The 107,481-nt window shown below is 41.1% G+C and overlaps 2 protein-coding genes across 3 annotated transcripts; one reads left to right on the forward strand and one right to left on the reverse strand.

The window, feature by feature from the left end:
* The first annotated feature begins 12,977 nt into the window (after positions 1-12,977).
* LOC123841468 (methyl-CpG-binding domain protein 3-like 2B) lies at positions 12,978-15,411 on the forward strand. The gene is made up of 2 exons (XM_064593510.1): positions 12,978-13,002; positions 13,335-15,411. The coding sequence occupies exons 1-2, from the start codon at positions 12,978-12,980 to the stop codon at positions 13,988-13,990; spliced, it is 681 nt and encodes a 226-aa protein (XP_064449580.1). The 3' UTR covers positions 13,991-15,411.
* A 27,136-nt stretch (positions 15,412-42,547) lies between these two features.
* Positions 42,548-97,210, reverse strand: LOC123863083 (adhesion G protein-coupled receptor E4-like). Of its 2 annotated transcripts, XM_064572250.1 has the most exons (17): positions 97,040-97,210; positions 91,105-91,198; positions 87,393-87,443; positions 85,546-85,665; positions 80,440-80,589; positions 78,093-78,133; positions 77,296-77,431; positions 76,657-76,764; positions 70,718-70,902; positions 69,948-70,115; positions 68,219-68,413; positions 59,476-59,708; positions 57,478-57,544; positions 56,800-56,891; positions 55,445-55,625; positions 46,444-46,539; positions 42,548-44,328 (listed from the first exon to the last, which is right to left on the reverse strand). In XM_064572250.1, exons 2-17 carry the CDS (start codon positions 91,133-91,135, stop codon positions 44,227-44,229), a joined length of 1,956 nt encoding a protein of 651 aa, XP_064428320.1. In that variant the 5' UTR covers positions 91,136-91,198; positions 97,040-97,210; the 3' UTR covers positions 42,548-44,226. The 2 variants fall into 2 exon arrangements, with proteins under 2 accessions (XP_064428320.1, XP_064428324.1); XM_064572254.1 differs by lacking the exon at positions 76,657-76,764.
* Positions 97,211-107,481: the final 10,271 nt, after the last annotated feature.

Raw genomic sequence — 107,481 nt, forward strand, 5'->3', positions numbered from 1 at the left:
TTACCATAAACTTGGAATCAAATTAAAAAATCCCATCCTCTTTAATGCTGAGTAGCATCCCCTGTGAGGAATGGGTCATCATTTGGATATCCATTGAATTTGAAGGACACTGGAGTCACATTCAGCTTTTGGCCATTGTGAATACAGCTGCTGTAACCCTTGGCATTCAGTGCTTTTATGAACATATCTTTTCATTTCTCTCAAGTAAATAGCTCAGAGTGTGAAAGCTGGGGCGAAGGTAAGCATATGATTAATGCAGAAGTAATTACACATCATTTTCCCCGAGTGGTTGTCCCATATTGCATTCCCACAAGGAATGGGCCAGATTTCCATGTGCTTTATCTTCCCCAGTCCACTTTAGGGTCCCAGTGTTCATTGCAGCCACCCTAAGAGCTGGATTCTGGTATCTCACAGTGGATTTCATTTGCATTGCCCTCAGGTGGGATGTTGGACAGCTTTCGACTGCTTTTCTTTGTGTAATGTCTATTGAAGTCTTTCCCCTATTTTCCCTCTGGGTCTCCCTCCCCCCCCCCCAACCAAGGGCTATTAGATTTTCTCTATTTTGTGTATTAGTCCTTTGTGATAAATGAGATTTGCAATATTTTCTCTCCAAACTCTAGGTTGTCTCTCATCTCTCATCAGCATCCATTGCAGAGCAAAGGTTTGGGTGAGAGCCCCCGACATCTCCATTTGTGGTGTTCTTAAGTGCAGGTGACATGGGTTCATGCAGACCACCTTAGAAGAAGCAGGTGTCCACCATTCCTGAATGGCGTGTGCCAATTTTTGACAGAGGGGTGGGCGCTTGGGGACAATCCCCTTAGAAGAGTCACCTCCAGGCCTGGGAGGGTGGTCTGCAATAGGCCACAAGGCAGGTTCTGGGCTCTGGACTCGGAGAGGGAGGCAGAGGTCTGAGTGCAGAGCTGGGCCAGGACCCCAGACCCCCGGGGGGGTGCATCCTCTGACTGGGCATGGGAAGCTGATGGCAGCTGGAGAGAGGCTTGAGGACCAATGTAATGAGGCAAGAGGGGCCAACCCGCGGGATAGGTTGGCTGAGGGTGCTGACGGGGGTTGGGGCTGGTGGCCCCGGGGAGCCTCGCCCTCCTCACCTGCAAGGGGGACGCACATGTGCTCTGCTCTCTGGGCTGAGACGGATCCTTCTCCAATATTGATTCCCCACGTGCATTGGCCTGGAGGGATGGAGCCACCAGGGCTGGGCAGAGAACTGGTGACACTCTGTGAGCTCAGGATGGGTGCAGGGACAAGCACCAGGACCCAGTTGCTGAGCGTGAGCTGCGCTGGGACTGCGGTGGTGCCAGGACCGGGACCTCACCTCCCAGGGCAGTTGGAGGTGATCACGTGCATGCTGGGACCCTGCAGCCTCCGGGGGGAGAAAAGCTGAGTCCTCGGCCTCTAGGGGAGGCTCAAAGGGGAGTCGGGGACGTGGGGGAGCTGCCGGTCAAGTTACCCTCCCCAACCAACGTTGGGAGCGACCACCAGCGTGCTGCAGTTACTCTGACAACCACCTGGAACGACAGCTCCTGGAAGTCCCTGGGGTCTGGATGTTGGGCTCCAGTGTCCCACCCATCACTCTGTAAGAACCCAGGGGCTTTCCTGTGTAGTCCTGGAGCGGCTGTCAATCACCACGGGCAGCTAGCTGTCCTGGGGCTGTCCCCATGGGTGTGTGGCTCCACATCACATTTGTGAGATCCATTCTTACTCTTCTCTGTAGTTATTTGTGAATTCTTATCGCGGGGTTGAGTTCCACTGGGTGCAGACGCCACAGTGTATATCCATCCATTCCCTGAGGATGCACATTTGATTCGTTTCTAGCAAGGAGCTGTTTAGACTCCAGTCCTTGAGACCAGACTAAAACTTGTCAGTTGTGCACCTAGGTTTACAGTTCTGGGGATGTTTTCCTATAGTTCTACCAGATGCTGGTTCTACCAATTTAGATTCTCACTGGCCATGCAGAAATGATCTGGCTGCTCCATAGCTTGGGCAGCGATTGGGACTCCTGCTTTCCTTTCATTTCAGCTACTGTCTCTTTTATAGTATCTCATTGTGACTTTTACTAGCATTTCCCGGAAACAAAAGAGGTTAAACATTTTTTTAAAACATGTTAACTGAGTATTTGTTTATCCTTTTTTATGGTGTGCCTATTTTAGAATTTTGAGTCACTTTTCTAGTGGGTTTTCAGTTTTATTTTTTATTTGACAGAATTCTTTACATAATTTGGCTTGGTGTACTTTACTAGATGTGTGTGATGTCAGTTTCTTCTCTCACCCAGGTTGTCCAGCCCCTCTGTCTTACTGGTGAATTTTATTTTATTTAAAGATTTTATTTATTTATTTGGGAGAGAGAGAGCACAAGCAGAGGGGAGGGGCAGAGGCAGAGGAAGAAGCAGGCTCCCCACTGAGCAGGGAGCCCACTGTGGGGCTCAATTCCAGGACCCCGAGATCATGACCTGAGTCCAAGGCAGACACTTAACACTTAAGACACTTAACCGACTGAGCCACTCGGGCGCCCCTTACTGGTGAATTTTAAGGAACAATGGCTTCTCATGAGCTTATTATGATCCAAGTTATAATTTTTTCCTATCAATTTGAGTTTTCTTGTATCAAAAGGAAAACACTTCTCCTCATTGTGAAACTCCTCTGCTATCTTTTAATTTTATTTTTTTGGTCTTTTTTTAAAAAATTTTATTATGTTATGTTAGTCACCATACAATACATCATTATGTAGTAGTGATCAGATGTAGTGATCCACGATCCATTGTTTTCATATAACACCCAGTGCTCCATGCAGTACGTGCCCTTTTGATGTAGTGATCCACGATCCATTGTTTTCATATAACACCCAGTGCTCCATGCAGTACGTGGATGTAGTGATCCATGATCATTTTTGCTTTTGTTTCACTAGCTTTTGGAGATGTATCTTGAAAGAAGTTGCTGTGGCCAATGTCAAAGAGGTTACTGCCTATGTTCTCAAACTCAACACCCAAAAAACAAATAATCAAGTCAAAAGTGGGCAGAAGATATGAAAAGACACTTCTCTGAAGAAGACATACAAATGGCTAACAGACACATGAAAAAATGGTCATCATCATTAGCCATCAGGGAAATCCAAATCAAAACCACACTGAGATACCCCCTTACACCAGTTAGAATGGCAAAAATGGACATACAAATGGCTAACAGACACATGAAAAAATGGTCATCATCATTAGCCATCAGGGAAATCCAAATCAAAACCACACTGTGGTTTGGCTATCTTTTAATTTTATTTTTTTGGTCTTTTTAAAAAAATTTTTATTATGTTATGTTAGTCACCATACAATACATCATTATGTAGTAGTGATCAGATGTAGTGATCCACGATCCATTGTTTTCATATAACACCCAGTGCTCCATGCAGTACGTGCCCTTTTTGATGTAGTGATCCACGATCCATTGTTTTCATATAACACCCAGTGCTCCATGCAGTACGTGCCCTCCTTAATACCCATCACCGGGCTAACCGATCCCCCCTCCCCCCTCCCCTCTAAAACCCTGTTTGTTTCTCAGGTCCATAGTCTCTCATGGTTCATCTCTCCCTCCAATTCCCCCCTCCATTTTTCCCTTCCTTCTCCTAATGTCCTCCATGTTATTCCTTATGTTCCACAAATAAGTGAAACCATATGACAATTGACTTTCTCTGCTTGACTTATTTCACTTAGCATAATCTCCTCCAGTCCTATCCACGTTGATGTAGAAGTTGGGTATTCATCCTTTCTGATGGCTGAGTAATATTCCATTGTATATATGGACCACATCTTCTTTATCCATTCATCTGTTGAAGGGCATCTCGGCTCTTTCCACAGTTTGGCTATTGTGGATATTGCTGCTATGAACACTGGGGTGCATATGGCCCTTCTTTTCACTACATCTGTGTCTTTGGGGTAAATACCCAGGAGTGCAATTGCTGGGTCATAGGGTAGCTCTATTTTTAAATTTTTGAGGAGCCTCCACACTGTTTTCCAAAGTGGCTGTACCAACTTGCATTCCCATCAACAGTGTAAGAGGGTTCCCCTTTCTCCACAACCTCCCCAACATTTGTTGTTTCTTTCCCTGTCCATTTTTGCCATTCTAACTGGTGTAAGGGGGTATCTCAGTGTGGTTTTGATTTGGATTTCCCTGATGGCTAATGATGATGACCATTTTGTCATGTGTCTGTTAGCCATTTGTATGTCTTCTTCAGAGAAGTGTCTTTCATATCTTCTGCCCACTTTTGACTTGATTATTTGTTTTTTGGGTGTTGAGTTTGAGAACATAGGCAGTAACCTCTTTGACATTGGCCACAGCAACTTCTTTCAAGATACATCTCCAAAAGCTAGTGAAACAAAAGCAAAAATGAACTTTTGGGACTTCATCAAGATAAAAAGCTTCTGCACAGCAAAGGAAACAGTCAACAAAACAAAGAGCCAACCCATGGAATGGGAGAAGATATTTGCAAATGACACTACAGATAAAGGGCTGGTATCCAAGATCTATAAAGAACTTCTCAAACTCAACATCCAAAAAACAAAGAATCAAGTCAAAAAATGGGCAGAAGATATGAAAAGACACTTCTCTGAAGAAGACATACAAATGGCTAACAGACACATGAAAAAATGGTCATCATCATTAGCCATCAGGGAAATCCAAATCAAAACCACACTGAGATACCCCCTTACACCAGTTAGAATGGCAAAAATGGACAGGGAAAGAAACAACAAATGTTGGAGAGGTTGTGGAGAAAGGGGAACCCTCTTACACTGTTGGTGGGAATGCAAGTTGGTACAGCCACTTTGGAAAACAGTGTGGAGGCTCCTCAAAAATTTAAAAATAGGGCTACCCTATGACCCAGCAATTGCACTCCTGGGTATTTACCCCAAAGACACAGATGTAGTGAAAAGAAGGGCCATATGCACCCCAGTGTTCCTAGCAGCAATGTCCGCAATAGCCAAACTGTGGAAAGAGCCAAGATGCCCTTCAACAGATGAATGGATAAAGAAGATGTGGTCCATATATACAATGGAATATTACTCAGCCATCAGAAAGGGTGAATACCCAACTTCTACATCAACGTGGATGGAACTGGAGGAGATTATGCTAAGTGAAATAAGCCAAGCAGAGAAAGTCAATTGTCATATGGTTTCACTTATTTGTGGAACAGAAGGAATAGCATGGAGGACATTAGGAGAAGGAAGGGAAAAATGGAGGGGGGAATTGGAGGGAGTGATGAACTATGACAGAATATGGACTCTGAAGGACAAACAGGGTTTTAGAGGGGAGGAGGGAGGGGGGATTGGTTAGCCCGGTGATGGGTATTAAGGAGGGCATGTACTGCATGGAGCACTGGGTGTTATATGAAAACAATGGATCGTGGATCACCACATCAAAAACGAATGATGTATTGTATGGTGACTAACATAACATAATAACATTTAAAAAATTTAAAAAACCAAACCATCTGTTAATACCGAAAAAAAAAATGCTAGTAGAAATGTCATATCAAAACCAGAATTCTTTACCCAGCAGCGCTACTGCCCACAATAAAGATATCTTAAGAACAACTTAAAATGAAACATTTCATTGTTAGCAGACTTGATCTAGAAAGCAAATACTAGAGTGATTTCTTCAATCCAAAGGAATAGACTCCCAGATTGAAAATCAAGAATGCAGGAAGGAATGAAGAGAAGGAAAGGAAAATTTACAATTACAAATAAATTTTGTTTTATGAGGCAATTCTAGAAATCTCTCTTGGAGATTAAAATACATGTAGAATTGAAATGCATGAGGACAGCAAAGCAGAGTGAGAAAGGTTAAAAATGTAGTTGGAAGTGTTTGAAGGTATTAGCATTTGGGGAAGGTGGAAAAAGTAGTTGTATTAGACTACATTATGTAAAGGACTCATTAAGTAGGCCCCACAACAAGTGTGGAGTGCAAGGCAGGGCTTGAACTACCCACCCTGAGATCAAGACTGAGCTGAAATTAAGAGTCAGACCCTTCACAACTGAGCCACCCAGGTGTCCCTCATTAACTACATGAAGATTTGTATATGATTGTAACTGATAAGTCTATTGAGGGAACAATAGAATAATAAAAGAGTTAGGGGTGCCTGGGTGGCTCAGTTGTTAAGCATCTTCAGCTCAGGTCATAGTCCCAGGGGTCCCCCATCAGGCTCCCTGCTCAAAGGGGAGCCTGCTTCTCCCTCTGCCCCTTGCCCCTCCCCCCTTCTTGTGTGCTCACACACACTCTCTCTGTTTAAAAAAAAAAAAGTCCAAAATAAAAGAGTTAAATCAAAGTCAGTAAAATGAAGAGAGTAAAGGAACATTAACTATTTAGGTCAACTGGTAGAGAAAGCATAAGATGGCTGAAGTACTCTCAGATTTACTGGCAATTAAATGAAATATAAATGCACAAAATATCAATTTACTTTTAATGTTTTTGTGATACATTCCATAGAATTGTTAATAAATATTTTGGACATTCCATTAGTAAGAAGCAGTTAGTTTCTAATTTTTTCCTAATAAAACATAAAATGTATGAAAATTTTTATACATAGAAACTTCCACTTCTATTTTTATGAAATGTATCCATAGTGGGAGAAACAGGAAACATTAAAATGTGGATAGAAACTGCAGATAGAAATGTACCTCACAGGGCACCTGGGTGGCTCAGTGGGTTAAGCGTCTGCCTTCGGCTCAGGTCATGATCCCAGGGTCCTGGGATAGAGCCCCGCATCGGGCTCCCCGCTCAGCAGAGCCTGCTTCTCCCTCTCCCTCTGCTTGCCAACCCCCCTGCTCTCTCTCTCTGCCAAATAAATAATAAATAAAATCTTTAAAAAAAACCCAATGTATCTTACATACAAATGTATTCAACGATTTCATCTACAACAATATCTGACCATGTCAAAAGCCCCACATTTTTGTGTGTGTGTTTTTTAAAGTTTATTTATTTAAGTAATCTCTACACCCAATGTAGGGTTCAAATTCACAACCTCAAGATGGAGTCACAGGCTCCTCTGACTGAGCCAGCCAGGTGCCCCAATTTTTGTGTCTTTGTATAAAGATTTAGGAATTGCTCAAATCCCATTGATATAAAGACAGGATCTTCTGGATTATCGGCTGATTGGGTTATCCACTCCCTTCCTCCATAAAAGGGGAATCAGAAGCAGAAGTCTCACATTTTCTAGCAAGCCACGGGCTCTCACATCAGGACTAGGGGAAGCACAACTTTGCAGCCATGGAAGGACCTGCATCCAGCTGTTCTCCAAACCAGCCTACTCTGGTGAGTGTGGAACGCATAATGATGGCACCAATGCCCATTAATATACTTACCCTTCTGTGAAGCTTCTTCTAAATGAGCAGACAGGAGCTTTAAAAATGAGGAGATATCTTACTAAAAGCTGTTTCTTAGGTGTTAATGTTTTTTAAGTAATGTTCAAGGTGTTGTACTATTTTACATATGGAAATTTTCTTGGGCTAATAGGCTAGATGTTTTTGTTTTGTTGTTTTGTTTCAACCAACAATATCACTAGGAAGTGGATGTAGCCTTTGGTCCTGCACTGTTTAAATCCTTCCCCTCTCTGGAAAATTCTTTACCCACAATGTGCTTGGTCTTTTTTTTTTTTTAATTCAATTCTTTGCTCAAATATGTCCTCAGTTAGTCCTTCCCTAATCTCATCATCAATAATTGTAGTTAATTTCTTTGTCCTGTTATCCCTCCTTACTATCTTCCTCCATCCCTCCCTCTTTCTCTCTGTATCAACCTTACTATTTATCACAGCTGTTAATTATACCTGACATGATATTAGACATTCGTTACTCTTTGTATTAACTCTTTCCTCTCACCAAGATTAAAATAAATAGGGGCAGTGACTTTGTTAAGTTAAATTCTGGATCATGGGTTTTAGTGCACAACTTGGCATAAAATAGGTGCTCTATAAATGGGAAGATCAAATAATTTTCCCTCCACACTGGGACCTCTTGAGTATTGAAAGTGTTGGTATTAATAATTATGGCAGGAGGGGTGCCTGGGTGGCTCAGTTGGTGTCTGCCTTTGACTCAGGTCATGATCCCAGGGTCCTGGGATCAAGCCCCGTGTCGGGCTCCCTGCGTGTTCAGCAGGGAGTCTGCCTCTCTCTGCCCCCCCCCTAAAATAAATGAATAAAGCTTTAAAAGATAATTATGGCAGGACAACAGGAATGATATGAGGTTTACGGCTTCCCTTTAAAAAAAGATAGAAATGATTGGAGGGAGAGATGAACCATGAGAGACTATGGACTCTGAGAAACAAACTGAGGGTTCTAGAGGGGAGGGGGGTGGGGGATGGGTTAGCCCGGTGATGGGTATTAAGGAGGGAACGTTCTGCATGGAGCACTGGGTGTTATACAAAAACAATGAATCATGGATCACTACATCAAAAACTAATGATGTATTGTATGGTGACTAACAACGTAATAAAATAAAATTAAAAAAAGAGAAATGATTGGTTTAAAAAGAAAGGCACATTGATTAGGTTTTTCATTTTAGACAGCTTATTGTGATTAGAGTCTTCTGTAGTACTCCTCCCATATCCCCGAGGAACATGTTCCAAGACCCTCAGTGGATACCTGAAACCATGGATAGTATTGAACCCTATATATATCCTATATATTTTTTTCCTATACATACATACTTATGATACAGTTTATCAATTGGGTACAGCAAGAAATAAACAACAATAATAAGTAGAATAATTTTAACAATATAATAAGGTTATGTAAATGTAGTCTCTCTCAAAATATCCTACTGTACTGTACTCCCCCTTCTTGTGATGATGTAAGATGACAAAATGCCTGCATGACGAGGTGGAGTGAAGTGAATGACAGAAGCACTGTGATGTAGGGTTAGGCTACATCTCTAACCATTCCATCTGGACCTCAGACCACAGTTGACCTTGGTTGACTGAAACTGAATAAAGGGAATGCTATAATGAATTCCAGGGAGAAAGGATAAGAAAAAAAAAAAAAACTCAGGCAGTGATAATTTAGTGCAGTCTGCCACCGTAGAGATTATGTCATTGTATAATTGTGGTTGAGTGAATTTATTTGAAAAATCTAGAAAGTATTTTTTTGAGTTTGAATAATTTCTTTCAATAAATATAACTGAGCACCTTTTAAGGCAAAACAAGTGGATACTGGGTGTAAAACATTAAAGTTCACATTAGTCATCTTTCACTGAATATCCAATTTATAGAAAAACAATATGAGAGGCACCTGGGTGGCTTGGTTGTGTGTCTGCCTTCTGCTCAGGTCATGATCTCAGGGTCCTGGGATCGAGCCCTGCATCGGGCTCCCTGCTCAGCAGGGAGCCTGCTTCTCCCTCCCCCTTCCCCTGCTCCTTCTCTCTCTCTCAAATAAATGAATAAAATCTTAAAAAAAGAGAAACAATATGAAAGAAATACATGTAGTAGTGAACATTGAAAAAATCAAAATTACAGAAAATGTAATTCTGATGGCTGGATCAGGAAAGGTCACTGGAGAAATGGTATTTTGTAGGGAAACTGAAAGGTGCTTAACAATTATTCAGAAGTTGAGAGTCTTATTTATTTGATTTTAAAAATTTTTATTTAAATTCAATTTAGTTAATATGTAGTATATTATTAGTTTCAGGGGTAGAATTCAGTGATTCATCAGTTGCATATAACACCCAGTGCTCATTACATCAAGTGCCCTCCTTAATGCCCATCGTGCAATTACCCCATCTCCCACCCATCTCCCACCCACCATCCCTCCAGCAACCCTGTTTGTTTCCTAGAGTTAAGAGTCTCTTATGGTTTGCCTCCCTCTCTGTTTTTATCTTATTTTATTTTTCCTTCCTTTCCCCCATGTTCATCTGTTTTGTTTCTTATATTCCACATATGAGTGAAATCATGTTATTTGTCTTTCTCTGGCTGACTTATTTTGCTTAGAATAATGCCCTCTAGTTCTATCCACATTGTTGCAAATGACAAGATTTCATTCTTTTTGATGGCTGAGTAATATTCCATTATATCATCTTTATCCATTCATCTGTTGATGGACATCTGGGCTCTTTCCATATTTTGGCTATTGTGGACATTGCTGCTATAAACATTGGGGTGCATGTGCCCCTTCGAATCACTATGTTTATATCTTTTGGATAAATACCTAGTAGTGCAATTGCTGGGTCATAGGGTAGTTCTATTTTTAACTTTTTGAGGAACCTCCATACTGTTTTCCAGAGTGGCTGCACCAGTTTGCATTCCCACCAACAGTGTAAGAGGGTTCCCCTTTCTCTGAATCCTCACCAACATCTGTTTCCTGATTTGTTAATTTTAGCCATTCTGACTAGTGTGAGGTGGTATCTCATTGTGGTTTTGATTTATATTTCCCTGATGCCGAATGATGTTGAGTATTTTTCCATGTATCACTTGACCATTTGTATGTCTTCTTTGGAGAAATGTCTGTTTATGTCTTCTGTCCATTTCTTGACTGGATTTTTTTGTTTTTTGGTGTTGAGTTTATTAGATGGATTCAGGATTCATTGTTATAAGAGTGTGAAGTGGTAGGGTGGCCAGAATGCCACTCAGGTTTATTTTATTTTTTAAAAAATTTTATTTTATTTTATTATGTTATGTTAGTCACCATACAGTACATCATTAGTTTTTGATGTAGTGTTCCATGATTCATTGTTTGCATATAACACCCAGTGCTCCATGCAATATGTGCCCTCCTTAATACCCATCACCAGGTTAAACCATCACTCCAGCCCCCTCCCCTCTAAAACCCTGTTTGTTTCTTGGAGTCCATAGTCTCTCATGGTTCATCTCCTCCTCCAATTTCCCCCTTCATTTTTTCCTTCTTTCTCCTAATGTCCTCCATGCTATTCCTTATGTTCCCCCAAATAAGGGAAACCATATGATAATTGACTTTCTCTGCTTGACTTATTTCACTTAGCATAATCTCCTCCAGTTTAATCCACACTGATGCAAAAGTTGGGGTCCTGGGATCGAGCCCCACGATCCTTATGTCCTTTCTGATGGCTGAGTATTATTCCATTGTATACATGGACCACATCTTTATCCATTGGTCTGTTGAAGGGCATCTTGGCTCCAGTAGCCAAACTGTGGACATTGCTGCTATAAACATTGGGGTGCATGTGTCCCTTCTTTTCACTACATCTGTGTCTTTGGGGTAAATACCCAGGAGTGCAATTGCTGGGTCATAGGGTAGCTCTATTTTTAATTTTCTGAGGAATTTCCACACTGTTTTCCAAAGTGGCTGTACCAACTTGCATTCACACCAGCAGTGTAAGAGGGTTCCCCTTTCTCCACAACCTCTCCAACATTTGTTGTTTCTTGCCTTGTCAATTTTTGCCATTCTAACTGGTGTAGGGTGGTATCTCAATTGCCACTCAGGTTTAAACAAGATATTAGTACTAGCAAGTGGGTTTGGGGACACTTTGATAGCAGTGAATTATTTGGGGAATTGGTTGGTTCAACTTGAGATCTGGTCACTGTGATTGGAGTCATCAATATTATCACTGAAGAGGTGAGTGGGAGGATGGCATTGGGTATCAGGATTGGAGTCAGATCTGTGCTGATTCTATGGGCATGTCTAGCTCTATGGGCTAATGGTATTTGAAGTCCAGGAAATGGATGGATGGCCTAGACAGGGGTGTGGATGAACAAATGTGAGAGCAGGATTGATTTTTTTTTTTAAGATTTTTATTTATTTATTTGACAGAGAGATAGAGAGAGAGCACAAGTAGGCAGAGTGGCAGGCAGAGGGAGAGGGAGAAGCAGGCTCTCCGCTGAGCAGGGAGCCGGACATGGGGCTCGATCCCAGGACCCCAGGATCATGACCTGAGCCGAAGGCAGCCGCTTAACCGACTGAGCCACCCAGGCGCCCCGTAGGATTGATTTCTAAGAAGCATCTATTTGTTGTGCTAAGTCAGAAAGAGGAGCTGACATTAACAAGGAGAAGAGAATGAAGAGTATCAGGGAGAATGTTCTGTACCAGAACCTTGGATAATGGTTTACAAAGGAGGTCTTTGTGGAAAAAAAAAAAAAAAAGGGATCTGTGTTATGGGAATATTTGCATATAAATATATTGCAAATAAATATCTGAGTTATTATTTTTTAAAAATTTTATTATGTTATGTTAGTCACCATACAATACATCATTCGTTTTTGATGTGGTGATCCACGATCCATTGTTTTCGTATAACACCCAGTGCTCCATGCAGTACGTGCCCTCCTTAATACCCATCACTGGGCTAACCAATCCCCCCTCCTCCCTCCCCTCTAAAACCCTGTTTGTTTCTCAGGTCCATAGTCTGTCATGGTTCATCTCTCCCTCCAATTCCCCCCCCACACACATTTTTCCCTTCCTTCTCCTAATGTCCTCCATGCTATTCCTTATGTTTCACAAATAAGTGAAACCATATGATAATTGACTTTCTCTGCTTGACTTATTTCACTTAGCATAGTCTCCTCCAGTCCCATCCATGTTGATGTAAAAGTTGGGTATTCATCTTTTCTGATGGCTGAGTAATATTCCATTGTATATATGGACCACATCTTCTTTATCCATTCATCTGTTGAAGGTCATCTCGGCTCTTTCCACAGTTTGGCTATTGCGGACATTGCTGCTAGGAACATTGGGGTGCATATGGCCCTTCTTTTCACTACATCTGTGTCTTTGGGGCAAATTATTTATGAACAGGAGGATAGCTGAGTGAAGATGGGATTTGGGTGTGCAAGTGAAAGCTAGTAAGTATCTCAGGGTTGGGAGGGATATGATCTCACTGAAGATGAGGCATGAAAGCTAGGAAAACCAGGAGGTAGTGTGTCCTAAAGCATAGTAAGGAGATACTGAACACCTGAAGTCTTGGGATACGAAGAGACCTATGATCCTTGTGTCTAAATGATGGTGGGTCAGGGGGTACCAGCATGTGTGTGGTTGACATTGACAAGGGTGGGAGGAGGGAAACATCCTCCAGGGAAGATGGTGGAGGGGAAAGGGTCTGGAGTTGGCACTGGGTAATGACCTCAAGCTTTCTGTCCTTGACTTATATCTGCTTGACGGTGTTCCAGAACTGGTTCTCAGTGTGTGGTGTCTGCACGAGCAGCATCAGCATCACCTGAGAACCCTTAGAAAGGCAGATTCTTGGCCCCAGCCCAGACCTACTTGGCTTGAGGCCCAGAAGTCTGAGTTTTAACAACCCTCTGGATGATTGTGATGCACCGTGCGATTCAAGACACATTTCTCCATGGAGAGAGGAGGGTGGAATATTCATATGAGCTGAGAACATTCTTTGTGGCTGGTGGTCCTCATCCCCCATTTTATTCAAATATCACATTTCATTTTGTTTTCAAAGGGCAAGCTCAAAAGAAACATGATGTCCCAGACCATAGAGAAGAAAAGACAAGTCCATTTAGCCAAGGCCAAGAAAAGATATCATGAAAGAGCTGCACCTCCTATAAGGCTGACCAGTTGCATTTTTAAGAGGCCAGTCACGAGCATAACTTCCCATTCTGGCAACGAGGTCAGGTACAGTCAACGGGACAGGGCCTTGGAGAAGCCCCAGCAAATCTCTGTGTACAGGAGACTGCAGGGACTCCAGGCCTGCAGCAGTGAAGGAGAAATTTTAAGTACTTTGGACTTCATAAATACCTCACAAGTGATTGTACCAGGCAGTGCAGGTGCAGGGTCTCTACCTAGTGGCCCTGGGCCCAGCACGGTACCATCTTCAGTTTGGGCAGGGATGTTCCCAGGAGTGGGTCTCTATCTCCCACCACCCATCTGCATACAGCCAGTAACACCTGGAGATATCCGGAGACAGACTCGGAAAGTGAAAAAAGCAAGAGAGAGACTGGCTGAGGCCTTGAGGGCAGACAGGCTTGCCAGGGAGGTGGAGAGAGCCAGAAGCCAAGAGGGACATTCTGAACATTCTGACAACTAGAGGAAAAGTAGGAAAAGGTTGTGTGGAAGGATCCAGTGGGGTGCTTCACTGTGAGACAGCCCCCAGTTTCATTTCCTGTCGAGATGTCAATCGTTTCTTGCTCTGTGCCTTGTTATATCAAAATTGTACTTCATTAAACTCTTTTGAGAGACAAAGGTGTGAAAGAGTATAGAGTGGTGGTTTTGTGGGTAAGAGATTGGATTTCATTTGAAATAAGTCAATCAGAGAAACAATTATCATATGGTTTCACTCATATGTGAAACATAAGGGATAATGCAGAGGACAATAGGGGTGGGGGGAAAACTGAATGGGAAGAAATCAGAGAGGGAGATAAACCATATGAGACTCTTGACTCCGGGAAACAAACTGAGGGTTGTGGAAAGGGAGGGGGGTGGGGGGATAGGGTAACAAGGTGATGGGTATTAAGGAGGCCACTTGATGTGATGAGCACTGGGTGTTATACTGAACTGATGAATCACTGAACATTATATCAAAAACCAATGATGTACTTACTATACCTTGGCTAATTGAATTTAAAGAAAAAAGAAAAAAAAGAAAGAATCCTTGCCAGCAAGCTCACTGCCTTCGCCCTGAATGAAACTAGTCCACCTCACAGCATAGGACACATTGGAATTATTCAATAAACAATTCATTTTGCTTATAAACAATTTATTCAGTAAACATTGTAATCATTTATGGTGAACAAATAATTGATGGAATAAAGGTGTCACTTCTGTAGAAGTCAGAGGGGGAGACTGTCTCACTAGGTTCAGGAAGGAAAAGAAGTGATGTGGTTCTGGAAGGACCTGGTATTTTCTGGACTTCTTAAACTTTTGGTAGAGTAGTTTTAGCAGAGCTGGGGAAGGAAGCCTGATTTCAGAGGGTCAAAGACTGAAAAACAAAGAGTGAGTGGAGGTGGACAGCTATGCCTCAGACAGCTGTACCTCATGCCTCTTACAACAGGCTCTGGATTTAACTTAGTGAAAGCTCTCTCCCAGAGCCAGCAGCTTTGGTGGAGGCTGATTCCACCCCAGAACGGAGGCAGGCCTGACTCTTCAGTGTGAGCTAGTCTGCATATTCCAAACTCTCAGTGTCCTGGGGTAGGACATCCCATGGCCCTCTCTGGTCCAGTCGATCCAGGCACAGAGCACTTTATGGAACACAAGGTGGAGCCCAGTACACAGGGCTCTTACCTGCCAGACCTGGCATTCTGGAAGGTGGAGTTGAGTGAGGTCACAGTGTAAGAGCGGTTGCCTGGGTTTGAGGCCATCTGGGAGGACAGCATAATAGGGGTGGGTGTGCTGGTGGACAGGACAAGACCTGTCCTCCTCATTTGTATTCTGCAAGTATCTATGTCTGGACCTAATCTACTCAAGTTCCATTAACATAGCTGATTTCTACCCTCATTGAATCTTTCCTATTTTTATTTTCTGTTAAATTGTTTTATCTTTTTTTTTAAATTTTATTATGTTATGTTAGTTACCATACAATACATCCTTAGTTTTTGATGTGGTGATCCACTATCCATTGTTTTCGTATAACACCCAGTGCTCCATACAGTACGTGCCCTCCTTAATACCCATCACTGGGCTAACCAATCCCCCCTCACCCCTCTAAAACCCTCTAAAACCCTGTTTGTTTCTCAGAGTCCATAGTCTCTCATGGTTCATCTCTCCCTCCAATTCTACCCCCCCCATTTTTCCCTTCCTTCTCCTAATGTCCTCCATGCTATTCCTTATGTTCCCCCAAATAAGTGAAACCATATGATAATTGACTTTCTCTGCTTGACTTATTTCACTTAGCATAATCTCCTCCAGTCCCATCCATGTTGATGTAAAAGTTTGGTATTCATCCTTTCTGATGGCTGAGTAATATTCCATTGTATATATGGACCACATCTTCTTTATCCATTCATCTGTTGAAGGACATCTCGGCTCTTTCCACAGTTTGGCTATTGCGGACATTGCTGCTAGGAACATTGGGGTGCATATGGCCCTTCTTTTCACTACATCTGGGTCTTTGGGGTAAATACCCAGGAGTGCAATTGCTGGGTCATAGGGTAGCTCTATTTTTAATTTTTTGAGGCACCTCCACACTTTTCCAAAGTGGCTGTACCAACTTGCATTCCCACCAACAGTGTAAGTGGGTTCCCCATTCTCCACAACCTCTCCAACATTTGTTGTTTCTTTCCCTGTCCATTTTTGCCATTCTAACTGGTGTAAGGGGGTATCTCAATGTGGTTTTGATTTGAATTTCCCTGATGGCTAATGATGATGAACATTTTTTCATGTGTCTGTTAGCCATTTGTATGTCTTCTTCAGAGAAGTGTCTTTTCATATCTTCTGCCCATTTTTTGACTTGATTCTTTGTTTTTTGGATGTTGAGTTTGAGAAGTTCTTTATAGATCTTGGATACCAGCCCTTTATCTGTAGTGTCATTTGCAAATATCTTCTCCCATTCCATGGGTTGCCTCTTTGTTTTGTTGACTGTGTTTCCTTTGTTGTGCAGAAGCTTTTTATCTTGATGAAGTCCCAAAAGTTCATTTTTGCTTTTGTTTCACTAGCCTTTGGAGATGTATCTTGAAAGAAGTTGCTGTGGGCGATGTCAGAGAGGTTACTGCCTATGTTCTCCTCTAGGATTTTGATGGATTCCTGTCGTACATTGTCATATGTCAATTGATTATTGACAATATGACATATTGTCATATGTCAATTACATAAGACAATGTAATTGTCTTAACTGCGGTCTTTCATCCATTTTGAGTTTATTTTTGTGTATGGTGTTAGAGAATGGTCGAGTTTCATTCTTCTGCATGTGGCTGTCCAATTTTCCCAGCACCATTTATTGAAGAGACTTTTTTCCATTGCATGTTTTTTCCTGCTTTGTCGAAGATTATTTGACCATAGAGTTGAGGGTCCATATCTGGGTTCTCTATTCTTTCCATTGGTCTATATGTCTGTTTTTGTGCCAGTACCATGCTGTCTTGGTGATCACTGCTTTGTAATACAGCTTGAAATCAGGCAACGTGATACCCCCCATTTTGTTTTTCTTTTTCAACATTTCCTTGGCGATTCAGGGTCTTTTCTGATTCCATACACATTTTAGGATTGTTTGTTCCAGCACTTTGAAAAATGTCATTGGAATTTTGATCAGGATGGCATTGAAGGTATAGATTGCTCTGGGTACCATAGACATTTTCACAATGTTTATTCTTCCGATCCATGAGCATGGAATATTTTTCCATCTTTTTGTGTCTTCTTCAATTTCTTTCATGAGTGTTCTGTAGTTCCTAGAGTATAGATCCTTTACCTCTTTGGTTAGGTTTATTCCGAGGTATCTTATGGTTTTTGGTGCTATTGTAAATGGAATCGTTTCTCTAATTTCTCTTTCTACAGTTGCGTTGTTAGTGTATAAGAAAGCAACTGATTTCTGTGCATTGATTTTGTATCCTGCCACATTACTGAATTGCTGTATGAGTTGTAGTAATTTGGGGGTGGAGTCTTTTGGGTTTTCCACATAAAGTATCATGTCATCTGCGAAAAGAGAGAGTTTGACTTCTTCTTTGCCAATTTGAATACATTTCATTTCTTTTTGTTGTCTGATTGCTGTTGCTAGGACTTCTAATACTATGTTGAACAATAGTGGCGAGAGTGGGCATGCTTGACGTGTTCCTGATTTTTAAAAAAATTATTATTATGTTAATCACCATACATTATATCATTAGTTTTTGATGTAGTGTTCCATGATTCGTTGTTTGTGTGTAACACCCAGTGTTCCACGTAGAACATGCCCTCTTTAATACCCATCACCAGGCTAACCCATCCCCCCACCCTCCTCCCCTCTAGAACCCTCAGTTTGTTTTTCAGAGTCCATCATCTCTCATGGTTCATCTCACACCAGTCAGAATGGCTAAAATTAACAAGTCAGAAACAACAAATGTTGGTGAGGATGTGGAGAAAGGGGAACACCCTTACACTGTTGGTGGACATGCAAGCTGGTACAGCCATCCTGGAGAACAGTATGGAGGTTCCTCAAAAAGTTAAAAATAGAGCTACCCTACAATCCAGGAATTGCACTACTGGGTTTTTTACCCCAATGATATAAATGTAGTGATCCAAAGGGGCACTTATACCTCAATGTTAGTAGCAATAACGTCCACAATAAGCCAACTATGGAAAGAGCCAAGATGACCATCAACAGATGAATAAATAAAGAAGAGAAGGTATATATACCCAATGGAATACTACTAAGCCATAAAAATGAAATATTACCATTTACATCGACATGGATGGAATTGGAAGATATTGTGCTGAGCAAAATAAGTCAATCAGAGAAAGACAATTATATGGTTTCACTCATATGTGGAATGTAAGAATCAGTGTGGAGGATCATAGGGGAAGGGAGGGAAAACTGAATGGGAAGTCATCAGAGAGGGAGAAAATCCATGAAAGACTTCTAACTATAGGAAACTAACTGAGGGTTGCTGGAGGGGAGGTGGGTGGAGGGATGGGGTAACTGGGTGATGGCCATTAAGGCGGGCACGTGATGTGGTGAGCACTAGGTGTTATATGCAACTGATGAATTGTTGAACTAACTGTACATCTGAAAGTAGTGATGTACTACATGTTGGCTTATTGAATTCAAATTAATAAAATAAAATAAAATATAGGTTTCATTGTATCAATGATAATTTCTGTTTTACAAATGGTGTTGTGGGTATGCATGTGTTAGTATTAAGAGACTGTAGGCATGGTCATCCACATGAGAATCCCACAAAGACATCCATGTGCCATTACCAAGGTTGCAACAGCCCCTGAACATGCCTCACTCGAGAATGAGATCATAAACCCAGACCATGGAAAGTTTAAAAGCTATCTGGAATTTTCCCCTGAGAATGCTTGAGAAGCTATTAACTCATAACAAAACATTGGGTGGTTTTGAGTCCCTGCTCATGGTAATGTATGATTCTAGTGTAATTTTCTGCACATTGGCACTGATTCTTTGATGTGGGGGTGGGGGAAGGCCACCCTATGCACTGTAGGAGGTTAAGCAGTAGCACTAGCTTCTACCAGTAGATCCCAGTTGTGACCATCAAAACTGTCTCCAGACACAGCCATGTGTCCCTTAAGAGACAGAACCACCCCGAGGGTAAAACCCACTGGTGTAATGTAAAAGCAGGGCCCAGCCTTTGCCTTGCAGAGAACTGGGTTTGTGTTTTGATTCTGCTGTGTACTCTCTGAGTGACTTTGAGCAAATTTCTTAACCCCTTTGAGCCTTGGTTTCCTCACCAGTAAAATGAGAATCATGATAATCATGTCTATTTCATGGCTGGTATGAGCATTGGATGAATTAATGCATACAAAGTTTTTTTTTAAATTTTATTTTATTATGTTATGTTAGTCACCATACATCATTAGTTTTTGATGTAGTGAATACATTTCTGGACACATAGTAATAAACAGTCAGTAAATGGTAGCTATTTTTGACTACAGTGGACTCATACTCTGGACTGGTTTGGCGTAAGTGATAAGCAGTGACAGAGCAAGAAATGAGTGTGAATAGTGTGGGTGAATCCAGCCCACTGAAGAGATGGCCCCAGGGTGAGCCAGGATGGGAGGCTAGCCACAGGTGGGAGGTCAGCCCTCCTGGGTTGTCTTGCCTTGCACTGTGTGATTGTCAAACCAGGGTTCTCAGCCTCATTGAGAATAGGATTTTTCATTCAAAAGAGCTAGCTAAGAATGCACATTTACCTCCCCTTTCTTCACTTAACCCCTGTGGGCAAAAAAACCCAAATAAGAATTGTTAAAGACAAATGCAGATAGTCCCCCAAATTCTGAAGAGTGCCATCAACAGACCAGAAAGTTCTAAGGAATTTCTGTAAGATACAGTGCAAATGAGCCTGAGTGCTGAGAGAAACCAGAATGGGAGAACTCTGAAAACCACAGGCACTAGACTTCTCCTACTAACCTAAACAGGAAGCTTCTCAATGGAGAACTGCACTGGGATCCACACTCCGAGTTAGTAGTTAGAGTAGGAGTGGCCAGCTGGGGACACCAGTTCCAACTTGACCATTCATATCACCAAACTGTACCACCTGCCATGTAGACAAAGCAGATAAATTTAGCTGTTTAAATAAAGCAGAGGGTTCGTTTCAGGGATGCTGATGCGAGAAGGTGCTGATGCACACAGCCTGGTGAAACTGATTCTCACCCAGGATGTCTCTAATTCCAGAGCCAGAGGGGACTATGTTCTGCTTACCTGTTCCTTGTGTCCACAACCTAAAGGAAACCTACCTGCCTGGTATTCTGTTCCTATCTGGTACTTGTACATGGATCAGTGGTCATCATTTTCTATCACTGCAAGTCCACAATCCTAAGAACACCTGCATCAGGCATCTGTATTAAGTGGCTTTAATAACTATGGAGATACAGCCATGGACCCCATGGCATTGAAGAAATGTTTTAAGACAGCTGAAGGAAAAGCAAGACAGGAAGCAATGACAGCAAATTGTTCTGGACCCAGTTTATGGCCAGCAGCATTTCTGCCCACTCACAGGTCCCAAGGTCCCCTGAGACACCTCAGGTGCCTTGTCTCCTAATAGCACAGACTGACTTGACCTCCCCCAGCTGAGGGTCCACTGGCGTGGTGGGCATCATAGCAGCTCCAGCATCCAGATCTGACCTCATCATACACATGGAGACTCTAGGATCTCCTCCCTGGACTCAGATGAACTGCTGTGCTGTGGATGTAGGATCTGCCTTCCCCAGATAGGCAAATCAACCTAGAAGTCAGGAAAAGTCCAATGAGGCAAAGTTTGACCAAGGGGAGAAACAAGATGAGAAGGAGCTGGCCTCTCTCTTTTTCTCCTTCTCTCCTCCTGCCAAGGGACTGTCCCAACACAGTTATAAGTGGCCTTTCTGGAAAGTCTTGCATGACCACACCACCACCCACATTGTCTTACATGGCAGTGCCCAGCACAGGGATGCATCATCTTGAATTTGCTCTCCCTCCTTCCCTGCTTCACATCCCCTTCTTCCCACACTCTTGCTGCCCAGGATTTCACACACAACCCCTTAAAGCCTGAATACATGTTGTGCCTTGGGTTCTGTTTTCTAGCAAAATCTGGGCTAAGGTACACAGTTAATACAGGAAAGAGGGGAGAACTTAAAATCCTCAGAAATGATCTCCAGAAAGATTCAAGAACTCATTTGTTTCATATTATAAGAACAGGCTTTCTTCAAGCCATTCTTCACCTTAAACTTACACAGAACTATATGTCAATTATATCTCCATATGACTGGGGGCAAATTTTTTTTAAAAGATTTTATTTATTTGAGAGAGAGAGAGAGTGAGAGAGAGAGAGCAAGAGGGGGTAGGGTTAGAGGGAGAAGCAGACTCCCCGCCTAGCAGGGAGCCCGATGTGGGACTCGATCCCGGGACTCCGGGATCATGACCTGAGCCGAAGGCAGTCACTTAACCAACTGAGCCACCCAGGCACCCGACTGGGGGCAAATTTTTAACAACAAAAAATAAAGCAGCCTTTCTCTCCCTGGTATTTTAGGGAATATTTTAATTAAGGCAAGATATTTTGTTTTTTAATTATTATCAAACATTTCAGATTTTAATATTATAACTATATTATTATATTATCTATAATATATATTAGAATATATTATTACTCTATTATATTATTATGTACATTACATATATTATATTATTCATTGTTATTAGAATTCATGTCGTGGGGAGCAATATATTATAGGAACAGTCTGTTAGCATGCCAATAAATATTTTAATCTTTTGTCTGAGACACAGAAAGAGTTATAACAGTGAATTTGATTAATATTTATATAAGTCATGTAGGCCTTTATATGTTGATTTGAAAAGATGAGTAGGACTCATACCAAAGAAATACTATTGTGCAGTTACAGAGAGGTTTGATCTTAGATATTTTCATACTTTCCTTTCTTCTTTTTTTTAAATTTCGCTTATGTATATAGTATGTTGATTACATGTGCTATATCTAACCACTGTTTTTGCCTTTGACAAAGCTCTTCATCTCAATAAGTATAACAAGTAAAAGAAGAAGCTGCTATGGAAATGGCACAATAAAAGAAAAATAACCAAAAAAGTTTCTGAGAAATTAAAGCTGAGTTTTCTGGAATTTTAATGACAATGCTCGGTAACAGAATGGACATGCAAAAGGCCAAATTATTAGTCAGGAAAAGTCAGTTGAGGAACTCTTCTAGGATTTAGAGGGAAAGATAAAGAGTTAGGAGATATCCAGGATGGTCAGTACCCATCCGAAAGGAATTTCATCAGGATGACCAGGAATAATGAAATCCAATCAACTACTTCTCTGCAGTGAAAAGGAACAATTTTTAGATCAACAGAAGCTAGAACATGCCAAGCAACAACCCTGAATATAGATACCCCCAAGCAGAGATTTTGTAAGGGAGAAGAGAATAAAATCTCTCTCTATATATTAGATATGTGTATACATATCTATATAAGAAAAAATATACAAAAATGTTAAAAATATAATGAGATATCCTAGCTCCAAGGAAAAAGAGGAAATCCTACAAACTACCAGAAAGGGCAGGGGGGGAGGGGGACCAGTTATTATTTAAAAAAAAAGAAACTGAGAATGCTATATATTAAAAATAAGGAAGAGATATCTATGAAATATCTATGAATTTCTTTTTTTACTATAAGAACATTTTATTTTTATTTTTTAATTTTATTTATTTTTACTATGTTCAGTTAGCCACTGTATAGTACATAATTAGTTTTTGATGTAGTGTTCAGTGATTCATTAGTTAAGTATAACATCCAGTGCTCATCACAACACATGCCCTCCCCAATATCCATTACCCTGTTACCCGCTCCCCCCATCCTCTTCCCCTCTGAAACCCTCAGATTGTTTCTCGGGGTCCATAGTCTCCCATGGTTCATCTCTCTCTCTGATTTCTCCCCCTTTGGATTTCCCTCCCTTCCTCTATGGTCCTCCATGCTATTGCTTATGTTCCACATATGAGTGAAACCATATGACAATTGTTTTTCTCTGCTTGACTTATTTCACTTAGCATAATCCCCTCCAGTTCCATACATGTCAATGCAAATGGTGGGTATTCATCATTTCTGAAGGCTGAATAATATTCCATTGTGTATATGTACCATATCTTCTTTATCCATTCGTCTGTTGAAGGGCATCTCGGCTCCTTCCTCGGTTTGGCTATTGTGGACATTGCTGCTATGAACATAGGGATGCACGTGCCCCTTCACTACATCTGTATCTTTGGGGTAAATACCTAGTAGTGCAATTGCTGGGTCATAGGGTAGCTCTATTCTTAACATCTTGAGGAACCTCCACACTGTTTTCCAAAGTGGCTGTAACAGCTTGCATTCCCACCAACAGTGTAAGAGGGGGTCCTCTTTCTCCACATCTTCACAACATTTGTTGTTTCCTGTTTTGTTAATTTTTGCCATTCTAACTGGTGTAAGGTGGTATCTCATTGTAGTTTTGATTTGTATTTCCCTGATGGCTAGTGATGTTGAGCATTTTTCATGTGTTTGTTAGCCATTTGTATGTCCTTTTGGAGAAGTGTCTGTTCATGTCTTCTGTCTATCTTTTGACTGGGTTATTAATTTTTTGAGTGTTGAGTTTGAGAAGTTCTTTAAAGATCTTGGATATCAGCCCTTTAACTGTAATGTCATTTGTAAATATCTTCTCCCATTCAGAATATCTATGAATTTCTGGGAGAAAATTATTGTAAATCAAGAGTTATCCTTCCATCTCATTCTGGATCACCAAATGGAAAGAGCTGGACTTTTTAAAAATGTCACAAAACTGAGAGTCAGGTCCAAGAAATCCATTTTCCAAAACAGGAACAACCAGTCACCTGAGGCTATGGCTAGTCTGAACTAAAATGTACTGTAAGCATAAAATGCATTCTGGAAATCAAAGACAATATGAAAAAGAGCATATAAATGGTCTCATTAATGCTTTTTATATTGATTACAGCTTGAAATGATTAATACTTCACATATGTTGTTAAAGTATATTATTAAAATTAATTTCCTGTTTTTATTTTTTTAAATGTAGCTACTAGAATTTGAAATTACTTGTGTGGCTCACATAAGTAGCTTCTCTCAGATTTACATTAGAAAATATGTTGAGATATACTTGAACGCAAATCCAGCAAAATATTTTCCTTTTCAAATAAATATGACTATTTCCTACTGTAAGTATTAGGGAATTTGGGGGGATAGCAAGTATTCTCATTACTTAGGCCAAGGTTGCAAACTGTGGCCCTGGGCTGGCCCACTGCCTGTTTTTGTAAAGTTTTATTGGTACACAGCCACATCTATTCATTTATGTCTATGGCTGCAGTCACATGATAAAGACAGGGTTAAATAGTTGCAACAGAGACCATATGGCCTGCAAAGTCTGAAATATTTACTGGATAGTCCTCTGCAGAAAAAGTTTGCTAACTTCCAACTTAAAAGAGACATCCATGTCATGGGTAGTTGGTGTTTTGTTTTGTTTTGTTTTTGTTTGTTTGTTTGTTTACATGCACTCCTATGTTCACTGCAGCATTATTTATAATAACTAAGATATGGAAGCAAACTGAGCGTCCATTGATAGATAAATGGATAAACAAGATTTATCTATCTATCATCTATCTATCTATAAATATAGATATAAAATTCAGATGTGAAATATTACTCAGCCATAAAAAAGAATGAAATCCCACCATTTGTGACAAGGTGGGTGGACCTAAAGAGTTTTTTTTTTTTTTTTGGTTTAAATAAATAAAGTGCCCAGCATGACACTAGATGCATAGGAGGACTTATTTTTTTTTTTTAAACTGGGCATTTCATTAATTTTGGGATTGACTCCTTTTTTTTTTGTAGTAGAATTTTTAAAAAATTTTATTATGTTATGTTAGTCACCATACAATACATCATTAGTTTTTGATGTGGTGATCCACGATCCATTGTTTTCGTATAACACCCAGTACTCCCTGCAGTACATGCCCTCCTTAATACCCATCACCAGGCTAACCAATCCCTCCTCCCCCCTCCCCTCCCCCCTCCCCTCTAAAACCCTATTTGTTTCTCAGAGTCCATAGTCTCTCATGGTTCATCTCTCCCTCCGATTTCTCTCCCTTCATTTTTCCCTTCCTTCTCCTAATGTCCTCCATGCTATTCCTTATGTTCCACAAATAAGTGAAACCATATGATAATTGACTTTCTCTGCTTGACTTATTTCACTTAGATTGACTCCTTTAAACAAACACATATTCCTCTGACCTGAATTCCCTGATCTGCAGAAGATATGATGATTACTCCTGTTTTACAGGTTATACACCTGAGACTGAGGATTAAAGCAAAAACGGCTTTAATCTGCACAGATTACTTACAGTTGCACACTTAGAGTTGAGATGGAACACAAGTCAATTTCTCCTGGACCTCAAATTCTTACCCATCTCTCACATGAATGATGCTACAGAGAAAAGAGACATGATCTTCAGGCAGGACACTGAAGTTCTTCCCCTCTGAGAAGCCTATGGCCAGCTTCTCTTCCAAGATATGCATACTCTTGCAGTAATGCCACTCTTTCTACAAGCCCAGAATCACCTGTGCATTTGATGTTCCAGTCTGTGAAAGTTTTTTTCTCTTGTGGTTGAGACATACCCTTCTATGCAATAACAGTAGTATTTTTGTTTCTCGAAGACACGGGAAGCAGAAGCATGATAGGGATGGGCTGCACATGGATCTGTAGAGAGAAAGAGAAGAAGAAGGCAGCTCTGTGGGTTCTGTTTTTTATTCAAAATTTAATCAATCTAATCCCACTTGAAAATCCTGTCTCTTAAAATGTCAACAAATGACTTTACTCACTTAATAGTGAGTTAAAAAAACTTCTTTCTTCTAGGACTTTTCTTAGATGCACTTTAAAAGTTTCTTGGAGTTAGTAAATAAGCTGGTTAAATCATATCTTTACTGTTATTGATATATTAGACAAACCACTTACCATCTCTGCCATCTGCTACCTCCAAGTTCATGCACAAAGAAAGATAGAATACCATATGCGACCTTTCCCTGCCCCACATGCATAACCAGACCTAATAATGGGGAATTCTCAGATAAACTCAATTGAGGCACATGCTCTAATCTAACTGCCTCACCTCAACAAAAATGTCAATGTCATGAAAGAAAAAGAAAGGCTGAAAGTAACTGTTCTAGACTAAAGGACATTAAAGAAACATAATAATTAAATATAATGCCTACGTGATTGAAGAATAAATCCTAAATTTGAAAAAAATGCATTACTGGAACAATTGAAAATTTTTTGACAATGGGCTTAAATTAAATAATAGAATTGTATCAATGACAAATCTCCTAAATTGACCTTGTCTTATGTAAGAGCATCTCCATGTTCTTAGTAGATAAATGCTAAGGGATTTAGGGGCATGATATACACAATTTATTTTTCAATGAATTAGTGAAAAATAAATACATATAGATATGTATACGAATATTTATAACCATTATATAATCTCAATGTGACAATTAACTAAGTTGAAGATATATCTATATTGTATATAGATATGTTAACTTTAAAAGTAAAAGTGCCAGTTATTTTCCTGGCAAAAATGGGTTTATTTGGAACGGAAGAGAATTGCAACCTGGGACACACAAGGCAAGTCCTCTGCCCACTGAAGAAGGGAGAAGACTGCTGTTTTCGAGAGGAAAGAGGAAAGAGGTGGGGCTATTCTACACAAAAAGTCCATTGGAGTAAACTGGGAGTTTGAAGTATAGTGGCTTCTCATTGCCTGAGCTGTGACTGTCTCCCATTGGCTGAGCTGTGACTGTCTCTCATTGGCTGAGCTGTGACCATCTCTCATTGTTTAGTCTGTTGGGGGTGTGAGGGAGGGAAGCAGGGCAGAGGAGACTTTCTTCCTCCTGATGGCTGAGGCAAGTAGTGTTGGCTTGCAAGGTCCATCTCTTCCTGTTGGGTTTGTAATTGACCACAAGTGCTAGGGCAGGAGAGCTCCCTTTGCTGAACCTCGAGACCCTATGTTAGTGAGGTTTCCTTTTATCAATTTTCACTGATAGCTGCATATAATTATTTTTGCTAATATATATTTGTGTGTTTAGATAGGTAGCTAGGAAACCAGAAGGAAATCTAGCAGTATCTTAGCAGTTGATGAATCCAGGTGAAGAGTATAGGGCGATCATTTTTACTATTGTTACAATATTTCTATAGATTTAAATGTCCAAAATAAAAAGTCGACTGACAAAAACCTTCATGCCATGTTTTATTAGGAGACATTATCCTGTCTGAATTCCACATTCTTCCTGTTTTGGCCCCTACCAATAAGTGTTTGCAGCTCAAACTAAAGTGATGACATTGCAGTCTTATTTATTTATTTTTGGAAAGAGAGAGACACAGCGAGAAAGGGAACACAAGCAGGGGGAGTGGGAGAGGGAGAAGCAGGCTTCCCGCCCAGCAGGGAGCCCGATGCGGGGCTCGATCCCAGGACCCTGAGATCATGACCTGAGCCGAAGGCAGACGCTTAACGACTGAGTCACCCAGGCGCCCCTAAAATATTTTTTTTTATTTGACAGAGACACAGCGAGAGAGGGAACACAAGCAGGGGGAGTGGGAGAGGGAGAAGCAGGCTCCCCGCAGAGCAGGGAGCCCGATGTGGGGCTCGATGCCAGGACCCTGGGATCATGACCTGAGCCGAAGGCAGGCGCTTCAGGACTGAGCCACCCAGGCGCCCCGACATTGCAGTCTTAATACACTGTAATTAGTTGTCCCTTCCCACCAACCTTTGAACTGTGGGGGAATAAAATACCTTTACTGTTGTACCTCTTACTTACCTGGGACTTCAGTTGATTTCTGAAAAGTCTCCAAGCCTCCTTGTCCTCATCTTTAAAATGACGATGGAACCTGCCCCATAACTGATGGGTCAGTTGCATTGATTTTCTTAATTAGTCTGTGATTATTTGAGAGCATGTCCTTGTTCTTAGAAAATGCATACTGAAGTATTAAGGAGTGCAGGAATATGATGTCTTCAGCTTCTTCTCAAGTAGTTTAGAAAAAAATATGTGTTTGTGTTATATACATATATACACATATACACAATGCATGTATGAAATTATTGTACTATGTATCATACATGCAATATGTAAATGTATGTATGTCCTATGTATATGTATTATATACACAAATGGATGAATGTTTCTATGTGTTTATATGTAATATATAATGTTTATTATATATACACAAATGGATGACTGTGTTTATATATAATATATAATGTTTATTGTATATAATATATATTATAATACTTATATGATAAAGCAAACTGTTAACAATTGGTGAAGCGGGCGAGGGAGGGAAGATCTGAAAGTAATCTTCCAATTTTTCTGTAAGTTTGAAATTATATAAAATGAAAAGTTACCAAGAAAGAAGGAAGGAGGGTAGGGAGGGAGAGAAGGAGGGAAGAAATGGGCCAACATAAGGTTTTTTTAGTGTTCGTCTGGACCAAGAGAAGTAAGACCCCATTTGGGTAGTTGAGTGTGGTTCACCTACAAAGGATGGGAGAAATCTTCTCAAACCCTTATATGGCACTTGCTGTGTGCCAGGACTGTTTCTGCCCTTTCCGGATCATAATACCAACTGAGCAACTCCATGAGATGGGTACTATGATCTATAGTAAAATCTCCATTTTATAGATTAGGAAATGAGGCACAGAGAGATTAACTTGCCTAAGGTCACATAGCTAGTAAGTTATCAAGCCAGGATTCACACCCAGACAGTCTGGCTCCAGAAACTATGATCTGAAGGGATGATCATTTCTACCTTCAGGCACCCTGAGAAGCAACTGATTTTGTCACAAGAAATAAGGCGTGCTTTGGGACTGTCACTTTTCATCCTAGAATGAGAGAAAAGGTTCTGGAGATGGAGGCAAGCTTGGCTGCCAAGGAGTAGCATCTGGGACACTCTGCTTTTGCGGATGGCAGCAGCAGATGAAGGGGTGATAATTTTCAATCCCTCCAGCCTGGAAAAAGTATGCCCAGCCCAACTAGTGAGTGGTAAGACCTTTTTAATTGTGGCTACTATAAAATAGTAAGGTATATGGATTTGATTTGCATTCTGTTTCTATTGGACAGCACTGGTCCAGTTGAAAAGCATGGGGACTCTGCCTAAATGATAGGGTAAGGGGGAAGACAACTGGACTTGGGGGATTGTGGCAAAGAGAGAAAGAGAACAAGGATGCTTCTGGGAGTCTGATGGAAGCAATGGAATGATACCAGAAAAAAGCAGGTTTGTATCAGAGAGGTATGGTGGACTTTTGAAAGTGTCAGGCAAAATGGAAAACTGCCTTCTCATTCCACCTTCATATGAATCTGGGCATAGTCTTCCATATGAACACAGTACAAAAGTTGTAGTATAACAGTGAATAGAACCACACAAAATTGACAGTATTTGGCCACTCTGGACCTACAAAAATGGTAATCAGTGTAGCTCATCTGAATTAATCAAAAGTTGCAGAGCTCGGGGCACCTGGGTGGCTCAGTCGTTAAGCATCTGCCTTCGGCTCAGGTCATGATCCCAGGGTTCTGGGATTGAGCCCCGCATCGGGCTCCCTGCTCGGTGGGAAGCCTGCTTCTCCCTCTCCCACTCCCCCTGCTTGTGGTCCCTCTCTTGCTTTTCCTCTCTCTGTCAAATAAATAAAATTCTTAAAAAAAAAAAAAGTTGCAGAGCTCTTAGAAATGATGCCAGACTGGGGGCACCTGGGTGGCTCAGTCAGTTAAGCATCTGCCTTCGGATCGGGTCATGATCTCAGGATCTTGGGATCAAGCCCTGCCATTGGGCTCCCTGCTCAGCAGGGAGTCTGCTTGTCCCTCTCCTTTTGTCCCTCCCCCTGTTGATGCTCTCTCTCTCTCTCTCAAAAAAAAAAAAAATGATGCCAGACTTTAGAGTTGTCTGTTGAGGCCACGGGAGAAAGACCACATCCTGATGGACTGTGCCCTGTTGCGCTGGGTATTCCCATCCAGATACACTGGGCAGTGATTTTATTAAAAAGAGCTTGCTTTTGGGGGTGCCTGGGTGGCTCAGTTGGTTAAGGAACTGCCTTCAGCTCAGGTCATGATCCTGGAGTCCTGGCATCGAGTCCCACATTGGGCTCCCAGCTCAGTGGGGAGCCTGCTTCTCCCTCTGACCCTCTCCCTTCTCATGCTGTTTCTCTCCCACTCTCAAATAAATAAATAAATAAATAAACTCTTTAAAAAAAAAAAAGAACTTGCTTTTGGTTTCAAGTGCCAACATACCATAGCCTGATGTCTTGTGTCCTCACGACAAAGACCAAGCAAGAAAGCCCTGAGAAAAATAAAAGGAAGGAATTAACATTTCAGGAATCTTCCTTAAATCCTTCAGTGGGCTTCTGAATATCCCTAGCAACCTGCTTGTTTCTCCCAGGGACAGTACTTGATTTACAACATAGAACATACTGTCTTGATTACAAAGAAGGGCAGCGTGTTAAACATAAGTAAATTTATCATTTCCATAGATACCACTCCTACCAGCAGAATAGTTTATTCACTTAAATAGATTAAGTTCCCTTTCTCCTTACAACATGTGGATACATTTCATTAAGGTTTTAATCAATTTTATAAAACTGATAAATGCTAGCAAACTTAATAAAATGGTCTCTTCTTTGGAAGCTGCTAAACACTTACATCAGGTTTAAGCTGGTGTGGCAGGAGGCTGATTTGAAAAGACCAACACAAAATAAATGTTTATTACTCATACATACTGGAAGGAAAAAGTGTGGAGAGACATAGACCAGGATGTGAAGAGTGGTCATTTCCAGGTAGTTTTCAGTTTTGCTCATCTGTATTTTCTGTTTTCCTAGAACAAAGATGGGTTACTTATATAGTGACTTAAGAAGTACTACTGTGTCTTTTCAGAGAATGTAAAATGATACTGGAGAATAGAAGCTGTGAGAGTATTCAGCCTTTGAGAAAAGTATCATACGCCTCACCACCACCACCACCAGCCCCATCAATACAGAAATCCTACCTTTTTGGTGACACTCATGAGTTTTAATCAGGGTGACCACCTGATTATTTTGAAGACAAAGTTCTGCTCCTTTAGCAAAGAGCTTGATTGCCCTAGCAGTGAAAACCCCACCTTATCTTTTTTGTATGAGTCATTCTGGTTGTTCTGATGAAACCGTTGGAACCCAGATGGTTCTATTTCCCAAGTCTGCCAACCCAACTGCTGAGGGAGGTCATCGAAAAGACATAACCACCAATTGACCTATGAGCAGGACTCAGACACTCAGAGGCTCCTCACCCCCTCACCCCCTCACCTGTCCTTGCAAAGCAGGTTCTCCTTACCTTTCCTGCTCCCAGAGGCTTCTCCAAGGACATCACCTTGAGATAGTGATGTGGTGCATACGTGACTAAACCCAGTCAAGCCCCTCCTCTCTATATGCAGACTTACAAGATTTGGTGGATGGGTGTGGGGATCCATTTGTCTTGCTGTTGCCCAAGACAAACCCTATATGTAAGTTCCCTTTCCTTATTAAACCTGCCACCTCCCAACCTGGAGTGGCCTGCCTCCTTCTTCAGTCTCTCCCTGCCCTGGAGCAATGGGGCCAATTTCAGATCACAGCCAGGATCTTCCCAAGAGGGCGAGTTGTGAACCAATATCAACTCCACAGTCAGTATAAGGGGAATAGCCTCCTCCCCTACAGCCCAGCAGGTAGGGGCCAGCTCAATGTTCCTGAGAGGTAGGTGGACCCAAGTGGTCAGTGATGGGTGTGGTTCCTGCAGATCTAGAGTGCCTTCCCCCAATAGAACTGGAACAGATTGACCACTCCCTAACACTTTCCTCCCAGCTCACCTTGCCCTGTAACTCTGGCTTAGATTTTACCAGGGGGAAGAGGAAAGAGGAGAAGAAAAAATAGAGCAGAGGGGAAGGTGGAACATGTGGACCCATCAGCAAGGGTGAGGCTCCATGGAGGTTGAAGAAGCAAGTGTCCCCTCCTTTTTTTTTTTAAAATTCCCAATTTTCTTTCAAGCAGCTCATACATAACTTCTTTTTTTGTTATGTTATATTAGTCACCATACAGCACTTCATTAGTTTTTGTTTATTTTTTTAATTTAATTTTATTATGTTATGTTAATCACCATACATTACATCATCAGTTTTTGATGTAGTGTTCCATGATTCATTGTTTGCGGATAACACCCAGTGTTCCTTGCAACATGTGCCCTTCTCAATACCCATCACCGGGCTAACCCATCCTCCACCCCTCCCCTCTGAAACCCTCAGTTTGTTTCCCAGAGTCCATAGTCTCTCATGGTTTGTCTCCCCCTCTGATTTCCCCCTCTTCAGTTTTCCCTTCCTTCTCCTAATGTCCTCCATGCTATTCCTTATGTTCCACATATGAGTGAAACATATGATAATTTTTTTCTCTGCTTAACTTATTTCACTTAGCATAATCCCCTCCAGTCCCATCCATGTCGATGCAAATGGTGGGTATTCATCCTTTCTAATGGTTGAGTAATATTCCATTGTATATATTTACCACATCTTCTTTATCCATTTGTCTGTTGAAGGGCATCTTGCCTCCTTCCATAGTTTGGCTATTGAGGACATTGCTGCTATGAACACTGGAGTGCATGTGCCCCTTCTTTTCACTACATTTGTGTCTTTGGGGTAAATACCCAGGAGTGCAATTGCTGTGTCATAGGGTAGCTCTATTTTTAACTTCTTGAGGAACCTCCACACTGTTTTCCAAAGTGGCTGTACCAACTTGCATTCCCACCAACAGTCTAAGAGGGTTCCCCTTAGAGTGTCCTCTCCTGAATCTGAGACTATGTAATCCTGAATTCAACCTCTCTGTTGAAGCCTGTTTCATACCCATCCAATTCAATCATGGTTCTGAAGCTGACCTCATAAAAACAGACAGTAGAATGGTGGTTATCAGAGGCTGGGTGGATGGGGGCAGACCTGGGGAGATGTTGTTTAAGGAAACTAACTTGGAACTAGTAGGTAAGTCCTGGAGATCAAATGCACAGCATAGTGATGATAGACAACAGAACCATAGTATAAACCTTAAGACTGCTGACAGGCTATTTTTAATATTACTCATCCATCAGAAAGGATGAATACCCAACTTTTACATCAACATGGATGGGACTGGAGGAGATTATGCTAAGTGAAATAAGTCAAGCAGAGAAAGTCAATTATCATATGGTTTCACTTATTTGTGGAACATAAGGAATAGCATGGAGGACATTAAGAGAAGGAAGGGAAAAATGAAGGGGGGATGAACCATGAGTAGGGTGGACTCTGAAAAACAATGGACTCTGAAAAACAAACTGAGGGTTTTAGAGGGGAAGGGGTGGAGGTATGGGTTAGCCTGATGATGGGTATTAAGGAGGGCATATATTGCATGGAGCACTGGGTGTTATAAGCAAACAATGAATCATGGGACACTACATCAAAAACTAATGATGTACTGTATGGTGACTAACAGAACATAATAAAATAAAATAAAATAAAAAGACTGCTGACTAGATCTCATTGGTTCCTCTGACAAACAAGAAATGGTGCTTATGAGATGCCACAAGATGTTAGCTAAAGCTAAGGTGGTCATCATACTGCCATATATAAATGTACCAAATCAACATGGGGTACACCTCAACCTTACACAATGTTATGTGCCAATTATATCCCAATAAAGTTTTTAAAAATTAAATTTAAAAATAGTATAGTGGTATTTATGCTGAAAGCTACAGCAGAGCAGGTGCACAGGGAAACAGTATCACCAAGAGTGATACCTAGTGTTGAGTAAGCATTAACCCCTGATAACCACCTTCCAGATACAGCCATCTCATGGATTCCCCCTGACATTCTCAAGAAGCAGAGTCTCTTCTCAGCCCCATTTTACAGCACAGGAATCTGAGGGTCATAGTAGTTCCGGAACTTGCCCAAGATAACACAATGGGGAAGCAACAAAGCTCAACCTCTGACTAGGCTACACTGCCACTCACTGTTTTCGTTAAGCACTCCTTCACAACCTTGGTTTGTGAGATCTCACCCCTTTAATTAATACTATATTCACTACACCAACAGTCCCGGGGACCAGAAAGTGTCCTGTTTTGTGCCAGAGAGAGAGGAGAGAATGTGCATTGGTAAGATTCCCTCACTGTCCATTTGGGATAGATTCTTTCGACAGGACAGAGAAATCAATTCTCTTTAGACTCTATTTACGTGACTCAGGACTCCCTGAAGAGCCTCATGGACTGGCCCTAAACTTTCCCCAAATTCCAAATCCTCTGTCAGCTTCAGATGTTCATATGTACATGCTGACAAGTCCAGAGAAAGGAGATACTCCATACTGGAACTTAAGAAAAAAATCAACTACACCAATGGTCAAAAATTTCATGAAGGTTTTGAGTTTGCTGCCAATGAATCTCCCCATGAGTTTGTTTGTTTGTTTGTTTGTTTTACCAATTTGGTGCATTTTTGTTGTTGTTTTTGTTTTAGCTCATGCCATTAAAATTAAAAAAAAAAAAACTTATACCTTCCTTGCTCAGTCTCGGCAGTATTGACATTTTAGCTTGGATAATTCCTCATCGCAAGGGCTGGCCCCTGCACTGGAGGGTGTGGGGGTGGCACCCCTGGCCTCCACCCACTAAATTCCAGGAACACCCTCACTTAAGTCACAACCACCAAAATTGTCTGCAAACAATACTAAGTGTCCCCTGTGGGGACACCAAATGGCCCCCAGTTGAGAACCACTGCTTTCTTTCTTCTTTTTTAAAGTCAGAAAACCAACCACTACTTTCAATGTTGTTTTTACTTCCAAAGACATTAGACATGGTATCTGAAAGCAAATAAAAACCATTGAAATATTGGCTCTATCTAAGTTAACACACACTTTGAAATCCAGACATGCCCCTCTCAAGAGATGCCCCTCAGGCCAGCCCTCCACCAGCTCAACTGAATACTATAGGTGTTCTAGAACCAGGAAATAAGATGTTGAACACTCAACACACAGAAGAAAGTTTGTCCTCTTGGCCACAGCTCCCCCAGCTTCTAACTGATAACTGATAACAGGGAGGGAATTGTAGAGTCTTATTTCCTATTTCTCAAGGAGTCTTGGCAGTTTCAAGAGGACCACAATCTGTTGGTGTAATTTCCATGGGTCAAGTCAAAGTCTAATTAAAGGCAACATCATGAATACAAACCTCTATAGGCCATGGATATCCACATCATGCTTACCATAGAATTCTCAGATCACTTAGTAACTCATTGGACACAGAAATAAGGATCGAGGAAGAAAGACACCGCTGAATTTGGGGCACTAATCAGCCAAGCCATCAACCACCCTGCCAATGCTGCATGCTTGACAACATTTTAAAAGGTATCTGTTTGGTTAGGTTTATTCCAAGGTATCTTATGGTTTTTGGTGCTAGTGTAAATAGAATCAGTTCTCTAATTTCTCTTTCTACAGTTACATTTTTATGTATAGGAAAGCAACTGATTTCTGTGCATTGATTTTGTATCCTGCCACATTACTGAATTGCTGTATGAGTTCTAGTAATTTGGGGGTGGAATCTTTTGGATTTTCCACATAAAGTATCATGTCATCTGTGAAAAGAGAGAGTTTGACTTCTTCTTTGCCAATTTGAATACATTTTATTTCTTTTTGTTGTCTAAATTGCTGTTGCTAGGACTTCTAATATTATGTTGAACAATAGTGGCGAGAGTGGGCATCCTTGTCACGTTCCTGATCTTAAAGGAAGCTTTTCCCCATTGAGGATGATAGTCGCTGTGGGTTTTTCATAGATGGATTTTATGAACTTGAGGAATGTTCCTTCTATCCCTATACTCTGAAGAGTTTAAATCAGGAAAGGATGCTGTATTTTGTCAAATGCTTTTTCTGCATCAATTGAGAGGATGATATGGTTCTTCTCTCTCTTATTAATGTGTTCTATCACATTGATTGATTTTTGAATGTTGAACCACCCTTGCATCCCAGGGATAAATCCCACTTGGTCGTGGTGGATGATCCTTTTTATGTACTGTTGGATCCTATTAGCTAGGATTTTGTTGAGGATTTTGGAATCCATATTCATCAGGGATATCAGTCTGAAATTCTCCTTTTTGATGGGGTCTTTGCCTGGTTTGGGGATCAAGGTAATACTGGCCTCATAGAATGAGTCTGGAAGCTTTCTTTCTGTTTCTATTTTTTTGAAACAGCTTCAGAAGAATAGGTATTATTTCCTCTTTGAATGTTTGGTGGAATTCCCCAGGGAATCCACCAGGCCCTGGACTCTTGCTTTTTGGGAGGTTTTTGACCACTGCTTCAATCACATTACGGGTTATTGGCCTATTCAGGTTGCCAATTTATTTCCTGTTTCAATCTTGCTAATTTATAGGTTTCCAGGAAGGCATCCATTTCTTCCAGGTTGCTTAATTTATTGGCATATAGTTGTTGATAATAATTTCTAATAATTGTTTCTATTTCCATGGTGTTAGTCGTGATCTCTCCCCTTTCATTCATAATTTTATTAATTTGGGTCCTTTCTCTTTTCTTTTGGATAAGTCTGGCCAATGGTTTATCGATCTTATTAATTCTTTCCATAAGATACCTTGGAGTAAACCTAACTAAAGAGGTAAAGGATCTATACTCTAGGAACTACAGAACACTCATGAAAGAAATTGAAGAAGACACAGAAAGATGGAAAAACATTCCATGCTCATGGATCAGAATAAACATTGTTAAAATGTCTGTGCCACAAAGAGCAACCTATACCTTCAACACCATCCTGATCAAAATTCCAATGCCATTTTTCAAAGTGCTGGAACAAACAATCCTAAAATTTATATGGAATCAGAACTTCTCAAACTCAACACCCAAAAAAACAAATAATCAAGTCAAAAAATGGGCAGAAGACATGAACAGACACTTCTCCAAAGAAGACATACAAATGGCTAACAGACACATGAAAAAATGTTCATCATCATTAGCCATCAGGGAAATTCAAGTCAAAACCACACTGAGATACCACCTTACACCAGTTAGAATGGCAAAAATTGACAAGGCAAGAAACAACAAATGTTGGAGAGGTTGTGGAGAAAGGGAAACCCTTTTACACTGTTGGTGGGAATGCAAGCTGGTACAGCCACTTTGGGAAACAGTGCAGAGGTGCCTCAAAAAATTAAAAATAGAGCCACCCTATGACCCAGCAATTGCATTCCTGGGTATTTACCCCAAAGACACAGATGTAGTGAAAAGAAGGGCCATATGCACCCCAGTGTTCATAGCAGCAATATCCGCAATAGCCAAACTGTGGAAAGAGCCGAGATGACCTTCAACAGATGAATGGATAAAGAAGATGTGGTCCATATATACAATGGAATATTACTCAGCCCTCAGAAAAGATAAATACCCAACTTTTACATCAACATGGATGGAACAGGAGATTATGTTAAGTGAAATAAGTCAAGCAGAGAAAGTCAATTATCATATGGTTTCACTTATTTGTGGAACATAAGGAATAGCATGGAGGACATTAGGAGAAGGAAGGGAAAAATGAAGGGGGGGAAATCGGAGGGGGAGATGAGCCATGAGAGACTATGGACTCTGAGAAACTGAGGGTTTTAGAGGGGTGGGGGGTAAGAGAAATGGGTTAGCCCGGCAATGGGTATTAAGGAGGGCATGTATTGCATAGAACACTGGGTGTTACACAAAAACAATGAATCATGGAACACTACATCAAAAACTAATGGTGTACTGTATGGTGACTAACATAATAAAATAAAATTTAATTTTATTAACTTAAAAAAAATAAAGCATATCTGCATTCCCTTGTGCACTGCAGCATTCCTTACAATAGCCAAGATATGGAAACATTCTAAGTGTCTATCAGAGCATGAATGGATAAACAAGATATGCCAGAAATATATAGATACATATATTATTCAGCTTGAAAGAAGAAAGACATGTTGACATTTGCAACAACATGGATCAATCTGGAGGATGTGATACTAAGTGAAATAAGCCAGGCACAGAAGGACACATATGGCATGATCTCACTTACATGTGGAATCTAAGAAAGCTGGGTATATAGCAGCAGTGGGTAGAATGGTGATTGCCAGGAGCTGGGGGCAGGGAGGAATGGGGAGATACTGGTCAAAGGATGTGAACTTTCAGTTGTATAAGATGAATGAATTCGGGGGATCTGGTGTACAGCATGGGGACTAGAGCTAACAATACACGTTTGTAATCCTGAAATATGCTGACAGTGCATCTTCAGTGTTCTCATCAAAAATAAAAATGGTAACTATGAGAGGGGATGGGTGTGTTAATCAGCTTAACTGTGATTATTTCACAGTGTCTGCATCTATCAAAACATCACATTGTACACCTTCAATACATACAAATTTGTCAGTCATACTCTGTTGATCACTAAAACTTGTTGTGGGGGGAGAAAAGAAATAGAATCAAAACCACAGAACTAGGGGCGCCTGAGTGGCTCAGTCGTTTAAGCGGCTGCCTTCAGCTCAGGTCATGATCCCAGGGTCCTGGGATCGAGCCCTGCATCAGGCTCCCTGCTCGGCGGAGAGTCTGCTTCTCCCTCTCCCTCTGTCTGCCGCTCTGTCTACTTGTGCTCTCTCTCTCTGTTAAATAAATAAATAAAAATCTTAAAAAAAAAACCCCACAGAACTAGATATTAAATATTAACGTGTGCAACTTAGTGTAAGTAAATGAAGGAATGAGTTAACATATAATAGTAAAATAGAAACATTTCAGTTCCACACTTCAGACTTTTAGGATTTGATCTGTGAGATAGAGAAGTGCCTTTCTTCCCATTTTTTATGGTATTTCTGCCATGCAGTAATTACTTTGAAGTGGATTTTCTTAGCCTCTCCCTTACCCTGACCCTAATCCTGCTTGTTGCAAGCAGACATAGAAATATCAGCTGTCCTATTTCTCATTCCTTAGCCTCTAAGGGCTCACTTCTTAGAATTGCCCCGTCTGACCTCACCTGTTCCCCAGCCCAGATCCCCATTAGAGACACCATGCTGCCAGCCTCCACTTCTGGCTGGAGAATGGATGATTCTCCCAATGAGCTAAAGAAAGTCAATGTCGGGGCGCCTGGGTGGCTCAGTTGTTAAGCGTCTGTCTTCGGCTCAGGTCATGATCCCAGGGTCCTGGGATCAAGCCCCGCATCGGGCTCCCTGCTCAGCTGGAAGCCTGCTTCTCCCTCTCCCACTCCCCCTGCTTGTGTTCCCTCTCTCGCTGTGTCTCTCTCTGTCAAATAAATAAATAAATAAAATCTTAAAAAAAAAGAAAAGAAAAGAAAAGAAAGTCAATGTCATATTTGGGGTAGAGATTAAATTTCTTGTCTATTTCCTAGATAGTAAATTTAGAGTTCACAGCAATATTGAGGAAACTCTGTGCTATTCCAAGAGGAGCAGCAAGAACCTAGATATCTCACACATTGTGGCAGGACGGTGGGGGTTGGGAAGGTTGAGCCATGTGCCCAAGCCCCACTTGGGTCCCTTTGACCCTCAGCTCTTGCCATTAACCTCTGTGCTATAGAATCACATAATTATTGCTCCTTCTTCCTACAACTTGGTTCAGTCTGTCCTCTTCACTCTGCAGACTGACTTTCTCTAGCTGGTGAACAGGGTCCTTTATGGCCATCCCAGTGGGACCTCTGACAAAGACTCTCTCCTTGGATTCTGCTGGACTAGGTCCAACCTTGGACTTTCCTCTCTATCCTTGTAGAATCCAGTTTGAGTAAGAATCCTGCTAAATCAGTTTAGCAAAAATCCCCCACCCTTGGTATCTGATCACCCTCCATATCTTACCACACTGGCTTGCCTTCAGTAAGAATTCCCCTGGTTCTGATGTTTCCTCTTGGTGATTTTATATCCCTGACTCCTACCCTGCTCCTTGGATATAAATCTCCAGTTGTCACTGTTGGAATCAGAACTGAGTCCAATCTCCTCCCTTACTACAAGACGCACTGGTCCCTATACCCATCATGATGCTCCCCCTCTTGGATAAAGCCGGCCTTACTGTTCTCTAACAAGTGTCCTTAAATGACTTTTTCTCTAGCAGTTCGAATAATATGTTTTCTTGAACAGCTGCCAGGTCCATTCCGGTCTCTTAGTTCAAATGCTTAAGAGAGAAAATCTGATGGGTTATAGGACAAGTGAATGAATTGACCCCTCCTGGGTGACCACACTGTTGCAATCAGTGATGGCCAGTAGGGACAAAGTTATGTGGCAAGTGAGGTGCACCTTCTACTCCAAAGGCAAAGGTATCATGGAAGAAAGCTGACACACTAGTTGTAGAGATTAATGCTGTCTTCTCATTGTAGACATAGGCGAGCTTATATATACATATCTGAGTGTATATCTGTGTGTATGCATAAATATAGCATAAATATAAAGAGGTGTGGGGATGAGAAACAATGATCAAGACAGACAGTAGCAGAGAGTGTAAGAACCAAACCAGGAACAGGAAGGACTAATCAGCAAGTTCATCATAAAACAAGAATATTTATCGAGCACTTACTATGTGCTGGATGTTATTCTAAACACCAAGATTACAGTGTGAATAAAACAGACAAAAACCCCTGCCCATGTGGTATAGACACTCCAGTGACAATACAAGAAATAATCCAAATAATAAGTAAACATCTGTGCAATAATGCTGAGTACATCGAGGATGATAAAGCAGGGAAAAGGTGATGGGGATAGCTTCATTGTCAAGGTGGTGTGAGAAAAGAGACTTGCAGTGTATGCAAGTCATCCAGATATTAGGGGTAAAGAGCACTCTGAGTGGGAACAGCAAACTCCCTGCCACTTCTGAGGCAGGAGTGGGCCTGTTCTGGTTGAGGAGGACCAGGAGAGCTGTTCAACTGGAGAGAGAAGTAGAAGGAAGCTAGAAGGAAAATAGCAGGAGGTGGAACCCCAGAAGTAAGGGTGGGGAAGTGCCTGATTTGTGGATACACTCCAAGAGGACTCTGGATTGTGATTATAGGAACTAAGATTCTGAATAGTGGAGGAACCTGATCTGACTTCATAATCAAGTAAGTTAAGGTGATCCACAATCCCAGTTTGCCTGGGGTTGTCCCGGTTTTAGCACCAACGTTCCCACACCTGGGAAAACTCTTTAGTCCTGGGCAAATCAGGATGGCAGTTCCCATTGGCTGGATGCCACGCTGATGACAGACATCAGAGCAGATGTGGAGGGACCAGTAAAGCAGCTACTGCATTAGCTTTGTCTTCACTCCTTGAATATCGAAAAGACGCCAGAAGATTCTCCAGCTGTCTGTAAGGAACAGTATCATTTTTGATGAGACGGAAAGGGGTGGAGATTGGGTCTTTGATGACCTCATCAAGCTGCTTCACCAGACTTCAACTGTTCTCACTCAGACTCCTTGTCATGTGAGTTCCTGAAATGTCTTTATTGCTCGAAGCAGTGCTTCCCAAGTGCAAATGAACATCCACATCTACTGAGAGTCTTGTTACAATGCCGGTTTGCTTCAGTAGGTCTAGAGTGAAGGCTGCAATGCTAAATCTCTAATAAGTAGTCAGTGTTTTGCTGCTGGTTTGAGGACCTCGCTTTGAGCAGGACAGTGTTTCTCAACCTCCTGTAGAGTTTGCTAAGCCATGGATTCCTGGGCCCCCAACTGCAGGGATTTTGAGTCTGGTGATGATTCCCAGGTGACATCTGAGGTTTGCATTTTAAACAAGTCCCAGGCAATGCTGATGATGCAGATCCACAGACCCCAGGTTTCTCAAACTTTAACTTGCATAAACTCTCCTGGAGATCTTGTTATAATGAAGAGCCCAATTCACTGGATGTGGGACTGAGCCTAAGATTCTGCATTTGTACCAGATTTCCACATGATTCAGATGCCACTATGCTACTGATTATCAGGCCACAGTTGGAACAGCAAAGCAGGTCAGTTAGGTTTCTATTACTTGCAAATAAAAGCATCTCTGATTGATTGCTGCCTATATGTGTTTTTGCAGGGAGAGGAGTCACTTTTTCAAAATCAGGCTCTCAAAGTATTCTCTGATGCAATAAAAGAAAATCTTAAGAGATCCCATCTTGGAGTCCCTTAGTTTTATTTTCTCTCCTCTGGGGCACTAACCCAAGCATGGGCCCTCTAAGCAAAAGTGCATGTTGCATAGAAGCAGAAGTGGATTTTGCTTCTACCTCAGTGGGGTGGGCAGTTCCCAGAAAAGAAGAACTGGGCAGACAACACAAGAGGCGTTCCCCACACATACTACCACCTCTAAGTATAGAGTAGGCACCTAGCAACCACATTCTGGCTTCTGTTTGATTATTCATTTCCTGGAACAAGCTGGTTGACCACAAAGGACTTCTTCAGCAGTTGCCTGTTCACTATGAACTAATGCTTAGACCAGTAAATTCTCAACAGGATCATTTCTATCCCCAGGTGACAATGTCTGGAGACATTTTTGATTGTTGCAATGGGTGTGTGGGGTGGGGTGGTTACTGGCATCTAACTGGTAGAGGCCAGGGATGCTGCTCAACATCCGGCAATGCAAAGGATAGCCGCCCACAACCAAGAATTATAAAACCCAAAATGTCAATAGTGCAGACCTTGAGAAGTAATGCTCTAAGTGGAGGCAAGGAACATTTCACTTACCACCTTTTTAATTTATCATTAAGACATTTATCATTCTGACCTTCCAGAAGTTTATGATCCAAGCAGGCATGATTTACAAGCACACACATCATGTGCAATAGCACACAAAATACAGGGTAAGTCAAGTCATACGGATGATAATAGAGTGAGTAAAGGAGATGGATTTCTGAGAGCTAGAAGAAGAAAAGTTTCTTGAAGGATGAAGAAGCTACTTCTTAAAGAAAGCAAAGGAGTGAGAGAGGCAGAAAAGAGAAAGAAAGCAGACTTCATGTTGGGAGGGGAGGAAAAATATTGAATAGAGAGGTCCAAGTGCACAGCACCTAGAACATTTGGCTGGTTTATCCTCTTCTTGCAACTGCCTTGAACACAAAAACAGCAGCAGCACTTGTGGGACTTAAGTGCAAGGATTTGTCAACTGCCCAGGAAGGTTGCATTTCCTGCAAGTTTTATTTGTGCAAATTTGAAATTGCAGATATAAAAATTAACACGGCAGGCATACCTTTTGAAAGCATGTGAATCTCCCAAAATTTTTACTGTTCAAAAGGAATAACAATATTTTAAGGCTAGCAGATGGAGTGAATCATATACTCTTGTTGCATTGCTGCCATGTGGAAGAGACACTTGAGCTGATTAAGCAGAAAAGGGACACAGTCTTTGGTCCACCACCTAAAAACTGCACATGAAATCTCTTCAAATGAATCTGGCAACTCTTTGCTCCTATTTTTACCTTTCCTGCTGTTATCATGTAAAATTGGTTTTAAAATACCTTCTGGTAACAAAGTTAGCCATGCATTTATTAATTCCAGTGCTGAAAAACATTCCTAGAATCCAATTACTTTGAAAAAGAAATTAGAAATATTAAAAGAAAACAAATAAGGCCAAACAACTGCTGTGACCTTCATGCTGTTGGTTTGGGAGCATTTCCAGATGACACTAAGAAAACAAAATTAACCCAATAAATGAGTAAGTTTGAAAGTCATCAAACAAAGGAGTTGGTGCTGGTCTCCTGGCCACAAGACCCTTCCTGTTGACAACGTGCTCCTAAGATGGATGGTGGTGGAATTTTGCATTGCAAGAATGCAACCCCCCTTTTTAAATACTTATTCATATGGGAATTACTGAATTCTGAAAGTGTCGAGTTTGCAAAATCTTCAGGAGCATAAAATGCAACACCAAATGCCCAGAGAGAGAAACCTGCCAGGTGAATCTAGATGTTGGCCAATAAATCCTGGGCAAGGTAGCAATAGCTGGAAGAAGAAAATCCCCTTATTTCCTTCATTATTAAAAATTATTCCCTGAACATTTAATGGCATGTGATAAACAATACTGGGTATGGGTCTCAGAGGTCTCCCCATGACCCCTTCTTTCTAAGGACCTAGAAGCCAATAGAGTAAGGCCTCAGAACTGCTTTCAGGAGGAAGATACAGATGGTGGCATTTGTCCAATCCACGTGTGACCACAGGGGGGCGCTGTCCAGAAGCAGCTCAGTTTTATGTTCTTAGCCAAAAAGCAGAGATAGGAGTCTGATGCTGAGGTTGCACAGAAGGAGCATCTCTTCTGGGAAAGACTTCTGATGACGTCCCTGGTTCCTCCTATTTGGAGAGATAATATGTAGAACAAGCTGAAAAGAAATTAACACCTCAGGAAATGACAAGCCAGAATTTCTCTAAGATCCAAAGTTCATTAAGATCTGACTAATATCTTAATACCTGACTTTACAGTCTTTCCTCCCCCAAACACCATCTATGATGGTCTTTTTATTTATCTGATCTTTTCACAAACATTTTCAGGGTGTTTGTTCGCTGTGTGCCAAGCAGCATTCTAAGCTCTTAACACATATAACCTTGCTTTCTTCTCATGATGAGATAGATCCTATCACCATCCTCATCATACAGCTGAAGTCCTGAGGCTTAGAGACAGTAAATGGCTAGCACAGGCTCATGCAGCCTGGAAGTGGTGGAGTTGGGACTCGAACTCAGGCACGTTGGCTCCATTCAAACAATGAAGGATCACTAAATGCTACAGAGGATCAATGAAGCCTGTAAGGTTGAATATCCACTTTTTGTTTTTTATTTTTACATATTTAATTTTTTAGAGAGAGTGTGAGAACGAGTTGGGGGAGGGGCAGAGAGAGGGAGGGAGGAGAGAATCTCAAGCAAACTCCACGCTTAGCTCGGAGCCCGAGGTGGGGCTGGATCTCACAACCCTGAGATCATGACCTGAGCTGAAATCAAGATTGGGATGCTGAGCCCTGAATATGTGCATTTTAGAATGTAAAATGTTGTCCAAAGATAAGAGGATAGGATCACTGTTTGGGGCCTTCTATATAGTTGACTCTTGATAATGTGGTGTTCATACAAGTAGTGTTGACATTGTTCAGAATAGAGCAAAGTGCTTTCATGTACATTGTTTTGTTACTCAGTCAACCAGACATTTCAATGATGAATGAATTGAGGCTCAGGGAGGTTAAGCTCCTTGCCCAGCATCTACCAGCTGGAACCTGAAAGAATCAAGATTCAAACTCAAATCTGGTGAGCCCCAGAATCCATGCAATGGGTTCCACTATGCAACATGCTTTTGGAGACCACATGTGTTGGGACAGTTCCTTTACACAGTTCAGGTTGGCATAACCTTTGACTGCTGGTGATTTCAGCCAAGGGGTGAATCAGTGGCATATACTGTTAGGACACAGTCAGCAGCCAGTAAACAGAATTGTCCTCGGTCTGAAAGTGCATGTCCCAGGAAGCTGGTCCCAAAAGTTGTTGACGATCTGCAGTGACAAACAACTCTGGTGACAACCAAGGAATGTTGTCAACTTTCAGAGGAAAACAGACCTGAGTCTGAACCCCTGTACCCAGCTGAGTAGCTTCAGGCCAATTATGTGGACTTTCCCAGTCTGAGTTCTCATCTATAAACAAGGACCTTAGACACTCAACAAGTTAAGTGAGCATCTTTTGTGGGCCAGGCATTGCTCTAGGTAGAAGGAAAATCATAGTAACCACAGCACTGAAACTTCAGGAGGTAGAGATTGACCAAACGTAAACACTTTCATATTTTTCAGAATAAAACAAGTGTCATACAGAGAGGCACATCATGCAGAGAATTAAAATAGAAGGTGGTGATAGACAGTGAAAGATTGTCAGTGGCCACCGTACTGGAAACCAAACTCCCCCCACCTCATGAGTCCTGATTTCTCTTCACTGCTCTGTATTTTTCCATAGCCCACATCACTTTGTGAAATACTGTATAATCCATGTTTGGGGGTTTATTCTCAGCCTCCCCCAACCAGAATATTAGTTCTGTGAGGGCAAGGATTTTTGTCAGTGTATCTTCTGCTGTTTCCCCAGCACCTAAAACAGCATCTGGCATGTACTGGCTACTCAGTAAATATTTGTTAAATGAACATTGTTAAATAAATTTAAGTTTCTTGATAAATATCATTTGGATGTTTATGGAAAGACTGGAGAGAGAGAGGGAGAGAAAGGAAGGAAGGGAGGAAGGAAGGAAGAAGGAAGGGAGGAAGAAAGGAAGAAGGAAGGGAAGGGAAGTGTTCCACTGATTTTGGCCTCAAAAACCAGAAAGCACCAGCATAATGGAGGAAGTAATGTAATTTCTCTTTTCCTTCAGATCAAGAGACCAGGAAACTCCTGGCAGTACAAGATGTTGGGTTCAGCCAGTACACAGCATTGTAGAGAAGTTGGTCTTACCGTTTTGGTTTGGGTCGTAGAATGTGTTACCTCAATACTTTCAGTTTCAAACCCTTTCCAGATCCCACTAAACCACTTCTTGTATTCCATTCGCACCTGAGGAGTATAGAGGTTTGTGTCACATCAGGAGCTTGCTTAGGGAGAAAGGATACTGAATAGGAGGTTAAAGATATACATGCCAAGCCCCATGACTACCCTCTCATTGGTTTCCTGTATAGTCTTGGACATCCTCTTCTAGGTTCATTCTAAAATTCAACTTTTGCTGAATGTATTTACTAAATGTATTTACTAAATGTCAGGCATCACAAAGTCTCTTTAGAGTCTATAGAGTGGTGGTGGTGATGATGATTCTGACAATGAAGAGGAGGAAGGAGAAGGTGATGTTTATCATGGAAGTGATGATGGTCATAATGATGACAGTGCAGATGATGGTGGTGGTGGTGGTGATTATAACAATGAAAGTCGACATTTATTGAACACTCGCAATCTCCAGTACACTTTATTTTACCCAATATATAATTTCATCCTACATAAACCAAGTGAGGAAGGTTCTTCTGTTACCCCCAATTAAAGATAAAGAAGCTGAAGCTGTTGGAAGTAAATGGACTTATTCAAGGTCATACAGCCAGCATTCAGCACCTCATCATTCTCACACCAGAGCCCCGACACTAACTGCTATGCTGAACCACTCCCTGTGATTGCATGGATTCCTTCCTGAAACCTGCTTAACATGTTATAAAAAGATATTTAAATATTTAATATTCAACATTATTTCACAAAGACACTTAAGTTGTACTGTACTTCTGGGTGTGAGGATACCAACAATTAAGAAGGCACTAGGAGATGAAAGAGAAATAAATGAAGTGTTATGCAGCTGTCTTTGTCTCCAGCATCTTAATGGTTGGTAGTCCTGCCCAATAGCAAAGCGAGAAAAGCCAGGAAAACTGTTTCCAATCATCTAAAAGGAGTAAAAATACAAGAAGATGACCCTTACAAGAACTTAATGTATGCCAAGGACTGCACTAGGAGATTCATATTGCATTATCTCTTTTTTTTCTTTTTTAACTTTCTTTCTTTCTTAATTTTTTTATTATTATGTTCAATTAGCCAGCATATAGTACATAATTAGTTTTTGATGTAGTGTACAATGATTCATTAGTTGTATATAACACCCAGTGCTCATCCCAACACATGCCCTCCTAATACCCATCACCTGGTCACCCCATTCTCCCACACTGTCCCTTCTGTAACCCTCAGTTTGTTTCTCGGAGTCCAGAGTCTCTCATGGTTTGTCTCCCTCTCTGATTTCTTTCCATTCAGTTTCCCCTCCCTTCCCCTGTGGTCCTCCATGATATTCCTTATGTTCCACATATGAGTGAAAACATACGATAATTCTCTTTCTCTGCTTGACTTATTTCACTTAACATAATCCCCTCCAGTTCCATCCATCTCAAAGTGAATGGTGGGTATTCAACCTTTAGGATGGCTGAGTAATATTCTTTGTATATATGAACCACATCTTTATCCATTCATCTGTTGAAGGACATCTCCCCTCCTTCCACAGTTTGGCTATTGTGGACATTGCTACTATGAATATTGGGGTGCATGTGCCCTTCTTTTCACTACATCCTGTATCTTTGCGGTAAACACCTAGTAGTGCAATCGCTGAGTCATAGGGTAGCTCTATTTTTAACTTTTTGAAAAACCTCCATGCTGTTTTCCAGAGTGGCTCACCAGCTTGCATTCCCACCAACAGTGTAAGAGAGTTCCCCTTTCTCCACATCCTCGCCAACATTTATTGTTTCCTGTCTTGTTAATTTTAGCCATTCTAACTGGTGTAAGGTGGTATCTCATTGTGCTTTTGATTTGTATTTCCCTGATAGCTAGTGACGTTGAGCATTTTTTCATGTGTTTGTTGACAATTTATATTTCTTCTTTGGAGAAGTGTCTGTTCATGTCTTCTGCCCATTTCTTGACTGGATTCTTTGTTTTTTAGGAGTTGAATTTGAGAAGATCTTTAAAGATCTTGGATACCAGACCTTTATCTGTAATGACATTTGCAGATATCTTCTCCCATTCTGTGGGTTGCCTCTTAGTTTTGTTGACTGTTTCCTTTGCTGTGCAGAAGCTTTTTATCTTGATGAAGTCCCCAAAGGTCATTTTTGCTTTTGTTTCCCTTGCCTTTGGAGACGTGTTTTGAAAGAAGTCACTGTGTCCAATGTCAAAGAGGTTACTTCCTCTGTTCTCCTCTAGAATTTTGATGGATTCCTGTCTCACATTGAGGTCTTTCATTTATTCTGAGTTTATCTTTGGGTATGGTGTAAGAAAATGATCTAGTTTCATGCTTCTGCATGTGGCTGTCCAATTTTCCCAGCACCATTTATTGAGGAGACTGTCTTTTTTCCACTGGATGTTCTTTCCTGCTTTGTTGAAGATTAGTTGACCATAGAGTTGAGGGTCCATTTCTGGGATCTCTATTCTGTTCCATTAATCTATGTGTCTGTTTTTGTGCCAATACTATGCTGTCTTATGATCACAACTTTGTAATATAGCTTGAAGTCAGGCATTGTGATGCCCCCAGCTTTGTTTTTATTTTTCAACATTTTCTTGGGGTGATTCAGGGTCTTTTCTGGTTCCATACAAATTTTAGGATTGTTTGTTCCAGCTCTGTGAAAAATGTTGATGGTATTTTGATAAGGATTGCATTGAAAGTGTGGTTGCTCTGGGCAGCAAGACATTTTAACTATATTTGTTCTTCCAATCCCAGAGCATGGAATGTTTTTCCATCTCTTTGTGTCTTCCTCAATTTCTTTCATAAGTGTTCTGTAGTTTCTAGAGTATAGCTCCTTTACCTCTTTAGTTAGATTTATTCCTTGGTATCTTATGGTTTTTGGTGCTATTATAAATGGAATCAATTCCTTAATTTCTTTCTTCAGTTACATTGTTAGTCTATAAAAATGCCACTGATTTCTGTGCATTGATTTTGTATCCTGTCACATTGCTGAATTGCTATATGAGTTCTAGTAATTTAGGGGTGGAGTCTTTTGGGTTTTCCACATAAAGTATCATATCATCTGTGAAGAGTGAGAGTTTGACTTCTTCTTTGCCAATTTGGGTGCCTTTTATTTCTTTTTGTTGTCTGATTGCTGATGCTAGGGCTTCTAGTACTATGTTAAACAACAATGGCATGACCACACAGAAAGACAAACTCAAAATGGATGAAAGACCTCAATGTGAGACAGGAATCCATCAAAATCCTAGAGGAGAACATAGGTAGTTACCTTTTCAACGTTGGCCACAGCAACTTCTTTCAAAACATGCCTCCAAAGGCAAGGGAAACAAAAGCAAAAATGAACTTTTGGGACTTCATCAAGATAAAAAGCATCTGCACAGCAAAGGAAACAATCAACAAAACAAAGAGACAAACTCCCACAGAATGGGAGAAGATATTTGCAAATGACACTACAGATAAAGGGTTGGTATCCATGATTTCTTCTTTAAATGTTTGGCAGAATTCCCCTGGGAAGCCATCTGGCCCTGGACTCTTGTGTTTTGGGAGGTTTTTGATTACTGTTTCAATTTCCTTGCTGGTTATGGGTCTGTTCAGATTGTCTATTTCTTCCTGTTTCAGTTTGGTAGTTTATAAGTTTCTAGGAATGCATCCATTTCTTCCAGATTGCCTAGTTTGTTGGCATATAGCTGCTGTTAATAAGTTCTAATAATTGTCTCTATTTCCTTGGTATTTGTCATGATTTCTCCCCTTTCATTCATGATTTTATTAATTTGGGTCCTTTCTCTTTTCTTTTGGATAAGTCTGGCCAGAGGTTTATCGATCTTATTAATTCTTTCAAAGAACCAGTTTCTAGTTTCATTGATTTGTTCTACTGTTCTAGTTTCTATTTCATTGATTTCTGCTCTAATCTTTATTATTTCTCTTCTCCTCCTTGGTTTAGGCTTTATTTGCTGTTCTTTCTCCTGGTCCTTTAGGTGTAAGGTTAGCTTGTGCATTTGGGATTTTCCTAATTTTTTGAGAGAGGCTTGGATGGCTATGTATTTCCCCCTTCGGACCACCTTTGCAGTATCCCATAGGTTTTGGACCGATGTGTTTTCATTCTCATTGGTTTCCATGAATTGTTTATGTTCTTCTTTAATTTCCTGGTTGGCCCATTCATTCTTTAGTAGGATGCTTTTTAACCTCCAACAGTTCGAGTTCCTTCCAAATTTTTTTCTGGTGGTTGAATTCCAGTTTCAAAGCATTGTGTTCTGAAAATATGCAGGGAATAATCTCAATCTTTTGGTATTGGTTGAGACTTGATTTGTGACCCAGTATGTGGTCTATTCTGGAGAATGTTCAATGTGCACTTGAGAAGAATGAGTATTCTGTTGTTTTGGGATGGAATGTTCTGTATATATCTATGAAGTCCATCTGGTCCAATGTGTCATTCAAAGCTCTTGTTTTTTTTGTTGATCTTCAGCTTAGATTATCTGTCCATTGCTGTGAATCGAGTGTTGAAGTCTCCTACTATTAATGTATTATTTTCAATATGTTTCTTTTTTTGGTTATTAGTTGTTTTATATAATTGGCTGCTCCCATGTTGGGGGCATAGATATTTACAATTGCTAGATCTTGTTGGATAGACCCTTTAAGTATGATATAGTGTCCCTCTACATCTCTTACTACAGTCTTTGGTTTAAAATCTAATTTGAAGCACTGGGTGTTATAGGAAAACAATGAATCATGGATCACCACATCAAAAACTAATGATGTATTATATGGTGACTAACATAACATAATAATAATAAAAAAAAATCTAATTTGTCTGTTATGACGATTGTTACCCCAGCTTTCTTTTGAGGTCCGTTGGCATGGTAAATGGTTCTCCGTCCCCTCACTTTCAGTCTGGATGTTTCTTTAGGTTCAAAACGAGTCTCTTGTAGACAGAATATGGATGGGTCCTGCTTTTTTATCCAATCTGAAATCCTGTGTCTTTTTATGGGAGCATTCAGCCTATTTACATTGAGAGTAACTATTGAAAGATATGAATTTAATGCTATTGTATTGCCTGTAAAGTCCTTGTTTCTGTAGATTGTCTTGTTAATTTCTGGTCTATATTACACTTGGGGTCTCTCTTTGCTTACCAAATCCCCCTTAATATTTCTTGCAGGGCTGGCTTGGTGGTCACATATTCTTTCATTTTCTGCCTGTCCTGGAAGTTCTTTATCTCTCCATCCATTCTTTTTAAAAATATTTTATTTATTTATTTGACAGAGAGAAAGATAGTGAGAGCAGGAACACAAGCAGGGGGAGTGGGAGAGGGAGAGGGAGAAGCAGGCTTCCTGCGGAGCAGGGAGCCTGATGCAGGGCTTGATCCCAGGACCCTGGGATCATGATCCAAGCCGAAGGCAGGCACTTAATGACTGAGCCACCCAGGTGCCCCTCTCCATCCATTCTGAATGACAGCCTTGTTGGATGAAATATTGTTGGCTGCATATTCTTCTCATTTGGTAACCTGAATATGTCTTGCCAGCCCTTTCTGGCTTGCCAGGTCTCTGCTGATAGGTCTGATGTTATTCTGATGTTCTGTTCATATGTAAGGAACCTCCTTCCCCTTAACTGTTCTCAGGATAGTTTCTTTAGCTGTAAGATTTGCAAGCTTCACTATTATATGTCAGGGTGTTGATCTATTTTTATTGATTTTGGTAGGGGTCCTCTCTGCCTCTTGGACTTGAATGGTTGTTTCCTTCCCCAGATTAGGGATGTTCTCAGGTATGATTTGTTCAAATATACCTTCTAGCCCTCTCTCTCTCCACCCTCTCAGGGATCCCAATAATTCTGACATTGGAACATTTCATGGTATCATTAATCTCTCTATTTTCATAGGCTGCTAGCTGCCTATCTCTGTCTTCCTCGACTTCCTTTCTTTCCATCAGCTTATCTTCTAGATCACTATTCTCTATTCTGCCTCATTTACTCTGGCTGTTAGACTATCCAGTTTAGACTGCATCTCAGTCATAGCATTTTTAAGTTTGGCCTAATTACATCTCATTTCTTCCCTTAGAGATTCTATATTGTCACTAATGCTTTTTTTCAAGCCTAGCTATTGACTTCATTATTGCTATCCTGAATTCTATCTCTGACATCTTGCTTATTTCCATATCCATTAGTTCTGTGGCAGAGGACATTGTCTCAGGTTTTTTTCTTTGTTGAGAGTTCCTCCTCCTAGTCATTCTGTAGAGGGATGGTTGAGTGAATGAACAGAGTCCAAAATATCAACCACCACCCAAGCGAAATGCACCCTAAAAAAAATCCAAAGTGGTCGGAAGCTACCACAGATATGCAAACAAAGCCAAGATGATCCAAAACAATAAAAAAAGGTGGGGGAGAGCTTATAATCTCTCAGGGTGGACAAAGCAGGGTTATCTGCCTGTTCCTGATTGATTTTTGGTCTGTGTGTTTGAAGATACTATATCCCAAAATTGCAAAGAAATCAGAACTTATATATTTATCAAGATAAAATTGAATAGAGTGAAAAATGGACTAGTATGGGGAATAGTCTATAAAACGTAGAAGTGAACAAATAAAAGTTAAAAAGCAGCCTAAAACATAACTTGGGAAATAAGAATCTATTTGAAACATGAACAGGGTAAAACAAAAAAAGAAAGAAAAAGAAAAGAAACAAAAAAGAAACGTAAAATTTTAGCCTGAAGTATAAATGCTTCATGAGAGAATCTGGAGCTTCCTATATTATTTTCCTCCTGGCACTGGAGTTTTACAGTCCTTTGGGAAATAAGCTTATCATTCACCTGTTCTTCCAGTCTATCTTCTGGGGGAGGGGCCTGCTGCTTGGCTTCTCAGGTGTCTTTGCCTGGGTGGAATGCCCCACCCCTTGTCAGGGGGATGGGCTTAATGTGAGCTGGTCATTTGTGTGGCTTTTGTTCCCTGGTGGGTTTCGGCTTCTCTTTAGAGGGTCAGAGCAAATATGGCCATTCAGGAATCTCTGGCCCAGAGCCACAAGTTCGCTGTCCCCTTTCTTCAATAAACCTGCCAGGTCAAACCATCTCCACTTCTGTGTGTACCAAACTCCACAGACTCGTGCTATTCCCACCCTCCGCAACTCTCCCAGGGGAGTTCTGGGGACCTGAGAGCATCTGTGCGCTTTGTGACTTAGCAATTGCTAGTGGCTGTGGGCTTGTGCATGCACCCTCTTCCGTGGCTCCCAGTTCATGGCTGGGTGCCTCCCCAGTATTCTTTCATGGGCCACACTACCCTGAGAGCTGTTGTCCAGTCATGGGCACAAGCCGTTTTATATCTCACCTGAGATGTTAAATAGCCTGCACCTTCTAGTCCTTTTCAGGGTGGTCAGGAAGAGAGTGGTCTCGCTACAAGCCAGCTGGCAGTTTATGGTGACTGGATCTGAGAGTCCCTCTGGGCTCATTGACCATAACCACTCTCCTCGCTCCACTGCTTGGGCACTCTACTGGTCAGACTCCCCCATACTTTCTGAGTCTCCTGGAATTCTGAGACACAATGATCCACCTAGAATTCTGCCCTATTCATCCCCTGTGCCCTTTTCAGAAAGGGATGTCTCTCACTGGAGCAGATTTCTAAGGGTCCTCATTTTTTGCTCCAGTGTTATATCACTTTCCAGGGGTTAGCTTATGGAGGGTCCATTCCCCCTCTGTTTATCTTCTGATATTTCCCCCAAAGCTTCAAGGTTCTGCACCTCCTACTTTGCAAAAAGTAGTCCTTTTTCTGCTTGTAGAGATCCAGATAAATCTTCTTACATCTCAGGTTGAATTCATGTGTGTTCAGAATGGTTTGATAAATATCCATCTAACTTTGAGAGACCAGATGGAACAAGGTCCCCTACTCTGTTGCCATCTTGCCCCCCCCCCCCCGCAATATCTCTTTTAATTCTTAATCCTGTGAGGCAGGTATTGCCACGAACACAGGTGAGAAGATTGAGGCTCAGAGAGGGTAAGATGGCTGGCTAAGGTCACACAGCAACCTACTCAGTGGAAAACCTACATTAGAGCTGAAGTCACTCTGTTTTTGGCATAGTAAGTCAAATATTCCAGTGTCCCTCCATAAAGTGCACCTCACTATAAGAGGCTTCTGTATCCTCTTTCTGGTGAACTCAGGTATGGCCAAGGAACTTGCTCCACCCAATGAAAGAGAGCTAATTAAGCTCACTTTGCCAGGATCTCCCTTCCCTTGGCCATAAGAATACCAGTGTTCTAAATAAGGGCTGACCTTATTCAACCTATATCCCAGAGTGAAGACAATGTAGATCAAGCCATGGCTATGTAGCATGAGCAAGAAATAAACCTTTATTGTTATAAACCACTGAAATTAGAGGGTGGTGGCTATAAGTTACTGAATCATAATCTCCCTTATGCTGACTGATACATGTTCTGCTATGGACTGAACTATGTATCCTCAAACTTCACATGTTAAAGCCCTAACTTCCCAGTATGACTGTATTTGAAGACATGATGGCCTTTATAGAAGCAGTTAAGATTAAATGAGGCCACAAGGGTGGAGCCCTGATCCAATAGGATTAGTGTCCTGATAAGAAGAGGCATAAAAGCTCTCTCCTTCTCTTTCCCATGTAAGGGTAGAGCAAGAAGGTGGCCATCTGCAAAAAAGAACAGAGATCTCACAAGAACCCAACTGCACAGGAACTCTGAACTCAGATTTCCAGCCTCTAGAATTATACGAGAAATTTCTGTTGCCCAAGCCACACAGTCTATGGTATTTTGATGTGTCATCCCCAGGTGACAAAGGCATACTCTTAAGAGATAGGTTGGAATGTGAAGGTTAGTCAGATGCTAGTGAAACCCAGAGCACACAGCATATCAAATCATCACCTAAACCCTCCTTTCAGAATAAGGAAACCCCAAATACAAATATGAAATGTCAGAGAAAGGTGAGAATGGGAACAACCATTCAATAAGACTTTGAGAGTTGGCTGTTGAGAAACAAAATAATTAGCCTTACCTGGCGATTAAGGAGACAGTGTACCACAAAGAGCAAAACACCCTGAAGGACATTGATGACGGTGAATGTGTATGCAATGACTGATCCGATCACTTTCCCGACCTCTTCAACCATAAAAAGGCCAAGGCCCCAAGAACAGCCCAGGATAAATAGCTGAGCAATGGCTTTAAATGTCATGACTCTGAAAAGGAACGGGAACAATAATAAGTATCATTCATCACTATGTGTTAGGTGCTGTGCTAAATGCTTTGCACATATTACCTGATTTAAACTTCACATCAACCCCATGTGCTTAAGTGATCTATGCAAAGAAATACAACTCGAAGATGAGGCAGAACCCATGTTTGCCATGGCTGCTTCTGAGAATAATGCTTTCTCCTATTCTTGGAAGTGATTTATCTGCAAGTCTTTTACCTGGATCTATTGGAAGATGTGTGGAAGTGCCTTCTAGAAATTTGTATTGAAAATGTGTTGATGATGATATCATGACTTCAGAATAGAACGTGCTGTTGTGTTTCTTCAAAGGAAAATTGTGTTTTATAAAACAGAATGGGATTCTTGGTGGCAACTGTCTAGGAGAGATCACACGTGTGAGTGTGTGTGTGTGCATGCACACAGGGGAGTGAGCCTGCACTCATCCAACACGTGTAGAGAGATGAAGAAACGCCAAGAAGGGTGAAGCTGTGACCCTCCAAGACTAAAAATACTAAGGCAAAGAGATGTTAGCTTGGTCTGATAAGTAGATGAGATCAAAGCCAGGGTCTGAAATTGGAAAGATATTCCTTTAAGTTTTGTCCACATGACTCACCAATGCAAATTTTTGCCCATGCTTGGGTAAAATAAGCACTTGCTCCTCTTATCAATGGGGGGATGGTAGTTGTGCCCACCACATAGATTGAAGTTATGAGCATTCAGTAAAAGAATATTGGTAAACTCCAAACATCTACTAAGTTCCTAGTTAATGTTAGTTGTTCTTATCGTTATTTTTAATAATTTAGATCAGCATAGTAAGAACTGAGTCTCTACAACCAAGGATAATGGAGTCCAGAAGTGGGTGGACTAGCGGGGTGGGGGAGGGAGGATAATGTTGATACTCTTGGCATGAATTTCAGATGAAGAGTTTGCTACACAAAGGAGGAACCCAATGAATATTTTTGAATAAAGAGATCAAGGAGTACATTAAGCTACCTGAAAATTATAGTTTTTACTTCTAGAAGTTGTACTGCACATACCCTTTATCCAGTACCATGAAATTTTATATCAGATTTTTGTATAGGTTTTTCTTTCCCAGGTATAAAGAAAAGTAGCCTTGTAGGAAAAATCTGTGGATACCACTGATTCTGGGACCTTCTTACCTGGTGTCCTGAATGGTAGAAACTTCTTTATTGAGGGAGGAAAGTTTGCTTCTCAAAATCCACAGAATTTGGAAGTACAACACCAAGTTTATCTGTGGACACAGAATGAAATATTGACTTGGAATTTTATTTTGAGACCATGTCATGAAACCCAATTTGAGGTGGACCTAAGTATCTTTTTCCAAAAGATACTGGCTTCATAGGATGTTATGCTCTGGTATTTTATACAGCACATTGTGTGTATATGGACCTGGGGCACTTGGTGCTTGATTAGGGTGATTATATAATGTATCATTCAAACCAAGATACCTTGAAAGTGAAAGATTACTATTAATGTCTATACCAGGACAATGGATGTGATCAGAAAGTTGTTGGCAAACAGGAGAACATGTCACTCTGTGCAGAGTAGATACTTGCTAAATGTTTGTTGAATGAACAAACATAGGTTTTTACAAGAATCCCCAGCAGAGAGTTATATTATATCACAGCTCCCTTAGTAATCTGTAAGGGAGCAAGGGAAAGACATATGAAGACAGTATTTCTAGGAAGAGGAGTTAATCACATTAGGCTATATTTTCTTATCTTCACTTCATTTCCATTTTCACAGCAAGAAATGCACTCCATGCTAGGCTAACCCAGGGCAGACACACCCATAAATAACTATCACTAGTCACTTACCAAGATAATGACTGCCACTGGCCCCATGAAACTCCAGATGAACCCTTTATTGAGCTTGAGCCAGCAGCTGTTGAGAGAAGGGTATGAATGAGCTGCCTATCTCTCAGAGGGCAGAGAGTTTGAATTCAGACTCCTGTAGCAAGATCCAACCAGTGCTGGGAACCATTTCATTTAGAACCTAGATTTTAGTGCCATCAGACATGGGTCCTCATCTGACCCAAGCTGTATGCTCGAAGCCTCAGTTTCCTTAAGTGTAAAGTGGGGGCAAATGGAAGTATTGAAAAGATTACATGATTACAGTGCCTATATGCCAAGTTTTGAAGTCAGGTAGGGTCAGTCCTCTGACTTCATTCCTCTCCTTCAATATTGTGTTAGCTACTTAGGATCTTTTGCTTCTCTATATAAACATTAGAATCAGTTTATCAATATCTACAAAATAATTTTCTGAGATTGTTGTTGTGAATGCATTGAATCTATAGATCAATTTGGGAGGAACTGACTGACTTCTTGACAATATTGAATCTTCCTATCCATGAACATGGACTATCTCCCCATTTATTTGAATCTTCTTTGATTTTTTTCATCAGACTTTTTCAGTTTTCCCCATATAGATAGATCTTGTAGGAAAGATCAAATGAGATAATGTGTATGTAGTTTTTGAGTACGGTTCCTGGCAAAGAGGTAAGGTTCAATAAATAGTGCCCCCAAATAATGATTGCTATCAGAAAGAGAGTAAAAGTAGTAATTTAACTACAAGAATACCTGCCAACACTAAATATTTTCCATGTATCAAGTACAGTGTTGCCCAAATACTTTTTATTAAATCATGCCTTATGTTGGCAAAGATAGTATAAATTATCCTGAACAAAGACCTGGCAGCATAAAACTAGTAAATGTAACAAGCAATTGCCAACACTCAGTGAGCAGAAAAGCTCTGACACTTAAGTTCTCTTCCAAGTTTTACAAATGATGACCCACAGTCCAAATCCAGTCCACCCCTTGTTTTTGTAAATAAAGCTTTATTGAAACATAACCACACCCATCCATTTATATATGGTCTATGAATTGGCTGCTCTCCCACCACAAGGGCAACATTGAGTAATTGCCACAAAGATCATATGGCCCTCAGAGACAAAAACATTTACCATTTGGCCCTTTATAGAAAGTTTGTCAACCCTTGATCTACGCTACCATGAGATCTCCAGAATCATTCTAGCAGGACATAGGGTTCAGGCTGGAGACAGGACATCTTTTTTTCTTCAAGAGAGACACCTTCATCATGTTGTTTTAGCACATGCATGCCTACTCCCTAACCGAAGCCCCATTGCCAAAATACTAACGTCTTCAACTAACTTTGCAGAGCTTTGCAAACTTCTTTAGTGAGGCAGCAATTCCTTTAGTGAGGAATTCTGACTTATTCTCTTTTTAGCTGAGACCTTAAGAAAGTTTCTTAGATGCGCTAGGACCCAGATGTCCTGAGTATGGGTGATGAACCGTGCTGACCCCACAGGATCACGGGGAGAATGAGACATGATATGCACTATCTCTGATGCATCACAGGCCTTCAAGATTTGTTGCTATTGTTGTTACTCTTTACATTTTGGGATGAATCTCAAGCTCTTCCAGAATCCTCCAGAACACAGAGGCCAGAGGTGGGCTTTTCTGTCCCTGAATTTTCTGAGTATACTTTTTTGTCCCTAATGTCCTGAAGTTGTGTTCAAAATTTTATGTGTAAGTACATTTGTCTGAAAGGTATATTTCCTTGTTTGGGGAAATAAGCCCTAGATTTCACCAAAAGTCTCAAAACGATCCAACTCCAAAGATGCTGAGAAGCATTCCTCTAGGAATTTCTAAGAGAAGATAGAATTCTGGCTTAAAATGGGACTGGTTTTGTGAAGTATAATTCATAACAGGAAATGGACTGAAATGTTTTTTGATTTCAGATCATATATCAGCCACAGACGCCACTTCCACCATAAAGGCACACATCATGCTTACTGAGTTTGTGATCCATAATTTTGGGGTCCTACTATTGCAGACACAGCCACAATGAGAGCTGGAATCCCATAGCCTAAAGGGTACATGAACTTCTTGAATTTGCCTGCACTGGTGTAGTTGGCCACCTTGAGATTCCTAATGGTGAGGATGAGGTGCAGCCCTTCAAGGAACATCCAGGTGAAGGAGGCCAGGTAGAGGTAGTGCAGCACCCCTGCAACGATGGAGCACAGCACCTGGAGGGGAGACAAGAGTTCGGAATGTGGTCTGTGCCTGATCATGTCCGCAGCACTTAGCATTTCCTGGATGTTGGCCTACATTTTCAATTCTAACACCTGTGACATTTTGCCTGGGGGCAACACATTTTTGGGGGGCTCTCAGTGTCCCTTGCTTACACCACATATGGAGCAGGCTAGAAATACCAAGGAATGAATGCCATGGGAACAGTCCTCAGATTCATGACAGACAAGAGTTCGTAGATGAATATTCCATGGCCTTTGCCCTTTGGGTGGGTTTGATGCTTAATTTTATGTGTCAACTCGACAGATAAGGAATGTCCAGATAACATGTAAAACATCATTTCTGGGTGTGTCTGTGAGGGTTTTACAGGAAGCGATTAGCATTTGAGTTGGTAGACTAAGTAAAGATCACCCTCACCAATGAGGGCATCATCATTCAATCCACCTGAGGGTCTAAGAAAAACTTAGATGGAGGAAGGGAGAATTTGCTCTCTGCTTGAGCTGGGACATCCATCTCTGACATTGGTGGCTGTGGTTCCAATAAACAAAACAGACTGTTTTATAAAACAGATTTTTTTTTTTAACAGAAACAGAGGGTGGGCCAGAATCAGTGTCAGCACTGTACTTGCCAACCTTGCCCATTTCCTAATGAGGAAACTGGGGACCAAAAGGTAAATCTCACCCAATATAACATAGCTAGTAAAAAATAGAAATGGATTTGAAACCCAAACTGTCTCCAGAGACTATACTTCCTCTTAACCATAGCAATGTATTGTCTCCCAGGGGAGAAAAATAGTGCTTTCACAACCTTCTGGCTGTGATATAGTAGTCTTTTAGGGTTAAAAGGAACTTTGGAAAACAGTTAGTTCCAATTCTTCCTGGCTATGATGATGACTGTGATCATAATGGAGACAAAAGCTAATATCACTTGTGTAGCAAAGCCACTGTCCACCCAGAATTCAAAACTCCCTCTACCCCTGATTCCAGACTATAGACTTGTCACTAGGATGAGGCTTCATCTACATCTCCCTGCTCCCCTTGCTCCCCTTGCTCTCAGGTGGGACCACTTCACTGATTTATAGCCAGTAGAACGTGAAGGGATGTGATGTGCACCACTTTCTAAGATGGCCCATATAAACCTCCCTCATGGGACTCTGCCATGTTCTTTTTTCTTTTCAGTTAACGAAAATGGAAAGGACTCTTGGATGACCTTGAAAGCTGTGCATACAAGGCAGAAGAGCTTCCATAAGCCTGAAGTTGGAGGATAGACTCCTTTCAAACCTGTTTGTCCATCCTCCACTAATACAGAAGGGGGATATTAACCACTCTTGTGCTTAGTCAATGACATTTTGGAGTTTATTTGTTACAGGAACTACTGTTACCTTACCTAATGCCATCAGTATGACTCTCAGTCAGCTTGCTAAATGGCTTCTCAAAAAGTACAGGTTTTATTCAGAGTTACAGATGAAGAGAGTTGAAATCAAAACTTGCTTTTTCCCCTAACACCATCACTGTTGACTCTATTTTTTAATTTTTTTATTTATTTAAAATTTTTTTAAATTTAAATTTAATTTAGTTAATATATAGTATATTGTTAGTTTAAGGGGTAGAATTTAGAGATTTATCAGTTGCATATAACACCCAGTGCTCATTACATCAAGTGCTCTCCTTATTGCCCATCACCCAATTACCCTGTCCCCCCCCACCTCCCCTCCAGTAACCCTCAGTTTGTTTCCTATAGTTAAGAGTCTCTTGGGGTGCTGGGTGGATAAGATGATTGAGCAACCAACTCTTGATTTTGGCTCAAGTCATGATCTCAGGGTTGTGGGATCAAGCCCTGAGTCAGGCTCTGCGCTCAGCAGGGAGTCAGCTTAGGATTCTCCATCTCCCTCTCCCCCTGCCCCTCCCCCTGCTAGCTCTTTCTCTCTCTCTCAATCTCTCTCTCTCTTTTTCTCTCAAAATAAATAAATAAATCTTTAAAACAAAGCTGTGATCACCAAGACAGCATGGTATTGGCACAAAAACAGACATATAGACCAATGGAACAGAATAGAGAACCCAGAAATGAACCCTCAATGTTATGGTCAACTAATCTTTGACAAAGCAGAAAAGAATATCCAATGGAAAAAAAGACAGCCTCTTCAATAAATGGTGCTGGGAAAATTGGAGAGCTACATACAGAAGAATGAAACTGGACCATTCTCTTACACCGTATACAAAGATAAACTCTAAATGGATGAAAGACCTCAATGTGAGACAGGAATCTATCAAAATCCTAGAGGAACATAGGCAGTAACCTCTTCCACATCAGCCATAGCAAATTCTTTCAAGACACATCTCCAAAGGCAAGGGAAACAAAAGGGAAAAGGAACTTTTGGGACTTCATTGAGATAAAAACTTCTGCACAGCAAAGGAAACAGTCAACAAAACAAAGAGGCAACCCACGGACTGGGAGGAGATATTTGCAAATGACACTATAGATAAAGGGCCGGTATCCAAGATCTATAAAGAACTTTTCAAACTCAACACCCAAAAAACAAATAATCCAGTCAAAAATGGGCAGAAGACACGAACAGACACTTCTCCAAAGAAGACATACAAATGGCTAACAGACACATGAAAAAATGTTCAACATAACTAACCATCAGAGAAATTCAAATTAAAATCGCAATGAGATACCACCTTATACCAGTTAGAATGGCAAAAATTAACAAGGTAGGAAACAAAAAATGTTGGTGAGGATGTGGAGAAAGGAGAACCCTCTTACATTGTTTGTGGGAATGCAAGCTGGTACAGCCACTTTGGAAAACAGTGTAGCGGTTCCTAAAGAAGTTAAAAATAGAGCTACCCTATGACTCAGCAATTGCACTACTAGTTACTTAACCCAAAGATACAGGTGTAGTGAAAAGAAGGGGCACGTACACCCCAATGTTCATAGCAGCAATTCCACAATAGCCAAACTGTGGAAGAAGCTGAGATGCCCTTCAGCAGATGAATGGATAAAGAATATATGGTCCATATATACAATGGAATATTACTCAGCCATCAGACAGGATGAATACTTATCATTTGCATTAACATGGATGGAACTGGAGGGGATTATGCTAAGTGAAATAAGTCAAGCAGAGAAAGACAATTACCATATGGTTTCACTCATATGTGGAACATAAGGAATAGCATGGAAGACAATAGGGGAAGGGAGGGAAAACTGAAGGGGGGGAAATCAGAGAGGGAGATAAACCATGAGAAACTATGGACTCTGGGAAACAAACTGAGGATTTCAGAGGGGAGGGAGTGGGGGAATGGGATAGCCGGGTGATGGGTATTAAGGAGGGCACAAGTTGTGATGAGCACTGGGTGTTATACGCAATTACATCATTGAACACTACATAAAAAACTAATGTACTATATAAACACTACATAAAAAAATGTACTATATGGTGGCTAACTGAACATAATAAAAATGTGATGACTTAAAAAAATAAAAAATAGGAAGGAGCAAGATGGCAAAGGAGTAGGAGACCTAAATAGAAACAAATATTAGAAATTATTATCAGCGACTATATGCCAATAAGCTGAGCAATCTGGATGAAATGGATGCCTTCCTGGAAACCTATAAACTGCCAAGACTGAAATAGGAAGAAATTGACAACCTGAATAGGCTAATAACCAGTAACGAGATTGAAGCAGTGATCAAAAACCTCCCAAAAAACAAGAGTCTAGGGCCTGATGGATTCCCTGGGCAATTCTACCAAACATTCAAAGAAGAAATAAACCTATTCTATTGAAGCTGTTTCAAAAAATAGAAACAGAAGGAAAACTTCCAAACTCATTCTATGAGGCCAGCATTACCTTAATCCCCAAACCAGGCAAAGACCCCATCAAAAAGGAGAATTTCAGACTGATATCCCTGATAAATATGGATTCCAAATCCTCAACAAAATCCTAGCTAATAGGATCCAACAATACATTAAAAGGATCATCCACCACGACCAAGTGGGATTTATCCCCAGGATGCAAGGGTGGTTCAACATTCACAAATCAATCAGTGTGATAGATCACATTAATAAGAGGAGGGAGAAGAACCATATGGTCCATCCCAACCATATGATGCAGAAAAAGCATTTGACAAAATACAGCATCCTTTCCTGATTAAAACTCTTCAGAGTATAGGGATAGAGGGAATATTCCTCAAGTTCATAAAATCCATCCATGAAAAACCCACAGCGAATATTATCCTCAATGGGAAAAAGCTGAGAGCCTTTTCCTTAAGATCAGGAACACGTCAAGGTTGCCCACTCCTGCCACTATTGTTCAACATAGTACTAGAAGTCCTAGCAACAGCAATCAGACAACAAAAAGAAATGAAATGTATTCAAATTGGCAAAGAAGAAGTCAAACTCTCTCTTTTCACAGACGACATGATACTTTATGTGGAAAACCCAAAAGACTCCACCCCCAAATTACCAGAACTCATACAGCAATTCAGTAATGTGGCAGGATACAAAATCAATGCACAGAAATCAGTTGCTTTCTTATACACTAACAATGCAACTGTAGAAAGAGAAATTAGAGAAACGATTCCATTTACAATAGCACCAAAAACCATAAGATACCTCAGAATAAACCTAACCAAAGAGGTAAAGGATCTATATTCTAGGAACTACAGAACACTCATGAAAGAAATTGAAGAAGACAAAAAGATGGAAAAATATTCCATGCTCATGGATCGGAAGAATAAACATTGTGAAAATGTCTATGGTACCCAGAGCAATCTATACCTTCAATGCCATCCTGATCAAAATTCCAATGACATTTTTCAAAGTGCTGGAACAAACAATCCTAAAATTTGTATGGAATCAGAAAAGACCCCGAATCGCCAAGGAGATGTTGAAAAAGAAAAACAAAGTGGGGGGCATCACGTTGCCCAATTTCAAGCTATATTACAAAACAGTGATCACCAAGACAGCATGGTACTGGCACAAAAACAGTGTGAAGGTTCCTCAAAAAATTAAAAAGAGCTACCCTATGACCCAGCAATTGCACTCCTGGGTATTTACCCCAAAGACACAGATGTAGTGAAAAGAAGGGCCCTATGCACCCCAGTGTTCATAGCAGCAATATCTGCAATAGCCAAACTATGGAAAGAGCCGAGATGCCCTTCAACAGATGAATGGATAAAGAAGATGTGGTCCATATATACAATGGAATATTACTCAGTCATCAGAAAGGATGAATACCCAACTTTTACATCAACATGGATGGGACTGGAGGAGATTATGCTAAGTGAAATAAGTCAAGCAGAGAAAGTCAATTATCATATGGTTTCACTTATTTGTGGAACATAAGGAATAGCATGGAGGACATTAGGAGAAGGAAAATTGGGGGGCGGGAATTGGAGGGAGAGATGAACCATGAGACACTATGGACTCTGAGAAACAAACAGGGTTTTAGAGGGGAAGGTGGAGCGGGGATTGTTTAACCCGGTGATGGGTATTAAGGAGGGCACACACTGCATGGAGCACTGGGTGTTATACAAAAACAATGAATCGTGGATCACCACATCAGAAACTAATGATGTATGGTGACTAACATAACATAATAAAATTTTTTAAAAAATGAGGAAAAAAAAGTATTATTCACCACAACCAAGTGGGATTTATCCCTGGGCTGCAAGGTTGGTTCAACATCTGCAAATCAATCAATACATTACATTAATAAGTGATACAATACATTAATAAGAGAAAGAACAGGAACCATATGATCCTCTCAATAGATGCAGAAAAAGCATTTGACAAAGTACAGCATCCTTTCTTGATCAAAACTCTTCAGAGTATAGGGATAGAGGGTACATACCTTAATATCATAAAAGCCATCTATGAAAAACCCACAGCGAATATCATTCTCAATGGGGAAAAACTGAGAGCTTTCTACCTAAGGTAGGGAACATGGCAGGGATGTCCGCTATGACCACTGCTATTCAACATAGTATTAGACATCCTAGCCACAGCAATCAGACAACAAAAAGAAATCAAAGGCATCCAAATCAGCAAAGAAGAAGTCAAACGCTCACTCTCTGCAGATGATATGATACTTTATGTGGAAAACCCAAAAGACTCCACCCCAAAACTGCTAGAACTCATACAGGAATTCAGTAAAGTGTCATGATATAAAATCAATGCACAGAAATCAGTGGCATTCCTCCACACCAACAAGACAGAAGAAAGAGAAATGAAGGAGTCGATCCCATTTACAATTGCACCCAAAGCCATAAGATACCTAGGAACAAATCTAACCAAAGAGGCAAGAATCTGTACTCAGAAAACTATAAAATACTCATGAAAGAAATTGAGGAAAACACAAAGAAATAGAAAAACATTCCATGCTCATGGATTGGAAGAACAAATATTGTGAAGATGTCAATGCTACCTAGAGCAATCTACACATTCAACGCAATCCCTATCAAAATACCATCAATTTTTTTCAAGGAAATGGAACAAATAATCCTAAAATTTGTATGGAACCAGAAAAGACCCCGAATAGCCTGAGGAATGTTGAAAAAGAAAAGCAAAGCTGGTGGCATCACAATTCCAGACTTCAAGCTCTATTACAAAGCTGTAATCATCAAGACAGTATGGTACTGTCACAAAAACAGACACATAGATCAATGGAACAGAATAGAGAGCCCAGAAATGGACCCTCAACTCTATGGTCAGCTAATCTTTGACAAAGCAGGAAAGAATGTCCAGTGGAAAAAAGACAGTCTCTTCAACAAATGGTGTTGGGAAAATTGGACAGCCACATGCAGAAGAATGAAACTGGACCATTTCCTTATACCACGCACAAAAATAGACTCAAATGGTTGAAGGACCTAAATATGAGACAGGAGTCCATCAAAATCCTAAAGGAGAACACAGGCAGCAACCTCTTCAACCTTAGCTGCAGCAACTTCTTCTGAGAAACATTGCCAAAGGCAAGGGAAGCAAGGGCAAAAATGAACTATTGGGACTTCATCAAGATAAAAAGCTTTTGCACAGCAAAAGAAACAGTCAGCAAAACCAAGACAACTGACAGAATGGGAGAAGATATTTGCAAATGACATATCAGATTAAGGGCTAGTATCCAAAATCTATAAAGAACTTCTCAAACTCAATACCCAAAGAACAAATGATCCAGTCAAGAAATGGGCAGAAGACATGAACAGACATTTTTCCAAAGAAGACATCCAAATGGCCAACAGACACATGAAAAAGTGCTCAACATCACTCGGCATCAGGGAAATGCAAATCAAAACCTCAATGAGATATCACCTCACACCAGTCAGAATGGCTAAAATTAACAAGTCAGGAAATGACAGATGTTGGCAAAGATGCAGAGAAAGGGGAACCCTCCTACACTGTTGGTGGGAATGCAAGGTGGTGCAGCCACTCTGCAAAACAGTATGGAGGTTCCTCAAAAGTTGAAAATAGAGCTACCATATGACCCAGCAATTGCACTACTGGTATTTACCCCAAAGATACAAATGTAATGATCCGAAGGGGTATGTGCACCCTGATGTTTACAGCAGCAATGTCCACAATAGCCAAACTATGAAAAGAGCCGAGATGTCCATCAACAGATGAATGGATAAAGAAGATGTGGTTTATATATACAATGGAATATTATGCAGCCATCAAAAGGAATGAAATCTTACCATTTGCAACGACGTGGATGGAAATGGAGGGTATTATGCTGAGCAAAATAAGTCAATCAGAGAAAGACATGTATTGTATGACCTCACTGATATGAGGAATTCTTAATCTCAGGAAACAAACTGAGGGTTGCTGGAGTGGTGGGGGGTGGGAGGGATGGGGTGGCTGGGTGATAGACATTGTGGAGGGTATGTGCTTTGGTCAGTTCTGTGAATTGTGTAAGATTGTTGAATCACAAACCTGTACCTCTGAAACAAATAATATATGTTAAAAAAAAAAAAAAGAAGAAGATAGTAGGAAGGGAAAAATGAAGGGGGGTAAATTGAAGGGGGAGACGAACATGAGAGACTATGGACTCTGAGAAACAAACAGGGTTTTAGAGGGGAGGGGGGTGGGGGGATGGGTTAGCCTGGTGATGGGTATTAAATAGGGCACATATTGAATGGAGCATTGGGTGTTATATGCAAACAATGAATCATGGAACACTGCATGAAAAGCTAATGATGTAATGTATGGTGATTTACATAACATAATAAAATAAAAATAAAAAAAGAGTCACTATGGTTTGTCCCCGTTTTTATCTTATTTTATTTTTCCTTCCCTTCCCCTATGTTCATCTGTTTTATTTCTTAAATTACACATGAGTGAAATCATATGGTATTTTTTTTCTCTGACTTATTATGCTTAGCATAATACCCTCTAGCTCCATCCATGTTGTTACCATTACTGCTGACTCTTGCCTTCTCCCCATCCTTCCTCAAGACAAGATGGCTAGATTTGATTATGACAAGAAGGTGATTTGGTTAAATTACCTACCTTAGGCTCAGTTTGATCAATCCCTGTAAGGAAGAGCAGGTGGGCCAGGAAGAGGCAGATGGAGAGCTGCAGGTGGAGGGAGGTGCTGGTGTTCTGGATGGGTCGGCACAGGACGAAGGTGAGGACTGCCAGGAGGAGGCACAGCAGAGAGAGGCTCAGCCCCACATAGGTGATCATGGTCAACACAGGATCCACCTATGAGCCACCAAATGAAGAATTCATTATAGTTTTCAATTCTGCAGTTATGTTTCTGATGGAGAGTCTGATGGGCTTCCAAGTTCAGTCCCTTAAATTACTGACTTAACCTCTCTGAGATTTGATGTTCTCATCTTCAAAATGGGTGCACTAATAGCATTCACCACACAAGGCTATTAAAAACCAAAACCACTAGCCTGGTGCTGTCCAAAAGAAATATGTGAGCCACATGTGGAATTTAAAATTTTCTAGTAGCCGTATCTTTTAAAATGTGAAAAGAATCAGGTCAAATTAATTTAATAGTATATGTTCAAAATATTATCAGTCCAATGTATTGAATATAATATAATCAATGTAACAAAAATGCAATCAGTTCAAATTACAATCAATGTAAAACAATTATTAGTGAGATATTTGATACTTTTTTCCATATTAAGCCCTTGAAATCCAGGGTGTATTTTATGCTTACAACACATCTGAATTCAGATGCTTTTATTTTCAATGATAAAAGTGAAATCCTACGAATGAAGTGGTATTTAATGGAAAAATATTTCACACTGCTTCTTAGTTTAAATAAATTAAAATTAAATAAAATAAAAAAGTTGGTTCTCAGCCACACTAGCCACGTTTCAAGTGCTCAATAGCCATATGTGGTTGGTGATCCTATTGGACAACATAGCTCTCCAAAGTCATCTCCATGAAGGTTGGAATTTGTTTATCTGTTTTGTTCTCTGCTGTATCCTCAATGCCTAGAACAGCATCTGACATATAGTAGGCAGTCATATGCAAATTTGTTGAATGAATAAAATGAGGCCAATGCATTTAAATGTGTAATATAATGATTGTCATACAGTAAATATTCAGTAATTGAGAGCTTAAAAGAAATAGGGGAAGAAGTTAGGTAAATTTCTTTAAATCTGGCTGATCCTAGATGTGGTTGGGATCTGGGAAGTTCAAGGACCCATACTTTTTCATTGGTGACAGTCAGTTGCCTTCTTTCCCATCTGACCATTTGTAACTGTCTCTTGCAGAGTAATGGATGTTTGATTCCAGATCATCTTAGACCCCGCAACTGTAGGGGTTGACAACCCAACTTTCCAATGTTTGAGAGCTTTCTCTGCTAGCTTGAGCTTACTCTGCCCATGCCCATGGACATGCCAGAATTAATGACCCCCACCCCCATGCAGCTTTCAACCAATGCCTGAGAGGAGGTGGTGTATAGATAGCCTAGCTCTCTTGCAGTTCAGTTAGGATGACTCAGATGCATCTCCTACACTGATTCCCAGAGTACCCTAGAGGGAATTAAATTCCAGATGCCCAAAGTAGTGAGTGGCTTGATAATGCTCTCTGCATTAACTTTTGTTTTTTATTGTTTCATTTCGCTGCCCCTTATTGGTGCTTCCTGGAATTACCTCTCAAGTAAACTACTTCCACTTGACTTCTTATCTCAGTCTTTTTCTAAGACATGGAGAGGACAATCTCACAGTTTCTTGGACACAATCAGATACCAGGAAGGGAGCATGAATCTTGGTACCTTGGGAACAAGAGCCATGAGGACAGCAAAGCTGGAAAGGTGGAAGCACTTGCATTTGGTGTGTGAATCGTTGCTGCCCACATGATAGCAGCCCTCTGTCGACCAGCTGCCCCCCTCCTCTGATCCTTTCCAGTAGACACAGAAATGTTTTGTTCTTGCACCAGCAGGCTGAAAAGAAAATAGCATGAAAGTGGGGCTCTTTCTGGTTTTATTATTTTAATTTTATAGGTTAGTCATGGATGCATTGCATTAGAAACTGGAATGGGAAAATCCCATTATCTAGAACACTTGTGGGGAAGAGTTTCATATGAACACACCTTCTGTGGGGTTTATTCTTCCTTTATTCTGCCCTTCTCTGCTCATCTCAGAGCCCCAGGGATTGACCCTTATGAACTGCTTTACCCAGGCTCCTTGTCACTGGGACAATGAATGAGAGGAACTGGTGAGAAGTCCTTAGATGAGAGGAGGAGGAAGTCAGGTGTTTCTTCCAGACACTTCTTCTGCTTCAGAATATCTCCATCTCCATGCAGGGCAACCCTCCTGCATGTCTCCAGCTCTCACTGGGCTCAACAATGCTCATCCCCCTATTGCCTTTTTAGGCTTCAATGTGATAATAGCTTCCCCTGGTGGCAATCTCTGGGTGCCTCAACATTTCTTGTTGGTTCTGTTAACTCTGAATGAGCAGAGTTGGATTCAGTTTCTTGGCAGGACCCGTCATAACACACCTCTTTGAGGTAATGCACAGAGAACCAGCTCTGGATTTTGCTCACCTGAATATGTTGGAAGGTCAGGAACACAGGTTCAGACAGATACACTTTTTTCTTTGTACTAATGGTGCCACTCACGACACGAGAGTTCAGTTTCATTTCCTGTGTCCCTCTTCCATCATTAAAAAAGGATCCATTCAGAATATCCCAAAGAGACTGATAAGTGATAAGCGCAACTGCACTTCTATCTGAGAAAACAGAAATCACTTTAGAGGACATCTGTATTATAGGATATCAGTATGCTAGTGTCTTGTGTGAGAGTCATAAAGCATATATTATGTATAGTCAAAATCGCCCTTGGAAATCCCTTATGTTGCTACATCAACACATTATGTGTGGTTTGGGGTACAGCATTTTGTACATGTAATACATATTATAGTGTACAACACATTATAAGAGATATGTATGCAAAATATCCATTAATGAATTAAAAAATATATATGAGCCCTTAGACATCAAAATCAGAGCCATGAGGCAAGATGTTTGTCCTCAAAAGAGCAGGTGGAACTGGTAGAATGAGGAAACCACACATTCCCATCTTCCATTTTATTTATTTTTTATTTTATTTTATATTTCCTTTTCTTTTATTATGTTATGTTAGTCAACATACAATATATCATTAGTTTGTTTTTTTTAAATTTTGTTATGTTAGTCACCATATAATACATCATTAGTTTTTGATGTAGTGATCCATGATTCATTGTTTTTGTATAACACCCAGTGCTCCATGCAGTACGTGCCCTCCTTAATACCCATCACTGGGCTAACCAATACCCCCTCACCCCTCCCCTCTAAAACCCTGTTTGTTCCTCAGAGTCCATAGTCTCTCATGGTTCATCTCTCCCTCCAATTCCCCCCCCCATTTTTCCTTTCCTTCTCCTAATGTCCTCCATGCTATTCCTTATGTTCCACAAATAAGTGAAACCATATGATAATTGACTTTCTCCACTTAGCATAATCTCCTCCAGTCCCATCCATGTTGATGTAAAAGTTGGGTATTCATCCCTTCTGATGACTCAGTAATATCCCATTGTATATATTTACCACATCTTTATCCATTCATCTGTTGAAGGACATCTCAGCTCTTTCCACAGTTTGGCTATTGTGGCTATTGCCGTTATGAACACTGGGGTGCATATGGCCCTTCTTTTCACTACATCTGTGTCTTTGGGGTAAATACCCAGGAGTGCAATTGCTGGGTCATAGGGTAGCTCTATTTTTAGTTTTTTGAGGAACCTCCACACTGTTTTCCAAAGTGGTTGTACCAATTGCATTCCCACCAACAGTGTAAGAGGGTTCCCCTTTCTCCACAACCTCTCCAACATTTGTTGTTTCTTTCCCTGTCCATTTTTGCCATTCTAACTGGTAGAAGGTGGTATCTCAATGTGGTTTTGATTTGAATTTCCCTGATGGCTAATGATAATGATAATGATCATGTGTCTGTTAGCCATTTGTATGTCTTCTTCAGAGAAATGTCTGTTCATGTCTTCTGCCCATTTCTTGACTTGATTCTTTGTTTTTTGGGTGTTGAGTTTGAGAAGTTCTTTATAGATCTTGGATACCAGCCCTTTATCTGTAGTGTCATTTGCAAATATCTTCTCCCATTCTGTGGGTTGCCTCTTGTTTTGTTGACTGTTTCCTTTGCTGCGAGGAAGCTTTTTATCTTGATGAAATCCCAAAAGTTCATTTTTGCTTTTGTTTCACTAGCTTTTGGAGATGTATCTTGAAAGAAGTTGCTGTAGCTGATGTCAAAGAGGTTATTGCCTATGTTCTCTTCTAGGATTTTTTAAAGTGCTGGAACAAACAATCCTAAAATTTGTATGGAATCAGAAAAGACCCCGAATCACCAAGGAAATGTTGAAAAAGAAAAACAAAGCTGGGGGCATCACGTTGCCCGATTTCAAGCTATATTATAAAGCAGTGATCAACAAGACAGCATGGTACTGGCACAAAAACAGACATATAGACCAATGGAACAGAATAGAGAGCCCACATATGGACCCTCAACTCTATGGTCAAATAATCTTCGACAAAGCAGGAAAAAACATGCAATGGAAAAAAGACAGTCTCCTCAATAAATGGTACTGGGAAGCTGATGCAGCCACTCTGGAAAACTGTATGGAGGCTCCTCAAAAAGTTGAAAATAGAGCTACCATATGATCCAGCAATTGCACTACTGGGTATTTACCCCAAAGATACAAAAGTAGGGATCCGAAGGGGTACGTGCACCCCGATGTTTATAGCAGCAATGTCCACAATAGCCAAACTGTGGAAAGAGCCAAGATGTCCATCGACAGATGAATGGATAAAGAATAGGTGGTATATATATACAATGGAATATTATGCAGCCATCAAAAGGAATGAGATCTTGCCATTTGCAATGACGTGGATGGAACTGGAGGGTATTATGTTGAGTGAAATAAGTCAAACAGAGAAAGACATGTATCATATGATCTCACTGATATGAGGAATTCTTAATTGTAGGAAACAAACTGAGGGTTGCTGGAATGGGGGGTGGGGTGGGAGGGATGGGGTGACTGGGTGATAGACACTGGGGAGGGTATGTGCTCTGGTAAGCGCTGTGAATTGTGCAAGACTGTTGAATCTCAGATCTGTACCTCTGAAACAAATAATGCAATATATGTTAAGAAAAAAAAAAGAAGAAGAAGGTAGTGGGAGGGGAAGAATGAAGTGGGGGAAATCGGAGGGGGAGACGAACCATGAGAGACGATGGACTCTGAAAAACAAACAGGGTTCTAGAGGGGAGGGGGGTGGGAGGATGGGTTAGTCTGGTGGTGGGTATTGAGGAGGGCACGTTCTGCATGGAGCACTGGGTGTTATGCACAAACAATGAATCATGGAACACTTCATCTAAAACTAATGATGTAATGTATGGGGATTAACATAAGAATAAAAAAAAATAAATGGTGCTGGGAAAATTGGGCAGCCACAAGCAGAAGAATGAAACTCGACCATTCTCTAACACCATACACAAAGATAAACTCAAAATGGATGAAAGACCTCAATGTGAGACAGGAACCCATCTTCCATTTCAAGCTCACTCTGGGGTATCTAATTGAGAAAGGTATGGGAAGGTATGCAGGATGACACATTCTTTTAATTCATTCTCTCATTCTCCTTCCCTCTCTGTCTTTCTCTGTTTCCCTCCTATCCTCTTTCCTTCCCCTTCTCATGCAAGAATAATTTAATTCACAGAAGGTAAATTCACATATGATGCTCTATAGCATGATGTAGTATTTCTTAAACTGCAATTATTCATGGGCCACCATCCCAGTTTTAGCCAAAGCCACTTTCCACCTATATTATTATTTACTCCATTTTAAAAACCAACTCATTTGTAGATCTTTTCCCTCTGCCTTCCCCATCTGACAGCTCACAATAAGGAGTGAGGATTAATCAGTAGATGGAAATTTTCTGGAGAAAATACAGCAGGTATTTCACTCTCTCCAGAGAATCAGGTCTTTCTCTTTGGGATATTTTTCATGCACTCTTTCATTAATGTATTTATTCACTCTTTCATCAAATATTTATTGAGCATCCAGTGTGTGCCAGACAGTGTTCTAGGCATTGCAATACAACAGTGATGAAAACAGGCCAAGTTCTTGCCATCAGACAGCTGACATTATAGTGGGAGAGATGGACAACAAATAAATTAAGAAAAATTGCATAGTGTACATGCTGTACAGAAATTTAAATGAGATGGTGGAATAAAGCAGGGGTGGCAAACTATGGCTTGAGAATCAAATCCAGCCTACCACCTGTTTTTGTATATAAAGTTTTATTGGCACACAGTCATGCCCCTTCATTTACAAATCATCTATGGCTGCTCTCCCACTACAATGTCATAGTTGAGTAGTTATAACAAAGATCATTTGGCCCAACATGCACCCCAATGTTCATAGCAGCAATATCCACAATAGCCAAACTGTGGAAAGAGCCGAGATGCCCTTCAACAGATGAATGAATAAAGAAGATGTGGTCCATATATACAATGGAATATTACTCAGCCATCAGAAAGGATGAATACCCAACTTTTACATCAACATGGATGGGACTGGAGGAGATTATGTTAAGTGAAATAAGTCAAGCAGAGAAAGTCAATTATCATATGGTTTCACTTATTTGTGGAACATAAGGAATAGCATGGAGGACATTAGGAGAAGGAAGGGAAAAATGAAGGGGGGGGGATCAGAGAGAGAGAGACGAACCATGAGAGACTATGGACTCTAAGAAACAAACTGAGGGTTTTAAAGGGGAGGAGGGTGGGGGGATGGGTTAGCCCAGTGATGGGTATTAAGGAGGGCATGTATTGCTTGGAGTGCTGGGTGTTATATGCAAACAATGAATTATGGAACACTACATAAAAAACTAATGATGCACTGTATGGTGACTAACATAACATTAAAAAAAAAAAAAAGATCATCTGCTCCAAGCAAGGCAAGGGAAACAAAAGCAAAAATAAACTCTTGGGACTTCTTCAAAATAAAAAGCTTCTGCACAGCGAAGGAAACAATCAACAAAACTAAAAGGCAAACTTTGGAATGGGAGAAGATATTTGCAAATGACATATCTGATAAGGGGTTAGTTTTATAAAGAACGTATAAAACACAACATCCAGAAAACAAATAATCCAGTTGAAAAATGGGCAGAAGATATGAATAGACATTTTTCCAAAGAAGACATACAGATGACTAACAGACACATGAAAAGATGTTCAACATCACTCATCATCAGGGAAATACAAATCAAAACCATGATGAGCTATCACCTCACACCTGTCAGAATGGCTAAAATTAACAACACAGGAAACAACAGATGTTGGCAAGGATTCGGAGAAAGAGGAACCCTCTTACACTGTTGGTGGGAATGCAAACTGGTGCAGCCATTGTGGAAAACAGTATGGAGCTTCCTCAAAAAGTTAAAAATAGAACTACCCTATGATCCAGCAATTGCACTACTATGTATTTACCCAAAGGATATAAAAATACTGATTCGGAGGGATACACACATAGCAGCATTATCAACATTAGTCAAACTATGGAAAGAGCCCAAATATCCATCAACTGATGAATGGATAAAGATGTAAGATGTGGGATGGATTATATATTTATAATGGAATATTACCTAGCCATAAAAAAGAATGAAATATTACCTTTTACAATGACATGGATGGAGCTAGAGTGTATTATGCTAAATGAAATAAATCTGTCAGGGAAAGACAAATACCATATGATTTCACTCACATGTGGAATTTAAGAAACAAAACAGATGAACATAGGGGAAAAAAGAAAAAAGAAGGGCAAACATAGAACAGACTCTAAACTATAGAGAACAAACTGAGGGTTCCTGGAGGTAAGGTGGGTGGAGGGATGGGTTAAATGGGTGGTGGGTATTAAGGAGGGCACTTGTGATGAGCACTAGGTGTTGTATGTAAGTGATGAATCACTAACTTCTATACGTGAAACTAATATTACACTGTATGTTAACTAACTGGAATTTAAATAAGAACTTGAGAAAAAAATTACTATCTGGTCCTTTCACAGAAAAAGTTTGCCAACTCATAGGACAGAGAAAGGCTAGGGACTATTTTAAATAGGGCAATCATAAAACACTTCTCAAGGGAAATAGTGTTCAAGGCAACAATCATCTGCCACTTTCAAGTGCTGCCTTTTCAGACCATCACATGGACACAGAGCATGCATCAGCCTGTTCCTTTTAAGGAAGCATGCCAAGGGATCCTTGTTTGAACCTCAGCATGTCACAAAGTACCCACCAACTGTGTCCCCCAAATTGCCTGGTTAGTGGAACTCACGTAGAGTCCCCCCTGCCTTGAAGGCTTTGTAAGTTGGCCCAGTCACCTAGAAATGAGACAACAGTGCCTAGGATTTGGAAGTCAGGAGAATCCATCTCAAACACAGTACCTCCTATGGTTCCTTTGAAAGCATCAGTACAGTTGATATCCATAGTGTTATTTCCAGCTTCCAGAACAGTCTTCTCACTTCTCTCATTGCACCTCTTGATTTCATAGACTGGAAACATTAAGAAAGTGAGTCCTGCTTTGCTCGCTTCTCATGCATAAGAAATTTGTTGAAGAACTCTCTTCTTCGAAAGGCCCCCTACTGGTGATTTCCTTTTCTGTATGCAAGGTAGACCAGATGGCATTCCCTTCCACACCTCTGGCTGATGGGGATGAGATGGTCAAAATGGTCTAAGCAGCATCCACTGGCCACAGCAACCCAGGAGAAGAGAGGGGATGGCCATGTTTCATGGAGCTGCAACCAGCGTAGGCAAACTCAGCTTTTACATATAATATTTAAAGATAAAAAAAAATTTAAATAATGTATACTGGAGTACCTGGTGAGGGGGTAACTAAGTTTTTAAGCGAGAGAAGCTAAACATTTAAAAGTTTTCCAAGGACAGTCACCTGGGAGCAGGTCTGCATTTGGGAAGAACCCCTTGAATGAATTCTCATGTCACATAAACATATAAACACAGGGTCTGACAAAAGATTACTCTCATAAAATGTTTTGGTCATAAGGAAAGTGCTCTATGTTTCTTACCTATACCAAGTGTAGAATTATCATGCTTTCCTGGAGAAGCTAAATCTTCAGTCCATATGATCACTTCCATTTTTTGAAATATTTGGGTAGCCATTTTTGCAATGTGCTCTTTGCTTCTGTTGTTCCTCAGAATTTCCTTTCAAAGAAATAAAGCTAGTTAGGTAGGCTCTTCCTGAAACTTGAGAAAGCAGGAATATACTTGTGTGTGGTTGGGTGAGCCCTGAAGACAATAACATTGATTAAGGTGTAGGTTCTGCACTCTCAACCTGATATGTATCTTCTCATTGACCACACACAGCCCTGTGAAAGGTGTATCATTCACTCCATTGTATTTATGGGAACATGAGGACCTAAAGGATGAGGTGTCTGGAACCCATTAAGAGTGCCTTACAGAGAAAGACAGGGGATGGGAAGTGGTAATAGAGGTTGAGTGAAGCTCTAGATTTTTGATGCCAGTCTTTGAACAACAGCTGAGGCACTAAAAACCTTCCCCATGGTTTCTCAGTATCTATTGACATTTGAGGCCAGATAATGTGGGAGGCTGTCCTCGGGCATAACTAAGTGTTTAGCAGCATCCTTGGTGTCTGCCCACTAGATGCCAGTAGCACCCTAGTTGTGACAACCAAAAAATGTCCCCAGGCATTGCCAGATGTCCCCTGGGAGAAGGGACAAATCATTCCTGTGTGAGAGCTGGTGTGTCCTAAAAGGCAGAGGGAGCCATGGTACTTATTTGAGCAGGAGAATAACATAGCAAGACTAGCCAGCTGTCTCCCAGACCTAGGCTTCACTTCACTCACCTGAATGTTCCCTGAGAATGTTGTCTCCTCACTGGCGCCCTCTGGGAAAGAAAAGTAGCCATTGAGTGGAATGTGGGAGGTAACAGGCCTGGCCCACATCCCTTTCCAATCACTATTGAGTTGAGTCTTTCTCTGATGCTTCCCATCCTTGCCCAAGTTCCCTCCAAGAAGTCCAAAATGTCTTCTACAGTAGAAATTTAAAAGGGGATTAGGGTGGGGCCTCCAGTTCAATAATTAAGTCAATAGTATTTATTGCACACCTACTAAAAGCCAGGAACAATACTAAACCTTATGGAAGTAAATTGACAAAGAAACAAAGGGTCTTCCCTTGTGGAGTTTGCAGTCTGGTGGGAGAGTCTCTAGGTAAATAATGACAAATAAATGATTAAGTGATTACAAGAGTCCCACCTGTTTTTAATATATAGGACAAGATACCTTGGGAGCACAAAGAGAAATCCTAGAATATGGAGGGTGCAGAGGAGGCTTCCTGAAGGAGTGGGTGTTAACTGGGTTAATAATACAGAAGTAGTAATAATACCTGCAGTTGTCTACACAACATGGCATATAAAGTGCCTTAATACACACTATTTCATGTAAAGAAAGACAGAAGGTTCTAGAACAGGGTTATGTAGCTTAATAGCTAATATTTATTGAGCCTTCCTAGGTGGCTAGCACTGTACTGAATATTTTACACACCTTAATAATCAAAATGGGTAGGTGAGGTATATTGGATTCCTAAGGCTGCTGTAACCAAGTGCCACAAACTGGGTGGCTTTAAAACAATAGAAATTTATTTTCTCATGGTTCTGGAGGATAAAAGTCCAAAATCAAGGTTATTAGTAGGACCACACTCCCTCTGAAGGCTCTAAGGAAGATCCTTCTTTGTTTCTCCTAGTTTCTGGTGGTTGCAAGCAATCTTTGGTGTCCCTTGGCTGGTGGCAGCAGAACCTCAGCCTCTGTGTCTGTCCTTGCATGTCCCTCTGTATGTGTGTGTGTCTCTATACCCAATTCCCCTCTTCTTATAAGGACACCAGTCATATTGGATTGAGGGCCCACCCTCATCTGGTATGACTGCAGATTTTATTAAATCTGCAAAGACTTTCTTTCCAAACAAGATCATATTCCCAGGTTCCAGATGTACGTGAACTTGGGGAGATTCTATTCTACCCAGTACATGAAGTAAGTAGGTTTCTGAAGTGACTCTCAGTGATCCTTGCCACCTGGAACCCTCCTCCCCCTGATCAGACCCAGTGACTCACTGCTAATGAATAGAACACAGCAAAAGTGATAGGATGTCACTGCTGAGACTGGGTTATAAAAGACTACAACTTCTATTTTGTTCACACTCTCTTTCTGGATATTCTCATGTGCTCACTACAACAAAGCAAGCTGGAGAGGCTGACATATCTAAGAACTGAGGGAAGCCTCTCACCAACCACCAGAAAGGAACTGAGGCCTTCAGTCCAGTAGCTTTGAAAGAACTGAATCCTTCCAGCAACCACGTGAGTGAGCTTGGAGGCAAATCTGCCCCTAGATGAGCCTTCAGATGAGACTGCATCCCCACCCGACACTTTGACTGTAGCTGTGAGAAACCCTGGAGCAGAGAATGTAGGGAAATTACACGTAGATTCCTGGCCTACAGAGACTGTGAGACAATATTGTTGTTTTAAGCCACTACCATTGGGGTAATTTGTTATGCAGCAATACATAACTCATATGGTAGATGCTATTATTGTTCCCACTTACAGGTGAGGCGTATAGAAGTTAGGTCATTACCCACCCAAAAGTCAGCTGGTAAGTGGTAGGGCCAGAAGTTAAGTCCAAACTATTGAACTCAAAACATGGAATTATACTATGAATGAGCAAATAAGTAAACATGCTGTGGTCATTGAGAACCAGGTTCTCAATGCCACAGAAGCAGCCACAAATAAGAAAAGAGGGAAGGCTAGAAAGAGCCCTCGTGTTGGATGGGAATCTGAGGTATCAGTGTGAACTCATAGGGTTTAGTATATAGACAGATAAATAGATGTAGAAATTGAATTTAAAGTGAGAGAGGGAGAAACAAGTAGGGAAGTCCAGCAGAAAATCTGAGATGTCATTTTGGAAGACCAGGAAAGAGACCCAGACAGGAGACATACTCTTGCAAGGCAGCCCCATAAGGATGGTGATTGGTGCTGGAGGCTTGAGTGGTACCTTCTGGGAAAAGATTACCAGGGACAATAGTAGGATGCAGGACCAGGGCCAGGACAGATCTCTGCTCTTTTACCCTGGCCTGAAATCAATGAAGGTCTCAAAGTCTCCCCCCACCACTCCTTCTTCATTGTCAAGAGTATTTGGAAATCCTTACCATAACATGCTTCATCATCTAATTTCATGAACATAGCCAGCCAGTTCAAGATACGATTTGAGAAACAGCTGCAGTAGTAACTTCCAATTTTATTTCCACAGTATGATTCCTTCTTGCACTTTGCCAGCCCAACCTTACACTCATCAATATCTGCAAATCAAGAGAAAACATCATTTTTCATTCTCATCAAACTATACCATCTTCCCTTGCACAGGGAGTCTCGGGTACCCACCATCATTCATAAGCATCTGTTCTTGGATAAGATGACTCAATATCATAAAGGTGATAGTTCTCCTCCAGTGAATTTATAAATCCAACACAATCCTAGTGAAAAACATCTAGCCGGACTTTAAGGAGTAAGACAGTGGATACAAGCATGTAAGAATGGCCAAAAAAGCTCTGCAGTGGGGACTCATCTTATTAGACACTGAAACACACTTTAAAGCCTCAATAAAATGAGTGCTGGCACGTGAATTGACAAAGAGGCTAGTGAAATAGACTCAGAGTCCAGAAATAGACCCATCGATCTGCCACATCTCTCTGGTGGACCAGAGTTGAGGTTCAAGCAAAGGGACCCACAGACAGAAGTTACCCTGAGCCAATGACTCACACTTATGCTCTCTGTTGGAAGGACTCAGGACAAGTACATTTAACCAATAGTTGCAACTTGCCTACTAGTCTATGAGTTATATCGGGCTATGGGTGTGTGTTTTGGGTAGAGGGTTATATGGGCCAGAATGGTTATCATCAATGAGTGACTGAATTAAGACCTCATAAATCTTTTTTTTTTTTAAGATTTATTTATTTATTTGAGAGAGCGAGAATGAGAGACAGTACATGAGAGGGGGGAGGGTCAGGGAGAAGCAGGCTCCTCGCTGAGCAGGGAGCCCGATGCGGGACTCGATCCTGGGACTCCAGGATCATGACCTGAGCCGAAGGCAGTTGCTTAACCAACTGAGCCACCCAGGTGCCCCAAGACCTCATAAATCTTAAGTGCTTTGTATGTTTTGTTTATATTGTGTATCTTGGGCATTAAATGCCTCTTATTTAATTTACCATGAGCATTTAGCACCTATGTACCTTGTGTATATTTATCGCTTCATGAATATTACTGTTGGTCTCTCCATTCTATTCTATGTTTAACACACATATGCTCTACCCACCAACTACTTACCTATTTTAACACATCTTATGCATTTCATATATCCCATTGGATTTTCTTTTTTCTGCAGCAAAACCAAATAGTCTCAAACAGTATAACAAATGCACATTACACTTCTGCACCCTTCCCTTCTCTAGAACGGGGTTCCCCTTTATCCTGGTTCAGGATGGATTTTTTTTAAAAGATTTTATTTATTTATTTGACAGAGAGAGACACAGCGAGAGAGGGAACACAAGCAGGGGGAGTGGGAGAGGGAGAAGCAGGCTTCCCGCGGAGCAGGGAGCCCGATGCGGGGCTCAATCCCAGGACCCTGAGATCATGACCTGAGCCGAAGGCAGACGCTTAACCGATTGAGCCACCCAGGTGCCCCAGGATGGATTTTTTAATAAGATAAAATGGGACCCAGATATCACACACTTCTTAAGAATAAACTCTACACTAATGAATCATTGAACACTACATCAAAAACCAATGATGTACTATGTGTTGGTTAATTGAACATAATAATAATTTAAAAAGAATAAACTCTACATATATTAGAGATCTAAATGTAAAAATGAAGACATACAGGTACTAGAATTAAACAGAGGTGAATTCTTTGATCTCAGTGTAGGGAAAAACATTTTATTTTTATTTTTTATTTTTTAGAGAGCATGGGAGGGGAGGGGCCAATGGAGAGGGAGAGAGAATCCCAAGCTGGCTCCATGCCCCAGCACAGAGCCCAGGGTGGGGCTCGAACCCATGACCCCGAGATCACAACCTGAGCCAAAATCAAAAGTCAGACCCTCTACCGATGAGCCACCAAGGTGCCCCAGGGAAAACATTTTAATGATGACTTAAGCACCTTGATAAATTTACCTACATAAAAAAAATTTTTTAATTAGTTGCATGGTTAAAAATAAATATACAAGCAAAGTCTAAAGAAAACTGACAGAGAGAAAATATTCTCAATGTATACTACTAACAAGGGACCAAAATTTCTAACATATAAAGAAATAAAAAATTGGGAGGAAAAGAAACAAATAATAAAAAAAAATAGGGAAAAGACATGAACAGACAATTCAGAAAGAAGATATAAAAATGATCCTCTAATATAAAATGTTCAAAATTGTTCATAATTAGAGATGCCTGGCTGGCTCAGTCAGAGGAACATGCAACTCTTGATCTCAGGGTCATGAGTTCAAGCCCCATGTTGGGTGAACAGATTACCGAAAAAATTGCTCAGAATTAGAGAAAATCATGAAAAATCTACTGATACACCATTTCTCACCTAGCAGACTGGCGATGAGTTCTGACAACATGTTCTGTCAGCAAGACTGTGGGGAGACAGGTGCTTTCATGCATTGCTGGTGAGAATGCCAATTGGTACAACTTTTCTGGAATTAAACTTGGGATAGCTAATCAAGCTACATATGGATTTACCTTTTAACTAAGGCACCTCACCTCCAGGACTGTAAAGACACATCTCCCACAAATACTGGAAAAAGCCTAAGGATTCAAGTAAAATGTCCCTATGCAGAAGAAGTTTGAATAAACTATGGTTCATCCACACAGGTACATAAAAGAATGGGGGAAGATCTCTACATAATTTGGAATAATTTCTAGGATATACTGTTAAGTGAAAAAAGCAAAGTGCAAAAGGGCATCTCTGGTGTCCTATCAAAGGTGTCTAAGTCAGAGAAGACCAGAAAAGACTGAGGATCCGTCACAGAATGCCAACTCAGGAGCATCGCAACTAAATGGGATCCTGAAATAATTCTTGAAGCAGAAAACAAAAAGGGGCATTGGAGAAAAAAACTGGTGGAACTGGAAAAAAAGTCTGTTGTTTAACATCCTTATATCAATATTAATTCCCTAGTTTTCATCATTGTAGTATAGCCATGTTGTTGGTGAACCTTAGGGGAATTGGGTGAAGGGGTAATAGAGAATTTCCTAAACTCTTTTTAAAAAGTTTTAAAAACAGATACATCCAATGTTGTATGATTCCGCTTATAGGAGGTCCCTAAAGGAGTCAAATTAACAGAGACAAAGAGTAGATGGTGGGAGCCAGGGGCCAGGGGAGGGAGAACGGGGAGTTAATGTTTAGTGGGGACAGAGTTTCAGTTTTGCAAGATAAAAAAAGTCTTGGAGATGGATGGTGGGGATGGTTGCACAGCACTGTGAATGGACTTAATGCCAGTGAACTATACACTTAAAAATAGTTACGATGATAAATTTTGTTGTGTATATTTTACCACAATTGAAAAAAATAATTCAAGTAAATGAATAAACCAATATTGTCTGATTCCACTCACAGGAGGTCCTTAGAGGAATCATATCCACAGACACAGAGAGTAGATGGGGGTGGGGAGCAAGAGGTGGGGCAGGGGGTGGGCAGGCAGTGCTTCATGGGGACAGAGTCTCAGTTTGGGGAAAGTTCTGGAGACAGATGGTGGGGATGACTGCAAAACAGTGTGAGTGTGCTTGATGCCATTGGGCTGTACACAAAAATGGTTAAATTGGTAAATTTTACATTATCTATATTTTGCCATGATAAAATAAAATAAATCCCAAGTAGTTTACCATGGTCCAGTTTGCCTCCTGAATTTACAAAACTCCACCAATTAGATATTCAGGAGTGTTTTTTCTTTTTGGCAGTCAAATGGACCTTTAGAATTTGTGGAGATGAGAAAGGATTTTGGCTGGAGCAGAAGGGAGTAGTGAAAAGGGAAACTGGAATCTGAGTTGGAATACTCAGATCATGGAAGATATTGAGTGACAAGATAGTAAGTTATTCAGCTGAGGCCAAATCATAGAAGATATTGAGTGTCAAGATCTGAGTTGGGCCTGATCATGGAAGATGTTTGAGTGTCAAGATAGTGAGTTATTCATTTGTTCTCTTGGACAACACTTTTTTATTGGGCCTCTGTTATGTGACATATTCTCTGTCCTTGGCTTACAGTAATGAACAAAACAGACATGGTCCCCCCTCTTGTGGGATTCTCAGACAGACAAACAAAAACTGATGCTTGAAACTCCAAGGGTCCTGGGAACTCTACCTTCCTCTAAAGAAAGACACTGTTGGTGGGAATGCAAGTTGGGACAGCCACTTTGGAAAACAGTATGGTGGTTCCTCAAAAAGTTAAAAATAGAACTACCCTATGACCCAGCAATTGAACTACTGGGTATTTACCCCAAAGATACAGATGTAGTGAAAAGAAGGGGCACGTGCACCCCAGTGTTCATAGCAGCAATGTCCGCAATATTGAGCCAAGATGTCCTTTCAACAGATGAATGGATAAAGAAGATGTGGTCCATATATACAATGGAATATTACTCAGCCATCAGAAAGGATGAATACCCAACTTTTACATCAACATGGATGGGACTGGAAGAGATTATGCTAAGTGAAATAAGTCAAGCAGAGAAAGTCAATTATCATATGGTTTCACTTATATGTGGAACATAGGGAATAGTAGGAAGGACATTAGGAGAAGGAAGGGGAAAATGAAAGGGGGGGACTCAGAGGGGGAAACGAACCATGAGAGACTATGGACTCTGAGAAACAAACTGAGGGTGTTAGAGGGGAAGGGGGTGAGGGGATGCGTTAACCCAGTGATGGGTATTAAGGAGGGCACGTACTACATGGAACATTGAGTGTTATATGCAAACAATGAATCGTGGATCACCACATCAAAAACTAATGATATATTGTATGTTGATTAACATAACATAATAAATAAATAAATAAATAAATAAATAAATAATAAAATATAAAGAAAGGAAGACATCAAACCAGCTTCAGAAAGAGCAAGGGGGACACAAGGGATAAGAACTCCTCTAAGGGCACTGAGACAGCTCTGACATGTTTATCTTGTAGTACGACTGCATCTTTGCCTCACCAGCACCCCACACATGCCCCCACCCCGTTCCAGATTTCAGGATGTCATGGATTGAGTCTCTACCTTCACATTTCTCGTGGGGCTTGATGTACCTCCTCCCAGACGGAGACTGAAATCCATCTTTACAAGCACAGTGGGTGCTGTTGGAGCAGTTGGCATGTTCAGGGCATATGGGACAGAAAGCTGTAGGGAACACAGGATCCTTTCATTAATTTACTCATTCATTCAAGAAGGATTCCTTGAGCACTTATGATGTCCCAGATGCTATAATCAGAAGGATGTCCTTTTGGGAATAGCTCTGTTGTCCTCCACCGTGCACCCCTCCCACGGCTGAACACAGATGCTTGCGTGCCTGCCCCACCCACATCCATCCTCTACCATCAACACCACTTCCACTCAAGAGTAGAACTTCTAACTGTCAGCATCAGTGTGTCTTTCCCTGAGGGCTTTCTCTGGCCACCAGAGTCCTCTGTGCTTACCACATGGTGGGTTAGCAATGGAACAGTTCCCTCAATCAATGACTGACATGAATCAATATGTTAAAAAAAAAAAAGGCTTTTTTATCATCAGGGAAAAAAAAAAAGAAAACAAGTATTGGCAAGATGTGAAGGAACTGTAACCCTATGCACTGCTGGTAACACATGTAAAATGGTGCAGCTGTTGTGGAAAACAGTTTGGCAAGTCTTAACAATTTTTTTATTAGAAATACCATATACCACTTTTAAGTATATAGCCCAAAGAATTGAAAGCAGTGTTTTGAAGAGATATATGCACACCCATGTTCATAACAGCATGATTCACAGTAGTCAAAAAGTGGAAACACCCCAAGTGTCTAGTGACAGATGAATAAACACAATGTGGTCCATCCATACAATGGAATATTAGCTTTAAGAAAGAAGGAAATTCCAACACCTGCTACCACATGGGTGAACTCTGAAGACATTAGATATGTAAATAAAGCAGTCACAAAAGGACAACTACTGTTTGGTGCCATTTACAGGAGGCCGCTAGAGGAGTCCAGATTCCTAAAGACAGAAAGTCTTCAGGTGGATCCTGCGGCTAGTGGGAGGGGAAACGGGGAATTGCTGTTTCATGGGGGGAATGCCAGTCTGGCAGGAGGAGAAATGTTCTGGAGGTGAATGGTGGGGATGGGTATACAACAATGGGAATGTGCTTGATGCCAGAGCTCTGTGCACTTAGAAATGATGACAATGGTGAATTTTATGTTGTGTATATTTTACCACATGTTTAAAAAGATAAATAAGAAGATAACAGCTTCCTCGCCCATGAAGGGGAATCATGCTGGGATGCTGGGGTACATGCTCCTTACTACGCTCCCCTCTCCCCTCATGTAATCTGCTTGACAATGGACCTTTATGTCTCCTCACCTTCCCAGTAATTTCCCACTGCCAGATGGTACTTCCCAGGATCACCTCCCCGACAAATGACTTGCTCTCAGGTCCTTTTCTTAGGGTATGCTTCTGGGAGGGGGGGAACCCAACCCAAGACATGGGGCAAAAATAAAAGTATCTCCTGCCATGACTTAGATACAGGCCCTGGGAAAGAAAGGGCAGAGTCTACCATCCACCAGCTGTGCAACCTTGAGCCAGCTACTTCCCTTGAGGGCTGTTGTTCAAGTGAGGATACTCTCCAGACCTTCTTTGCAGGAATGTCAGGACTGAATGGGATGCGTGTAGAATTTGCTTAGCATGGAGGCTCGTGCAAAGCAAGAGCTACATAAGTGGTGGTGATGATGGAGAAGGGGGGGAAGTTCTTGGGAGCTGCAAGAAAAAGGCAGAAGGCAGCAGAGATTTACGTTGTCTCCCTTGAAAAGGGCCCCTTCCCTCCCCTCGAGGCAGGTTGCTGATCCCAATTTCCTTTCCCTGGCATTTGGTAATGAGTAAACTCACCTCCAGAATTCTTGGCATCTGATCCTGACAGAGCCAGCAGGACACTGAGACCTGGCACAGAGAGAGGGGGACAGTTCAGCTTGGCTGAAGCCCACAGGGATTAGGGGTTTTGTCTCCAACTGCCCGGGCTTACATGTGCTAACTTCACTGCAGGTCCTTCCAGGCAGGCTACAAACACCAGTCACAGGGGACATCATATACTACTGAAGCATACCAGGGCCATCTGGTTGCAGCTGTAAGAGGGTCTGCACCCAATTTCAATGTTGGGGGCGTCAGGGAGGGGTGTTCCCCACACCAACAATCAGTGCTCTGACACCAGCTAGGTGTCCTACAATTCAACCGATTCCAACACCATCTACCCAGAGACTATCAGATCCCACAGTTAAGGGCTTGCTCCCACAAGCCTACCCCCCTCCCCCTTTAGAAGCCATGGAAAGCCTAGTTTGTCACCACCTCCTTGAGTTGCATTAATTTGCTAGAGCAACTCAGGACTCTAGAGAAACATTTCTGTTACTAGATTGCTGGTTTATTAGGAAAAGGTATCACTTGGGAACACCTGAGGGAGGTGAGGTATGGGGCAAGGTACAGGGGTAGGGCGCAGAACCTCCATACCCTCTCTGGGTGGCCACTCTCCCCAGACCTCCAGCTTCACCAGCCCCAGGAGCCCAGCCTCTCCCGGCTTCAGGAGGCTACCTCACACAGCCAGGGTTGATTAGATCTTTGGCCCTTGGCCAGGGATTCACTCTCCAGCTCCTCTCCCCTCTTGTGAAATCAGGGGGTGGGGCTGAAAGGTCCAACCTTCAAATCACATGATTGGCTCCTCCCCCAGCCCCTCCCCTAGCACCCCGCCCACCCCATGAGTTTCCCAAATCACCTCATTACCATAACAGAAGACACCTTTATCACTCTGCCCTTGGGGGAAATGGGGAAATGCCAAGGATTATAAGAGCTCTGTGCCCCCTGGGTGGCTCAGTGAGTTAAACGACTGCCTTTGGCTCAGGTCATAGTTCCCCAGGGTCCTGGGATGGGGTCCTGGGATGGGGTCCTGGGATGGGGTCCTGCATCGGGCTCCCCGCTCAGTGGGGAGTCTGCTTCTCCTTCTGCCCCTCACCCTGCTCATGCTCTCTCTCTCTAATAAATAAAATCTTAAAAAAAAGAGCTCTGTGCCTGAAATGGGGACAAAGCCCAGATATGTATTTCTTATTATAAATCACAATATCACAAGTTGTATGTCCCGATTTCTGAAAAACCTGTGGCTCAGAATCTAGTACCAAAAGGCCAAGTGCCAACCTCCTTTCCATATGCAGTGGTCCCTCTGGACCTGTCCTGACCTCTACCCTACACTGTCTGATGGCGACAAAGTGCAAGCCACATAGGTCCTTTTAAAATTCCTAGTAGCCACATTTTTTAAAGGCAAAGAAAAACAGGTGAAATTAATTTCATTGTATTTAACCTAATAGAGCCAAGATGGGATCATTTCAACCAGCACTCAATATATGACAAATTATTCATAAAGTATTTTACGATCCTTTCTCTGTGTAAGATAGTCTTTGAAACCAAGTATGCATTTTGCATGTGCAGCTGATCTCCACTCGGGCTGGCCTAGTTTCCAGTGCTCAGGACCCACATGCGACTGGTGGCTATGGTCCTGCACAGCACAGGTCTGACCACTAATAACTCATGTTTTCTCTGGAGTAAGAGGGAATCTGAATATCACAGACCCTAAGAATACCCGGAGTCCAAGACTGTGGCAAAATCGGAATGGATGAGCATGTTTGGGGCATGGTCCCTTTTGAGGATGATCTCAAAATGTTTCCCACATTTTTAGACGAAGCTTTATATTAAAGTTGGGGATGAAATCAGAAATGCAGAAAACTTTCCCACATATTTCCTAATATCACTTCCTCAAAGTATATAGGTGGCAAATAACTAGGCACTTGAAAAATGGATTTTCTTTCATCTCTTTCACTGCAAGCAGGTTGTACTGGGATCCTTTGCTAAAATCTAGAGGTATCTAGGGGTGCCTAGGTGGCTCAGTCAGTTGAGATTTGGGCTCTTGGTTTCTGCTCAGATCATGATTCCCTGGTTGTGAGATGCAGCCCCACCAGGGGCTCCCCACTCAGCATGGAGTAGGCTTCAGATTCTCTCTCCCTCTCCGTCCCTCTCTGCCCCTACCCACCCCCTACGACTCACGCATGCTCCCTCTCTCTCTCTCAAATAAATAAAATCTTTAAAAAAAAATCTGGAGGCATCTACTTTCATAGCTAACACCAGCCCCCAAATGGCTTAAGTATGACAAGGAAAATCAAGGTAATTTGGATTTGTATCACAAATGGAAGGGGAATCACATGGAAGGAGAAGGAGTAAGAAATCTGCGTATGGCCCGTTTGGATTATCACAGAACAGGACAAGTCCCCTGGACAAGATAAGGTCAACACCTGCTCTTCCTACATCTTCTATAATATTTACTATCCTCTGTATTATGGGTACTGACAAAAACATCACCTTTAAGGATTTATGATATTGCGCTGAATCATATGACATGGCCATTTCTGTAAGTCAGAAAAATGCTCAAACATCAGTACTTTCCCTGTGAATGCTTTCTTCACAAAAAGAAATATTTGATTCCTATGGGGCAAGGGTCAGCAAACCATCAACTTCAGGCCAAATCCAGACCAGTGCTTGTTTTTATATGGCCCGTGAGCTAAGAATGGTTTTCACAGTTCTTACACGGCTAAAAACAAGAAGATTTCATGGCACGTGAGAATAATATGAAACTCAAATTTCTATGGCTATAAATCAGGTTTTATTGGAACACAGAGATGCCCATCAGTCTGAGGAACGCCTGGGGTTGCTGTTACATGGTAGTGCAGAGTTGGTGAGTTCAGGGAGAGACCAAATGCCCATAGAACTGAGAACAGTAATTATCTGGCCCTTTATAGAAAAAGTTTGCCTTTCCCTGACATAGAGCATTGGACATCACATGCTTGCTAATAAGATCTCCTTAACAAACCTACCTTAAACTGTGTTTGAGTCCTCCTGTGGTGTTTTAGAATTACCTTGAAGAGCAAAAATCCCAGAGCAGAAGGGTGGGTAGATCCAGGTCATTGTAATGTACTAAGCCACAGCACTCCAAACATGGACCCTCTCGGTGGTGGTTGATCAGTGTAGCAGGCCCTTGAAGTGTCCCCTTTAGTCTTCCCCAGAGGGGATTCCTATGCATGTAAATAACTATCTTTCTGTAAGAGGGCATTTTCTGCAGCCTGTGGAGGGCAAGCCCCAAATATTTGGGAGTTATGCTGGAGTGGCTATCTAGCAGCAAGGGATGAGGACCGAGGGTAAATAGCTCAGCCTCCTTGCACTGCTAAGGCACACAAGGTATTCTCTCTTGGAGGTGCCCCAACAGGATTGAGTGCCACTTACCCACAGGGTAACTCCCCATTAACACACCCCCATCTGCGCTTGTCTCTTCCTGATCTGGCATTCTCCACTCCCTCCCTTGTGCCTCCTGGGATCCCTTCCCAAATAAACTACTTACATCCAAGTCTGTCTCAGTTCTGCTTGGGGAGAGCAACTAAGAGACTCAGTGTGAGAGTTTCTAATAGGACAGGTGCACACAGTCATTTCTGCACAAAGTGCCAAACTGGGGGGAGCAACCCAAACTAGGATGCGGGGGTCATGGGCAGAAGAGAGAATTCTTTGTTGTACTCACCTGAGAGCAGGAGCAGGCACCTGCTTCCCATAGCACTGAGATACCAGGAGCACCAATCTGAGAAGCGCTCTCAAGCAGGATGTGGCAAGGATGTCTGGAATGAAGAAGCCCCATGAAAGTCAATTTCGAATGGTCACAGACTTCAGAGGCCAGGTGGCCAGTGCTTCTCAAAACCCTTTAATTTCTGCCCATCTTTTGACCCGACAATCCCATTTTCTGGGAAATTATCTCAAGGAAAAGATGATCGAAGGAGAGTAGATTATAGGAAACAAGCTTACAACCCAACAAATGTGGAACAAATATCCTGCTGGAATTTAAACTCCCAGTCTGTTGCAACCAGCAAGGTTTGGACTGTAAGAAATTCCACAGGACAAACTATCCAATTTCTTCACCCTCCTCAAAAAATTTAAGGGGTGAAAAACATAGGGGAGACCTAGATTTAAAAAGACTTAGAAATACATCAACCAACTGCAGTGTCTACTGGATCCCAAATCAAACATAAGTTTTTTAAATGTTTGAAGCCTGGCAATGTGACAACATTAAAGAATGGTTGTTCATTCTCGTGAATATGATAATTCAACCTCCAGTTCCTTATCTGTCAACTCCGATGGTTGCTCCAGAGGAGGCTGTAGGTATGATAAAGTGGCTATATACAGAGTCCTGATATTTTGGAGTTACACACTAAAATTTTGCAGGCAAATCATATGATATGTAGAAATTATGTCAAAATAATTGGAGTGAGGGAATGGTTTGGGGAGTAAGTGGGAATACATTTGATACAAGTTTGGCAGGTGTTGATCATTGCTAAAACCGGGTGAAGGGTCTATGGGGTTGCGATGCCATTGTGACTGCATTCGTGTATTTTGAGAAGTCCCATAATAAAAAAGGGGGGATTATCTTAAAGATATGTTGTTCATTAAGTAGATAGATAGATACCAAGGGGCAGAAGTATGTATCCTAGCATTTGGGTAAGATGGGGAGATAATAAGAAAGACTTCAGCACACTATACACAATTAGAAATGTGCATACATATATTTATAATATATTTATACAACAGGGAAACTGCAAAATGTGAGCTATTCTCTATACAGTTATGTGTGTGTGTACTTACACCTACACAAGGTCATACATAACTAACATATACACACATACAAATGTGTGTGCACAAACATATAAATGCATATTATGATTTTGCATTTGCATAAAATATTCCTGGAAACTGCCCAAGAAACTCCTAATACCTGTTGCCTTTGAAAACTGAGCCACTGGGAAGCAGGAGCAAGGAGACTTCATATTTCACCTTTTGATGCCATTTGAATTTTGAAGTAAGTGAAGGTATTTCATATTCAAAACCTAAGTCCCTTCTTGGAGAAACAATGGAAGTGCTGCACATCACCAAAAATGAGACTTTCAAAGACTTTAAGTTGTTAGTGTTTGCTCTGTGAATATCATTTTGAAATGTAAAAAGCACCATTCTCAGGTAATGCCATGAGCAATTAAGATTTAGGACAAAACCTCCAGTGCACATTAGCAAAGACTATATGCCCTGCAAATCTGTTAAACCATCAAATGTGCTAGTGAAGACAAAGGCACCAATGGGGAAGATATAGCTAAAGAATTTGAAGAAAATATTTTCATAAAATGTAAGTGGGAGCATTTAAAGATAAGATGCTTTCTTACATAAAATGTAAGAAAGGGAGCATTTAAAGATGTGTAACACAAATAATTAGATATTATAAATAAAAATCATGCTGTAGGAGGCTACTAACATAACATGGAAGGTGGTTGTAATCCAGCATTAGGACAAAGGCAGGTAATAGAGCAAAATATGTGATCTCACATTTAAAGGGGATTCTATAAATGTTAATAGAAGAGTGGCATTCTGAGTGATTTAAATTTCTTTTTATTTAACTAGCTCTACATTTTATACATTACTATAGCAATAAGAAAATAATAACAATAATGAAGAATTTTCACAGAAGAGGAAACAAAATGGCTGAAAAATGGATTCTCTTGGCAGGTCCTTCCCTTCTCCATGCTCCTGCTTTGATATGTAGATTCTGCTTTGATTTCTGAGTTTGGAATCTCTAGGGGTCTACTTGTGGGGCAAGTCTCTCAACACTTCACCCACAGCTGTTGGCGATAGGCAGTGAGACGAGAACACAACTCAGTGCCCAGGAAAACCCGAGTTTGGATTGCAAATCGGCAGCTACTATTTCAATCACTCTGAGGTGGTGACTTTGTCTCTGGGCCTATTTTCTCATCTGCAAAATGGTGCTAAGAAAGAGCATATACTTCCCAATAATGTTGTGTTGATGCAATGAAGATGACCTCCCATAGCATGTGGGCACCTGCCTGGCATGTGACAAGTGCTGAATAAAGTTAACTGTTATGGGGACAGGATATGATGATGATGGTGGTGGTGGACATGATGGTGATGGTGAAGGTGGAAGTGATGGCAATGATGGTGATGACAGTAATGGTGAAAATAGTATAAATGGTAGTAGTGACAGTGCAGGGAGTGGTTTTGGTGATGACAGTGATAGTGCTGACGATGGTGGAAGTGATGATAACATCATGATGTTGATGATGGTAGTGCTTATGGTGATGGTGGTGGTGGTGATGGTGGTTCTACTGATGGTGGAGATGGTGGTGATGGTGGTGGTGGTGATGGTGGTTCTACTGATGGTGGAGATGGTGGTTGTGGTGGTGGTGATGGTGGTTCTACTGATGGTGGAGATGGTGGTGATGGTGGTGGTGATGGTGGTTCTACTGATGGTGGAGATGGTGGTTGTGGTGGTGGTGATGGTGGTTCTACTGATGATGGAGATGGTGGTGGTGGTGGTGGTGGTGATGGTGGTTCTACTGATGGTGGAGATGATGGTGGTGGTGGTGGTGATGGTGGTTCTACTGATGGTGGAGATGGTGGTGGTGGTGGTGGTGATGGTGGTTCTACTGATGGTGGAGATGGTGGTTGTGGTGGTGGTGATGGTGGTTCTACTGATGGTGGAGATGGTGGTTGTGGTGGTGGTGATGGTGGTTCTACTGATGGTGGAGATGGTGGTTGTGGTGGTGGTGATGGTGGTTCTACTGATGATGGAGATGGTGGTGATGGTGGTGGTGATGGTGGAGACAGTAGTTACAGTGATGACAGTGGTGGCCATGGAGGTCTCCCATTCCTCTTTCCTGACTCCAGTTATAACCATGACTTTGTGTTAAGGACTGACTGATCCATTTTCAAGTGGTGATGAGAATTAACAGGGTCCTGTGAAGCTCCCCCCAAAACAAAGTAGTGGCCTGAGAAATCCCATCCCAGAAAAATCTCTTACTCCTGATGGCCTGAACAGGCTAGTCACACATTATGTATTGGTATCTAGCATGTAAATCAAATTTTGCTACAGATACTTCTCTTAGCCTTCTATTCTCACTTCCTAAAAACATTCATGGACCTTCTGTGGTGGGCCAACTCCCTTACTAAGTGCTTTGACATTATTGTTTCATTGAAAGCTCACAATCACCTTATTAATGTAGATCGAATAATATCTTCCCACTTTTCAAATGATGAAATTGAGACTCAAAGAAATTCTATCATTTCCTCCAGGTGATGCTGCTAGGAAAAGGCAAAGCTAAGATTTGGAAAAGTCAGGCTGGATCCAAAGCCTGCGTATAACCACCGGACCAAGATCCTAAGCCCCAATGCCTCTTAGGTGCAAAACTGTAATAAGAATAAGCAAGGCCATTTTGGAGAAGCAAGGAGGACTGTGGAGAACTGAAAACCCTGGGCTCTATCTAGAGAGCAACTTTTTCCCCAAATGCAGAACCATTGGGCCACCAGCTTGCAATCTCTGCAGTGGACAATACTGCCTAATTGCAAATCAAAATCTGTACATGGGCATCTTCGAGGACTTATACTTGGTCACTTCCTGGATGCACTCCCCTCTCTCAGCATACATTTCCCTGTTTTGATTCTTGGTTCTCTTCTCTTCCAAAAACCCATTATAGAATATACTGCAAAGAAATTGTACCCAGGGGCACCTGGCTGGTTCAGTAGGTAGAATATGTGACTCTTGATCTCAGGGTAGTGAGTTAAAGCCCCATGCTGGGTACAGAGATTACTTTAAAGGAATTTTTTAAAAAAGAAATTGTGTCTAGATGAGGATGATTCAGAGGCCTCTTTGGAAACTGGTTTAACTAAAGTGAGTATTTTACATGAAAGAGGGGATAATGTTTTTCAGAAGTGCCGAGACCTCTAGCAATGCTGATTTGGTCTTTTAGCTTTTTAAAATTACTTTATTGAGGTATGATTGGCATGTAAAAAGCTGTACATGTTCAATGTGTACAACTTGATGAGTTTGGACATAAGTACACACCCATGAAACCATCACCACCATCAAGATCATAAAGATATCCATCACCTCTCAAAGTTTCCTCCTGCTCCCCTGTGGTTAGTCGTGTCTGTGTGCAGAAAGAACATTTAACGTAAGATCTACCCTTTCAGCAAATTTTAAGTATACAATTACAGTATTATTAGCTATGGGTGCCATGTTGTCTAGTACATCTCCGGAACTTATTTATCTTGTGTAACCAAAGCTTTGTACCCTTTGACCATCATTTCCCATTTCCCCTAACCCTTGGCAACTACCATTCTACCCTCTGCTTCTGTGAATTTGAGTACTGTAGCTCCACATGTAAGTGAGAACATACAATATTTGTCTTTCTGTGTCTGGCTTTCTTTACATATCTAGCAAGGCTGACTTGGAGAGATTTTTGACCATGACACACGGTAAGAAATACATCAGACAGAGAGAGAGAGAACTCAACCAAGTTTCACAAATCAATATGCTGTATTTGATATTTTATGATTATACTCCCTTTAATTTATTTTAAAATGCTGGTTATTACCCAGCAAGCTGGTTTCATGACACTGCTCCTCGCCTGTGGGTCACAGCAGCTGGAAAAACACTGACCTTTAGAGTAAGTCACTTTGGCCATGAATAAAATATACAATCCTTTGACAGCGAGCCTTGCATTTAACTGTACTGATGGGTTTATCATGGAGGTGTTGCATGTGGTGTGTGACAGTGTTTGTCAATTCACCATGCAACCTCTGTAAACCTATTCCTCTTTCTAGGTCTTGTTTTCTTCATTTTTAATAGCAAATTGGTTCTATGCTACATTTGCCTCAGATTCTGTTTCTTGAAACTTTATTACAGACATACCTCAGATATATTGCAGGGTTGGTTCCCTCAATATAGCGAGTCAAATAAATGTTTTGGTTTCCCAGTGCATATAAAAAAAATATGTTTACATTATACTGTAATCTATTAAGTATGCAATAGCATTAGGTTTAAATAAAATGTACATCCTGTAATGAAAAGTTGCTTAGTTATTGAAAAATGCTAACCATAATCTAAGCTTTCAGAGTCATATCACTGATCACAAATCACCAAATATAATAATAATGAAAAGTTTGAAATATCACAAGAATAACCAAAATGTGGCACAGAGACACGAAGTGAGCAAATGCTGTCAGACAAATAGTGCCAGTAGATTTAATTGATATAAACCTTCAATTTGTAAAAAAAATTTTAAAAAGAAATAAAAAGAAATGCAGTATCTGTGAAGTGCAATAAAGCAAAGTACAATAAAACGAGGTATGCCTGTACTTTAATTCACTTTAAGCTTCTTAATACACAATGCATCATCTCTGTCAAGAATGCCAAAGCATTTCAGTATGTTCTGCACCACATAATACACATATTGCCCAAGAAGAAGCTAGAAAATGTTGCCCATATAGCAGTTTTCAAAAACAAAGCAACGGGACATATAAAAGTTCCCCTTGAACATTTTTATAGTACCATACATTTTTCTAGACCCAAGATCACACATGAAACATTTTCTATTTTCTCTTGAAATACACTAATCAGTTCTTACCCACAAGATGAAAAGTTCTTGCTTCTTACCCAGTCCAGTAGCTTCTCAAAGCTAATGAAGAAGGAAGTACATCACTTATCTTGAGTTCCACTTTCTCAAGGAATCTTGTGAGTGCACTAGAAGGCTGAGGGTGTTGGTTGGGCAGTTTGCAAAATGCAGAGTCCCTTAGTTCTCTTTTCATGTGGGCAACTTAAATAGTGCATTACATTAGGGTGGATCATATTAAAGTGCCTCAGGGAGTGAATTTGAAAATGCTGACGGTGTTCAGTACAGAAAATCACCTAATGGAGAGTGGTGCCAACTTCTATCTACATCAAGAAAATGGATCAACATTGGGCAGCCTCCTTTAGTTGGTGAACTTCTTAGAAAGAGAGTTGAAGGCCAGACTGTGAAAGAGTGTATCCCACCGTGCCAGTGTTCCTATGTATCATGCACTTCCCTATTAAGGTATCACTTCTCAGTTTACCATCTTGGGAAAACAACATATCCACATTCTTGGACTTTGAGATAGGGTCACCCAACATAATTACACTTATCTACTTGGCTGATGAAATTCTTTATTGGTCCCATTAGCATGGTGTCCTGAAATTTTCTTCTTGTTCATATTAGAAGAATCTTTGTAAGAGCCAGCACAAATATGGCAAACACCCCTTCCCACAAAACCCTAGTTTAACAAGTCCAAATACACACCTAGTAATTTACTCCTTATCTTGGTTTTGTTGCATTTATGAGGCATAGCTTTATTATCCCTGACATAAATATTTTCCTTTTTTGGTGTCTCTTTTATTCTATAAATTAATTAGAGTCAATGCAATAAAATATTCAATCACTTAGATATGGTGTGCAGGCAGTTAGCCACTCCATGTAAGACTCAAAATATTTGTTCCAGGTGATACTCAAAATGTTGCTTTTGAATGACAAGTGAAAGAGGGTGTAGGCCTATCACTGTCAGCTGAGCAGAAGTGAAAAGTGTTTGAATGTTAAACTGAAATTCCTGAATCCAAGAGAAATCCCTGAAATTTTGAGCATTTCATGTGCTCACAGCCTAATTCTGCAAGTGACAGGATATTTGCACAAACAGATGTAAGAATTCCCCTATCTTGGGATGTAGTCCTCCTATGCTGACTCTAGACTTGACTGTGTGGCTGGCTTTGGCCACTGGAACAACAGCTAACAGGATGGAAACAGATTTGAAAAGTGCTTGCATATTGGGGCCTGCCATCTTTTGCTGCACTTTAAACCCCAAGATCATCATGTGAATGAGCCCAAGCTGGTCTACTGTGGGATGAGAGGCAATGTGGAAGAGAGCCAAGGCTCACTCATCAACAATCCACCACTCTGGTTGCCAGCCTTCCAGATGAGGAGTGAGACTATGCTAGATCATCTGGCAACCAGCTAACCTACCAACTGACCACAAATGCATGAACGAGCTCATCAGAAACCAGCCAGGCTAGACTAGACCAGAAGGAATGTCTAACCAACCCACAAAATCATGAAAAAAATAATATAGTTGTTATTTTAAGCAAATGAAATTTGGGGATGGTTTGTTATACAGCTAAGCTAACTGATACACATCACAAAGTGGACTGAAAGATGATTTTTACACACATGTTGTCAGGCATGGAACCCTGTGATTTCCCCTTCTAACCACAATTGATGGGACCATGGGTTGGTCCATTCGGCATCAACAATCTATGAGGTGGCCCAAGCAGAGAAATCTACCTTAGAGTACTTCTCCATATTGGGTGCTGACTGGCCAATCAATTCAGCTTGTTTCTTTCTCTCTTGGAGAGTCTGAATGCAAAACCCCAGAGAGGGACACAGATAGACAGTAGAGTGGTCCATGAAACAATGAACAAGCTAAGAAATAACAAAAGCAGAAGCCGTCAGAAGGAAGAATCCGTTGATGATCTTTTTCTTTAATCCCTACTTGTTTATCTCACCTCTCCTTGATGGAGCAGTAGACTGTCACCATAACAGAATCCCAGTCAGTTAGGGTTAGGGGTAGGGTTCCACAATCCAAGGGAGCAAATGCCCAATTTAAGGAACAGTTCCATAGGGTCTGGCTGCTTCTCAAACTTTAACAAGCTTGTAACAATTCATTTTGGGTGATTGTAAAAGAATCTGTTTTCCATCCTTCTCCACCCTGCTCTGTGCACAAGGAGGTTGTCCTGTATGGACTGCATTATCAGGCTTCTCTTGTGCTCTGTCTTCCAACCTTTTTTGACCAACAGTAGCTGTAGAAGGAAGGAATAAAGTTGGAGGAGAGAGAGATGGGGATATTCATTTTCCAAGCTCCTCCTTCCCTGCAGGGACTGCACATTTGGGCAGTGGTTAGATTCTTCTGTCACAGGCAAGGCATTTTCCAGGTTCCTATACCTGTTCCATCCCCTTGCCCCTTTAAGATAAGGACTGATAAGAGCTACCCCCTGTTGCTACTCCCTCCCTCCCCTCTCCCCATCCTTTCTTGGTTTCCCTTAGCTCTGCTGTGATATTGTGATTTATAATAAGAAATATATGTTTGGCATTCATCCTGCTCTGGCACAGAGCTCCTAAAACCCTTGGAATTTCCTGAGCAATAAGAACAATAGGAGCATCTTTTGTTATAATATTTGGTCTCTTGTGACATTGAAGGACAGTATCACAAGACACTGAAATGGGTAACAAGCCCCTTTTCACCACAACTGGGTTTATGTTAAAGAGGTAACTTTTGGAAAGCACCTAAGGATGGGGGTTGGTTGCCAGGGGAAACCAACCACAAATGGAGGGTTGGAACTTTCTGTCCCACCCCTGACTTCCTAGGAGGGAGGAAGGGTTGAGATTGCCTTCAATCACCAATGGACAATGATTTGATCAAACATGCCTGTGTAAAACCCAAAAGTATGGTGTACAGGGAGCGTCCAGGTTGGTGACATGTGGAGATTTGGGGAGGGTGGTGCACCTGCAGAGGGCGGAGGAGCCCCGAGCCCCTTCCCCACACTTTGCCCTGTGCATCCCTTCCATCTGGCTGCTCCTGAGTCATATCCTTTCATAACAAACCAGTAATCTAGTAATTAAAATGTTTCTCTGTGTTCTGTGAGCCTCACAAATTAATCAAACTTCAAGGGGAAATGGGGACCACCTGGGTTTTTCAGGCTTCAGAGGTGGGGTGAGGGCAGTCTTGTGGGACTGAGCCATTTCACCTAAGGAATCTGACACTATGCTAGTTCCAGGTAGATAGTATCACGATGGAGTTGAATTGTAGAGCACCCAGCTGGTGTTGGAGTCTCACTTGGTGGTGAGAAAAAAACCTCACTCACACACTAGAATTGGGTTCAGAGCCCCCTTTACTTCCCCACACCTGTATAAATAGTCTCTTTGTTAAACCCTCTTCATTTAATTCCTTTGGCAGAGCCACCTGCTTCTCACCAAGCTGCCATCCAAAACACACCCTGGCGCTTACACTGGTTCTACCCATTCTAACCAGAAGCCAAGCTTTTCTTCTTAACTGTCATGCAAGAGGAAACCACATTTCAAGAAAAGAAGGAAATATCATCCTTTACTGACATGTGGACTTGAAACACAAAACACAAATGCCCCTTCCTCTTTTGCCTGTCATTTAACTACTGCTATTTTTTAAAACAGATTTTTAAATATTTTATTTGTTTATTTATTGGAGAGAGAGAGAGGGTGAGTGGGGGAAGGGCAGAGGGAGAAGAAGAGGATCTCCAGCAGACACCACACTGAGTGCAGAGTCCACGTGGGGCCCCATCTTGCAACCCTGAGATCACGACCTGAGCAGAAACCAAGAGTCCAATGTTCAAGTGACTGAACCACCCAGGTGCCCCTACTTTTTAAAATTTTTTAGTTGTTTTTTTTTATAGTACGCTCCGTGCCCAACGTGGAACTCAAACTCACGACCCTGAGATTAAGAGTCACATGCTCTACCAACTGAGCAGCCAGGTGCCCCTTTTTCCTTGTCATTTAAAAACAGTTGTTTCTATAGGGCACCTGGGTGGCTCAGTTGGTTGAGCATCTGACTCTTGATTTTGGCTCAGGTCATGATCTCAGGGTCCTGAGATGAGCCCTGCCACTGGATCCATGCTGAGCACAGTCTCCTTGAGATTCTCTCTCTGCCTCTGCCCCTCCCCACCACCTTTGCAGCTTGAGTGCTCTCCCTCTCCCTCTAAAAAAAAAAAAAAACCCACAAAACAAAAAACAGCTGTTTCTCAGCAAACTTCCCACACTTTGAAATGGTGGTACTCTATAAAAGCATTGGCTGGAAATGGAAAATATGGTGAAGGTGCTCTACCCTGCAGAAAAGAGACACAAGAACCAAGCAGAGCCCAGTGTTTATGCCCTATCAGAATGGCAGTCTAGACTTAACACTAAAACCAGGACTAGTCAGCACCTGGTCTCCTGGAAATCTACTGAACCATTCCCTTAGAATATATAGTTGAACCTTGAACAACCTGGGTTTGAACTACATGGGTCTACTTACACATGGATTTTTATATATAAACAAATACTGTCCAGTACTATAAATGGATTTTCCTTATGATTTTCTTAATGTTTTCTTTTCTCTAGCTTACTTAACTGTAGGAATGCAGTCTATAATGTATATAACATACAAAATATGTGATAATTGTTTATCAGTAAGGCTTCCAGTCAACAATAGGCTGTTAATAGTTAAGTTTTTGAGGAGTCAAAAGATATGCATAGATTTTCAACTGTGCGGAGTCAAGGAGCCTCCCCACGGAGGATGGAGTCTGATGCAGGGCTCCATCCCGTGACCCTGAGATCATGACCTGAGCCGAAATCAAGAGCCAGACGCTCAACCGACTGAGCCACCCAGGTGCCTGATCATTCTGACTGTTCTAAAAGCCTTTGAACTGTACACTTTTAAAATGGTTGAAATGGTGAATTTTATGTTATGTGACTTTAATCTTAATAAAACATAAAGAAATAAAGAAATCACTGGTCCCATTCAAGTTGAAACAGGGAACAGGGTTGACCTGTTTGGATTTTGGCAAACTCATATTCCTTACCCAGTGGATTTTGTTGGACCTTATTTTCCATAAAATCCAGACAACTTTGGCCTTTGGTTTTACCTTTATGGTGATCATGTAGTGATCACAATGTGTGGGGAGAGCAGGACGCGTTATAATTCATGCAAAAAATATAAATTAATTCCTCAAATTTTATAACTGAAGCTTTCTAAATTTTCTTTTTATTTTATACAGAAATAAAATCACAGGACAAGCTGAGGAGGTTTCAGAATTATATGTAATGCTCTTGAGAAAATTTCAGCATGGACAAGGAGTAAGAAATTATAATTGATAAGACTTGGCAAGATGGGAGAAATACATCCAGAGCAGAGACCAGAGGCCATTTCAGCCGCCCCCACAAACTCCTGAGGAGGGGTTTTCTGAGAAGTAGAGAAGAGGAAGAAACATAATCTGAGATCCTGTGGTCAAAAAGCTAGATACGGGAAAAAAAAAAAAAAAAAGCTAGATACGTAAATTGAGCAAGCCCACATTTGTAGCAAAGGCAGATGCAGCTTGAGGGTTTCAAGTCACACACGGTGGATAATTTTATCAAATTTAGGAATTATTCATGAAGTAAGGTCACAGAAATGAGACATTACAAAGATTAATACTGATTATAAAGTGATGGAACATTCAGGGAGAAAAGTGGCAAGTTCTCTCACACATTGTACATTATAGGATTTCAAAGAGAAGGCATCCCCCTCCCAGGATAAGCATTAGAAATGTCTCCTCCTGAAGATTGTCATATTTTTTAAAGATGAAAGCACTTGATTAAAGGTCTATTTGGAAATATAAACACCATTACATTCCAGGCTCAATAAAGCCAAATGATAATGGTAAACAATCCCTAAGATCATTAAGTAAGAGGAAGGTTTTATTGGAATGTCTAAGGAGCATCCTTTGAAACAAACATTTTAAAATGCAGCTCAAAATCGCATTACAATGTGCTGTGACCAAGTATCTACGTGATTAATACAACTTTCTTTTTCGTATTTGGCAGTCATGGGGATGGGGCAAAGTAGTCAATATTGTTGATGTCTGTCATTAAGTTCCTTTTTGGACCAGCTGTCCCTTCTCCAGATTGGCCTCAGCTGAACAGGAGCTGAAGGTTCCCACCACCACAAGGCAGCACACAGCCAATAACTGACTGACACAGGGGTATGAAAGGCTGGTCACCCCGCCTCAAAGGGGGACCGATGCTGAGGTGCAATCCAGGCATCAGAGCTCACCGTGGGATCTGGCTGAACCCACATCCTTCTCCTACCACATCCTGCTTCCCTCACTTTCTCTTTTCTCAGAGCATTCCATCAATAAGTCATGGGCACCAAAATCCCTAAGTCACCCATTGTCGTTTTAGAAATAGTAGTGTTTGGGGGCGCCTGGGTGGCTCAGTCGGTTGGGCGACTGCCTTCGGCTCAGGTCATGATCCTGGAGTCCTGGGATCGAGTCCCGCATCAGGCTCCTTGCTCGGCAGGGAGTCTGCTTCTCCCTCTGACCCTCCCCCCTCTCGTGTGCTCTCTCTCATTCTCTCTCTCTGAAATAAATAAATAAAATCTTTAAAAAATTTTTTTTAAAAAAGAAATAGTAGTGTTTGTAATGGAGTTATCATGGAGTAGTTCTTGGAAATGGGCAAGGGGCCTGTTTGTTTCAGTCGCTGGGCAAGAGCAGGACATGATTTGGAAAACCAGGAGAGCTTGTCCCTCAGGGGGCAGAATATCAGAACACTGTCCTAACGCTTTCTTGATGCATTCATTCCACAAACACTATAGAGTCCATCTGCGAGCCCAGTCTTCTGCTGGTCATAGGCATACGGAGACAAATGAGACAAAACACGTGAACATCTGATTATAATCCAACATGCTGAGTATTACAAATAAAAGATTGATAGCTTTAGGCACAACAGAATGGAATGTTAAGGCAAGGAGGTGACCAGATGACTCAGAACCGATGATGGAAAGCTTCTCTTGAGTACACCTTAAGTAAACTTCAAATTACTATTTCTGATGGCTTATTTTTTTGGTAGTTTGGGAAAACTTCAATGGTTTTGGTACAGTTATGTGTTTCTTCAACCATGCATTAAGGAAGACATACAAACTTCTTCCCACTCACAACCTATAACTTGTCTCAAAAGCATTTAAATAGTAGAGTGCTTGAAATTTAACTCAAAGATATTCCTTACAGCATTGTTTTTTTTTTTTTTAAAGATTTTATTTATTTATTTGACAGAGAGAGACACAGTGAGAGAGGGAACACAAGCAGGGGGAGTGGGAGAGGGAGAAGCAGGCTCCCCACAGAGCAGGGAGCCCGATGCGGGACTTGATCCCAGGACCCTGGGATCATGACCTGAGCTGAAGGCAGTCACTTAACCAACTGAGCCACCCAGGCGCCCCCTTACAGCATTGTTTATACTGAAAAGTTGGAGATGATGCAACTCAGATTAAATACATTATGACACGTGTATACCACAGACCACCATGCAACCGTCAAAACGAAACAAAACAAAAAAAGTTTCAAAAGGTTTAATGAGTTAAAAAGATATTCACAATGTGACAAACGCAAAAAAAAAATACGTATTTCAGGATAGCATAGGTATACCTGTTCTAGATCGTTCTCAGGTGGGCATGAGACATCTGGCATTGTCACATTCTGGTTTTCCCTTTACGTGTAGGCAGGTGTGACTAACAGAGTGTTATAACTAAGTGCTTTTAGACAAGGGATGACAAGAATGTTGTCCCATTTCCTAAAAACTAGCTGTAAATCTGCCCCCAAATGGTCATGATCAGGGCCAGCACAAGGGTGAGGAGAAGGAAGCACCCACCTCAGGCACAATAGAAAAGGAGACAATCCCTTGAGTAATCAAGATAAACACTGTGTCAATGCAACATTTCAAAACATCAAAAGTCAATGCAAGAAAACCCATGATAAACCGAACATCCAAAATATCCCTTGCTAGGCCAGGTCACCATTTTTTGCCCGTGGCAGAAAAGAAAAATGTGCACCCTTACATACACTTTCTCAATGTACTTTTTAATAGCTAATTTTTTCCTAGAACTTGATTTTGAAAATATTATTGATTGAGTTTACTTCCATTAAAACCAAGAAAGTAAAATTTTAATAAATTCTGGTTTGGGGGAAAAATAAGACATTTTAATTTGAAATGTTTTCAGTTCTAATATCCTTAACTTCAATTTTTCAATATTGTTTCAATTATTTTAATGTTCTGGGGGAAGCACATTGTAGGTGGTCAACAAATATTTCTTGAATGAATGGATCTTTATATTTATGGGATTGGAGAACGATGCAGTTTTTATTCTGAGTCCTTTTCTCTCTCTAGTGGAGGCACTGGAGGTGACGGTGGTAAAGGACTCTACCAAAGGTAGCTTGATGTTTATGGTAAGAAAAATTCTTGTTGTGGAGGCCACAGTTTTTACTTACCTTAGAAATATAGAGTTTCTGGGTGTGTGGGTGGCTCAGTCAGTTAAAGCATCTGACTCTTGGTTTCAGCTGATGTCATGATCTCAGGGTCATGAGATTGAGCCCTGAGTCAGGCTCTGTGGTGAGTGTGAAGCCTGCTTAAGATTCTCTCTCTCCCGACGATGGACTCTGAAAAACAAACTGAGGGTTCTAGAGGGGAGGGGGGCGGGAGGATGGGTTAGCCTGGTGGTGGGTATTGAGGAGGGCCCATTCTGCATGGAGCACTGGGTGTTATGCACAAACAATGAATCATGGAACACTACATCTAAAACTAATGATGTAATGTATGGGGATTAACATAAGAATAAAAAAAAAAAGATTCTCTCTCCCTCTGCCCCTCCCCCCACTTTCTCTCTCTCTAAAAAAATTAAAAATAAATAAAAAATAAGAGCATATGTCCCTTTAAATATATATATTTTTATATATAATATATATTATATATTAAAATAAATTATATATATCCTATATGTCTATAAATATGTATATTTATATAATATAATATATATATAAATATATATATATATATATATATGGCATTGTCACATTCTGGTTTTCCCTTTACGTGTAGGCAGGTGTGACTAACAGCTCTGATATTCTGCCCCCTGAAGGACAACATTATTTTTGATCAACGTGTAACACTGTCGTAAAGACAAGCTTTTGTGTAAGTCTTCTATCAGGAAGAAGTTTAAGCGTTACAGATTTATAGATCCTGATAGCTAAGAGGAAATGAAGACCCCAATCCTTCTTTTTGTATATTCCAAACTGTTGCAATTAAATACAAAATGTTGATAATCCATTGGTTACTATATCAGTTAGTAATTGCCACAAATAATACTTCATAGCAAACTACTCTTGAAACTCAGTGCCTTAAAACAATGATACTTGATTGCTACTCCTGAGTCTCTGAGTTGGTTTAGCAGGTCTGCACTCTTAGTTGGGCTTGCTCACCTGACTGCAGTCAGCTACAGGTCGGCTAGTTGGCTGATTGAGGACAGCCTCAGCTGGTATAATGGGATGACGTAGCTGTCCTCCATGTTTCTCACACCCCTCCCGCAGGTTAGCTGGATATGTTCTCAGGGTGGAGGCAGGGAGGCAAGAGCAAGTAAAACTGATCTTGTAAAGGCAAGAAAGAATGCACACCCAGTTGTGAAACCCTCTGTCTTTGAGTCATTCTGTTGACCAAAGCAAGACTCAAGGCCAAGCCTGAGTGAGAGCAGTAAGAGTCACAGAGTGATAGGGAAGGGGTGTAGAGAGATGGAGGCCACCTCCTGAGGCCACTGATGCAATCAATCTACCACAACTGCTGATGGGTAGGAACCGTGCCATCTCTTGCTTCACTATCCCTTAGAACTACGGCCTCTGTATTGAACTCTCTGGACAAACAAAACACTGAAGACCAACCTGTCATAAATGAACTCATGGGTCAGCTTCCCTCTCAAGCTGTGGCTGCCACAAATAATAGAGACTGAGCCTCCATCAGCCAAGTTTAATGTTATTAAATTGTCTAATCCAGGATCATTACTGAGCTAATTGAATCTTCAGTGGTAAGTTGACTCAAAGTAAATATTTTGTCTTTCCTCTGTATCCCCAAACTAAGAATTCCTGGGGTCAAAGGAAGAGAAGGAGAAAGACACAGGGTCTGGAAGAGGAGCTCTGTGGTCAAGAGTTCACAGCCTACCTCAGCCACCTACAGCTGTGTGAGGCTGGGAAAGTTACCTAACCTCTCTGGGCCTCGGTTTCCTCGTCCTCAGAATGGAGAGTAATCATTCATTTACTCATTCATTCAACACATTTATGGAGAATCTCCTAGATATAATTCCCTGTACTTATAGAGCTCACAGTCTAGGCTGGAGATGCCTAAGAAAAAGAGAAGTTATAATACAGGGTTAGAAAGCATGAAGCCCTAGGGACACACAAAGTGACATCTAGTCTACTTGAGGA

Source organism: Mirounga angustirostris, unplaced genomic scaffold (assembly GCF_029215605.1).
Source record: "Mirounga angustirostris isolate CCGP_5_RB_7025 unplaced genomic scaffold, mMirAng1.0.hap1 SCAF_1, whole genome shotgun sequence".
In the NCBI taxonomy this organism is placed as follows: domain Eukaryota; kingdom Metazoa; phylum Chordata; class Mammalia; order Carnivora; family Phocidae; genus Mirounga; species Mirounga angustirostris.

Bases quoted from the DNA above. Each gene is read 5' to 3' on its own strand.
- LOC123841468 (XM_064593510.1), top strand. From the start codon at position 12,978: ATGTGTGTGGTTGACATTGACAAGG. The intron at 13,003-13,334 runs GTGGGAGGAGGG...ATATGAGCTGAG, and splicing joins TGTGGTTGACATTGACAAGG to AACATTCTTTGTGGCTGGTG.
- LOC123863083 (XM_064572250.1), bottom strand. From the start codon at position 91,135: ATGGGAAGCAGGTGCCTGCTCCTGCTCTCAG. The intron at 78,134-80,439 runs GTAAGGATTTCC...TTTCTTTCCCAG, and splicing joins AGATGATGAAGCATGTTATG to AGGGCGCCAGTGAGGAGACA. The intron at 70,116-70,717 runs GTGAGCAAAATC...TTTTCTTTTCAG, and splicing joins TGACCTTCCAACATATTCAG to CCTGCTGGTGCAAGAACAAA.